The following is a 144,179-nucleotide window of genomic DNA, read 5'->3' as shown; positions in this document are numbered from 1 at the left end:
TATATACTTCAACAACAATACTATATGATGAACAGTTCTGATGGACCAGGCCATCCTCAGCAACAAGATCAACCAAATCATTTCTAATGGAGCAGTAATGAACTGAACTAGCTATGCCCAGAAAAGAACTCTGGGAGAGAAAAACCATTACATTGAATTCTAATCCCTATATTTATGCCCATCTGCATTTTTGATTTCCTTCACAAGCTAATTGTACAATATTTCAGAGTCTGATTCTTTTTGTACAGCAAAATAACGTTTTGGTCATGTATACTTATTGTGTATCTAATTTATATTTTAATATATTTAACATCTACTGGTCATCCTGCCATCTAGGGAGGGGGGGGGGTAAGAGGTGAAAAATTGGAACAAGAGGTTTGGCAATTGTTAATGCTGTAAAGTTACCCATGTATATATCCTGTAAATAAAAGGCTATTAAATTTAAAAAAAAAAAAAAAAAAAGGAATTCTAAGAAATGAAGGTAAGAAATGAAGGTGAGGAGAGAAGGTCTACTAGAAAACAGTGTTGAAATCTGTGGAGAGGCAGACAAGGATTATTAATAAAAATCCATCACATTTGACTTTAATACAAAATATTCATAGCAACATTTTAGAAGACTGAAAAGAAATAAAAACAAAGTAGGTACTCTGATTGGGGGATGGCTAAACTAATTGTGGAACATTAATGTGATGGAATATTACTGCACCAAAAGAAACAGTGAATATGAAAAGTTCAGGGAAGTATAAAAAGACTTATATGAAGTTATAAAAAGTGAAATAAGCAGAACCAGGAAAATACATATAAAATGACTACAAGAATGTAAGTGGAAAAAACAAAAACTCAAATTTGATTGCTATAACAATTATAATAGACAAGTTTGGCTCCAGGAAAGAAATGAGAAAATATATCTTCCCACTTACTTTATGGAGGTGGGGGATATGGGTGTGGGACAGTGCATATCCATGTAGTTATGGAATACTGCATATACTGATTAATGTGTTAGTTTTGCTGAGATTTTTCTCTCCTCTTTTAATTTGTTACAAATTTCCAAATGCGATAGTATACAGAAATTTTTTAATTTAATTTTTCCCCAATTATATTTAAAATAATTTTAACTTTAAACTATTTTATTTCCTCCATTACATATAAAAACAAATTTTAGCTTAATTTTTTTTCTGAGGCAATTGAGGTTAAATGACTTTCCCAGGGTCACACAGCTAGGAAGCATTAAGTGTCTGAGACCAGATTTGAACTCAGGACCTCCTGACTTCAGGGATGGTGCTCAATCTAATGTATCACCTAGCTGCCCCCAGATTTTAACTCTCATTTAAAAAATTTTCAGTTCCAAATTCTCTTCCTTCCTAAGATAGCAAGGCATTTGGTATAGATTAAACACAAGGAATCATGCAAAACATAGTTCTGGATTGGTCAAGTTGTAAAAGACTCCCCCCCAAAAACAATAAAAATAAAATGAAAATTGTATGCTTTAAAATGCATTCAGGCTCTCTCAGTTCTTTCTCTGGAGATGGATGGTATTTTCCATCATGAGTAGTTTGGACGACAATTGCCTTGGATTGTTGTATTACTGAGAATAAATCATTTACAGTGGTTCATCATATCGTATGTTACTATGTACAATGTTCTGTTGGCTCAGCTCATTTCACTTTGCATCAATTCATATAAATTCTTTCAGGTTTTTCTGAATACATCCTGCTCATCGTTTCTTATAGCACAATAGTATTCCATCATAATTATATGCCACAAATTGTTTAATCATTTTCCAATAGCTGGATACCCCCTTAATTTCTACTTGTAGGGGTTCTTAAAATGAGGTGTGTAAAATTTTAAAAAAATTTTGGTAACTCAACTTTTATATAACTGATTTTTTTTAATCTTGTATATTGTGTGCATTGAAAAACATGATTCTGAGAAGGACTTAGGTTTCATATCTTTTGTTTTTATATCACTTAGAGTTCCTTTTGAACTCTTCCATCTCCCCCCAAATCATCCTTTATAACAAGGAGTCTTTTAAAAATAGCTTTTTATTTTCAAAATACATGCACAGAAAGCTTTAAGTGTTCCCCTTTGCAAAACCTTGTGTTCCAAAATTTTCTCTCTCCCATAGTTCTCTTTTTGTATGCAGACAGCTCTCTCCATCACGTCTCTTGGAATTGGCCTGAATCACTGGTGAAAAGAGCCAAATCCATCACAATTGATCATCCTATAATCTTGTTGTTGCTGTGTACAATATTTTCATGGTTCTGCTCACTTCACTCAGCATCAGTTCATGTAAGTCTCTCCAGGCCTCTCTAAAATCATCCTGCTAATCATTTCTTATAGAATAATAATATTCCATAACATTAATATATCATAACTTAAAAAGGACTACTACAAACATTTTTGCACATGTAGATTCTTTCCCCCTTTTATTGATCTCTTTGGGATATAGGCCAAGTAGAGACACCACTGGATCAAACTACAGTTTGATAGCCCCAACAGCTTTCTTAAAGAAATTTAAAATTCTTAAAGAACTTTTTTTTAAGGGAGAAAAAAAGAGAAAGGAAAGAAAAATATTCAATAAAACCCATTAATGTTTATAGTTGATACATTTATTAAGTGCCTATTATGTTTCAGGCACCATGCTAAGTGCTGAGGATATAACAAGATGCAAAATAGAAGATATAACAATATGCAAAAAAAAAAAAAAAAAAAGTCCTCAAAGGGCTTAAACCTAATGGAGAGAGACAGTAAGTCAACAAATTAATATAAAGACAAGCTATATATGATATAAATAGGAAATAATTAACAGAGGGAAGATACTAGAATTAAAAGGGGTTAGGAAAGGCTTCCTGTAGAAGGCAGGATTTTAGTTGGGACTTAAAGGAAGCCAGTAGTTAGACATGAGGAGGGAGAACATTCTAGGCATTGTAGTGGTGATGGGCATTCAGAGGAAATGCTCAGAGCCAAGAGATTGAGGATGGTGTTTGTGAAATAGCCAGGAGGCCAGCGTCACCAGACTGAACAGTACATGGTATGGACTAAAGTAAAAGAAGACTTAGAAAGGTAGAAGGCTAGGTTATGAGTGCCAGACAGAGGATTTGGTATTTGATCCTGGAGGTGCTAGGGAGCCACTGGAGATTACTGAGTAGGAGGGTGACATGGTCAGACCTGTACTTTAGGAAAACCACTTTGGTAAACTGGATGGAGGATGGAAGTTTGAGGTTTGAGGCAGGCAAACCCACCAGCAGAATATTGCAATGCAGTTTTTAAAATGTGACCTTCTATTCAGTATTGTACACCCATGGACTCTTATCTCTGTAAAGGAGTGGGTGAAGGTTTCTTATATTTCTTCTTTGGGGTCAAGTTGGCTTTTTGTAACAATGAACATTTATTAAAAATAATTGTGGGGGAATAATTAATTTTATTAGTTGTGTTTTAATAATGTAAGCAAATTAGTAATGGACATTATATTAATCTTCAAAAAATTCCCCAATGATGAATGTTTTAAGAAAAGTATGTTATAATTCTTAGGAAGCCCTAAGTGGATAGAGCACACAGCCTGGAGTCAGAAAGACCTAACTTTAAATCTGGCCTTTGACTTTATAGTTGTGTGACTCTGAGCAAGTCATTTAACCCTGATTGCCTCTCCCCTCCAAAAAAAGTGGAAAAAGAAAGAAAGAAAGGAATGAAGGAAAGGAAGGAAGGAAGGAAGGAAGGAAAAAAAGAAAGAAAATAAAGATGGAAGCAGCCCTACCAAAGGAAGGATACTTCTTTAGCATTCAGGTACATTCACTAATTCTGGGACAGAGCAGAGTTTTCCCCCAAGCAGCATGACCTACCTCAGTGGAAAAATAAGCACATAATGAGCTGAAGGATTTTCTAGGATGTTCGCCTCTGGTAATACTCTTTTCTGAAAGTCATCTCTTCTCACCTTCTCCAATAATTTATAATAATTACCTCCTTCTTTATTAATTTTTTGAAATATTAAGTATCCACCATGTACTAAGCATTGTGTTAAATGCTAGAGATAATTTTTTTAAAAAAAAGAAAAATTATTATTCTTAATCTTCTGTTCTCTACAAGGAACTTCCCTTCTGCCTTTAAAAATCTGCCTTTAAAATGGTTCCCCCAAATCTTTAAAAAAAAATACACTTCCCCCCCCCACCTTGTAGCTATTGTCCAATCACTTCTTTTGCTTCCAAAGTCTTCCAGTGTGTGACCTACATAACTACTCCCCCACTTCTTATTTGTTGGTTCCCTAGCTGAAAGTGATTTTCTAAAAACTTAACATTGAACATCAATACAACTAATTAAACTCACTTAGTAACTATTTGCATTTAAATGAATTTCCAAGCATAAAATATCACAGCAACTTTTCAGTCACTCCCTCTCAGACATCTTCAGGGTTGTTGTTTTTTTGTTTTTGTTTTTTATTTTTTGCTTTCCCATTTAATCTAATTTGTTTTTTCCTCTTCTGTGAGTCGAGCTGAGAGGTAGCTGGCAGAGGGGATGGAGAGCCTGGCTTCAGAACCGAAATGGCCTGGGCTCAGTTCCTGCTTCTGTCACATAGAGACTATGTGATGTTGGGCAAATTGTTTAATTCGAAGTTCAATAGGAGACTTTCTAAGTAGCAGAGAAGATGCTATCTGTCAGGCCACAGGCATTTATTAAGCACTTACTGTGTGCCAGGCACTGTGCCAAGTGCTGGGAAAACAAAGAAAGAAAGTAAAAAGCAATCTCCGCCCTCTGCCTTAATGGGGAAAGAAGGAAACACCCATTTGTTAAACACCTACTATGTGCCAGACACTGTGCCAAGTGCTGGAGATACAAAGAAAGAAAGAGTTCTCTGTCTTCTGCCTTAATAGGGAAAGAAGGAAGAAAATAAGCATATATTAAGCACCTCCTATGTGTCAGGCACTATGCCAACTACTGGGGATACAAAGAAAAGCAAAAGTAGTCCCTACTCTCAAGATCACAGTCTAATGTGGGAGACAAAGTGTAGACAGCTTTGTTCATACAAGAGCTAGACAGTGTGAATGGGAGGGAATCTCAGAGAGAAGGACAAAGGAGTGAGGACAGAAAAAACCTCTTACAAAAGGTTAGATTTCAACTGAATCTTCAGGGAAGCTAGGAGGCTGAGGTGAGGGGGACAGCATCCCTCCCTATCATGAGGGATATCCAGTGGAAAGGCAGAGTCAGGAGATGGAGAGAGTTCTGTGCAAGACAGAGCGAGGTCAGTGGAGCTGGATTAGAAGATGTATGGAGAGGAGCAAGGTAGGAAGGAACCAGGTTGTGAAAGAAAGGCTTTAAGTGTGAGTGAAACAAGTTTATCTTTGTCCCTGGAGGTTATGGGGTAGCAGTGTTATATAGTCAGACCTACTCTTTAGGAAGATCATGTTAGTAGCTGAGACTTGAGTAAGGAGATCAAGTCATAGGCTATTGCAATTTTCCAGCCTCGCACCAGGCTGACAGAGAGAAGGGGCTACATACAAGAGATATTGATGAGTACTGGATATTGGATGTGAGTGATAAAGATGTTTCTGGATGACTGAGAGGTTGCTCTGCCCTAGAGAGCAAATGGGAAGTAGGGGAGGAGGGCAAGAAAATAAGTCCTTTTGTAATATTGAGTTTGAGATGCTTACAATCTGTTAAGTCTAAAAATTGTTGATGGGAGGCTGGGGCCCTTGAAAATGATTAGGCCTGGATAAATAGTAGAGCACAGAGGTGATTGAATCCATGGGAACTGATAAGATCACCAATTGAGAGTACAGACTGAGGACATAGGACAGTGCTTTGGAGAACACCTTGAAGGAAAGAGGAAGTATATCATTTGACAATTTCCCATTTTAACTTATTTTTTTTTCCAGTTAACTGCTTTTATTTTCTTCTTCAGCTAAAATCACTTATTACATATACTTTTGATTTGTTGATTAATTCAATTAGATAAATGTATTTAAATTTTATTTTTAATATTAATAAGCATTTATTTTCTTTCCCTTCCCTTCCTCCAAAGCAAAACCAAATCTTTGTAACAAATATGTGGAGTCAAGCAAAATAAATTCCTACACTGTTCACCTGAATTCTGCATAATTAGCATATTAATCTTTTAGTCAGGAGATGGGCAACAATTCTTCATCATTGGTCCACTGGAATTCTAGTTGATCATTGTGTTGAGCAGATTTCTTAAGTTTTTCAAAACTGTTCTTAGCTAAATTATCAACTAGTGCCTTAAGTAGGTACTAAATTAAATTATTTCTATGTTGCTAAGAGGCTGAAAATGTTCTCAAAGCCTTCTAGATTTCAGTGCCCTTTGGGCACAGCTTTGATTACCTTACTTTCATTATGGCTTTCTCCCCTGGGGTGCTACTGTGATAAGGATTAAGTAAGATATGTTTATATAGGACTTTCTAAATTCAAAATGTCACAGGATAGTATCTAAAAGGGCACTTTTGGAAATGGGTTTCCCCGTAGGAGATTTTACAGGTGATTGTGACCTTGACAATGAATTACCTCAGGGAGTGTTCTCTCCCTTGGAGAGTTGAGTTCAGGTCACAAGTCACACTATATTTTCCTGTACCTAGGACACCTATCTCCATAACACCCAGTTATCAAACAGAAATAAAGAAGGGAGAAAGAAGTCAATCCCTAGATTAGTTTAGATTAGTAACAGAGACAGGAGTAGTCTGTTGAACTCATGATCCTGGCATCCTGGTATTCCAGAATCTGGTTCCATAGCCATTGTAGCATTGATGGCCTGAGGTGTGAGGGTTGACCTTCAGGGATATCCTTTAGGACCTCATCCCAGAGGATGCTTACCCTGATAAGCATACATAAGCTTGTGGGATCAGTGCTTTATTCTGAGTCTATTACTCTAAAAATCAAGGTGGTTTTTATACACCACCTGTATAGAATAGGGGATGGGGGAGTTAATGTCTCAGAAGTGTTGGAGAAAAAAATATTTACACATTTTCCCTTGATATATGTTTGAAGCAAATATCCCTTTTTGAAAAAGCAAATTGATTTTAAATGAGAAAATGAATATGAGGTGCTAGTCACTGGTGATTACTATTTGTCCTTTGATCTCAAAGAGGACATGACAAGTGAATAATTCTATTGATAATAGTCTTTGTAATATGTTTTAAAGTCTGGGTTTTCATTCCATTTTTAGTCTTAAACATTTTAGATATCAAGTTTTCATTTGTGATACTTGCCATAGCATTTTCCCCAATCTATTCCTTTTCTTTTTCTTTTAATTGTGTAGAATTTAATATTGTTCTCACTGCTCTACTGAAACCACTATGTTAAAGGGCATCATAGATCATAGAATATTTTGTTTAGGGCAGAATGGGGCCAAACACCATCTGGTTCACTCTTCTGATTTTTAGGATTATGGGAGAATCATAGAACTCTGGATTTAACAGTCAAAAAAAGACTGGAGTTTGAATCCTGCCTTATATACTTATTAGCTGTGTGACTCTGGGTAGGTCACTTAGTCTCAATTTCCACCCAGTTTCCTCATCTGCAAAATGAGGGTAACAGTAGTATCTATCTGGGGGAAGGGACTAAGAGAAAGGATCTTAGTATGACTGATACAAAGCAGGAAAGTTTGTAGGGAAGTAAAAGTCAGAAGCAAAACACTTTTGAGAATGGACAAGATAAAAGGAGAAGGAGGGAGAGTAGGATAGATGGAGGAATAAAACAGAAGGAAATATATAATTAATAATAACTGAAAAAAATTACAGAAAGTTTCTCTGGTAATAGCCTCAGAGAACTGAATCAAATTTATAGAAATGAAAATTATTCCTTAAATTAATAAATATTGGTCAAAGGAGATGAACCAGCAGTTTCCATACAAAGTAATCAAAGTTATCTAGTCATATGAACACATACTCTAAATCTTTATTGATTAGAGAAATGCAAATTAAAACACCTCACGCTTATTAGATTGACTAATAACAGAAGAGAGAAATGAAAAAAGGTGGAGGGGATGTGGGGAATTGACACACTAATGTACTATTGATGACCATCCTGGAGAGCACTTTGGCAGTCCTATGCCCAAAGAACTATAAGACTGTGTCTGCCCTTTGACATAGGTCTGTATAAAGAAATAAAAAACAAAAAGGAAAAGTACCTATGTGTATAAAAATATTTATAGCAGTTTTTTAAAGTGGTGACAAGGAATTGAAAATAGAGGGGATATCCATCAGTTGGGGAATGGCTGAATGAGTTATTGTATATGATTGTACTGGGATAATATTGTTCTATAAGAAATGATGAGCAGGATGCTCTCAGAAAAACCGGGAAAGATTTACATCAACTGATGCAAAGATGAAGGAGAAGAACCAAGAGAACATTGTATACATTGAGAACACTATAACAACATTTTATAATGATCAAGACTTAGCTGTTCTCAGCAATACAATGATCTAAGACAGTTCTGAAGGACTTGTAATGAAAAAATGCCATCTCTTTCCAGGAAAAGAACTGATGGAATCTGAATGCAGATAGAAACATGCTTTTTCTCTATTTTTCTTGTTACCTGCACTTTCCTTCACAACATAACTAACATGAAAATATATTTGCATGATTGCACATGTATGATATATATCAGATTATTTGCCTTCTAAGTAAAGGGAGGAGTAGGATTATGGAAAAGAATTTGGAACTCAAAAATTTTTAAAAAGTTAAAATTGAGGGAAATAAAATATTAAATAAAAAAAAACAATAGCACTTATCTCATTAGGTTGTTGTGAAGATCAAGTGAGATAATATTGTAAAACACTTTATAAAACTCGAAGCACCCTAGAAATACTAGCTATTAGCCATAGATCTAGAACTGGAAGGAAATTCACAGGTCCTCAATCTCTTATTTCAAAAGCAAAGATGGAAGTCTATTTAGGACTTATCCCATTCCTGTTGTTGTTCTGTCATGTCTGACTCTCCATGACCCCATTTGGGGTTTTCTTGGCAAAGATACTAGAGTGGTTTGCCATTTCCTTCTTCAGTTCACTTTATGATAAGGAACTAAGGCAAACAGGATTCCTGTAAACAGATAAGTGTTTGAGGCCAGCTTTGAACTCATAAAGGTGAGTCTCCCCTATTCTTAGCCCAGTGCTCTCTATCTATTGCATCAGCTAGCTGCCCCACTCCTACTTAGCTCTGATACTTTGAACAGATGAAAATGTTTCTAGGTTGAAAGACATCTATTAAATCAACCACTCAAAGGGCATTTCAACTAAGAGTATTTCAAGAGGTGTGACAGGAGACAGGAAGTCAGTTTGGATTGGTCATGCTTTGTGGGACTTGCATAAAACCACTGAGCTAATTTGGAATGATCATGCAAGAGTCTGGTAAGGAGAGGACAAGGAACTATCCCAAGCACTGTTAGATGGAGGTTGGCGAAGAGAGGAAGTGAAGAGTCCTAGCTTCAGGTAACCTCCTTCCTACACTCATCTTGACCAGAAGATCTTGTGAATTTTAGAGGTGGAAGTATTTCGAACTTCCCATTGTCATTCCAGCCTTTGTCATGTCTTGGGATACTTGACGTCCTATCTGCATTGGGTAAAGCAGATACGCCAAAGGAGGGCAGCTTCAGGTATCTACAGGCTATCTAATAAAATTACAACATGCCTAAGGGGAAATTAGTAAGTTCTCTACAACTTCCAGCAATGAGTTATATCCTTGGTCATGTGTGCTTTCTAAGCCTGGGTCCATTTTCTTCTGGACTGGAGATACTGGGCAGGAGTGTCACCTACTTTGGAAGGGATACTTTGTACTAAGATTCTTACTATGCTATTCTAGCAAAGACCCCTTTCTAAAAATGAACTTTCCTTTTTTTAAAATAAGATTTTGAGTTCCACATTTTCTCCTTCCCTCCTTCCTCTTCCTCTTCCCCAAGATAGTAACTTGATATAGGTTTATCTATACATTATATGTTATAAAATAACATATTATGTATTATATTATATATAATAAACTATTTCCATAATAGCCATGTTGCATAAGAAGAAAAAGAACACAAGGAAAAAATAAGAAAGTGAAAATAATGTACTTTGATCTGCATTCAGATTCCATCAGTTCTTTCTCTTGATGTATATAGCAATTTCCAATGAATCTTTCAGAATTCTCCTGGATCATTGTATTGCTGAGAAGAACAAAGTCTATCACAATTGATCATCACACAGTGTTGCTTGTTAGCCCTATGTGTTTGGCTATTGACTAACGAACATTACATGGATTTGGGCTGGTACTGAAATCTCCTAGTGAGCTGGTCCGGACAGTTGCTGGTATTGTGTACAATGTTTTTATAGTTCTTCTCACTTCATTTTGCATCAGTTCATCTAAATCTTTCCAGGTTTTAAATTTATTGTCTTGATGACTGATTAACATGAATCATATCACAGGAACAACAAACTATAATGATAGAAAAACTCTCCCAAAGCCTAATGGAACAAGTAGCAGCCATCCTCCGGGAACCTGACCTGGTAGTGCAAATGGAGGTGCCCGAGAAAAGATTCCTATCACTGATACAGCGATATAAGATCTAAGGTCCCTGGGGTAATAAGTAGCAGAGTTGGGATATCACTCCAAGTCTTCTGATTTTAAATCTAGCAGTTCCTACTGCAGGGACCTTGTGGCAAATCCAATGAACTCTCTCAGTTTGCTTCTTCCCCTCTGCTTCTGGCATCTGACTTGCTATTCATACAAATCCTACTTAAATTCTTCTCCAATCCATCCATCAACAAGCTTTTATTAAATATTTATTATGTATCAAGGATTATGCTCAGCACTGGGGATACAAAGAAAAGCAAAAACTACTCCTGCCTTCAAGCATCATTAAATTTAAAGGTAGAGACAACTTGTTAACAGCTAGGGACATATAATACATATATACATATATACATACATATATGTATATATAAAATACAAGGTAACTTTCAAGAGGAAGACAGTAAGAACTAAGGGCACCAAGAAAGGCAGAAGGAGGTGTTCGAGCCAAGTCTGGTAAACATCTTGTATGTACACAGTTATTTGCTTGTTCTCTCCTCCATTCAGGAAGGAGGACTAGCTTTTGTTTTCCTTCATATCCCCCATGCTTAGCACAGTGCCTGGCACCCCACTATATACTTGTTGACTTGTTTTAACTGAGTGTGGAAGGAAGCCAAGGATTCTAATAGTCAGGAACTGTAAAGGGAGAGCATTACTGTACCATTTCTGCCATCATCTCAGCCTGACTTCTGCTGAAGGGTCTTTGCTCCATAACTCTATACACCAAGAATTCCCTCTCCCACACATACTGGATTGTCTTCCCCTTTTAAAATGTGAGTCTCTTAAAGTTAGGGGCTAGTTTGCCTTTCTATTTGCATCACCACTACTTTGCACATAGCATAGTGCTTAATGTTTTTTCACCCACCCACTGACCCATCCATCCATCCAAGAACCAGCTCAGATACTGCTTCCCCTATAATGCCATCTCTAGGAATAATACACACACACACACACACACACACACATGCACACATGCACGTTGTCTCTCTGTCTCTGAATCTCTTTGTCTCTCTCTGTCTCTGACTGTCTCTCTCTTAGTCTCTCTGTCTCTGTCTTCTGCTGGCTCTTTCTCTCTCTCTATCTGTCTTTCTGTCTCTCTGTGGCAATTGGGGTTAAGTGACTTGCTCAGAGTCACAAGCTAGTAAGATCAGATTTGAACTCAGGTCCTCCAGGACCAATGCTTTATTTATTCACTGTTCCACCTAGCTATTCCAATAGCTTTTTTTTTTTTTTTTTTGGCCTGCCACACTTGAAGTCTGTGCTACACCATTAAGGGCTGAATTAGATACCATCTTTTCCTATAGAACACCATGATCTCCAAAGAATCCATGCTTCAGGTCACCCAAAGGGCAATGGAGAGACACATGATGAGTATGAGCAGGCTGTATTTCCAATAATAACTTGAACACAATTAAGTGACCTAAAAGATCTCATTAAGGAAATGTTGATTGCAGAAGGAGCCAAGCCAGGCCAGTGGTAAGATTGAAAGCTAACAGATGGATGGCTCCAGTGCTGCCTCAGGACCCAGAAAACATGGGAAGACTCACAGAGACCTCCAACACTATGGGGAGGTTCTCTCTGGGGGAAGGACAGGAGAACACAGATAGGAATGAACAGGTGTGACAGAGTGTGATCTGTCTCAATGAAGGCACAGCCTATATCAGTGAGATTACGATCCACCGATTAATTAACATAAGTATGTTATTTGTTATTATTTTCTGTGTGTTCCGTTTACCTGTCATGGAATCAACTGTATCCACTGTGTACCAGACAGAGTGCTAGAAACTGGTGATACAAATATAAAGAATGAAACCATCCCTGATCTGGGGGAACTTACATTCTATTAAAGGCAGATAATACATGCATACTGATAGATGTATAGGGCAAATACAAAACAAAGTAATGGAGGGACCCCCACTTGCAGCTGGAGGATCAGGAAAGGTTTCATAAAGAAAATGCATCACAGCAAGATAACTGTATAACTATGTATACATATATTGGACTTAATATATACTTTAACATATTTAACATGTATTGGTCTACCTGCCAGCTGGGGGAGATGATGGGGGGAAGGAGGGGAAAAGTTGGAACAGAAAGTTTTGCAAGGGTCAATGCTGAAAAATTACCCATACATATGTTTTGTAAATAAAAAACTATAATAAAAAAAATTGCATCAGTTCCTCCTTCAAGGAAGTGATTCTCCTAAGTGGAAGTGAGAGGGAATGTCTTCTAGACATGGGGAAATGGGCAGTGCAAAGTCATGTTGATGATAGAAGAGCATAGAAAGGACAGTTTGCATGTAGGAAAGGGAATAGAGTGTAATGAGGAAGGGCAAAATCGTAACTGGAGGATTTGTATATTTTCTGCAAGGCAGTGAGGAGCCATTGGAAGTTATTGAGTAGGGGAATGCCATGGTGAGATCAGCAAATAAAGAAAATCACTTTGGCAGGTGTGTGTGTGTGTGTATATGTGTGAGTTTGTGTCCATTTTTGTAACCCAGCATTTAAACATGGTGCTAGGTACATAGAACCTGCTTGATGACTTGTTGACTTGTAGAATGGATTGGAGTAGAGAGAGACTTGAGCCAGGAAGGCCAACTTCTAGCTGCAATCTTCTAGCTGAGAGGCAATGAAGGCCTGACCCAGGGTACTGGCTACATGAGGGGAAGAAGGTATCTACATGAGAAATGTCATGGAGTAATAACAAATTCGCGCCAAACGCAGTACACCTCAGCTTCACTCACAGAGGCATGGAGAGTCCCTCCAACTGTACTGGGCTCATAACCTGGGAGACACATTGAGCCCTGTAGGGATGGCTCACCATGTGTGAATGTGGTCGGCCATGAACTGACTACGTGAGTGAAGGAGAATGAGAAGTAGAAAACGTCGTGAGGGTTACAGACCAGGAGACTAGAAGACTCTCTCCAACTAGATTTCAAACCCTTCCAGGAGGCGGGAGCTGTGCCTCAGACTTTTTAGATAATCTATTAATCACACACGGTGAACATAATAGCCACCACCACTGCCCTTTTGATGACCCTATAAGGTATGAGAGGCTCTTTGCCCACAACAACCCTGGAAAATAGGGTGTAAGCACTTCATGGTCCTGTTTGAATTTCTCAGTGACTTCAGTGTTGACACTATCCAGGACATAAAGTTTCCACAGACTGCTCTGAAGCTACCTTGGCATTTCTCTCCCAGGTCTCTCTCTGGCCCCTACCAGGAATGAAGAAGACAATGAAAAGGATTGGAACTCAGAACCCACATCTGAGCTCATCTCCTGCCTCAGACCCAAGCTGAGGGATGATGGAGGACTCCAGTTCTCTTTCCTGTTTTCACTCTTTCAGGCCTTGGTCCCCAACCTTAGCCAGACCTTGTGGCTTCCTAAAGTTATAGGGACTCAGAGACAGCTTAACCTCTGGTTTCCCTGGAGTAAGAAAACCCAAACATGGAGCTTCCAAAATCGAGGAAGAAATTACAATGTTATTCAGGAACTAGCTGCCCTGCTGTCAGAGACCTGTCTACTCTGCTTTTCCTTCTCCAGGGGGTTGCATTCTTTTTCTCATATAATAACTCAGTAAACAGCACACCCCATTCAGTCAACAAGCCTCTAGTAAGCACTTTGGATTACACAAAGGCTAGACTTCTCCAAAGGAAACATTTGTCCAGGGGTTCTTACTCTTTTTCTTGCTAAGGACCCCTTGGGCAGTTTGGTGAAAGCTGTGGAGTGCTTCTCAGAATAATGTTTTTATATGCACAAAATCAAATACAAAAGATGACAAAGGAAACCATTATATTGGTTACTATAATAGTGAAATTATAGTGAATTAATATTATAGTGAAATAAAGATTTTGTTGGGCAAGTAGGTGGCTTAGTGGATAGAGTGGAGTGAAGAAGACCTGAGTTCAAACATAGCCTCCAACACTGACTATCTGTGTGGCTTTTACCTCTATTTCTTATTTGTAAAATGAGCCGGAGAAGGAAATGGCAAACACCCTAGTATCTTTGCCAAGAAACCCCCAAATGGGGTCACACAGAGTCATACATGACCGAATAACAACAAAGAAGTCATTATTTTTTCTTTTCAAGTTCAAGGAGCCCTGAAGTCTGTCCCTGAATCCCGGATTAAGAGCCCTTCCTCCTGAGAAAGGAGGTGGATCTGAAGTTCAAGTTCATGTCTGGTCCTGAAGATCCGCATAGACATAGCATGGGCTCCCCATCTCTCTGCCTCAGTGGCTTGAGCTACAAAATGGAAGCTTCCTTCCCAAAGCTGAGCCTGAATTCACTCTTTGCTTCACTGATTCTAATTAATGAAGACATTGGCAGAGACAATTCTCTCTTCTCAGTAATTAACTCCCCTTAAAACTTCTGTGTGAACATAAAACAGGGAAATTGTGCCAGCGTTCATTCTTGGAGCCATTTATATCAGGCTCAGCAATTACTGCCAACCCTAGTGAGCTCTGGGAGACCCCTTAAGCCCCGTAGAGATGTCTCGCCATACATGCATGTATGTGGTCTTGCTGGGTTTCTGTGGGGAGGGAGCACTCTACCTCCTAGGTTCCTTAGCTTAGGAAATAATATATAGAGAGAGTTCTTTGAGATAGCTGAGGCCCTCTCAAATTATTATTTTTTTAAATTAAAGCTTTTTATTTTCAAAACATATTCAAGGCTAATTTTTCACCATTGACCCTTGGAAAACATTGTGTTCCAATTTCCCTCCCTCTTCCCCCCCAATCCAATATATGTTAAACATGGTAGAAATATATGTTAAATCCAATATGTGCATATATATTTATACAGTTATCTTCTTGTACAAGAAAAATCATATCAAACAAGGAAAAAAAGGGGGTTCTTCGAGGGTTGCTGCTGTAGGAAGAAGCTCTTTAGAGAACCACCTTCCAACCAGGAATCTCACCCCTTTCCCTAATTCAGTCCTTTCCTCCTTTCTCTCACCCATCCTGAAACATATTTAGTGACTGTATTTAAATCCTCTTCATTCTCTTAATTTGATTAAGGAGTTGAGGGGAGAGAATGGCGTGGGGACTAGCTTGGGCTAGATTAGAGAAGCTCAAAGTCTATCTTAGGCTAGGTGATAACTGAGTGAAGACAAGTTAAGAGCCCCATGGTATCAAGTGAGCACATAATTCAGAGGGAAGGACCAGGGCTTGTCATGGACAAGTATTACCCACCCCCACCTTCTCTTATCCTGTTCCTCACCCTGGGAGAAATGGGAGCCAGAACAAGAGAAGAAGGGCTTAGAGGAGCAGCAGGAAGGAGAACATTTCTGGTGAGGACTACAGTGTCACAGTGATTTTTCTCCAGGCTGGGTGCTAAAAATTTCTGAGACCTCCTGGGTTCTTGCTTTATGGTGTTTGAGACCAAAAGAAGTTGCCAGGGGAAGTACCGGCGAGCTGGAACAGAGAGCGCTTGGGAGGCATTTCTGGAGAGGTTATTTATAGGATGAGAGAGAAGAGAAGGGTAGAGTCTTAGAGAGGTTTGAAAGGGGAAAAAAAATTGAGATTCAGAAGTGAAGGCCTTCCCCAGCTACCTGCTAGTATCTCCCCCACCCCTATTAATTGTGCATTTATTTTTGCATACATTTCCATATATACATATGCAAGCATTTAAAGATATTTTTCAGTTTAATATTCTGAACTTGCCCCCAAAGAATACATCCATTCACACAATGGGCGCCCCCCCCAAAAAAGGATTTTCTATAAAACTGAGCCTCTATTTCATGTTGTTTGACTTAAAAAAATAAATTCCACATTGTTGTTCACTTATGTCTGACTTTTCTTGATTTCATTTGGGGTTTTCTTGGCAGAGGTACTGGAGTGGTTTGCCGTTTCCTTCTCTGGCTTATTTGACAGATGAGGAAACTGAGGCAAATCAAGTTAATTGATTTGCCCAGGGTCACACAGCTGCTAAGTGTCTGAAGCTGGATCTGAATTCAGATCTTCCTAAATCTAGACCCACTGCTCTGTCCACTGCACCATCTGGTTGCCCTAAATTCCACATATTATTCCATATATTTCAAAATATACAGCTTTTGAAGCAAGCCCTTATTAGGCACATAGGTGCGGTGTTAGGATGTAGGGATACAAATTAAAATCAAGATTACCCTTATCTTACTGGGGAGGGGAGAGATCACACACAGACACACACACAGAGTATATAATATATAAATACATTGTATACACACATATATACATTCAAATATATTATAAACATATGTGTATATTATATATTGTATAGATATATTGTATACATATATTAGTATAATGTATATATGTATTATATACTAGTTACATATTATATGCTACAAACCTGTAGATTATATGTATACATACATATACATATATAGTATGTATATGTGTACATATCTATGTTTCTAACTTTCTATGTATGTATGTAAATATCCTCCAACCTTCACATACCAAGCAGATACCAGGTAACCTTGGAAGGGAAGGCTCTGGCAGCCACGGAGAGCAGGAAAGCCCACGGCAAAGGAGGATGATTGAACTGAAGGAAACTAGGGATCCCAGTGGGAGTTGGGGTGGGGAGGGAGGGCATTCCAGGCATGAGGAACAGCCAAAGCAAAGGCATGGAGGTCGAATGTCTTGGATGAGAAATAGCAAGGGGGTCACTATGATTGGATAGTGGAGTGGATGGAAGGAGTAATATGTGATAAGGCTAGATCAGTAGAATGGAGCCAGGTTGGGGAGGGCTTTAAACACCAGGCAGAGGAATTGATATCTGATCCTAGATCTAAGTGGGAATTATTGAATGAAGATGGTGTTGGAAGGTAGGGGGTGAGTATTGGATGACACTAGCAGACTGGCCCTTTAGGGAAATCCCTTTGGAAGGTCACGTGGAGGATAAACTTGGGATGGGGAGAGACTCAGGGCCCGGAGATCAGAAAAAAGCCTCCTGAGGCCCAAGAGAAAAGGGATGAAAACCTGAACCACAATAGGGTCTGTGGAAGTAGAGAAAGAATCGGAGAGCTACGAAATTTCTTGTGAATATAGGAAGAATGAGATTTGGCAATCGATTACCTGTGGAGAAAGGGAGAGTAAGGAGTCTGTGCTGTTACTCCCAATAGAATGGAAACTCCACGAGGGCAGGAGATTGTTTTGTCTTTGGACCCACAGTATCTACCATGGGTCAAGGCACATAGTAGGCATTTATTTAATATCTATTCATTGATTGCTCTTGGTTAGATCAAAATGAAAATTTAAGACAATTCTGTGGTCTGTCCAACTACCAAATATAAATCAACATTTACAGCCCCATATTCAAGAGGCTGCAGGGAGGGAAGTGTGCCCACTTAGATGTTGCTGAGGCGGGGGAGGGAAGGGGGATTCTCTGTCTTTTTTCATCTTTCTGGAGAGCCATCTGGCAAAATGTAATGAGAGTTATAAATCTGTTTTTGTAGCCTTTGACCCAAATCCTCCACTTTGGGGAATATACCCTCAAAATATCCTACAGGGAAAAAAGCAATTGGAATAAAGATGTTCACTGAAGTGCTATGAATAGCAAGAAACTGGAAACAACCCAATGCCCCCACAATAGGGGAAGAGCTAAGGAAGCTCATGATATCAGAGAATATCTGAATGGGAAAGGTTCTTGGTGCACAGAATGCCAGATCTGGGCGGGATCTTGAGAAATTGAATATCAGAATGGAAGAGACTTTGGAGGGTACCTAGATTTTCGATTTAGAGCTGGAAGGGACCTCAAAGTATATCTAGTTCAATCCCTGCATTTTACTGATTGAGGAAACCAAGGTTCAGGGGGATAAAGTGATTTGCCTACAGCTACATGCTGTGATATCTAGTAAAATAATAGAATCAGAAAATCTATTCAGAGTCACAGGCATAAAACCAAGTAAGAAGGCCTTCAGTGAGAAGAAAGGTTCCATATGCACCAAGATATTCATAGTAGCAGAATTTTTTTGTGATAGTAAAAGTCTAAAAACAAAACAAATGTCCAGCAACTGAGAAATGATTATGGAATATTCCTGTGCTGGAAGAAGTGATGAACATGATGAATAGAGAGAAATGGGGAAAGACTTACATGAACTGGTTGATATAAAGTGAAGGAACCAGACCCAGGAGAACGACGGACACAGTCATGGCAACAGTGCCCATGGAAAGACCAATTACAAAACGGTTTAAAATAAATGTTGTAAAATGACAAAGAATAAACTTGGCTTCCAGAGAAGAACTATAAGAACACTCTCCTGTGCTCTTTATAGAACATCACTTTTTTTTTTTTTTTTTATTTAATAGCCTTTTATTTACAGGATATATACATGGGTAACTTTACAGCATTAACAATTGCCAAACCTCTTGTTCCAATTTTTCACCTCTTACCCCCCCCCCTCCCCTAGATGGCAGGATGACCAGTAGATGTTAAATATATTAAAATATAACTTAGATACACAATAAGTATACATGACCAAAACATTATTTTGCTGTACAAAAAGAATCAGACTCTGAATTATTGTACAATTAGCTTGTGAAGGAAATCAAAAATGCAGGTGTGCATAAATATAGGGATTGGGAATTCAATGTAATGGTTTTTAGTCATCTCCCAGAGTTCTTTTTCTGGGCATAGCTAGTTCAGTTCATTACTGCTCCATTAGAAATGATTTGGTTGATCTCGTTGCTGAGGATGGCCTGATCCATCAGAACTGGTCATCATATAGTATTGTTGTTGAAGTATATAATGATCTCCTGGTCCTGCTCATTTCACTCAGCATCAGTTCGTGTAAGTCTCTCCAGGCCTTTCTGAAATCATCCTGTTGGTCATTTCTTACAGAACAGTAATATTCCATAATTTTCATATACCACAATTTATTCAGCCATTCTCCAACTGATGGACATCCATTCAGTTTCCAGTTTCTAGCCACTACAAAAAGGGCTGCCACAAACATTCGTGCACATACAGGTCCCTTTCCCTTCTTTATAATCTCTTTGGGATATAATCCCAGTAGTAACGCTGCTGGATCAAAGGGTATGCACAGTTTGATAACTTTTTGAGCATATAGAACATCACTTTTAAGACCTGATTTTTTTCAAAGGATTTATCAATTTTGTTGATTTTTCTCTCTCTTTTTCATAAGGAATGACTCTATAGGAGAGGGGGAAAGTTGCAGGGGTGGGGGGGAGAATCTAGGCAATGTGAAAACAAAAGATTATTAAAAGTGTATTAAAATGACATTTTTATATGATCCATGTTGATCCATAGAAAGATGTAACATTGTGCATTACAATTAACTCTGTGTATTATTCACTCCTATTAGATTATAAACTCCTTGAGGGCAAAAAAGAGTTGGGAAAAGTAGAAATGACAGAACATGGCAACAGATGATCTGTGGAGTTATGGGATGAGAGAGTGTCCTAAGTTAAGGACCATGAGGCTGGGAGAAGGGAGTGCTTTCAAGGGAATTGGGAAAAGGGGAAGATTTAGGGGGAAACAGGATGAGTTCCGTTTTGGACATGTTGAGTTTAAGATATCTGTGGGATGTCCAATGTAAAGTATCCAAAAGGTAGTTTCTGATTCATGACTGGAGTCTTGTTGTTCAGTCATTTCTGACTCTCTGGGACCTCATTCTGGGGTTTTCTTGGTAAATATATTGGAGTCATTTGTTATTTCTTTCTCCAGCTTATTTTTACAGATAAGGAAACTGAACCAAACAGGGTTAAGTGATTTATCCAGGATCACACAGCTAATAAGTGTCTGAGGTGGAGCTGAACTTTTGAAGATGTCTTCTTGATTCCAAGTCCTAGCCGCTGCTCCACTGTCTGGATAAATAGATCTGAGAACAAATAAAAACAATGAGCAACATAGAGATTGAATCCATGAGAACTGATGAGATCGCCAAATGAAAGAGGGAGAAGAGAGAGGGGGTCCAGGGGATATTTTGGGGAAGGAGGAAGTATTGCATTTGATAGCTTCTTACTTTAATTAATCTTTTTTTTTTTTTAAACAGTTAATTGCTTTTATTCTCTCCTTCACTTAAAGCACTTTTTAAAATTAAATTTTATCTTTCAAGTAACAAGGATTTATTTTCTCTCCCTCCCATACCCATTCCCAGAGGGAGGGGAGCTTATAATAATGACGTATAATCAAACAAACCAAATTCCAGTATTGTCCATGTCCACAAATGTGTGTCTCACTCTGCATATTGAGTCCCTGTCTCTCTGGTAAGAAGTGAGTTATCTGGAATCCAGTTGGTAGGTCAATGTATTGAACAGAGATCTTGTCTTTCAAAAAGATTTCTTAATTATTCTGGTAAAGTAGGTGCTAAGTTCAGTTGTTTCATGTTGCTACAGAAGCGGAAATGCTGTTAGTGCCCTTTGGGCAAAGCCCTGGGAACTCCACCCTTGTGATGGCTTTCTCCAGTGGGGCACCACCGAGATAAGGATTGAGAGATACTTGTACAATTCAAAATGGCCCCAGGACAATCTCTGAAAGGCACCTTGGGAAATGAGCTTCCCAGCAGATTTTAAGGTGATTAAGTTGACAATGAAAAAGTACAAAGAGAATCCGTGGGAGAGTTGGATTACTCTCTGCAATGTTGGGTACTCTCTGCAATGAGATATTGTACCTGGAATATTTCTAGGGGACCTATCTCCATGACACTGAGCTCTCAAACAGAAATGAAGAAGGGAGAAAGGTGAAAGAAATTGATTTTAGATTGGATTCCAAGCAAGAGATCTTAATTAAGGATCTTAATTCCTTCGGAAAGTAGCATAACAGGGGAAACCAGATGATACGATGGACAGAGCACCAGCCTTGGAGTCAAAAGGATCTGAGTTCCAATACAGCCTTAGACTCTTCCTTCCTGTGTCAACCTGGGCAAATCACTTACCTCTGATTGTCTCCAAAAATAATAAGAAGAAAGGAGGAAAAAAAGGAAAGCAATGTAACATATAGAGAAGTAGCCTGGGAGCCAGCAAGATCTGGTTCCAATCCCTGCCTCACTCACTGTGTGACCAGAGGCAAAAAAGCACTTCACCTGTCTGAGCCTCAGTTTTCTCATCTGTAAAATGGGCATATTACTAAACTAGATTATTCATCTCATGGGGCTATTGTGGGGCTCAAATGAGCTAGCATTTATATAATTCCTTAAGGTTCACAAAGTGCTTTTCAAATATTATTTTACTTGATCTTCACAATAGCCTTAGAAGATAAAAGCAAATTTTCATCCTTAATTTGCAATTGAGGAAACTGAGGCAAACAACTGTTAAATGACCTGCTTAGGGTCACAGAGCTTAGAAGTATTTGAGGCTGGATTTGAACTCAGATCTTCTTGATTCCAGCTCTAGCACCTTTTACACTGACTGCTTGACTTACCCAGCCACCGAGTTCTCACAACTTCAATGATCTTGTCTATGTTGATGATTTTGAAATCTATGTTGATGATTTTGAAATCTATTCAACCCTAACTTTTCTCCTGAATTGAATCTCTGTCTATCTCCTGGACATCTTGAACAGGATATCTTCTAGAACACAGCTTCTTAAATTGTGGGTCATGACCCCATATGGAGTTGCGTGACTGAATGTGGGAGTCACAAAAAATCTGCCTCTATTGAAGCTCTTTAGACTTCAGGAATTATTACTCCATACTTCCATATTTTGATGGATCCATGATCTCCTTATTAGGGGCATTCCTTCTTCTCTACCTTCTTCATCTTGTGTGGATTCTTGTCCCCATCATTTCATAAGTCTCCCAGTGGATCACATGAAATTGAGTGGTGGGTTCTACTTCCCAGCTTCTTTCTCCAACCATTAATGAGTCTTGACATCAAGAATTAGACAGATACAAAAGACGAAGAGGACTACTGGATTCAGGCCATAGCTTCTTATATACCCAGGCAGCTCTGTGAGTGACTTCTTGACAAGGGGCATCAGGACAGAGATGAGTCAAAGGGAAGGAAGGGCATAGTTATTGACAGGTCCCCTGAATGCAGAAACAGGGTGTGGGATTATCTGTGTAGGCATATGGTGGTTAGGATGGTCTATCAGAGAGAGGAGGGAGGTTCCAAATCACCATCAAAGTCAGATAATTTCAAACAAAGTTATGGAATCCTATATTTAGGGACTCCAGTCCTCATCTTCTCTAATCTCCTCATTTTACAGAGAGGAAAGCAGGGCCCTGTGAAGCCAGTGAGGTTAAGCATCAGAAGTGGGATTTGAATTCAGGGCCTTTGCTTCTCTGGTCTCCTATTTCTTCTTTATAAAATGAGGGGATTGAACTAGATTATCTTTAAGGTCTTCCCCATCTAGTTAAGAAGGTGATACTGTTGAAAGGGCACTGACTCTGTAGTTAGAGGGCTTGGGTTTAAATCTACCCTGCTTCTGTGGGTCTTGGTTTCCCCAGCTGTAAAATTAGGGGATTGAACTAGATGGCCCCTGCGGTCCCTCGCAGTTCTAGATTGAGGTCACTGGGATTTCCCCAAGCTCATGTAAAGTTGTGTTTGGTTGGTTTTCAGTTGGGACCCCATTTGAGAGTTTCTTGGCAAAGATATTAGAAGGGTTTGCTGTTTCCTTCTCCAGTTCATTTTCCAGATGAGAAAACTGAGGCAAACAGGATTAAGCAGCTTGCTCAGAGTTACATAATTTGTATGTGTCTGAGGCTAGATTTGAACTCGGGAAGAGAGGACTTCTTGAAGTCAGACTGGCTGCTCTGTACACTATGGTAACCGCCTACTTTAAGTTAGTGACATAACTGGGACTCGACTGCCACTCCTGATTTCCAGATTAGGGATCTTTCCACTACGCTAGTCTATGTTCACAGAAATACTACTAGGAATTAATAACCTCTAGTCCCCAGGAGCCACTGAGAGGAGCTGAGAGAGTTCTCATAGATCAGTATCATTCTAAGTATAAGGTAGCAGCCAAAGAACGAACTTGAATGAATGAATGAATGAAAAAACACTCAATAAGTGCTTCCCTTATAATCTATATTCTGCATGTCTTCTGCTAAAGTGGCTTCCAGGATTGGAGATCACATTCCCTCCCGTACCCTTTTTCCCTTTGCTTTCCCATTAGATAGTCCAGAGGATTGTGCTCAGTTTTGGGGGCCATGTTTTACAAGTGACATTAATGATCAGAAAACTATCCGAAGGAAGGTAGGAGAGATAATGAAGGGCCTTATGACCATACTGTATTTCCCTCACATCCAATTCTTCTTGACCCCGTTTGGAGTTTTCTTGGCAAAGATACTGGAGTGATTTGCCATTTCCTTCTCCAACTCATTTTACAGATAAGGAAACTGAGGCAAACAGAGTTGAGTGAGTTGTACAGGATCACACAACTAGTAAGTGTCTGAGACTGGATTTGGACTCATGAAGATGAGTCTTCTTGATTCCAAGTCCAATGGTCTGTCCACTATGCTTCCCAGCTAGCCCTGAGAATATGATATATAACTTGGATGTACAGTTTTTTTCAGGTTGTGTCCTCCATTAGAATGTAAGCTTCTTGAGGGCAGAGGCTATGTTTGCTTTTCTGTATCTCTCCAGAGTGACTAACACATAGTGAGTGCTGAGCAACTGCTTATTAACCAACTGGTACCTTTGACCGACTTGGCCATGGTTCCATTAGCTCGGTAATGTCCATGGAAGTCATCTTGTCCACTACCTTGCTTCCAAGGAACCCTGCGCATCTTGATCAGCCATTTGGGAGATGTTGAGAAAGAGAAGGGTGTTGAGAGAACCATGGGAGCTGGGTTTTACTAGCCCTGCCAATGACTGGTTATAGGATCCTAAGAAAGGTACTTTTCTAGTCTGTTTCTTCCTCCTTAAAGCCGGGGGCTAGACTTTCAGATCCCTTGCAGCTGTGACATTCTGGCAGTCTGGGCTGAGGTACTTAGTCCAGGCCGGGCTCCTGGGCTCGAGAAGGGCTTCCTGCTGAGCTGAGGAAACACTTGACATTCTGCACGGCTTAGCTGGCTTGGGCTGGGAGTCTTCAGCAAGCAGGGTTTCACGTCTTGGGTTTCAAGACGGCTCCAGCTGCATGTGGGGAAGCGGGTGGGAAAGTTCTTGCTTCTGGCCACTTTCCACACCAAGGATGGCTGTGGGAATGGGCAGCCCAGGACTCTGGTGCTGGTGCTGGTGCTTTCCCAGAATACCACAGACAAGGCCAGACAGCCGGTCTTCTGGAGGCCTCGATGGGAACAGAGGGAAGAAAGAATGTTCTTCTGACTTTACTGTTCCCACTCAAGTTCTGGAAATCCGGGGAGGGCGGGGCATGGGTTCCAAAGGTTAACAACTTCCTCCGATGGTCTCACAGATCATAAACCATGAAGACTCCAGACTCCAAGAAATGTCTGGTACACAACCGGTGCCTCTCTCTGTTCTGGGATTCTTTACTTCTTTTCCCTGCTGCTTTAAAAGGGATACTGGAAAATTAAAACCTTAGATTGACTGCAACATAAAAGGTTAGAGATCATAGATTCATTTCAATTCAACTTAGTGAATTGATTAGACATCTATTCTGTGCTGGACCTCAGTTCAAATCCAGCTTTAGGCACTTACTAGCTGGGTGACCCTGAGCAAATCACTTAACCCTATTTGTCTCAGTTTCCTCATCTGTAAAATCTGTAAAAAAATTTTTTTGGAGAAGGAAATGGCAAATCACTCCAGTGTTTTTGCCATAAGGACCCCAAATGGAGTCACTGAGAGTCAGATGTGACTGAAGAATGACTAAATAACTATGTGTCAGGCACTGTGCTAGGTTTTAGGAATCAATAAGTATCTATCCAGGACCTCCTGCAGGCTAAGTCCTTTGCAAGGTATGGAGGATACAAAAATGAAAAAAGGACCTGCTCTCAAAGAGTCTACATTCTATGTACATAAATTTGTATATATAAAATAAACATAATCAAGAAGCATTTATCAAGCACCTACTGCATGCTAAATCCTGGGCAAGGTTCTAAGGATACAAACATGAAAAAGGTCCTACCCTCAAAGAATTTTATGTACATCAATTTGTATATATAAAATAAATAAAAGCAACCAATAAGCACTTATTAGGCACCTACTGCCTACCAAGTCCCATGCAAGGTGCTGAGGATACAAAAATGAAAAAGGTCTTGCCCTTAAAAGGCTTATGCATCACGGAATGTTTGGGTCAAAGAGTGGTAGCGATGCAAGGCACTGGAGAGATCACCTATTCTGATCTCCCCACTTTACAGATGTGAAAATCGAGGCCCAGAGAGGCAGTGACATTTGTCCACAGTAAAGCCAGAGTTGGAATTTCAAGCCATGCAGTCCTCTTCCCTGCAATGTCGTCTCTGAATTTCAGAGCTGAGCGGGACTGGAGGGTCAGTCTAGTCCAACCTGTTCTTGAATAAGACATTTCCTCCGCCACAGAGGTAATACAGAGACAAAGATAGTCAGTTATACAGCACCTGAGAGGATTTATAAGGTACTTTGCTTATATCACTGGAATCAAGTGTTAGTTCTCTCATTTTCGGATCAGGGGATTAGCCAAGTGGTGATTGTTCAGGTCACACCGCTAGGAAGTATGGGGGCAGTCTGAATCTGGGTCCCCGTCTATCCATCCGTCCCCTGGCCTTTACTTGGAGGTCTCTAGTCAGGGAGAGTCCGTTCTGACCCCATGGGTTAGGAATCCAATTAAAATCTCATTTTCTGCAAGACTTCCATGTTCTCCAGTCCGCCTTATTGCTGGCATCTTCCTTCTGAGATGATTACCCTCAATTCATTGTTTCTCGTGTTCGCATCTTACCTGTCTCCCTTGGTGGACTGTGAGCTCCCTCAGGGCAGGCACTGGGTGTTTTTGTTTTTTGGCCTGTCTTTAGATCACCAACACTTAGCACAATGTCTGGCTCCTAGAATGTGCTTAATAAATAAATATTTGTTGACTTAATTTCCACCCACTGTTCCCATGATGCCTCCTGGGTCCCAGGAGAGTAAGGTCACTTCCTCTATCCTGTGACATCCCTTCAGAAAGATGAAGATGGCTCCCATTTCCCCTGGAAGTGGGTTTTTATTTTTTTTATTTTTATTGTGACTGAGAGCCATGATTAGGAGCAGAGGAGAGAAAACCATTTCCCCAGCCTGAGATTACAGGCTACATGGGAGGGAGTCAGCAGATGGGATAGATGGTGGGAAAGCTCCTGCAGGAGGGAAAAAGGCAAATGTCCTGCTTTCCAACAAGAGGGAAGCAGACCAGATCTACAAACTATAGGTTTGACCTTGATGTCTATTCTTGGCAAGTTCCTATGACCTATTAAAGGGACGGCTAATGAATACGTAGAAAAGGTAACAGCAATCACCCAGAAGGGAATGAGTATTAAGCACCTACTATGTGCCAAGTGCTTTAAAATATTAACTCATTTGACCTCATGACAGCCCTGAAAGTTAAATACTATTAATCATCCCTATTTTGGTTCAGGAAACCTAGGCAACAGAGGTGAGAGGACTTGGATAGGGTCATACAGTTAAATGTCTGAGACCAGATCTGAATTCACATCTTTGTGACTCCAGGCCTAACTCTCTGCCCACTGTATCACCTTCTAATAAAGAAGCAGTAAGGCTGGATACCAGCCTGGTAAGTTACCAGACTGATAATAATGATAATGGTAATGATAATAGTACTTAAATGCATTTTTAAAAAAAATAATTATAACTTTTTATCGACAGAACCCATGCCTGGGTAATTTACTTAAATGCATTTTAATATTTGCTAAGTGTTTTACAAATATCATCTTATCTGATCCTAACAATTAATTACCTTTGGAAGTAGGTGCTATTATTATCTCCATTTTACAGATTAGGAACCTGAGGCTCAATGAGATCAGGTGACTCAACCAAGATCTCACAGCTAGGGCGTGTTTGAGATTGGATTTGCACTCACGTCTTCCTGATTGCAGGCCTAATATTCTATGCACTGTGATGTCCCCTGGCTGCCTCCACTCCATCTGCCCTGCCACTGTGTTGTAGATGGAATTTACCTGGATTTTAATAAAAGATTTGACAGTGAATCAAATAAGGAAGCATTTATTAAGCATCTACTGTATACCTCATCTTAGGGTAGGTGCTAGAGCACAAAGATAAAGGCAAAGCAACCCTTGTAACTAAGGATTTCACATTCTAATACAAGATACATTGGAGGGATGTAAGCCGCTCAGTGGTGCAGTAGGTGCTGAGCTCTGGACACAGAAAGTCATCATTACTGACTACATTGGTTTTTATGGAGATCTGCTGTGGAGTGACCCAGTGATCTCTGCTTGACTGAGTGCCATTTAGTGATAAAAACTCTTAATCAATAACTAGGATAGAGGGACACATGGCACACTTTTCAGATCTGTAGCTGATCCATAACAGACAGGAATAAATGACAGGAGTCATGACCCAGAAAGGAATTTTTTTTTTTTCATTTATGGACCAGAGTGCCTCTGGGGTCCCTTCCAAAACTGATATTCTGTGAGCTCTTCCTTGAAATGCATTTATATGCAGACCGCATCAAGCCTTTGCTGAGGTTAGACTTGACAAGCACAGGGTCTCTGAATCCTTAAAATCCCTTAGGATACATATGTTGGACTTCTGATGTAGAAAGAAATTCAGATCCTCCAGGATCTTAGGAAAAAGTACCCACAAGCTCTAAAAAGCAACAATAAAAACACCCCAAGAGCTTTCTTATTCAGGTGACCAGAGCTGTCATATTTGGGAATGAACAGACAGGAGAGAGACAAACTTTGATCATCCTTTGTCCTTACATAGCCTCTTTGTCTAAAAAATAAATACAATTCTTGAAAACTGTTGTTTTTGTATCCTCCGTGTTTCTCCTATTGCATACATCCTCTGACCCTCTCCTCAGAGAGTCATCCTCTATAATAAAGAAAAAAAAGGGCAGCAAAAGTAATCAACATTGAACAAACTCCCCTTCATCTAAATATTCCAGAGCCATGACCTCAAAGCAGCAGCTGCAGACGCTTTCTCACTTCTTCTCTGGGGCCATGCTTGGCCATTATAATGTCACAATATTCTGTTTTGATAGCTTTATCATTGTGATTTACAATTACCTTGCTGTTCTGACTTCCCTTTGCATTTGTTCAATCATCAAGTATTTATTAGGCACCTACTATGTGCCAAGCACTGGGCTAGGGCTTCGGATACAAGCACAAAGAATAATCTCTATCATCAATGAGTTTCTGTTCTAATGGAGATAGGTATGATATAGATATAGATATAGGATGAAGATGAAGTGAAGAAATAGAAATATAGGTGAAGTAATTAAATATAGGAATATAGAATGAATATGAAATGAATAAATATAAATATATGTGAGTAATTAAATATAGTTGGGGGAATCAGGAAAGACTTGATGTAGAAAATGATACCTGATTTGTAATTTTTTTTATTTTTTCATTACATTATTTAATATATATTTTAAAAAATTACATGTAAAAGCAACTTTTACCATAAAAAAGTTCCAAATTCTTCTTGTCTCTCCCCTCATTCCTCCCTCCCTGAGACAGCAAACAATTTGATGTAGGATAGACATGTGCAGTCATGCAAAACATTTTCAGATTAGTCATGTTGTGAAAGTAAGAAGACAAAAAAGCACACACACAATAAAAATAGTATGTTTTGATCTGCATTCCAATTCTTTTTCTGGAGGTAGTATTTTTTCATCTTAAATCCTTCAGAATTGTCTTGGATCATTGTTTTGCCGAGAATAGTTGAAGTCATTCCCATAATCCTACAGTACAGATCATCCTACGGTACAATATCGCTATTACTGTGTTCAATGCTCTCCTGGTTCCGCTCACTTCACTTTGTGTCAGTTCAAATAAGTCTTCTCAGATTTTTCTGAAGTCTGCCTGCTCATCATTTCTTATAGCACAATAGTATTCCATCACAATTATATACCACAGCTTGTTCAGCCATTTCCCAATTGATGGGCATTCCCTTGATTTCTAATTCTTTGCCATCACAAGAAGAGCTGCTATATATATTGCACATATAGGTCCTTTTCCTTTCCTCTTTAAAAAACCTCTTGGATTAGTTGGTGGTATTGCTAGGTCAAAGGAGATACACAATTTGATAGCTGCTTGGATATAGTTTCAAATTGCTCTCCAGAATGGTTAGATCCATTCACATTCTCCCAACAGTGCATTAGTGTCTGAATTTTCCCACATCCCCTCCAATATTTTTACTTTTCTTTTCTGTCATATTAATCAATCTGGTATATGTGAGGTGATACCTCAGAATTGTTTTAATTTGTCTTTCTCTAATCAATAGTGATTGAGAGCATTTTTTCATATGACTCCAGATAACTTTGATTTCTTTATCTGACAGCTGCCTGCTCATATCCTCTGATCATTTATCAACTGGGGAATGGTTTGTATTCTTATAAATTTGACTCTGTTTTCTATATATTTGAGAAATAGGGCCTTTATCAGAGATATTAGCTGTAAACAATTTCCTCCCATTTTTCTGCTTTTTTCTAATTTTGGCTACATTAGTTTTGTTTGTGCAAATCTTTTTTAATTTAATGTAATCAAAATGATCCATTTTGCATCCTGTAATGCTTTCTCTCACTTGTTTGGTTATAATTCTTTTCTGAGTTAGATCTCTTTGTTGAAGAAATCCACTTCCATCAGAATACATTCTCATACAGTATCGTTGTTGAGATATATAATGATCTCCTGATTCTGCTCATTTCACTCAGCATCAGTTCATGTAAGTCTATAAATTCTTTTCTTACCTATGGATCTGACAGGTAAACTATGCCATACTGCCCTGATTTGCTTAAATCACCCTCTATGTCTAAATAATGTACCCATTTTGACCTCATGTTGGGATAAAGTGTGAGATGTTGGTCTACATCGAGTTTCTACCAAAAGACTTTCCAGGTTTTGTCAAATAGTGAAGTTTTTGTCCCCAGAGCTTGTATTTTTGTTGTTCATCCAACACTATATTACAATGATCATAATCTACTGCGTATGGTGTATCTAATCCATTCCACTGATCCACCACTCTATTTCTTAGCTAGTGTCAGATTGTTTTGATAATTACCCCTTTATTATAGAGTTTGGGATCTGGTATGGCTGGGCCCTCATCCACCTCTTAAAATAAGAGAGAGTTTCTAAGGAAGAGTATATTTTAGGCATATGGGATAGCTAGTGAAAAGAAATGGGGCCAGAGTCTGTCATAGTCATTGTTTCTTCTAGCACAGAAATATTCCATTACTTTCCTGTACCACAATTTATTTAGCTATTCCCAACTGATAGCATCTTCTATTTCTAGTTCTTGTCTATAAAAAGTGCTGCTATAAATATTTTGTTATCTCACAGGCCTATCGGTGGAATCTTTGGGTCAGAGGGCATTGACATTTTAGTCATTCTCTGTGCTTAATACCAAATGTCTTTCTAGAATAGCCGAACCAATTCGCAGTTCCACCAGCAATGCATTAGTTTGGAATATCCTCATCCTTGATGACTTCAACAAACATTACTATAGCAAAAACCAAGCAACAACAACAAAAAATCCAAAATACATTCCCCTCCCCTCCCCTCCAGCTGCTTCTAATTGGACAGGGAAACTGTACTATGGCTGATTCAAAGCATAATCAAATGTAAGGAGATTGCCTTGGCTATGCAAACAGAAAGCTATGGAAATACCACTTTTGTTAATGAATATGCAGTCATGTAGATATAATCATATTAACAATTTAAGCGGTCATCTCTCTAAAGAGAGGGATAATTGAACTTGATGGAGAGATGTCAGCTCCCTCAGCTGGCCAGGGATGCCATAGAAAGGATTCTTGTGCTGGGAATGTGGTTGGACGAAATGGTTCCTTCCAGTGAAAACATTGGGTAATTCTTACTAAAAATGCTTATTTTGGAAAAAGTATCAACATAGAAATTATAACACTCTTGAGAGACCCAAGCCAAATCTTGGGGTTATTCTGAGACAAGAAGACTTATCTTGACCTTTCCAGGTCCTCTGTAGTCCAGACCAGAATCCCAGGAACAGGAGGGAAATTATCCCAGTCTGGGTTAAAGAGAGAGATGTATAGATGACCTTTACTTGATCAAGGGTTCTTAACCTTTTTTGATGTCACTTGAGCAGTTTGTGTATCTTTCTGCAGAATAATGTTTCTAAATACACAATTTAAAATGCATAGAATTACAATGGAAACCAATTACACTGAAATGCAGTGAGCAAGATGTTTATTTTTTTTAAGTTCATGGATTCCAGGTTAGAAAATCCATTTTTTTTTCAGACACCTTTTTCTCAGACACTTTTAAAAAAATCTCATTTCCTATTGTAGAATCTAGTTTATCCGGCTTTATCTACCTCTTCTCTATCTTGAGTTCAACAGTGTCATAATAAATAAAACCAGTTAATGAAACAGGAAGGAGGAAGAGTTGGGATCCAGAGTGGTTCTAACCCTGTACCCTAACCTTTAGGTTCCTGACTTGGGGATTTAATCTAGGGTAGTAGGGTTAGGGTGGAGGAAAAAGGAGAATGATTCATTCTTTGTCAGAGTCCCAGTTCTCCAGCGGTGACTGTCTCCAGCATGATGCAGCAAGATCGGAGGAACCCAGGCCTCTGACCTGGCAGGAAAGATGAGTTAGGCAGCATGTTAGCACACCAACCTTTGCCCTTATTTGCTCTGGGTGAGGGCAGCCCTGCCAGAAAGCAGACACTCCTTTCTTCTTGCTGTGTCTCTGCCCCACGTTCCTGATCCAGCAGATATCCACTGGGGCTTGTGAGGGGGAACTACCCTCAGCTTTCCACATGAATCAGCTGAGGATAGAGGAGGGTAGAGGAGACTGCTGATCACTTTTAGAACCACAAAGAGGGGTTTTTTTGGGGGGTGGGCTTAAATATCTTTGAGCATACCCATAAATGAAAGCTCCCAACTCTTGGCCACTTTTCAGAAGGCAGGCTTATCATTAACCAACTTGCCTTTTCTCTCCAAAAGTCTGGCCCCTACCCAGGGCAACAGGGCACACAAGCACTTAGGTTGGGTTGACTGAGACCTGAAAGGGCAATACTCCAAGGATGGGTGGGGACAGGTGGTTTTAGCCCCTCCTGCCGGCTCTGAGCCGGCAAATCTCCTTTCAGGCTCTGCCTTCGCTGCCAATGAAATTGTCATTTTGAGGAACTTTCAAAGGGGTGGGGAAAGAAGGAAGAAGAAAATCCTCTCTTCTGTGCCAGATTCAGCAGTTTTCTGACTCCACAAGTTGCTAAAGCTGTCGAGGTTTGGATACACCTCTTTGGGGTTCCTCCTCATTGTAAATGGCCAACACAAAATAAGCTCCTTCTGGTCTCTAGTCCAGTCCAGTCCCAGACAACAAGCATTTATTTCCTATCTATAAAGTGCCCATCGCCACACCAAATGATGGGGGTACACACACAAAATGAACATTAGTCCTCAAGGACCTTATATTTTACTGGAGAATGGGGAATTAAAAAAAAAAAAAACTTGAAAAAATAGATTGGTGCCCTACTGGAGAGTCTTCAATGGTGGCATTTTAGGGATTTTGCAGAAAAACGGGAAGAATGGAAGACTTTTGTTGTTGGGAGTAATAGGGTCACCCTTGTGAATTATGAAGTTAATAATAATAGAGAGCATTGATGCAGTATTTACTAGGTATCAGGCACGGTGCTAAACAATTATATCTTCTGTGATCCTTACAATAGCCTTGGGAGTGATGAGGGATATTTATCCCTATTTTAAAGATGGGGAAACTGAGGTTAAGTGACTCAGCCAAGATCACACAGCTGGTAAGTGTCTTAGGCTGAATTTGAACTCGAGTCTTTCTGATTCCAGGCTTTATCCATTGTACCACTTAGCAGTGCTTAGGTTATTGTGTGAGAGATTAGAGACTAGAGGCAGGAGAAATGAGAATTAGAACTGAGAAAATCAGCATTTTTACTCTTCTCCTCCATCCCGCCACAGGCCAGAGAATCTTTACACTGATCTGTACTTACCGATCCCTGAAAGTCTCTTCTCTGAAACCAGTAATATGGGAAGCATAAGGGGAAATTTTGCATGCTGAAAGAGGCAATGAACTTCTGGAAGGCGGGGCAGTTAAATGAAGTCAGGAGGAACTGATTGCCTCATGAAAGAAAAAAAAAAGATTAAAAAAATAATTTCTGGAAGACTTGGTTAAATTTCCAAACCTTCATGGAAGCCCCTTTGATACTGGAATAGATTATCATGGAGATCTAGAGAAGGTGTCTCATGTCTCTGGAATAGTCATGAGATAGACCCACCTGGAGGCAGGAGAATTGCTGAGTTGACCTTACTTCCTTTAAGCTCTATGATGCTAAGTATTTTTTTTTCTTTTTTAGTAAGTAGTATTTTATTTTTTAAAATTACATGGAAAATAGTTTTCAACATTTGTTTTTTTAAAAGATTTTGAGTTTCAAATTTTTTCTTCCTCCCTCCTTCCCATCTCCTTTCCCCCAAATGGCAAGAATAAACAATCTGATCTAGATCATACATGTGCGGTCATGTAAATGTGTTTCCACATTAATCATGTTGTGAAAGAACAAACAACTAAAGGGAAAACCCACAAAAAAGTGAATAGTATGCTGTGATCTGTATTCACACTCCTGGGTCTCTGGATGTGGATGACATTTTCCATCATGAGTCTTTTGGAATTGTCTGGGATCATTATATTGCTGAGAAGAGCTAAGTCCGTGCGATTCTAAATGCAATGAACCGTTGGATCAATATTATCAGCTCACCCTAAAGGGGCAGAATAACACTCTACCACAGAGGGACAGCAGGGAGAGATGGCGTTGCTCCTAGGTTAGATCAGGACTCAAGTTTTGCTCCCTGAGTTCTTCTTTAGGTGACTTTAGGCAAGTCACTTTCTCTGAGGCTCCGGCCTTTAGTTTCTGGATTGGTTATAGTAATGACTCACACCTCTCAGATTGCTGAATGAAGTTGTAGCTGGAGTCAGGAAGACCTGAATTCAAATCCTGCTGTAGCTATTTCTAGCTATGTCCCCCTGTCTGTCTTGGTTTCCTCACCTGTAAAATGGGGTTGTTGATAGCAGCATTCACCTCCCAGGTTGTTGTGAGGGTGAAACGGAATAATATTTGTAAAGTAATTTAGATTTTGTGAGCTCCTTCAGGTCCAAGATTGTATTTTGTCTCTTCAAGTATCCACAGCATTTAGTACAGTGCCTAGAACAGAGCAGGTGTTTAATAATTGCTTTTTTGTCTGACTGACATTTCTATAAAAGGTCATGTGGTACAACAGAAAAAGAACTGGCTTCAGAACCAGGAAGCCCCGGAAAACTTCTGCTTCATACTGGCCATGAGCCATCCGACCTCTGAGTTCTGGGCACACTCTATAAGACATAAATTCTTAACCTGGAGGGGCTGTGAATTGCTGTATATGTATATATGTATTGACAATTTTATTTTGATGTAATTGTTCTTTGTAATCTTATATATTTTATATTTAACACGTATTGGTCATCCTGCCATCTGGGGGAGGGAGTGGGGGGAAGGAGAGGGAAAATTGGAACAAAAGGTTTGGCAATTGTCAGTGCTGTAAAATTACCCATGCATAGAACTTGAAAATAAAAAGCTGTTAAAAATGTTTTAAAAATCTTATATATTTTATTTTATACATTTAGAAACACTATTTTGAGAAAGGGTTTGTAGACTTCACTCAACACTGTCCAAGGGCTCCAGGATACAAAAGCAGGTGAAGTTACTCCTACATCTAACACTAGGAATGGAGAAAGCAGAACCTTCAATGTTCCAGGGATTTTCCTACCTGGAAGCTTTCTATGCTAATGAAGCCACAGGGCCAGTGTCTCTCCCTTTCCATTCCCTATCCTATCCAATTCCATCTCTGACATGGACTTAGCAGCTGGGTAAGCCTGAGCAAGTCTCTGAGACTCTGCTTTTTATCTGTAAAATGGGCATAGGAAACTTGTACTTGTAAAGTCTGCCTCTACCCAGCACCTAGCCTGGTGTCTGATACAAAGTAGGTGCTTAATTAATGAATATTTGTTGCCTACCTGGCATGAAGCTCTCTCCAAATGCTACAGGGACAATGTCAACTGGACTGGGATTTTTCTCAGGATCAAATAAAATAATGTACGTATGGTGCTTTGCAAACCTTAGAAGCATTATATAAATATAATTATATATAACATAATCATAATATATTATTTGAGAGGAGAGAGCACTTTCCAAAGTGCTTTTATCTTTGCAGAGGGAATCATAGTATCAAAGAAAAAGATCAACTACCTTTTTTACAGATAAGGAAACTGAGGCACAGGGAGGATCCATTCCCATATCTCTGGTGTAGTCAGAGATGCTCATCAAAAGTCACCCAGCTGATAATTGGCAGAGTAGGACACCCAAACCCTTCAGGATGAAGGATTTGATGTGATCTCTCAGGCCCCTACTTTTCCATGCTGTGATATCTGGATTTCCCCTTTAAGTGGCCGCTGGATGCTCTGCCCCTGGTTCCCTAGCCCCCTTCACCTTTCTGAGGGCATTCTGGGGGCTGGTTCCCTCCCAGCTGGCTGAAGATCCATAAAGGTCAGAGAAAAATATCCTTCCCTTTTTTTTTTTTTTACACAAATAAACAAAGCCAATGCATGTGCTAGAAAAGTTAAGATGTATTAATAGCCAGAGATTTTGTTTTCCCTTTCTGGTGCTTGTCCCATTCCACTTGGAGGAAAGATAAGAGAACACATAATGTTCTCCTTCACCCTTCTAACTAACCCCCACCCCCTGGGACAGCAAGCCAGGAGGCATGGACCATTCTGTTTAAAGTTGTCTCTAATGCATAGACTGAGAAAAGAGAATGAAAAGTTTACATTCAGTTATCCTTGGCTACCGTTGCTGCTAAGCAGAGAAATTCGATATTGTTTAAATCTTCCAGGCAAAAGGGTTGCAAGGCAACCTTCAAACAATAGAAATTACCCCAAACTAAAAAGAAAGGCTTTGAAGGTTGGAAATAGGGGTTTCTTTCTTTCTTTCTTCTTCTTCTTTTTTTTTCTTTCACATTTTCCTTTTTGATTCCAAAATTGGGAAAGGAGGGAATATCTTGATCATTTGGCTGTTTTTATTGCTCAGCTGGTCATTTCTTTGTCTGGTTCCTCTTTTAGGAAACCGAAAGCACTTCTACTGACCAATTTCCTTCTCCCAGAATCTCCATTTTTAAGGAAAGTATCCAGACCAGCCATGTCTTACTTCCTCTCCAGACTCCCTTCCTAACTCAAAACTTTCTCCATTTTCTCCACCCTTCTCCACTTCCCGCATCCCCTTTTCTCCTTCTTATATATTTATCTTCCCCAAGTAGAATATAAGTTTTTTGAGGGCAGGGATGCTCTTTGTCATTGTGATCCCAGCTTTTTAGCCCATTATATGACACATGAGACGGGCTTAACAAATGCTTTTTGCCTTGACCTGGGAAGACGCCTCTGAATCAGTCAAGGAGTGATGGAGAGAGACATCTGCATTCAGAAAGAGGCCTATGGGAACTGAATATGGATCACAACATAGTTTTTTCACCTTTTTTGTTGTTATTTGCTTGTTTTCTCATTTTTCACCATTTTAGATCTAATTTTTTTTTTTTGTGCAGCATGATAATCGTGGAAATATGTATAGAATTGTACATGTATAACATATATTGGATTCCTTGATGTCTAGGGGAGGGAGTGGAAGAAAGATTTGGAACACAAAAGTTTTGCAGGAGTGAATGTTGAAAACTATCTTTGCATATATTTTGAAAATAAAAAGCTAAAATAAAAATAAAAAAAATAAGAAAATAAAATAAAAATATATGTATTAAAAAAAGAAAAAATGTTTGGAGGAAGAGAGTAGAAGACTAAGAAAGGAAATAACGTCCCCAAATTCCTGTATCTCATTCTCTCCCAACACAGTAAAGTGACAGTGAGTTGTTTATTTTAAATTAGATGTTATCATCTAAACAATTGAGAAAAAGTATCAATTGCTCAAGGGTAGGATGACTTAATATAATAAAAATGACAATTCTACACCCCCCCCCCCAATTAAATCATGGATGAATCAGAATAATCTGTCTTCCCTCATTTTCCCCTTTCCCTCTACTTTTTGACTTTCGCCTGTGGTCAGCCCTCCATCTTGGGATGGACAGAAAAAGGAAGTGGGGACACTCCTAAAGGTTTAAAAGATGTTCTCTTGCTCCTCTGCCTGGGCAGATGTTCTAGGACTGCATCTTTATATTCTCATGGACTCTTAGACTCTATACCTGAGATTAGTTTGAAGTGGGAATGGGAGGAGTTTGGAGTGAGAAGGGGTTAGAGAAAAGACTAGCATAGTGGGAAATCAGAATGAGCACAACACTCTCCTAGCCTACATTTGGAGCTTTATGGTCTCTCCCTTCCAACTCTGAAGCAATTAGCATCCTCCCAGGTAAACAGACACACTAAACCCACTCTTTCTTTGGTGGGTTTCCTTTCACTTGTTTCCCTTCACTTTTTCACAGAAAAGTCAGATTGGGGAGGATCTTGCAGGTATAGGCTGGTGTGCTGGACAAGGTACCACTGATCTGGAGAGCTCATACAGGAAGAGTCAAAAGGCTTAGCACTGGAAGAGACCAAATTTCTCATTTAAAAGACGAAGAAATTGAGATCTAGAAAAACTTAATGTTTGCTCAAGGTCACATAGCCAGAAAATAGCAGAACAGGGATTCTAGGTCCAGGACTCATTCCATTATACCAAGACTCTGGCTGACATATTGGCCATTTGATGGACTTTTAATAGGGATGTACATTATTTCCATGAACCCATTAGTAAATGGATAGGCAATGGGGAGGTTGGTGAACATGATTAGGAATTCTAGTTCTTCCCTATCCTTTGGTTCCCTCATAACCAGAATCAAATATAAAATCCCCTATTTAAAAACCCTGACACCTTCCCTCCTCCCCAGTCTTCTGACATCTCACTCCCCCTCCCTGTAAGTTCCAATCTAACGACATTGGTCTTCTTGTTCTTCCTTGTACGAGACACTCCATCTCCCAACTCTGTGACTTTTCTCTGAGGGCCCTCTCTCACTCCTGGAATGTTCTCCCTTATCATTCCCACCTCCTGGATTTCTTCAATTATCAGCTAAAAGACTTTGGCAAAAAGACTTTCCCAGTCTCCCTGAATGCTTTTGAGATAATTTCCGTCTTGTTTGGACGAGTTAAGCATTTATCATTCACTGAGTGCTAAGTACTGTGTTAAATGTTGAGGATGCAAATAGAAAAGAGAATCCCTGATCTCAGGAAATTCACAGGCCAGTGTATTGTTTGTACACATGTTGTCTCACTCTTTAGAGTGTAAGCTCCTTGAGAGTAAGGACATATTTTTGCCTTTTTTCTGTATCCCCAGAATTAAAAGTTTGGCACTTTTAAAAAATTTATTTTTTTAAATATATATTGCTTTAGGAATCATGTTGGGAGAGAAAAATCAGAACAAGAAGGAAAAACCTCAGAAGAGAAAAAAAAAAAACCCAGAAAAAAAGCAATTAACATAATGTGCATTAATTTATATTCAGTCTCCACAGTTCTTTTTCTGGATTATTCCTGGCACTTTCAATAAATGTTTATTGAATTGAATTTGACCCAGCTTCTCTAGATGAGTCAGAAAGCTAGAGCCTCCAAGAGTTGGAAGGGACCTTGGAGTTCATCCAGTTCAAGTCCTCAAGGAGCATACATTCTAATGGGAGAGAGAATTTAATACCGATAATGTCAGGAAATATAAAAACAGAGTAGAAATTTAGATGGGATGGCACTAGGATCTGAGGATTAAGAGAGTCTTCCCATAGGATGTGGCCCTTGGTTGACTGCTTAAAGACATTTTACCCATCTGCAAAATGTCATCTTCTACTGTATGACTAAAACGAGAAGCAGGGACTGAGGGTCCAGGAACTGGAAGGATTCTGATTTTTTAATAGTTCATTGATTCAAAGACTACCACTGACGCATCCTCTGGTCACCCCTCCTCCCAAACCTTTGATAAATGTGCTCTGCAATTGTCTCGAAGCTGCACCAGACTAATTCATTCATCGATTCGTTATTCTGAAAGCAGACTGGGATAGTGAGATCCTTCTTTTCTCCCATAACCTGTGACCCACCCCAAGCAGTCCCTCACAGAGAGTTCAGAGGGGAAAGGAAAACTGAGAGAAAGAAAAACAAATGATCCTCGGGGCTGCTGGCTTGGTACCAGAACCTGCTCGAGTTTCTGGGCTAGGGAGAGGTCTGGAAGAAGAGACTTCGGAGCCCTCTTGCTTTTTTTGAGCAGACAAGGTTGTTGTTTTTCCTTTGGGGTAGCTCTGATTAAAACTCATGACCAATGTTCCCAAGCCTCTCAGAAGTGAGCCTGGGAAGCCTTGACTACTGAAAAACAGTCATAAGCAGTCTGCTTAGCCAGTCGCTGCAACTGGACCTGGTACGCACTAGCTCTCCTTTCTGAATCGGGGTCAGTGTTTCTCCCCAGGTTCCAAAGCAAACTCCCAGGCTGCCCTTCACCAGGGGCAAGTGGGTACTGCTCGGAGAAAACTCCCCCACCAGTGGTCTTTGAGAACTTGCATATGAAGACCAGTATGCTGGACAAGATACCCCCATTTATGGCGGCCATTGATGTAGAGAGCTCTCAATGCCGAAAATCAGAAGGCTTAATACTGGAAAACACCTAATTTCTCATTTTAAAGATGAAGAAATCAAGGCTTGGGGAAACTTAATGGTATGCAACGATTAAGCCTCCTCTCAAAAACAGGCTGCCAGAGCCTCTGGGGAATAGTTTTCCAGACAAGAACTTGGCAAATACCACATTTGGGTCCCAAAGGGCTTCCCACTATTACACAACCAACAAGTGGTCATCTGCTATCTGCTGATAGACCCCCCAATGAAGGAAGGTGCACTGGGATCCAAGGCAGCTCAGTTCATGTTGGCTAACTCTCCTTGTCAAGGAAGTTGCTCCCTGACATCAAACCCAAATTAGCTTTTTTTGGTACCTTCCAACTGGTTCTGGTTCTGCTCTCTGGGACCAAGCAAAACACTTGATAACATTTCCAATATTTGAAAATAAAAGAGCTTATCTTCTTTCCTCAGAGGCTGTTCTAAGACTCCTCATCTCCTGGCTAATCATCTCCAGTCTGCCCATCCATTATGAGACACGGGACTCAAACTAGCCAAGTTTCTACCTTCCCAACACTCTTCACAGCTTTATCAATGTCCTTCCTAAACTGTACTGCCCAGAACCAAATATGACTCCCCAGATATGGCCCAATCAAGGCAGAACCTGAAGGAGAACAGGCTGCTGGGGACAGAGAGAACAACAAGTCACAGGCACGGAGGTGAGAAAGTCTGGGAAGCTTTTGGTCCAATTTGCAGGGAATGAACTGCAGAGTACTGGAAAGGTCATGTTGGAACCCTGTTGCAGAGGGCCTTCAGAGAGGTGACTCAATTTGATGGAAGCATTGAATGTCCATCTGATACATACACTGCTGTCAATGTAAATCCTGTCACGAATCCCATACTCAATTATCAGAAGCCAGTGGCTTGTGATTGCCTCTAAATGAGGCAATATGAACTCCTGTGTTTAAAACCCTCCCTAATCTGGCCCTACCCTCTGTTTCCTCATCTCATTAAATGTTACTCACCTTCCTCGGCTCTCCCGTGCTGCCAAATTGGCTTTCTCTCCGTTTCCTCACCAGTGATTCTCCATCTTCTGGTCTCCGTGTCTTTGAGCTGGCTGTTTCACCGTGTTCCCTCCTAACCTCCACTGCATAGAACCCCTTTTATTCTTTGAGCTGAAGCCTTTCTTGATTCCATTTGCCAGGGCCCTCCCCTGGAAATGCCTGTGTATACACATATACACACAAACTAATTTAGTATATAAAATATAAATGAGTGGATTATTTTTATATATTTATATATATGTATATATAAAAATATATGTATATATTTTAACCTATATTAAAGTCTCTGTATGGCAGCTATATGGTACAGTGCACAGATCCTAGGTCCTAGAGTCAGAAAGGCCTGACTTCAAAAATGATCTCATACTTATTAGCTGCGTGACCCTGGTCAAGTTATTTTGTGGTTTGCCTCAGTTTCCTCATCTGTAAAATGGGGATAATAATTGCAGCTACCTCCCAGATTGTTGCCCGAATCAAATGAGAGAATTGTAAAGTCCTTAGCAGAGTGGGTGCTATATTTTAGCTGTTGCTAATAATATAAATTTATATTTAAATTTAAATAAATATATAATATGTATTTATATTTTAATTTAAATATAGTTATATATGAGTTCAGGATCACAGGTGGAAGGAAGATAAGAAGCAGCAGGCAGATATTGGGTTCCACACGGATTTGTCCCTCGGGAAGGATAGTGCAGTTTTTGGAAGGCACCCGGGAGACAGGGCTTAAGTGATTGGGGTTCAAGAACTAGGGTCTTGAGTGTGCTTTGAGGGTGACAGATGCCAGAGGCTGTCTGTAAATGTGGCAACGCAAAGGCCACCTGCCTATAGAAATGCCAAGAATGGCGAGGACCAAAAGGTAGGCCCTGGGCCAAGACCACACAAAGGAGCGAGGGGAGGCTGGGGGCAGGGAGCAGAATGGAGGTGCAAGGAAAGTGGCCCTAGTGCTGTGAGCTGGAGAGGAGAGCTGAATAGAAGTGACAAGGGCTTTTTCAGGGGCCTGGCAGAAACCCCAGGGATTAGAGAAGGGAGCAGCCAGCAGGCAGTGCCTGGTGAACCTCCAGGGGTCTGGGCCAAAGGGCTGACTGAGAGCATCTAAACTTGAGTAACCTGACCTGGACTGCTCTAAGTCCCTCACAATAAATTATGGCTCAAGTAATAATAGAAGCAGGAACGTTGGAGCTGGAAGGCCCTTTGGGGGTCGTCATACACTCCCTTCATTGCTCCTTAATTTTAAAATGCACCTTATCCTACATGAAACTCATACGCACACGAATCCAGAGGCGTCCGGCTCCCAAGGCAGCTCCCAAGTGTGGCCAGACTCAGAGTAAAATATAACTGGGAAAACTGGATCATTTTATGATTTTCTAAGTCATCATGTGGCCGGCAGGGCTCTGTTCCCCTTGGAGTTTGATGTGAGGGACTGTGGGGCACAGGGTGGATGAGCAGAGAGATTCCCCTTTGGGTTGTGTAGGGTGGAGGGGGGATTCAGCAGACAGACCCCATGCTAGAACACAAGGGAACCCTTCCGTTCTGCAGCCAGCAAGCTCCATTGCTCTAGGCCCCCCTCCCAGAGCTGCCCCTTTCAGACACTCCCTAGATTGTTATTCCTTCCCCTGTTTCCACGCTGAGGACAGCTGCCCCAATTCTGGCTATTAGGAGATGAGAACTTTCAGGTCAGGTGCAAATATGGCTGCAGAAAAACAGGGAACAAAAAATGGAAAGAGGGTGCTGAAAGCTATATGAGGCAAAAATTCCAAGGAACATGTGCCGACAGAGCTGCTGCTTGAAAGAAATCATGTAAGGGCCAGAGGCAGCGCAGAGATGGGGCCAAAAATGGGAGCAAACACCACTTCTCCTTTTCCCTGTGAGCACCCAAGTCTCGATGGAAATTTGGGACTGAGGCTCCTGTTAGCCCTGCTTGCTCGTTATTCAAGGATTCCCAGTCTTGTTTGGTCTCAGGATCCCATTTTCTGCCTCTTCTATAAAATAAAAGGAAATGAATTCTAGAGCAGTTATTTTTTTAAGGATGATTTAGGGACTTCTAGAGCAATGACTTTAAGTGCATAAATGTCACAGGATGACAAAGGAAACCACTTCCATTGGAATAGCACCCTCGGATCATTAAAAAGCAAGTCCACGGCATCTGTGCTAGAGTTTACCCCGCATATGCACATAAGAAATAAAAATAGCTTCGTTAATTTAAGAGTAATATGTCACCAAATACTCCCTTTCTCCTTTGACAAGCTTTTCCTACTGAATGGGAATTCACGCACCCCGGGGAGGGGGGCAGCGCATCTTTACACGTCCTTATCCCAGGATAAGGGATGAGATAAATAGGGATGTGGCTGACACAAGCCTGGCCTATCAGGGCAGATAGCAAAAGTTGTTTTTCATGTTTGTTTTTCACTCAGCTTCGAGGATGGATTAGAATTGATTTCTAAAAGGTTCAATAAGGACCTTTGTCAAGTCACTTTGTCCTTTTTGCCTCAGTTCCCTCATCTGTAAAATGGTCTGGAGAAGGAAATTGCAAAGTGCAAGAAAGCCCCAGACAGGACAAAATGCTTTTCTAAGAGCCTGGAAACCCAGTCCAATGATCATAATGCCCCTCCTGGGTGAAAGGCTCTTGGGAGATTGCCCTTCAAGGGCTAGCAGGACACGATAAGGGCTGAGCTTCGAATCTAGAGTCCAGCAGCTTTCCTATCGCCAAGACAACACTATTCTACACAGCCTATCTCAGTAATTTACTGTCAAGCTCAAAGGAGAACATTTCACCTTATTCCTTGTTGTCAGAAAGTGTACCTGTTCGTGTTCTGGAACAGCCAACATGTCTACAACCTGCATGCAGGTGATAGGTGGTTCTAGAGGCTTAGAGTTCAAGAGGATGACGGCTAAAATAGCACATTAATTAGCATAATCCAGCAAGCCTTTTCTTCTGCTAGAAAAATATATCCAGGGACCTGGAGAGATTTTTAAAGTGGGATTTAGGGCAAAATAAACCTTTCAGACTACATCCATCTTCGTTTCTTTTCCCTACTGATGGAGAAATAAAAACAGTCCAGTTGGGCTAATTTTGCAATAATTTTCACTTCCTGCTCCCTGCCTAATTCTGCAACAAATGTGGGGAGGGAGAGTTGAAGTCTCCAAAGTCCAAAACATCTCCATTATGTTAACGGTGAGTTTTTCATCAGACTTTTCTTTTTGAAACAAACCTGAAATCTGGTACATGAACCCCTGGGTCATTTGTCCTCATTCCAAGCTTATGACTGATGTTATTTCGAGCTAATTCATCTGTTCACTAGTGTCACCATCCACCAGCTTCCCCTTTTAGCAAACTAGAAAGGTCATGGAATCCATCTTGTGAGTAAGGCACCAATTCCAAGAGCCAAGAAGGGCTTTTTTGATCCTGATCGCCAGCAAACTTCCAAAATAGAAACATTGACGCCTAACTTTCTCTAACAATCCGATGTGACATATGAAGACTTGCCTCGCTCACTGCACTCACGAGAGAGAACAGCTATGAGCACAATCATCTCATATCTTTCCTCTGCATCATCAGGGCTTTAAAAAGCAGATGCATTGTAACTGTCTTAAGGTAAGAGGCCATCCCCTCTTGATTTGATGTACTCAGACTGGTGGGAATTATTTCTGAGATTAGATTTCCAATAAGAAACTTAAATCTTAGCTGGGAGGCAGTGACTCCGAAGGGTTGGTCCCAGTTGTGAAGCTGAATGAGGCTCCCTTTCTTTTCTCTAGAGCAGGCTTTCTCCCCTTTTTTATGTATCCTGCATTCTTCTAAAGTCTGACAAAGTTTAGGGGCTCCATGATAATGTTTTTAAATGCATAAAAATACCATAGGATTACTAAGAAAACCAGTCATACTGAAACAAACAAAACAAGTTCAAATCAAATAAATGAATCGAGAAGCTCAGGCACTCTAGAGGTCATTCAGCAGAGCCGGGGCCTCCATTCTAGCCCAGGAGGAGGGGTCGGCTGACCGAGACCATTGGGAAGTGGGCGCTTCCATATTCTTCGGTGAAAGACAATTCTGGCTATTTATGGGATGGGACCTGGATATTCTATTTGACTTATCGGCAAATGTCAAACGTCAAACATACTCGATTTGAAGTCCAGTAATTATACCACCTCATCTTTCACCTGCAACATTTGAGTATCCCTGACCCCCTAGAAACCAGCCTGTGATCAAGACAACTGGCCTATGAGCGTTTCCACCCTTATGAGAAAGGCTCTAAAATTTTAAAAAAGCTCCCTCTTGCCCCACATTGCCATGGGGCTAAGACAACCCATTTCAGTTTCATCTCCCCAATGCGATCACATCCTAGGAAGCATGAACTCTACCCAGTTATAGCCCTGGTTGTGACAGTGCTGAGCCAGAGAAACAATGGACAGATTTTTTCCACTAAGCAGATCTCATGAGTCTGCAGAGGAGAGCCATCAGTTCACTGAGTATTTACAGAGCAGCCTAATGTTAAGAACTCAAAGCACTTTCCAAAGCCCCTAAGAAACGGGATTAATCTAAATCTTCCTTGAAAAGTGAAAGATGAGTCACAATTGCTTTTTTTTTCCTAAACGAAAAAAATTCTTTGCCCAATTTAGAAACAATCACAATTTGAGAAAGTAGAAATCTAACCTGACCCTAGCAAGAAGAGTACGATTAATAAAGAAAGGGTGATAGTATAAGAAAAGGAGAATTTGGGGGCAGCTCGGTAGTGCAGTGGATAGAGCACCAGTCCTGAAGTCAGGAGGCCTTGAGTTCAAATGTGACCTTAGACACTTAATACTTCCTGGCTGTGTGATCCTGAGCAAATTACTTAACCCCAATTGCCTCAGCAAAAACAAACAAACAAATAAAAAAACAAAGATAGAGAGAACAAAAAAACAAAAAAACAAAAAAAAAAAAAAACAAAAAAAAAAAAAAAAGAAAGAAAAGGGGAATTAGAAGAACAAGTGAAAAACGCCATTCTAATAGGGAGATAAAATGGAAGTAGAAGTAGAAGAGGAGAAGGGCAGAGTCAGAGAGAGAATTTTTTACAAGTTTTTGCTGGAAACACATTAGATTTGTTCCCAATAAACAAACACATCTTGATCTAACCCTGGAGAAGTACCAAGGTAGGATTTATAGACACACAAAGAATGCTCTTGATTCATCGACACCCCAAACATTTGGATAAACCTGACTCTGTGCAACCTTGGAGGTATCTGAGTGTGGATTTCTCTGGAGGCAGGCTCAGATAATAAAGGTTTAGAGAAACAGATCTGTGTGGCAGTTGCTAGAAATCTTTCCAGTCTTAGGCAGGTTGACAGAGAGGTGCTTATTCTTAAGCAATCAGTTCCACTGAACATCAAAGGAGGCATTCATCTGATTCAGAGTTTCTGGGGACAGAGAGAGTTTGGATAGAGGTCCCACTGCCAAAGTGTCCTGGTAGATGCCATTAGCTTAACTGCCCCAGGAAACACTGTGGTTCCTTTGCTTGGAGCTTTGTGTTTGTTTCCAGGAAATAAGAGACACAGCTTAATTTGGAAAATGAACAATCCTTTCGCCTGGATTTACACTTGGGCTAAATCGGAGATGGAATTGAACGGGAATAAATGTAAAGTCCTATATTTAGGCTTAAAAATGCCCGTTTCCAAAAGCACAAGAGAGGGCAATCCCAGTGAGGCAGCAGTGGAGTGGAGAGGAGAGAAGGCAGGATTTGGAGCCAGGATGTGGGTTTCAAATCTGGTGATTTTGTGATTAATGATGTGAATTTAGGATTAACCTCTCTGGGTCTATTTCCTTAAGCTCCCATGACTCTGTGACCCAATCTATGCAAAAAAGCCCCAGGGTTTTAGGGGACAGCGTGCTCAATATGAGCATGAGTCCCCTGACACATTTTAGGAAGAGCACTGTTAAGCTAGAGGGCATCCTGAGGAGTTCCACAAACAAGGTGAAGGACCTCGGGATTATACCCAATGAGAACCAGCCAAAGGAAGGGGAAATACTTGGCTTGGGGGAAGAAATCTCTGGTGGGGACACGGTGGATGTCCTCTGGTGTCTGGATGGTTGTCATGTGGCTAAAGGGATCAGATTTGGCCCCAGAGGACAGAATGAAACAAATTTAGATGGGATCTAAGAAAATACTCAAATGAGAGCTGTCCCAGAGAGGGATGGGTCACCCTGGGAGTGATTGCTTCCTTCTCCCTGGAAGATCTTCAAGGGAAAGTTGGTGGGTGGAGGGACCCTTGGCCAGGTAGGAGTTGGGGTAGGGGGCCTCTGAGATCCTGTAATTTCTTTTTTACGTGCCTATTGACAGGGTAGGCATGGCACCAAGTACTGGGAATATAAAGACAAAAATGAAACAATTGTGCTTCCAAAGAGCTGATGTTCACTGCTGGGATTTTTTTTTTTTTTTTTTTTTGTCTGAGGCAATTGGGGTTAAGTGGCTTGCCCAGGGTCACACAGCTAGGAATTGTTAAAGGTCTGAGATCAAATTTGAACTCACATCCTCTTGACTTCAGGGCTAGTGCTCTATCTACTGTAATAAGGTGTCCCTTATTGCTGGGATTTTTTTTTTTTTAATCTCTTTACAACATTATCCCTTGCACTCACTTCTGTTCTGACTTTTTCCCTCCCTCCTTCCCCCATCTGGCAAGCAGTCCTATACATGTTAAATATGTCGCAGTATATCTTAGATACAATATATGTGTGCAGAACCGAACAGTTCTCTTGTTGCACAGGAAGAATTGGATTCAGAAGGTAGAAATAACCCAAGGGAAAAAAAAAATATATTGCTGGAATTTTTAAAGTAACTAAATCTCCTGGACTTGGAAGGGATTCCATCAAGACTCAGCTGTGTCACAATCAGATCTTCTCTGATCTGGAACCTCTATTATTGCATGCGGACACAGCATATGTGCAGGTAAACCCAGTATAAAGGAAATCGAGGCAGGAGAGAGCCTTCACACATGGCCGGGCAGTGGGAGGAAGAACAAGGGAGACTTCAGGAAAGGAGAGGGCTACCTTTTTTTTTTTTTTTTTTTGAAATAAAGTATTTAATTATTATATTTGTGTACCTTTATGTCACCATTACTAGACTATAAGTTCCATCAGGGCAGGAATATCCGTGTTTCTATCAAAGTAAAGCATAGTGCTTTCCATATAATTGTGAATAATATGTTTGTGGAATTTTTTTTATTATTAATACAAATAACCTGAATAACTAAGAAAGAAATAAGAATCTTAAATATTCATTTCCTGGAATTACTGAGGCTGTTCCATTTATGATGATATTTACAAAGGCAGCCCCCCCCCGCACACACACACACACACACACACACTGGTGCTCCCTTTAATGACAATTCTGAAGGGACAGAAAAATCTTTAGTATCATCATGAAATATCCTCTTCCTTCAACTCTTCCATCTCAAAAGTAATACAAGGAGAGCAGACATCCTATTGACAATAAAAAAGCTAATAAGATCATTTATAGCAGCAAAAGGGGCCCGTCATTGGCATGAAACAGCTGCTCCTGCTAACTCTCTCCCCTTCCTTTCTCAGATCCTCTTGTGAGTTTTTCATTGATACCCTAGTATCTTTAAGAGGGCTGAATGAAATTTTCAACAGATAAAAAGAAAAAAGGGAAACAAAGAGGCCCCAGGACAGACTCTTGGAGAACACTTGATAGGAAGGGCCAGCAAAGGGGAGACAGCAGACACAGGTAAAAAGGCAGGAGGAAAACCAAGTGTGAGATCTCCAGGAAGAGAGAACAGGGAACCACAGGGGGTCTAAGAGTCAGTGATTGTGCAGAATGAGAGGAAGGAAAAGAGCACTAAACAAGGGCGTTTTATTTGGTTATCAGGTCACTGACAAGTCTGAGAGCAGCTTCAGAAGACCATTTGGAATACAAACAGGAGGAGGATGCAAGAGGGGAGAGGAGGATACAGGGAAAGAGTAGTTTTTTATTGAAATCCTAGTGAGACCTATGTCCTGCCTAATAATGTCCAAAAGCCTCAGGCCCTTTATATGTCAAATGAGGGCTTAAACTCAAAGGTCTGAGGTCCCCTTGAGTTCCACATGTAGAATCCTGTGATTTAGTGTTTTTAGAAAGTTGGGAAAGAGTCAGGGGAGAATGAGAGTGTGCAGATGCATAAAGGGAAAGGAGGTCTGCACATGGAGAAGAGGACTAAATGCAGTGGGGAGAAGACCCTCCATGGCTGAGATTCTGTGGTCTTGGGAATTACCTGATGAGCTGTAAATGTAGTGCTCTCCCTTATATCTTTTCAGTCTTTAGTTTTTAGGGTTTTTTTTTTTTTTAAACATTTTTCTCCAGAGTGAATTCTCTGATGAAGAGTAAGTTTTGACCTCTGGCTAAAGACATCCCCACATTTATTACATTCGTACAGTTTCTCACCAATATGAATTCTCTGGTGTAGAGTAAGTTCTGACTTCCACCTGAAAGTCTTTCCACATTCTTTACATTCGTAAGACTTCTCTCTAGTATGAATTGTCTGATGCACATTAAAATGTGAACTCTGCCTGAAAGCCTTTCCACATTCATCACATTTATAAGTTTTTTCCCCAGTGTGAACTCTCTGATGTACAGTAAGGCCTGCTCTGAAACTGAAGGCTTTCCCACACTCATCACATTCATAAGGTTTCGGAGAGGGCTACCTTTTACCAGAGGCCTTTAAACAAAAGCTGGAGTGACAACTCATCCAAGACAGTCTTCTTCAAATTTTGGTTGAATTTGAGGCCTCCAAGGTTCTTTCTAACTCCGAAATTGTAATTGTAAAAATTACTTGTCTCTGAGCCAGCTTTTCCCTTGTGAAGAGTCCATTTATCTCAGAAACATTCTGTAGAATAGAGAAAATCATCTTGTTTTCTCTTTCACTTTAAGAATCCATGTTAAACAACCTCGTAGCACATGAGTGGATGGAAGAGTATGTGGTACCAGGAAAAGTAAACTTTATTTCTTAGCTTGTAAAGTCCATTACCAGGGCATGATTAGCTCCTATTTATTTAATCAGGGCAGCGAGGAGACTTAACTCAGACTTTAGTTCAACATCCACGAAAGAATGAAAATTTACACAGGGAAGCCACACCCATGAAAAACCTGTTTGGATAAAAGAGTAAATGTCAGATTAAAAAAATATCACCGGCTTTGGAATCAATGAAATATAATAGGGCTGATATGGAGTTTTTTGACAAGAAAGACTTATCACCACTGTCATTTGGAGGAACATGCTTAAAAATGCCTTCCGTGAGGATAAGTTTTGGTAACCAGATTTGCGTGGGACCACTCACTGTTGACGGTCACAAAACATCTGGGGAGCAGGGTCCATGCACTTGTATATTTCTATGAGTGTGAATGTACATATGGAATCTTGAAATTGAAAAGCAGGCCCAAAACTCAAATGTGAACCTCACCAGGAAGTTCTTCTGGGAACAGCTGTGACGGGGGACCTTCCAGCCTCTGCCCAAAGACTTTCAGACTTCCCACTCCCTTGTCACTGGAAATATCCCATGCTATAATTAATGTGTTCTATAACTGCACACACCTTAACCAGAGTGTCTTGGGCAACTCCAGGAAAAAGAACTCACTCCTATAATGTTCCTTCTTTTCATTATAATACTGCCTTATCTGAAGACCTAAATAACCCAACCCTATGGCTTTCAAGGCAACTGAGAAGAGCCAGTTGATACGTGATAAACTGAATTTTTTTCAAAACTCTGTCAAAAATGTCACCCCCAAAGGCAGAAGAAAACTTTCTTCTCCTCAGATAAGACGCAGAGAGCACGAAAGTTAACCTTGAGATTAGGGTCAGCAAGGTTTTTTTTTCTCTCCTCTGATCTGGCCAGGGGGCAGTGCCCCTTGAAAAGGATCTGTCACAAGGAGCAAAGTCCTTATTTAGACCTGACCTCAAATCTGGCTTCCAATCAGACTTTGGGGGTTAGTAACAAAAGACAAAGAATTAATCCCCTTTCCTTTTTGTTTGCAAGAAGTACGCAAATCTCTGGCACACATACATGATCCCCACACATGTATTTTAGTATAGTTCAGTTAAGGTTACTGAGAAGTTCTCTGAGGGAAAAGCATATGAGCTTCTTAGGCCATTTTGAGGGCAATGATTAGAATACTAATAGGTGCATGTAGTAACAGAACATCTGGGGCGGGGGGAAGGAGAGAAAACCTGATAACCCTATACGTGAATGTTTAGCCATTCGCTGGATTTGGAGTGTTCGAGAAATATTATTCAGCAGCCCCAGAGAAGTCCTAAATTGGAAAAGCAGCTGAGTCCAAGGTCGCCTCTGTTGTTTCCAAAAATATCTTGAAACAAACGCAAGAGGGGCACTTGGCGGAATGTTATCTGGACATATATAGTTTCAATCAAATTCTTTAAGAAGTGTCAGAATAAAAGTTGGACATTAGTTTGACACTCCCAAGTCACTTGCAAGTGCATCTCTTTAAAGGTTGAGAATATCTTTGGCAGCTGTGAGAAGGACATTAAGACAGTTTATTCCCCCTCTCTCAGTAAAAATTGTTAAGCCGTTGGAAACAACAAAAGCTTTGGTTTTTTTTTTTTCCACTTTCCAATTCTCCACGCCATCCTCAGCCCCTCAGAAATAGAGGAAATCTTACCAAATTTGGGGAGGGAATCAAAAATCCTCCTAATAAAAACACAGCTTTTTGTCTTTATTTACATTATTAAATCCTTTGTCACTACCAAAAAAAAAAAAAAAAAAAAAGAGAGAGAGAGATTAGGTGCTTTTCAGCAATTTAGAGGAAAAAAAAATTACCAGCGAAAGGAAAAAATAACAAGAGTTGTAATCACACAATTTTGGAGCTGATGAGTTCTGGCAACTACTGATTGGACAGTTGATGGCAATCTAATGATACCTACACCACCATGTCTCACATCCCATTTTCTTGTTCTAGGATTCTTAGTATATAGTGTGAATCTCCTACATAGATGACTGTTATCTTCATTTATTCAACAAACATCAGGCCCTTAGTACATGTTCGGTCCTGATTAAGACATTTTTTGCCTTTGGAAACTGACGTTCTAATTGAAGTCTTTCTCTTCAAGGTATGATTGTTTTATTCTATTTAAAAAGAAGTGGAGAATATTTCAAGATAATTTTAGAGATTTCAGACCAAGTGGCCAATAGTTCACGACAATATAAGAAACTTGCTATATTAGGTTCTCAGATGATGTTTTCCAACCTGATCTTCCATCATTTTCCAATGGAAACCTTACCCTTCAATGGAACTTGTTCCCCAATGTTCTCATTGTTCCCCAAGTATGTTCTTCACGTTATTCTCCTCAGCCTTTACCGCAATCGTATTTGTCTTTAAAGACCGTGCTCCAGAGTCTTCCTTGGCTACTCCAGTTAATGGTTAGTTCTCTTTTCAGCTCACGCTTTATATGTATCACTCGTGGCACTCTCTGACTTTGCTCAGTGTCCTGCTTCTGACACCTCCCTCCCAGGTGACTCTGGACTTCTCAGTGCTTCGGGCAATTTCGTAAGTCTCCAAGTTGGAGAGAAAGTGGCAGCTTTCAGCGGTAGGAATGTTCTCATTGGGAGTTTCTCAATGCTAATAAAATTATTACCGGTTCAATCCCCATCCCTCCCCCCTCCCCCCAAACACACAGAGACTTATTGTTCCAGGCAGCCTTTATATACCTCTTTGCATCTCCCGTAGTGCTCTGCTGTACAAATATTAGATTAATATAAACATTTGCTTGTTTATTTTACTGTACATATACAAACCTGTATTAAAAAAAAAAAAAGAAAAAAAGGGCATAAAGTTGATCAAGCATGGCCTGTTTGGGAGCTGGAGTTGGTCATTTGAGGTCATAATGTCTTTTCTAGATGTCTGCTACTAAGATGTCCTAGAATTTTGCCAGAAATCAAAATTATGTTCAAATGGTTTTTGGTTTTCAGCTTCTATTCTTTTTCCTTAAAATATATAAAAATAGACAAAATACCAGGATGTTTCTTGAGCAGATAAGGCCTCTTATCTGCAGAGCTCTCTGGACATCGCCAACAACTTACTTGCAAGGCAATTTTACTTAGATGTCCCACTAGCATTACAATTCAAGTCTAAATCTAAAACCATTCTCCTCCCTAAAACTTTCCCTTCTTTTGACTTTCTGATTTCTATGGAAAGCACTGCTCTCTCTCAGTTACCCAGATTTAACCTTCGAAATTAGTAGAGGCAAATGCATGATCTAGCAGAGAGTTGGACCCCTTGAGTTCAAATCCAGCCTTAGACATCAGCTGTGATTTGGGATAAATCGTCTGGTCTGCCTCATTTTTTTCATCTGTAAAACGGGGATAGTGTTAACCCTTACTTCCCAGGATTATTGTGAGGATAAAATGAGATTGATAAAGCAAACCTTAAGGCACCATATACATGGCAGCTATAGCCCCTGCCCTCCCAATCTCTCTGTTCTTTCTCTTGCACCCCTCCTTTTCCCTCTATGTCACTATGGTTCAGGTCCTTGAGCTCCTTCACCTGTAAGTGCCTCCTCAGTGGGGCTGGTTGTATCTCTCCCATCCCCAATCCATCTCAGCTATCGGAGGAATCTTCCTAAGACCTAGGGTTAACCATGATGCTCTGCTGCCCAAACCTGAGCCATTTCCCATTGCTTCTGCAAACTCCTTGCATTCAAAGCCTCCCACAAGGTGGTTCTGACTTTTCCAGCCTTATTTCCTCTTCTTCTCCTTGCTACTAGTGGATTAGTGGAGACAGAAGAGAATCAGTTGAGAAGACAAGTGTACAGCAGCTTTTAACTCCAGAGACCATCCCCTCTTATCCTGACTTGGTGCATTTGCCTGAAACAGACTCCTCCCTTCGTAGCTGTCTGTCCTGGGAGCCTCTCCTGTTCCCCCGCTCAGGTATTGGGCCTTCCCAGAGTACTTTGGCTCTTATTCACATAACCTCCTTGCCTTCTATCAGGAGTATTTGTGTCTGTGAGGTCCCCTCTCCCACGTTAATAGGAGATACTGAAAGCAGACACCTTGTTCTTTTTTGCCTTTGTATGTAACAGTGACCAACACATAGTAGACATGAAATAACGGTTTTATTAGTGAATTGAACTCAAAGGCTAGAACCTATCCTATTGTTGAGCCATAACTTAGAAGGCTTTGACTATAAATTATATTTCAGAGGCAATGATTTGATTGGAAATGTAACTGAATCTATATTAGTTGTGCTGTAATGGGGTTCTGCTTTCCCTGAGTTCCTGAGGGTTTCTGAGTTCCCAGGGGGAACTCTCCCTGATTTGTTTTGGCTAGATTCAGCATTTCTACTTCAGGGAGACAAGAAAAGTGTAAATGTATTTTACTGAAGATTCTACATGATTTAAGTAAAATGCATTTTTTGACATTTCAATGGATTATTTTGTCTATTTCCATTCTTATAATTTAATTCTACACATAGAAAGATTTAAGTAATAGGGAGTTTCAGTAAGATCCACGTCTATAATTATCATTTCCATGTATCATTTGACAGGTTCACATTTCAACCAATGTATATGTGATCTCGGAGCCTAGTATGATCTCACTATACACACTGGGTGGTGAGTAACGTGAACTGGGTCATCCTAGATTGGGTCTAACAAGTTTTTTCACTGGGTTTGTGCTCTCTTCATATGGCTAATTTTAATATAAAAATCCTGCAATTAATTTTACTTTTTTAAAATTGGAAAAGCATTACAGATCCCTTTTCTTCTTACTCCTCCCCCCTTGTCCACCTTTCCTTCTTAATCTCCCACTCCTTTTCAGAAGAACTGAAGGTAATACGACTGAGCTGTACAAGTAACAAACTGCCTCATAAGTCAGTGAGCTTCGGTAACATTAAAATTGATCATATAGAAATAAATACTTCATATATTTCTCTCCACTCTGTGACTTAAAATACAGCCGTTAAGAGTTGCTTCAGGGTCCCCAATTCAGACTCCTTTAATGAGTCTCTTCAAATTTAGCCAAGCTAATCCTTGGACAAACATACTGGGCCAGAGAACCTAAGGCCATTCTAGCTTGGAAAGATTTGCCAGAACTTGTTTCCTACTAGCATAGTGTTTGAAATACAGGATCATTTCTATGCCATGATAATGACCTTGGAGAAAGGTCTTAATAGAGAGAACTAATCATTATATTGCCTTTTTCTTTCCATTGTGTAAAACTTATTCCAGAATTCTGGATTATAAAATCCTGCACCTAATGTTACTTTAAAAAAAAAAAAAAAGTTTTTTTAACTTTTAAAAAAAAGTTCCAGTTTTTTAAACTGGAAAACAGTGTTATACAATAGTCAATGGCTATAGTAATCTAGTGTTTGATAACCCCCCAAATCCCAGTTTCTAGAATAAGAACTATTTGACAAAATTTGCTGGGAAAATTGGAAAATATTATGGCAGAAATTGGGCACTGACCCACATCTAACACCCTATACCAAGATAAGGTCGAAATGGGTTAGTGATTTAGACACAAAGAGCAAATTAGAACAACAAAGGATAGTCTACCTCTCAGATTTGTGGAGAAGGAAGGCATTTGTGACCAAAGAAGAATTAGAGCACATTATGGAATGCAAAGTGAATAATTTTGGTTATATTAAGTTAAAAAGTTTTTGTACAAACAAAACCAATGCAGACAAGAATAGAAGTTTTTCCAGAAAACTGGCAAAATTTTTTACATCCAAGGGTTTTGATAAAATTCTCACTTCTAGAAGAGAATTGATTCAAATTTATAAGAATGCTAGCTAACTAACTAATAACTCTTAACTGATAAACAGTTAAAGGATATGAACAAGTAATTTTCAGATAAAGAAATGAAAACCATTTCTAGTTATATGAAAAAATATTCTAAATCACTATTGATCAGAGAAATGTAAATTAAGACAACTCTGAGATACCACTTCACAGCTCTCAGATTGGCTATGACAGGAAAAGATGATAAATGATGGAGGAGATGTGGGAAAACTGGGAAACTAATACATTGTTGATGGAGTAGTAACTGATCCAACCATTCTAGAGAAAAATAAGGAACTATGCCCAAAGGGCTATAAAATTGTACATACTCTTTGATCCAGCAAATTCTCCACTGGGCCTGTATCCCCAAAAGATCACAAAAAAGAAAAAGAACCCCCACGTGCAAAAATGTTTGTGGCAGCCCTTTTTATAGTGGCAAGGAACTAGAAACCGAGTAGCTGCCCATCAGTTGGAGAATGGCTGAATAAGTTATGGTATATGAACGTAATGGAATATTATTGTTCTGTAAGAAAAAATCAGCAGGATGATTTCAGAAAAGTCTGAAAAGACTTTCATGAACAGATGCTGAGTGAAGTTTGTAGAACCAAGAAAACATTATACACGGCAACAACAAGATTATACAATGATCAACTCTGATGGACGTGGCTCTTTTCAACAAGGAGGTGATTTAGGCCAGTTCTAATGATCTTGTGATGGAGAGAACCATCCGCATCCAGGGAAAGGACTGTGGGAACTGAATGTGGATCACAACATAGCATTTTCAACTTTTTTCTTGTTTGCTTTTTGTTTTCTTTCTCATTTTCTTTACTTTTTGATTTTATTTTTCCTGTTCAGTATAATTGTGAAAATATCTTTAGAAGACATGCACGTGTTTAACATATATTAGATTACTTACTGATTAATGGAGGGGATGGGGAAAAGGAAGAAAAAAATTTGTAACACAAGGTTTTGCAAGGGTGGATGCTGAAAACTATCTTTGCATATATTTTGAAAATAAAAAGCTAGGGGGGAAAAGTAAATAAAAAAAGAAAAGAAAATAGTGTTACGATCCCTTTTCTTTTTAGGTCCACCCCTCCACTGTCTTCACTTTTCCTTCTTAATCACCCCTTTTCAGAAGAATTGAAGGTAACACAGCTGGGCTATACAATAAAGTGATATACTACCTCATAAATCAGTGAGCTTCCATAACATCCATTAAAATTGATAATAAAGAAATAAATTTTTATTTAAATAATACAGAAATGTTTCTTTAAATACATAGTATGTGTAAATATAAGTATTTAAATAAGTAACATATATTTATTTAAATTCATAGTAAGTGTAAGTAAATGTATTTATTTAAGTAGATAATATATTTAAATATGTAGTATATAAAAAGATGATTTAAATATAGTATATTATACCATATATAATAACACTCTCATATATATTTTATATATACATATGCATATGTATATATAATTACATATAAATATATATTTATTTTTTGGTCTAGGCCCATGACTTAAATTGACGTGTAGACGACTTTCAATGAGAAGGCCCTCTATTCCAATGCACACCAGCAATTACTCTTCAGTTTTAGTCTTGGAGAGCTACCTTTGCAGGGTTCCACAGCTATCACGAGTCCAGAATTGGAATTTGAAGCTAGGTTTCTCTAACTCCAACTCTGGTTCTCTACCCACTGTACCACATGACTTCTCCAAATATCTTTATTGGGCTGCTCCTCCGTGTAATGCAGTGTCTTCAGCCAGGAGCAGGAGGGAGGCAATAAGGGAGGGGAAGGGTTATATTAGATCGACTCCATGATGCTCTTTTGCTCGATCAGGTCAACTGCTAAATCAACTGGCCAGTACCTCCCAATGGAAGCAAGAGTTAACAATTTTTAAGGGAAAATATGGATAATTTAACTTCCTATGCTTCTGATGGTGGACACTGATTCCCCTCCACAGTTCCCCATGCCTATGGCATGCCAAATGATTCTACCAACCTAGAAAGGAAAATGGCAAGTTCTCAGGGGAGTCTGCTGTGAAAGTACTTGAAGATCTCCAACAGAGGGCACACATGAGCAGAAAAACCCAAACCCCAACAAGAACTCTGTAGGTCTCTTAAATGGCATTCTGGTGCTCTATTTTACTTTTTAATCTCTTTGCCAGAATGTGTTGGAACTAAACTCTAGATGAAGTTAACGTTTGTATTTTTTTAAAGCCTTGAGATGGGGGTGGGGTCAAGGATTAGAAAAACACAGATAATTTGAAATGACCCCTTTCCATCATCTCCAGACATGACACCCTACCCACTCCTGGACTGCTTGTAGTATGTGAAACAGCTTTTACAGGGAGAAGGGAAAGGGAGGAGAGGCTGGAGCTGGGGGCAGAAGTATTGTACCGTTTCCTTCCTGGGCTGCTATGAATTGTCTGTCACCAAAAAAATATGGAGTTGGCAAAGGCCGTCTCGGGTTGATAATCCCAATTGAGTTGTCACCACAACCAAGGATTTAAAAAGTATAACAGACCAAATTTTAGGAGCGTTAATCATTAGGGTGCCGTCTTCCTGGCTCCCTCAGGCTAAACACGCCTTTATTCCAAAGAAGAGAAATGATGTGAACACCTGGAACCCTTTGTAGAAACAAGCCCTTGATTTACACTCGGCTCGTTGGTCACTAACTCTGGCCGAAGGCCTGACAACAAAACCGTTTTCAAGGTGCACTTTTATTTTGTTTTCAACAAGACGGCTGTGGCTCGTCACCCATTTCAAATTCAACTCAAAACAGTTCTGGAAACGTTTCTGAAATCTGAGCAATGTTTCCTGGGGTTACCAGAAAGGGCTATCGTGTCGGTGAAAAGGCAGCCAAGGGGTTTGGTAATTACAGTTCCCATTTTTCTAAGAGCTGTATGTATTAGACAAACTGATTGGGGGCTTCTCTGGGATTTCAGTGACTTGGCATTTCATTCCCTCTCTGAGAAGCCCAAGGACAGAAGGCAAAAAGCCGGAGGAGACCAAGGATTGCTTACTGTTTTCTTGGGCCTAGTTGGGTTGCCCTCCATCTTTATGCCTTGTACTAGAGACCCAGACGCTGCTACGCTGTCTGAAAATATAAAGTATATTATTTTGGAATGAGCATGAAGATTTACAACAAATATCACATAATATTATTTTAACTCCTTGAAATAAAAAGACAGCCTTGAAAGTTGGATTTCTTCCTGATCCAGCAGAGAAAGCAAGGGGAGCAGTGGCCTTTTGAAAGGTACAGTTCCTACGCTGCGTCCCACACAACTGTTGGCAGCTCTGAGACTCAGAAGTAGGAAATCTGTTCATGCAGAAGCCGTTTTGACAGGCTATTGCCCATTTCTTCTCCTTCCTCCCCCAAGGAAGACAATTTTCCAGAATGTAAATATTGTTACCAAATGCCCAGCGAGGCTATCCATCCTGAAGGGAAAAAATGTCCTGAACTCTTCCTTCTAAAAAAGTCATCCATAAAGGACTTAAGTTAGTCAGAGGTTCTGAATGTTCCAATCAAATCATTATCTGCAGTCACCAAACCCAAGCTCTTCGCTGGGTTAGTCTGTGACTAAAGCTACAGGAAAACAGGAGCTAGTGTGTAGCCGCTTCCATTTTTCCGTTTTCCGGGAGTGATGATTTCCTGCTTCAGCTGGTGAAATACTGATGGAGCTCCATCATGGTGTATCTGCAGCCTCTTTCTAAGCCAAAGGAATATGGCGAGCACTAATCAGATTAGAACTTCTCTACGAGAGTACGTCATTGACTTTTTTTTTTTTTTTTTTTTTTTAAATAATGAAAAGGATGTTTTTCAGATAGTAGGAGGTTAAATGAAAACAAAACATTCACTGGGCTGAGTGTTCACTGACTATTCTTTTTTGGGAGAAAATTTTGTTTGTGGGAAGGGGAATCGGGATGGCTTATTGAATAATACCCTGAAATTTTATTGTATGTTATAATAAACATACAATAGAATATTGTGCATATTAATGTATCTATTACTGTTATATGAGGATATCCCATACATACATTTACAAAAATACATAATGAGTTCTTTAATAGTGTGTGTGTGTGTGTGTGTGTGTGTGCGTGTGACGGCACCGTTCCAGGGAGTTCCCTGATGGAGCAGATGAGCTCACAGGATGGGGAGCTTTAGTGTGGAGCTTCAGTATGCTCCAGGGAGGAGACAAGCTTGCCGGCTCATTCGCCACTCAAGTGTGGATCCACTAGAGCTGAAACGAGCTCTGCTGGGCCAGAGTGTTGTGGAAGGAGCCACCCTTTGCTCATCAAAAGGCGGCTTTACAGAGAACGTGGCCCTTTGCTGTTCTTGGAGCAGAGGATAAATTGACGGCTCGCTTGATTAGCCAGGAGTGGGTGGCTGCCTTGAGACAGAGGCACATGGGGAATGCAGGCTCTCACAATGTAGTTCCAGGAGGAGCATCTGAGATGCCAAGGGCCTGGATCAATGCTGGGAGCCAGGAGCCTCTCGAAGCTTGGAGCCAGGAGAGGAAAACAAAAGAGAAGGGGAGCTGCTAGCCAGTGCTAGCTTCTCCGAGAGAGAAGAGAATCACTGAAGCGATCCCCAAATAAGAAGTATGTCTTATATTGACTTCTCCCCTAGAATATAATTAAGGACAGGGACTGTTTTAAAATTTTTATCTGAGGCACCTAAAGCAGTGACTGGTCACACAGTAGGTATTTAAAATGTGCTTGTTGACTCATTGGAAACTACCCTTGTGGAGAGGAGAGCAGAGCTCCTCCAAGTGCCAAACCCTTAGGGGGGAGAGGATTACCCATGTGGAGCTTAAAGAATGAAAGCTGTGAGAGGAAGGAACCAAAGAGTCAGACTCTATCTCTGCTACTCCGGTGATTTATTCATGTGGCTCGGATCTCCACTCCCATCTCCATGGCCCTTTCACCCTCCCTCCCAAAAGAAAAGGACATGAAATCTTTCAGGCAGATTCCCTTTCCAGGACAGCAGACAGGGGGTAATGGGCAGAGTAGAAAGGACCCTAGACTTAAGGAAGACCTGGATTCCTATTCCATTTCAGATACGTTCTAGCTCTATGACCCTAGGTAAGACATTTAAATCTCTTGCGTTTTCGGTTTCTCATCTGTAAAATGAGAATTTCCAAAGTTCCTTTTGGCTCTAAATCTGTGATTCTACAATCTTCCCTCAACCATCTAAGTAAGTGAACTTTCCCCTAAAACATCCACACTGAACAAAGAATAGGTCAAATGAGCATAGTCAGATCCTGCATAAAGAGACAGTCCCAAACAAAGGTTTATCATGTTTCCTCAAATCTTAATACATGCACAAATGCCTTTTTTTGGGGGTGGGGAGAGGGGAGAATGGAAATCTGGGTCTATGATTTCACTTGAATTTCCCCATAAGAAAATTTCCTTCAACAATGTCTTTATGTGTGTATAATTGTTTGCATTTGTCTCCTCTAGATTGTGAGCTCCTTGAGGGGAGGATTATATTTTTATCTATCTTTGTATTCCTGGGATAATACCCAGAACATAGCAGATTCTTAATAAATGCTAGTTGATCTCTCTATATAACCTACATATCTATCTGCCCATAATATCTGGTACATAGTAGGTTCATAATAAATGCTTGCCTATCCATCCATCCATGCATCCATCTCTATAATCCAACACGGATCATATTAAAATATTAAATATACACACACGATTCTTATTCAGTGGCTCAAGGCTCTGTGACTTTGCTGATGTGGGTCACTTCCCTCCTCCCCGATTCATACAGACTGGGGCCCCACTAATACTTGGCATTCTGGACCATCACAACCAACCACCCTATAACTAAGCTGGCGATGAGCCCCTACTAATTTAGACTGGTCTGTCACGGGGCCTGTAGTGAAAGCCTTTCTACATGATCTTGCTAGAGGTTGCCTTACACTGGTGCAATCCTTGGGAACTTAGCTCATCTGTCATGTCGAGGCAGCAGTGCATATGTGGATATCTACTGAATATATGTATATGCTGTGTGTACACAAAGGCACAAAGTTCACTATGTGTATCAGTTTTTACCCTGAGAAGTTTCTACTTCACAAAATATTTTATTTTTGTCCTAGTGTGATTAATAATTTACCTGTTGAGTTATAGCCATAGAATAGTAATCAACATTGTATGAAACAACAAGTTAGGTAAAAATTCTCATTAAACAAAAGATGGCTTTTCTATGCATTATTTTACTGGAAGAAAATTTATTCATTAAAAAATATTCCAGTAAGAGATATCCCTGTTGTAGTGTCTATAGCTTCAAGCCATGGTTCTTTGTTTTTATGAATCTCATCCCCTCCTGCCATCATTGCTATCAGAATTACTCATCATCAAGATGCTTCTACTTTCTTAAATCCAAATTTAAATATGGCCTTCTGGTTTCTGTATTAGAGAAAACAGACCTCAAAACCACACTTGAAATAGTACTTCTTACAGAAATTCTTCTTGCTCACTAAGATAACTGTGACACAAAAATCCTTGGACATGGAGAATCTGTGCCAGTCTTATTCTATGACTGTGGGCAAGTCCCATTATTAATCTGAGCCATAGTGTTCTCACCTGCAAAATAAGGATAATAATATTCTAATCACTATCCTACAAGCCTGAAAATGTATGCAAATATTTTTAGTGCTATATATAAAGTGTCACCAGCACTCACTGGTATATATATTTCCGTGCGTGGCCAACATTTTAATAGAAATTACTTCAGTTATGGGTTTAATTCAAATGCTAATTTGACATTGACCCAATCCTAAAGTATGATGACATCACAGGCCCAGAACTGGGTCTAACATCAGTCCAACCTGTCACTCATTTTCTAGATGAGAAAATGAGGTTAAAGGACTTCCCCTAGGTCATAGAAAAAGTAGCAGATATAGCATTTGAACTTGTTTTTTTCTAATTCTTTAGTACTTTCTTCCAATTTTTGCTTTAATAATTCTTAAGCACTAAAATCACTCAATCTGCACATTCTCAAAACTACAGACAAAAGCTGAAGCAGACATGAAAAATTAAATGAGACCAGAAAATGATAAGTCCTTTCCCTTGAAGGTCCCAAAATCTAGATGAGAAAAAACCCAAAAGTACAGACAGTTTCAAATTATCTTGACCAAATGAGGGGGCAGTTGGGTTTGGAGTAACATCCTGTACTCCTAAATCCCATTTACGACCATTTATGTACAAGATGATGCTGACTTTGATAACAGCTATGTCCCTAAAAGTAATAGTTCCCGAGGCCTCTTTCCTAGAGAACACTTTTGCTATAGCAGGACAAACATGAGATAGGAACAACTATGTCCCTAAAAGTAATAGTTCCTGAGGCCTCTTTCCTAGAGAACACTTTTGCTATAGCAGGACAAACATGAGAAAGGAAGTCAGAAGACCTGGTTTTAAATCTTGGTCTCTGTGACTTGTGTGACTTCGGGGTGGTCGTTCCACCTCTGCCTCCTTGGTTTCTTCATTTCTAAGATTAGGAGGCTGGACTAAATGATCTTTGATAGCTCTAGATTATGATTTCACACAATGCTCCTTAAGTTTCCATTCATGCTACAGTTTGAAAAACTACTATAAAAATGAAACATCTTGACACTAATACCTATTGTCATTTAAAAAAGAAACAGTCATGGTACGTGCAACAAGTTTTATTGGTCTTTAAGTTACATGAACAGAACAAAGCTATTAACATATTAAAAGCAATTTTTTTATTTATATTTAACAGAAGAAAGAGAAACTCTGAAGTAAACTGAAGGAACTGATGAATCTCAGATAAATGTTTCTTCAAAACAAGAGAGAAAAGTTCTTAAAAGATTCCTCTAAAGTTAAAAAAAGATTAAGAAAAACATTAAGACTTCAGGGTTATTATGCTTTTTTTTTTTTTTTAATAGAACTGTTACATGTTTCTTAACGGGCACATGTTTAAATATCCAGGTTGTAAAACTTAGTCACCTGTCCAAAAAAATCAGAAGACACCACTAATGTTTAAACAGAAAAAAAAAAAGCCTATTCTTTTAAATAAAAAACTGAACAAAATTCCAAATTTAAGCCCTATATTCAAGATGACTTTCCATGAAAAATCATCAGGAAAAAACTAATTTGTAACCAACACAGTCTACAAAAGTAACATTGTTTTCAGGTAAAAAAACAAAAACAAAAATCAAACAAACAAACAAAAAACCAAACACCACGGGGAAAAGATTGTGGCTAATACCCATTATCACCCCAAAAAGATCACACATGAATTCATAGGATCAGTCGGTCCTCGCCTCCCTCCTGAATTACCTGACCGATGGAGGTTTGGCTTTGCTGTTTCAGAAAGCATTGTTTCTTACACTCCATCAACTGTTCAAAGTCACGCCACATTTTAGCTTGCTTCATATTGGGACCATGACTTTCTCGTACGGTTTTTTGTTTTTCCCGAAGTTTCTGTTACAAAATATCAAGGACAAGTGAATCTAAGTAGCAGGACAACTTTTAATCACACAAGTAAATATACTGAATTTCACACGTTTTACTTCTAGGGCTAAACTCTACCCACGCTGTCCCTGGAATTCATCAAAACTGAGATCACTGAAATAAGTAGAAGAAATTCAATCGTAATGAGATATCATGAATTTAAAAATTCAAGTGTTGACAGAATATATAGCTTGCAGAATAACAAAAGTGAACTTCTGTGGTTTAGCTTGAAATATTCAATGTGAGCCCAGAAAATGAAAATTCTCCTAAAAACTTTTCCTAGAAAAAGGGAAAAGGTCTAATAATAGGAAATATGTAGACAAGCGAAAAACCTGACGTGTACTGCTTTTGTTATCAAGGACTGGAATAATTTTAAAATGTTCCAGGGGCAGTTTATTACTGGTTACTTAATAACAGTTTATGGAATTGTATTAAGAACAAAGAATACAAACATATATGTGACAATAACAGTTTCATTATTGTGTTTAGTTAAGAAGAGAAATATGGGAAGGTAGAAAATAGGTCGACTGTAAAATGGTCAGTGATACAGCTACAGAAACCAAAGAAAGGCACTATAATATATAGAGAAAGAGAAGAGTGAGCAGAGGAACAAAAGGGAATCTACATTTATAAAGTATTTAATAAATAAATATATCCTAAAAGAGTAAAAAATGCTTTCAGAAACTGCCTCTCCAAACCAAAACCACTCCTCATAGGAGAGTGGTTAATTCTATTAACCTCTTATAACCTATTATAAACCTCAGCAGCACATAGGAATTCAGATAATGAGATGGACACAGAAAATAAGACAGTCAAAATCTATACACAAAATTCTTTGGATTCCTACACTGTCAAAATTTTTTAAAGCTATGTTGAAATTTTGCAACTATATGTACAAAATAGACTATCTTCTCTTAGTACTTGCCCGGTGGACCAAATAAATTAAAAGCTAAATTTGGCCCACAGCCACCGTTACTATAAACAGCAAAAAGAAAGAATTAAGAAGATATGATTTGAATGTATTCCATAAGCCACTGTATAATAACTAGTACATATACTTATTGTGTAAGTGGTTGTTACTAATAAAACTACTTAAACTTTCTATTTTGTGCTAGTTAACAACAGTTTTAAGCGATTCAAACAAAAACATAAGTTTAAGATGCTACTGCTTCAATTACAACCTTTCTTAAGTTATTTTAATAGTTAAGTACATGGATATGCTGAAGCCAGCTCATGAGAGCTGACTGCCAAACATTTAATGTGAACAACACCAATTCTACAAGTCAAGCCTTGATATACTGTTTTGTTCATTCTCCAGACTAAAACAATGTTAGTGGGGTTTATTTAACTTAGCAGTGTGTGAGTACATTTTTTTGAGAGGTGATTGTTAAGCATTTACCTGCACATCCCTGTGAGAATTTATGATGATAAAAGAATACTTTATGACTACAACTAATTCTTTTATGTCATATTTTACTTGCTACATCTTTATCACTAGGTCTTTTGAGAATGAGAATTGTTTTGTTTGTACTTGTAAAGTTATAACAAAATTATTTATGGGATGTCACCGAGTAAGATTAGCAAAGTTTCTGAAGGTGAGCTAAAGATTCTAGAATAGGAAAATTTTTTTTTTACAAATCTATAGGGTAATTTTAGTATTAGCTAGCTGAATGGATACAGGTTTTTGCCCAGGTTTTTCTGGGGAAATTTCCCAGATGATTGATATATATATTCTGATCTGGAACATCCTGTATCTTTCTTCTTTAGAAAGACCAGCTTAGTTGTGGGTCCACCCTAGAAGTGAAAGTTTGCTTTTGAGAAGTGTATAAAGTATTGGGCTAAATGATTAACTGGTAAATGAGGAGCAAGTTTTGCTTTGCTAAATTCTACTACAATAATTCTCTTTAAAGATCCTGTAGTTGCCAAAATGAAACCCCAAATTGAAAGACAAGAAAGAATTCTGAGATGATATCTATCCAGTTAAATTTAGGACTACAGAAAAACTGGAAGACTAAAAACATTTTTACATAATATTTTTTCTAAGCAAAAAGGGAGAATTTTAAAAATAGAAAATGATAAGATACATTTAGAAAAAGATATGTGCAGCATGTCCTAGGCATGTTGGTTGTAATAATAACAACAACAACAACTACTCATATTTCTAAAATAGTGCTTTTCTCATACAGCTTTCTAACAAAGGCAGGGAAAGTATTATAACATTCATTTCACAGATGAGGCTGTGATAAGTTCAGTAAATTGGTCCTGGTTATTCAAACAGTGAAATATGCACCCATTCCCTGAATCCCCAGGATATTGTCATGGATATATAGGGGTAAGTCTGTTCTAGCCATACTACAAGCAGATACTGAGTTTTCTAAAACCACCTGTTATTCAATATAACAAAGGCTATTTTGCTTTTCTAATGGTATTGATAGTGGTAATACACAGAGGGAAAAAATAATCTGCAACTAAGAATTAAGGAAAATAATCTGGAACTCAGAACTAAGGCAAAAGGAGAAAATCTGCTTTCAAAGGGTCCCTTTCATTTCCCCATTGATGTCAGGGAGTTTTATTTACAAATTATATAGGAAGATTGGCTCTATATCTGCACTATCATCTACACTGCTACTGTGGAAATAATTTTCTATTTCTGATGTTTACCTTTGGAGCAATCAGTTTCTTAGAAGTTGATTTAATTGAAGTAAATGATTGTTTAAACTATGAAAAAACCAATACAAACATGGATATTTTTGTAATTATTACTAAACTATACAAGTGTTAAATTTCTAATCATTTTATTTTTACTTTTAAGTTAGCAAGGAATGGATAAATTTTGTTTTTAAATATAATGATCATTGCTAGACTCAAATGCTACACAAGTTGAAAACTACAATATATTTCAATCATGGAATTAGAATCCCCTAATAGTACTTTCCAAAGAAAACTGAACCTCAACAATCTTAGCAGTCAGTGAATGAGCATATCAGTACTAGGCTAATGATTCACAAATGCCAATATTCAATTGTAAATTACATGGGAAGTGAAAAAGCCCCATGGATTATTCTTTTCTATGTAACACGAAGTTAGAAGAAAAGAAACTAAGCAGAAGGAAGACAGGGGAAGCCTGGAGAGTTAAGAGTGATTTGTCTAATGATGGCTGCAAAACTGGGTCAGAACCCATCTCCAAACTCTCATTCAAAGGTCGTTTCCATTTCTTCATGCTAACTCTTAATATTATCTGTGACCTTTTAATACATTTCGATTATTTCTAACGACTCGGGGATTAAAATCTTTATGTTAAATAGTTCTAATATTACTTTATTTGGTTGACTATCCATACATTTAGATCTGATTCTCAACATCTTTTCTACTGATCTCTTGGTCATTTCAGTGCCCAATGACTCTCCTCCATGAGATGGTGGGCAAGAGAAAAAATAATGGTAACTGAGAAAAGTAAATATTATTTTCAGCAGTTCTGATAGGGAAGAAAGACAAAACTAATGTATATGATACAGTTTTTGAATTATTATAATTTGTGTTAACTGATTAGTATACATAATTAAGAATTGCTAATAAATCCTTTAAACTTTGAGCTGGCAGTTCCTTACGCTATTATTTGGGGGTGTTAACTAACCAAAAATGTGATATTAATGCTATTGAAGTATTTTTTTCAGAACAATTCATGCTATCCCTATTATGAAAAACAAATTCAGAAAGAAGGATTAAGGTAATCCTTAAGGAAATCAACAAGATATAGAACTTTTGCTTGTATCCTATACGGTACTGTCTAAACAGGTGATCACAACATGATTTGTACATCAGTAGTCTCTATTTTGACAGATGGCATTTTTGAATGAACAATGTATTCTTACCTTCCCAAGGTTTTCTTGTTCAGCAATATTCTTGGTATACTGTTCCCTAAGGAGCCAAGGATAAGTTAGCTTCAATTTATTTGAAATAATTGCTCATATGACTAAATAACATTAATATCTCTATCTCAAGTTTTATATAGGTTATAGTGCTATAAGGAATGAAGTATCAATGAAGTATCTATCCTCTTTTAGTATTTTAATATATATAATATGTAATAGTACAATCATAATTATCTTCCTTAACTCTATTTAGTCCCAGTAAATGGTAATTTAAGAAGAAAAATAAAGTTACAAATATTTTAAAGAATATTTTGTCACTTCACGTGTATGGGGAACTCCTAGTGAAGAGACTTCTATTCAATGATACATATCCTCAACCCGTCTGTCCTTTGGTCTTAGAGAACTACTAATGGTGAGTGACCTGCTCATTGATAAGGCCTTTATTATTCACTCTAACATGCTATCTTTCACAGAAAAATTAAGAGAACAAAGACATTAGCAATTCCTGTAAATGTCACTTCATTATTTTAAAGAGATTGCAAAACAATTTGTATTTAAACTGAGAACTGATATGAAATAAGCATATCTGGAACTGCTTTTACACAAAAATTCCATTGTAATTGAAAATATGCTCATCAAAAGATGAGGAGGTGAGGTATAAAGGGACTGATATTGGAAGGGCAAAGGAGGTGAACTTAAAAGATGTGAGGTTATGTCAAAGCTACAGAAGACCTGGGAAGACAAAGCAGATACTGGGCTCCCATATCTGAATAAATACACTAGAATAATTGAGTTTTCACTATCTTTGTTCAAAAATATGTTATTATATTTTAAGTAAAATAAAACTTAGAAAACAATCTGGGGAATTTAAAAAAAAAAAAAAAGAAAGATTTGAGCAGTCTTAAGTGAAGAGAGATGGTCATTTAACAAAAGACAAAGCAGACCTAGTTAGAAGATGAGAGTTAAGTGGATACAAAATACTGGATCAATCAAAAGTATTCAGTAAGTACTTACTATGTACAAGAGCCTGTACTAAGGCTGAGGATATAAGAACAAAGAATGAAACAAATGAAGATAAAAATGTGTGAACAGAATGAATATATATGAGAAATTAGTTAAAGGCAAACAAAACCAAAACACCATAAAAACTACAGACCAGGGATATTACATAATGATTACAATTATATATCTTATCTCATACCCTGTAGGATGCTCCCAGTTCTACTCCTTCTACAGGACAATATTCTATAAAAAACTGTGTAAGATGATATAGTCCGTGTTCTGATGGTATTTGATTGCTAATGTTAGTAATTCCACTCTTGTTTTTAATTCTGTAAATCTGTAAACAAGGTCATGTAGGATCCTAAGATTCAAAGAAATACTAGGAAAATCAATATAGAATTGTCTTACATCGAGAAGGTCTGTAGTAACTAAGAATAATAGTACAAAAGTACAAATCTAGTGGGTTTATTTTCCATCAAATGAATTAAAACTAAGTGACAATGATAATCACATTGCTAAATGTGACAACTTTTAGATTACAGCTCAGTTAAAACTTTTCTTAGAGAATAAAGATTTTATGAAAACAATCCACTAATTGTGTTAGAACTATAAAAAGTCTGAATTCAGATAGAGAAAAGTCAAGACTTGAATTTGAATATCAACCTCACTACTGTGATTTTGGACAAGTCTCAGTTTCTTCATCTAAAAATAGGGATTATAACATCTGCACAAACTACCTTACAATTATTGTGGGGAAAACACTATGTAAATGTTAAGAAACAACTGTGATTTCTTAAAATTATTGTAGATTTCTTTCAGTTTTGCAAAGGGCAAACATTTTTTAAACAACAACAACAACAACAAAGAAACTTATGTCCTTTTTCAAAATAAAAACTGGGACACCAGACACAAATCGTAAACCAATCACTTTTATCTGTGGCTGTGCCAGAAAAAAGCTACAAATCTTTGAAACATATTTTGAAAGTGTTTCTCATTAGTAATATTCAAACAAATATGGATGGAAACCATAACCCCATGAATTATACTTTGTTTTAATGTTCTCATTCCATATAATTCTATTCTTGACAAATACTATTGAGGAGGGAGAGAAAAAACAAAGAAGTGGTAGGAGATTATGATAAAGGAATAAAGCAAAGCATCTTAACTGAAAAACTGATCAGAAAATTCAGCAGTACCATTTTCTTCTTTACTATTTATAATGACAACATTGGAAGGAATGTAACTTAATTTTTAAAAACTTTCTATTTTGAGAGACCAAAATTAACTTTTCACATTCCTTAGCATTGACCATGTAGATTTACTTGAGCTGAGTTGACATTCAATAAAGACATCTGAATAAGTACATTTTTGGTCCAATATAGCCTTAGGAAAGTGCTTGTTCTATAAATAGTATACTTTGAGTCTCTCTTAAATTCCCATACAAATTGAAAAGCTTCAAATTCTGAAAAGAAATCCCATTTCAAGTTCCATTGTCTTTCTAAGAAAACTATCACTTCAAAATTATTGCTATATGGATGAAATGTAAAAAGAGCCTTACTCCAAATCTGGAAGGTCAAAGTAAAATAATTATATTCTGGAAGGGAAAACTCCAACTTATTCTGTTGACAATTCAAAGAAAACAGCTTGTACTTGTGTTGTGGTTTGCTTATTATACTATATCCCCAGCACTATCAAGAGCTGAACAAAGCCATTCAAAGGCTACTAGAATTTATACACTTTTCATTCTTCACCACACCTTAATAGGCACTGCACACAACAGGGACTCAATAAATTTTAATGTTGAAAGTACAGCCATTTCTGGGGCAAAAATAATAGCCAGGCAGACCACTGGGGCTTAGCCCACAAGGGATGTGTCCAAAGAAGCAAAGTTCCATGCTTCCAAAAGGTTTTAAATCGCGGGATAAGATGGATCCACAGCAAAGACAGCAAAGTTTGAAATGTGATGGTATCAAGATGTCCCCAACAAGTGGCATAGGAGTGTGATTTCCCTTAGTGCTGCCTGAGTTAGGCTAACTCTAACCTGAAACTATCATTCAGTGGGCTGGATACATGCTATTTTAAAACAAATTTTCCTGAATAATCTTTGGGACCCATCCCTTAAATATGCTTTTACAAGAATGAGACTTGGAAGGGACCTTAGGAATCATCTTGTGCCATTTTTATAGATGAAAAAACAGTGCCAGAAGATCTTCAATAGTAGAACCAGTCGGGTAAAAAGAGAAAGCACTTATTAAGCATTTACTCTGGATGAAGGGGGCACTATGGACCTCTGACTCCAAAGTCAGTGTTTTTTATTTAGCCCAAATTTCTAGTTTTAAAATCCTAGAGTAGAACTGATTTTGTTCATAATATGAAATCTGCAATCTAATTTTCTTATGAGAAGTTTTTTTCAAATATATATTTTAGGTGGAATGATTTGGACCATGAGATTTTTCCAATGATTTTTAGGTTATAACCATATAAAAACAATTGGTCAATTCAGCAGAATTTAACTTTTAAAAGGTCAAATCCGCAACTGAATAGAACAGACAGTTGAGTAGAATTGAATAGTTTGCAGGAACAAAAAATTATCCCTCAAGATTTACATCTGAACAAGTGAATTTACATTTAAGAAATTCTGTAGATCAGAATGAAGTTATTGGGAATAAAAAATGTACTTGCCTAATTGCCTTTCGTTTTTCCTGCTGATCGGAGGAGACATAGGCCTTCATCTCATCAGTAGCACGCCGCAGCTGTACTTCTAGATTCTAAATGGAAAGAGATTGCTTTGGAGATACTGCTGATTAAAACTCTCTCTAAAGTTTTTAATTCATTTTTCATCTTACCTTAATCATGCAGTTTGTATAATGGTATCGACTTTCTTCTTGAAGACATTCTTCCCGAAGCCCTCGAACTTCCTACAATGGGATAAGAATGGGCAACATTCTTCATGCTAAAAAGAAACAACCTTCTGTTTCACTAAGCATAGCTTAAAAGATGTAATTTTATGACAATTTTTGTTTTATGACAATCACCTTTAGTGATTTTAACTTAACTGAAATGCAGTAGATGCTACCTACTATATATATGAGGACTTTCAGGTATACATGGTTTATGACCATGGAGAAAGATATTAGTTTAGTCCAGAACACAACCATGAGGCAATGACAGACATCAAAGTGAGAATAAAAGTCAATATTCAGAAGATAACTAGCTGGAATAAGACTTTTCTACAGGTAATAAATTCTAGTCTAACAAAGGCAAAGGATAGTGATCACAGGAAAACACCAGTAAAGTAGTACACTGATTGACCAATGTAAGGAATACTTGTTCACCAACACTGTAGGGTTGCTAGAGGATGTGTTTTGCAACTGGAGGAGTTAGGGCTTTTGTTGTGATTAATGCCATTAATTCTGTGGCTAAAACAATTCTTCTCACCTGCTCAAGTTTGGACCGATTACTTTCTAGGCCTGCTGCACAGCTGTCATACTGTGTTTTCTTTTCCTCACATTCCTGTGTCAGTTCCTGGTAGGAAAAGTACAGAGAATTATAAAAATGAAAACTGGAATTTCGCTTTAAAGCAGCACTTATTCTTGTTAATCTTGTCATTGAAACCAAGGGGGTCATAGGTGAATCACTACAGAGTGGCATTTATTAAAGTTGCATATTAAAACATCAGATGAATAAACAACATATGCTTTTTCTTCTAATGTTTATATGTTTATTCAGTTCCATCACATTTGTCTTATGCTGCTTAGGAGTCAAATATTTTATTACTTTAAAATTGCTAAATTCATCATGTGTACAACAAAGAACAATATTAAAAAAAAAAAAGCATCACCAAATCAGATCAGGTTATTTAGGGTATTAGGGAAGTGCCCACAGCAATGTCACTTTAAATATATTAGGAAAGAGTTCAAGTACTAGTAAAAAAAAAAACCCACTCTATTTTGTAAATACATTTTAAATTCTATTTAAATTCTTTCTTTGCAAAAATAAGATTTTATAATGAAAAATGAGAAATCTGTCAGTTATGTTCCATGGACCATGCTCAAAATTTTAGTACCTTAATTTTCCTTGCACTAAAAACCTGTGCCTTATGTATTTGATATTTCTCCCAATGGACATGCTTTAAAATTTTTTTAAAAAATATTTCCCATTTAGGTTTAAAACAATTTTTTTACATTTATCTTTAAAACTTTTTTGAGTTCCAAATTTTTTCCCTTATCCCCACCCCTAACCCCCATTAAGAAACCACATGTGAAGTTATGCAAAACATTTCCATAAATATCATGTTGTGAAAGAAAACGTATCTCCCACCCCCAAAAAAAACCTCAAGAAAAATAAAGTGTCTGTATTTAGATAAAATCAGTTCCTTCTCTGTGTATGGATAGGATTTTTCATCGTAAGTCCTTCAGAATAGTCATGGACCATTGTACTGGTGAGAACAGCAAAGATCATCCCAGAACATTGCTATTACTTTGCATTCAGTACATTTTACTTTGCTTGAGTTCATGGGGAGACTTTCCAGGTTTTTTTCCAAGAGTGTCCTGTTCATTATTTCCCATAACACAACAATATTCCATTACAATCACACAGCATAACTTATACAGCTATTCCTCAACTGATAGGCATTCCCCCCATTTCCAACTTTTTGCCTTGAGAGCCGTTATAAATATTTTTGGTACATATGGTCCTTTTCCTTAATCTCTTTTGGTATTCAAGCCCAGTGTTCTTTGATACACCAATTCTTAAGGAATAATTAATACAAATTGATGTTTAATCCCTTATTCAACATTCCTTTATTGAAAAGTATTTTTGTTGCATTGTGGTCAATGAAGGATGTTTATTAGTTTTTTTCTATGCTGTGATGGATAGTCAATTTCAATAATAACAGTTAACATTTATATAGTATTTTAAGGTTTGTAAATTGCTTTTCAAGGTTTCTCATTTAATTTTTTTATAATGTTGCTGTAACCAACTGAAAAAATATGTAAACTCCTTTTTATTTCCATTCAGCAACTGTGAGAGAGTAATAATATCTAAGTTTTCTAAAATTCTGTTCCGGTCCTTAACCTCTTTTTTTGTTTAATTTTTATTAGATTTGTCTAGTCGGAAAGGGATATATTGAAGTTTTCCACTATTACAATTTTATATTTATTTCTCCCTGTAATCCATTTAGTTTTTAAGTATTTAGATATTTTGTCACTCAGTGAATTTATTTTAAGTACTGATACTGACTCACTATCTCTGCAACCTTTCAGTCTAATGTAGTTTCCCTACTTCTTTAAAACAAGTCTATTCCCTATTTCTTTAAAACAAGTCTATTTTTATTATTGTATTGTCTGAAATCATGAACTATCCCTTTTTATATTGTTTTGTTTCAAGTTGTCTGAGCAGCTCTGTAAGAGGATGAATTGCAAAGAAGGTTCTGGTTTATTAGTAAAGGGAGTTTACTCATTTGAGAATCACAATGAAATTATAGGTCTAATTTCTATCCCTGTAAAGAAAAGGTTCAACATATTTTTCAAATTATTGGTTTCTGGTTGATTTTAAATTAGAGCAATAAATAGAGTACTGAGCATCTCTACTGTATTTCATTTTATATCAATGCCACTAGTTAAAATTTATCACAACATACAAGTTAATAAATAGAGTGTCAATTCATGTGAAATTTCCTTAAAACGTCCTAGAGAAACATCAAGATTATCTTGGAGCTGGAAGCTTCAAGGAAGAACTCATAAATTAAAAAAAATAGTCATATCATTTGGCAATGTGATTAAGTAGCCCTGAATTCAAATCTTGCTTCTCAGCTTATTCTCTGTGTGATCTCTGTCTCAGGCTCCTCACCCATAAAACAAAGAGAGACTGGATCAGATGCCCCCTCCAAGGTGTAGCCCAGTTCTACATCTGTGGAGTCAATTAGAGCCAACTGGAAAACACTGAGCAGTAGCAGACAGGAATCAGGAATGGAAATAGCTCCTGAGTAAACAAGAAGCAATGTAGAGTCTTTTAAATGGGAGTAGCTTTGAAAGAAAATGCTTGAAAAAGGATTCAGTGGCATTGGAGAATTAATTGAGTAGAACAGAGACATAGTTATGTCTCTGTATAAGTGAGAGATAGACAATACTATATTGCTGGAATTTGGGACTGGAGCAATGTACAGAGAATGAATGCCATGCAAGTAATCAAAGAAAGAAATGACATTCATATGTATATGTAACATTTCCAAGCATTTAATTGTGTTAAGGTGTATAAGTTAGTATGTGACTCACCACATGTATAACCAATAGATGAAATTGCAGACAGTATGGTGACAGAAAGAAAGAAATGTGGAAAGGGGCTGGAATATTGGTTAATGAAAATGATTTGTTTTGGATCTGTTGAATCTGAGATTCCTATGGGACACCAATGTGTTCAATACACACATAAATACTGGTGATGCAGGACTGAAGCTCAGGGGCGAGATGTGGTCTGGATAAATAGATCTGGGAGTCACTGACATGAAGCTGATAATGAAACCCATAAAAGCTGAAGAGAAGATAAGGAGAGAAAAGTGTACAGGGCTCAGTGCTTGGAGAATATTCACATTTAGGGGGTGTGATCTGGATGACAAAACAGCAAAGAAAACTGGGAAAGAATTGTCAGATAGGGAGGAGAACCAGGAGAGAGTAGTGTTAATGGAGGTCTAGAGAGAAGAGTGTATTTGGGACCAGAGGCTGATTAAAAGTGTCAAGCAGTTAAATAAATTGAGGCAAACAGAGAAAAGGGAGAACCTAAACCCACACACCCAATTGTCAGGAGCATTGAAAAAAAGGTGAGAAGTAAGCCCTCTAAAATGATCTCTAAAGTCCCCTCTAACTAAAGCTCCAACTTAGCGTCCTAAAGTCAGGTCAGAGGAGTCAGCAAAAGTCAAAATGAAGACGCTGAGGCAGCCATGTCAGCTCAAGGCCAGCAGCAGCTGGGCTGCCAGCCTCACACCTCTGCTCACAGCCACCAGCTGCTGGGCTGGCACTCGCAGGGATCTGTTTCTGCCTGAGTCTGACACCTCTATTCCAGAGCAAGATAAACAGGGATCTAGAAAGATAGGAGGAACAGCAAAGGAAATTTCCAACAACTTTCATCAGAATTAGAAGTGATCCTGCTTTATTATTCATGTAGCCTATTTCCACTGGACTGGAACTAATAACCATATTTTGCATAATTATAATTTTTAATAGTATAAATTCAAATGCACGTAACGACTTGGTGGGATTCCTATTTGAGCGGACTGTCCCCTAGCTGTGGGATGCACAAGTGGAAGAAGGGACTTTCTACAACTTAAAAGCCCTGAAGCAGTATATCCCCTTTCATGCTATTGGGAGGAGCAGGTTTTGGGAGTCCAAATAAGCAACCAACCCAGAGCAGTGCTTTGTGAAAATCCCATGTGTACAGAAAAGACATCAACACCCTGTGGTGACACAATTTTGAGTTGACTCGGCCATATGTTATGTTTTTAAAAAACGTTATCTTAGCAAAATGCCTTTGCTAAAGGCCAATTGCATCTACTGGCTAACTGTTAATAGAAAGCACTCCACATGGGGACTTGTGAGCTATGGTGTTAGTATGCAGGCCCCTAGGATTATCTTTTAGAGCTCAATTGTAATAATCACCCTCTGGGGATCTGCAGTAAGTTAGGGATGTAATCCAGAGGGAGTGCTACATTTCTGATCATTTTCTACAGTTAGTAAAGTTAAACTATTAAAGCATATTCCATCTATCCTATACTAAAACTCATTCTGGGCATGGTAGGGTAATAAAACTTAAGTAATTTTGCTGTGCTTCATGGACCTTCAATACTCCTAATACTGGCAACTGACTTTATTTAGTCACTGAAAAAGTGATGGCTTTAATGATATGTTTTAGAGTTATATCGTCAAGACATATATAGCATTATTAAAATAGAGAAGATTCAGAACTAACTCTATGGTTTAGTGGAAAGATTACATGAACATTGCTAATATCAAATGGCTGAAGCCAAAAGACCTGGATTTGTGGAGTGCACTTACCTTCATTGTGCTAATCTTTAAAGTGGTGGTAAGAACTAACTTTCAAGTAATGGCATCCCATTACATACCCCAAGGTATGACAGCATTCATTATTACAGAGTTAGCTTGGCACCATTCCACCTCAGCATGCTCTCAGGCTTCACCTGGTCACAGGAGAATGTGACCATATATTTATAGCACTTACTTGCATAAAAGTTAAATTGGGAATGTCACCTAACTGATTTGTGTTGAAGATAATTTCTTCAGATAATCTAAAGTCTACAACAATTAAGTAAAATAAATTATACAAACTCCCTTTAATAATACATAATTTACTCCATTTCTGATGAAACATAATTTCTATTAGACTAGCCTTAGTAAACAAGAAAGAACACATTTACCATAGAGAACATAAAGTATTTAAAGACAATGTCTCCCCATATGGGTTTCCTACCTGGCACTTCTGTCGCAATTGTCTTAGCTCTTTGATAATTGGGGCTAATGCTGACTTCTTTTCAGCCACCAGTGAATTCAGTTTTTTTACCTGTCATCAGAACAAAAAGCATGAATACACGTGCTGTTGCTAGATTAATATAATCTCTTTGCAATGAAGGAAATATTTTTAAAAGTTTGATGAGAACAATTCTGAAAAAATAACATGTTGAAGATTCACTAAAAGTTAGTTAGAATCTCACCCCAAAAGCAAACACTGGACCTGCAATTATTTTCACTAGGTACTATAGAGAACCTGTTTACTGGTATAAAAACTTTTCATAAAAGCAGTTTGAAAATTCATGTCACACTTTATTTGGAAAACATTTCTCTTTCTTTTGGCCCAAAATTGTTTTTTTGCTTTGTTTTTTAGTTTGTTTCCTAGACACCCAAGAAAGGAAGAGAAATAAGTCATAGAATCACCATTTCCGACATGCCATCCAGCGTCCGGCCTTTCACTTCATCCACTTCACTCTTTAGTGCTGATACCCTCTCTAGCTCCTCCTGGGTGTAACTGTAGCCAGAGATACCCTTTTTGTCCTCAACAGTTTGCTGATGAGCAAAGAAAAGAGAAAGAAAATCCCACAGAATGCATATGAAAGCCCTGGAAATCCACAAAACAAATTCATAGATTTATGACAAGATATCAAATAGATAAATAAACAAACAATGCGAATCCTAAAAGAACATTGTATATCTTGAAATCTGAGAGATTTAACATGTTAAATTTGTACCTGTATGAGTACAATCACACTTAATTTACCTACAGTATGGAAATTAGAGGCTGTAGATGTATGCGATTTCTGATTATTATGTAAAGAGATAGATGCTAAAAGCAGCAGTTTGTTAAAAAAAAGTTTGACTGTAATGCAGTTATTAAATGAATCCTTCACAAAAAGGCAAAATTATTCATTCTTTTAGAAAGTGTGAAGGGTCACAAAAGCCTGGAAGGGACTAAAAAGTATAAGGAAGATGAAAATTGAAAAATATAAAGGCATACTATTTAAAATAACTAGATAGCATAAGGTTGGAATATTGTTGTGAAGTAGGAAGTAATGAGTTGGTAGATTTAGAAAAATATGGAAAGATTTTAGTTTATGAGGGATGATGTTATCCATCGTCAGAGAAACAGGACAAATAAGTCTACTGGCCTTACATAAATGTAGATGAAAGTAGATGTGTATATATGTATATGATTATAGATATCTGTCTCTCTGTATGTATGTATAAATATATCTGTGTTTAAGTGTGGTCTTCCTGGGGAAGTTGGTAAAGAGGAAAGGGGAAAAAAGAATAAAGTAAGAAAAAAACAGCAGAAAACCTACAAAGAAAGGATGAACAGTTATGAATACAATGTGTATATTATATAATCATGTGTATGTAATTATGTATAAAATCATGTATAAATAAGTTAACTATAGGTAGTATTTATTATATAGGCTTTCTTGGAATGGAAATCTATTGTTGCATATTTTAAGTTCTCTCTTTTGTTCTGCTGTATACACAGCATTGTTTTCTTTTTCTATTTTATTTTTCTACTTTGAAATTTAAAAAGTTTTAAAAAAAAGATAAAAAAAGACTTTAGAAAGAAGAAAGCCACTGGGAACTTTAGAAGAACAGTGTCTGAACACTAGCTAGGGGAGAGGGAAAAAAAATAAGAGATTGAGGAAGCAAGTGGACATAGTAGATAAGAACTATATATTTAAGGATCCAGGAAGCCAAAGAGTGATCCTGGATCATAACTAGTATGGTCAAGGGACAAGATTTCAAGAGATGGGGTGTCCAGTTTAGTGACATACACCTTCATATTTGTTTTGAGTTCTAATATCTTCCATGAGAGCTAACTAAAATGAGCAACGTGCTCAAGTGGAGGCTAAATAATTTAACAGCATCAATTTTAATCAGGAATTTCTATAACATCAAAACTATCCCAAAACTCAAATGCTTTTTCCTTTACAGTTAACCAAATAACACTAATTTCTTGGTTTTACCAGGAAAAATGCTGACTTAAGAAAGAGGTAAAAATCCATGCATTTTCTTGCTCTCGTGTTAAGAACCACCTAGGTGAGAGCTAGACGACATTCTGTTACCAGCTGATGCTGAATGTTCTCGTGACGTTGCTTTAACAGTTCCTCTGTCCTCTGAAGAAGGCCAAATTCCGCTTTAAATTCTGCTATTATTTGATGCTTCTTCTTGAAAACTGTACTCTTACTCCGAAGTTTACTAACATAACGTTTAAACTGGAAGAAAGGAAAATAAAGTAACATGTAATTCGATTTTCAGAGTGGAGAAGCTGTTGAACTTAGCATTATTTTCTCTTGTACTTGAGGACTCTAGGTAGTACAGTGGATAATGCATGGGATCAGGCAAAAGGAATTGAGTTTAAATCCAGCTTCGGACACTTAACTTGTATAAAACTCTGGGCAAACCATTTAACTTCTGTCTGCCTTAGTTTCTTCATTTTTAAGAATAGGGATAATAATAGCACCTACCTGCTTAGATTGTTGTGAGGACAAATCACATCTCTAAACCTCTTTGCAAATAATTATTGTTATATTTCCCAACAGTTCCCCAAACTTTATTTCATATGACGCATGCTAGGTGATAGCAATCATTTGTCTTTATTAGGAACACCACATTTTGAAAATACTGAAAAATCACATATCAAATTAAAATATTCTTGACAGTTTTCACTTATCACCTAAATCCCCCCCCCCCCAAGATTTAATGCAAACGTGTGAAATTTTGGTCCTTTTTATTCACTAAAACCTTACAATATTCCAAAGCAAAAAGAATGTTGTTTAATAAGGCTCCAGCAATAGAAAACAAATGGCTGGAATAAGTTTTGAGTTGCTGTATCCGCTCTATGTATTAGAATTTATCTATTCCCCTGTTGAAATAAAATAAATGAGTCAGAGACAAAGAGGGAAGGAGACAGAGAAGGAAGACTATAATTTTAAATGGTGGTAAATGGCTGTATTCTTTCAGGAGCAGAGTTTGAGACATACTAAGATTAAAAACAAAGTTCAATGATTGTAGTTGTTATTTCTCATTTGGGAAATTCATACATACTAAGAAGCTGTGATCTTTGTGTCTGAGTCATCAGGATAAAATGCACCTTCAAGTGTTGGAAAACCGTAGGAGACTCAGTGCTGTTAGAAAGACTTAATAGGAGATAAATCTGATAAATAGTGTCATGTGATTAAGCTATCACTATTAGTAAAAAGTGACATTATAGCTAAATATGTCATTACTAAGGACAGAACAAATGCCATGGACAGAAGGCAGTAATATTTAAAGGAATTAATTTCAGGGCTAACAACATATCACCACTCTCAGTTGGTGGCTTTCAGGGAAAACACCTGACAACTTTCCAACCAAAGAGAAGTTTCTGATACTTCTAAAACTACACAGCATACCTCTTTTATAAGCTCATCTATATATATATATAAAAAAAAATGCTGCTCATTTCAAGCACTTTTTGCTATGTACTGAATTGTATTCATACTATTAATGTTAATTTATTAATGAAGATCTTCAACAGAAAGAAATTAGCTTGCTACTTTAAGAAAACTACCTGGAGCAGCTAGATGGCACAGTACAAAGTACCAGCCCTGAAATCAGCAAGACACGAGTTCAAATGCGCGCCTTCAGATACTTCACACTTTCTAGCTGTATGACCCTAGGCAAGTCACTTAAAGCCCAATTCCCTCAGCAAAAACAAAACAAAACAAAATAAAATTAAAACTATCTATAACAATTCAATAGTTACTTGCATAATGTCTGGCATGTTAGGCACTTAGGAAATATTTATGGAATCGAATCTTTCTGGAAATTATTTTATTTTTTAAAAGATTCTATGTATTAAATAAAGGCTTCTAGACATAATAATGAACATCAACTATAATGTTAAGGTTTGTTTTTTTTAACTTTAAATTAAGGTTTTGAATAACACATTTTACTTAATAAAATTCAAATATTTGTAAGCTGTGGTTTTTCTCAAAGTATTATCTGATATGCAAAAAAACTGCCAGACAATTCATAAGGGACTTAACTTAAATAATCTTGCAGTGCCAGTTTTTGACCATCTGAAAAAGATTTTCTACTTCAAACTTCAAAAAAAATTTGGAAGTCATATTATGAATAGGGGGGAGAAAGATGATTCCAAATGTTTTGTTAATGAAGTCTAGTCCATTCATAGTAAATGAGAACCAGTTTCAAAAACTTAAACTGCCCAAAAGTTAACTAGTGTCTATTAACTTGTGAATTTTCCTTTTGAAGAATCAATGCTTAAGTCTGACATAACCATAGATTCAGAATCCCTAGAGTAACTATAGTTCTATTAAAAGTGTCCTGGGCAATGTGCCCAAAATGAAATCAGCTCTGTTCATCTGCCATCCTGTGTAAGATCTAGGCCAGAGCTTTTTCTATCTTGCAGTACTCCAAAACTATTTTTAAAGCAAAAAGCTATAAAAGTTTTTGGTGAAAGAACAAACCTGCAAATTACTCAATGTGCTCAATGCAGAATGGACTATATGAAGCTTCTGACTCCATCCCATTTTACATTGTACATACTTCTGATGGCAAGGAGAGTCAAGGTCAAATAAATCATCCTACCATACAATAAAGTAAGAGCTGGAGAGCAGTGTTGACTGCTGTCATTTCTTCTTTTTAAATTACACAGTTAAATATGCAATTAACAAGAAAAAAAAATCACACACATTTTCAGTACTTTTGTTCTTGGGGAAAAGAAAGGACTCGGGCATTCTAGAATAGTACTTCTTTAACAAAAGAATTAATATTCATATGCTCCCCTCAAAAAAAGGACGTCAGTACTCCAGGTCAGAGACACATAATACGAAAATGTGTCTTAGGGTAATTTATTCTTGGAGTTGTTCTAGTTTCTTTTTTTCTTGAAGTGGATCTCTTTGCTTTTTAAAATGTGTTTCTTGTAAACAAGAAATTCTGGGATTGATTTCCCTCTTTCTTCTTATTCTTTTTGTTCTTCTTCAGCCAGGTCTAACTCTTTATGACCCCATTTGGGTTTTTCTTGACAGAGATACCAGAGTGGTTTGCCTTTTGCTTCTACAACTCATTTGACGGATGAGAAAATTGAGGCAAACAGAATGAAGTGACTTGCCCAGGATCATATAACTAGCGTCTGAGATAGCATTTGATCTCAGGCCTTCCTGACTCCAGGCCTGCTGATGTTTCCACTGTGCTACCTACTCAGCTTGCCCCCTTAGTCTAGGGCAGTTTTAATGAATGACAGAAATGGTGTACTATTAGTTCAGAAAAAAATATAACAACTATTTTAGAAGAAATGTTTTCACAAAAGAATAGGTATATTTCAATCATTATAAAAATTGTAAAATCATTTAGAAAAGGGTTTACCTTCATCATCTGATGGCACAGTTTTACTTATTTCTTTACAAATTGACACTGTGGAGATAGCTGTAGAGAAAGGATTGCTGAATACATTGCCCAGTCATTGATTAAGGACCTGCTGTATAATTTAATGCACTTCTCTAGATGTATGTGGGTAATGCAAAGATAAATGGGATAGGTGATGACTGAATTCAAGGGACTTAATTTAAAAGATAAAGTAAAAGATAGACAGAAAAATATAATCTAATTTAGAATACTTCCCAGGGTTCCACCCAACCTCAGATTCTGGTCACTTGCTTTCTAGTCTCTGTCTTCTTCCCAAAGTCTTTTCTAGAGTTCCAGAAGTCAGATTTTGAATCAGATTGACACAACTCCCCCAAATTTACCCACCCCCACTTCTTCAGCTTCTGCACCTTATAGTGAAGGAGATTTTTAACCATATAACATTAGTCTCTGACACAAGTTTGATCCTCAAGGGAGGTTCTTTAATAATCACTATGGTATGGAGTATCTGACAATGATACAGAAAAAAAAGTACATTAAGAAAGAAAATAGCACAAATATACTACTAATAATAACACTATATATTTAGAGAGGTAAGTTTGCTATAAAGGATTTAAGACTAGAAGACTTGGATTCATATCCAGACTAACACTTGTTATTCATATAGATCTTGGTAAGTTTTTTAACTCTATGTAAAATGGAATCGCAAAACTTGTACTATATCAATATTACTGGGCTGTTGTGGGGAAAGTACTTTGTGAATCATAAAGTGCTAAAAATTAGCATTATTACCAAATGACTAAGAAATTGGCAAATATTTCCCCCACAGACCTTAGACTGAAGATTAGAAGGGATCATGGGGATTATCTAGTTCAATCTATCCAGAAAGATTTTGATTTGCCTAAGGTCATAAAGGAAATAAGTAGGAGAGGTAAGATTTGAAATCAGGTCCTCTATTGTACTTCTATGAGGAGTAAACTCTTCCCCCAAAACTGAAGACCAATTAAATCTTACTTACAGTTATTGATGTATTTATTTAAAAGATTTATGTGTTTATGTATTTATTTTTAAGAGTATTCAAAGCTGTGTAAACTGTACAAACAGTACATAATAGTTAAATCTATCACTTTATTTTAGTTGTGTAGACTTGGCTATGTAAGGTTTATTTATGTACTTATTTAAATTTTGTTAAAAGTTTCAGTTCCAAATTCTCTCCCTTCCTCCTACCAAATCTCCTACCCACTTAGAAGAAATATAAAACTGATTGTACATATGAAATTATTCAAAACACGCATTAGCTACATTGCAAAAAAGGGGGGGAGGGGTTAAAAATAAAGTGAAAAAAAGGTTTCACTCTACACTCTAGATTCCATCAGTTATCTTTCTGGAAGCAGGTGGCATTTTTCATTACAAGTCATAGTAATGATCAGAGTTGCTAAGTCTTTCACAATTGATCATTGTAACAATACTGTTGTTACCTTGTGTGTGCAATGTTCTCTGGGTTCTACTCACTTTGCTTTTCGTGTAAGTCTTTCAAAGTTTTTTAATGGCAAAACTTCTTAAACATGGATCACAACCCCATATAGGATCATATAACTGAATGTGGAAATTGCAAAATTATGATTTATTATCAATAAATGTTTGATTTGTATTCCTATTTTATAGATCTGGCTATATATCCTGGTTTGTATAAAAATTTCTCAGATGAAAAGGAATCTATGATTAGAAAAAGTTTAAGCCCTGTTCTCTAGCACAACAGTATTTCCTCACAATCATATACTTGTTCAGCCATTCCCTAATGGGCATAACTTCAATTTCCAATTCTTTGCTACTATAAAAAGAACTGCCACAAATATTTATGTACATATAAGCCCTTTTCATTGTTCTTTTATCTTCTTGGAGTACAGGCCCTAGGAGGGGATTATTGGAACAAAAGGATATTCTGAGTTTGATAGCCTTTGGGGCATAAATACAGATTGTACTGCTGAATGCTTGGACCAGTTCACAACTCCACTAACAATGCATTACTGTCCCTATTTTCTCACATCCCTTCTAGCATTTGTCAATTTCTTTTTCTGCCAAGTTAAGCAATCTGATGGATGTGAGCTGGTACCTCAGAGTTGTTTTAATTTGTATTTTTCTAAATATTAGTGATATAGAGCATATTTTTGTGTAATTATTGATTTCTTTTGAAAACTGCCCGTTCATATACTTAGACCAATTATGGAAAGCAAAAGCATGCTAGGCTTGGTGAATTTTTCACTATAATTGGTTTTTCTATGATTGCTGTGCTCAAATATAGATTATCTATTACATAATTTTGTAAGATATATATGTATATACATATATTATATATATATCTTTTGTTAATAGGTTGAGATTCATTAATTAAATGACCAAATTTAATTCAAAGTTTTTATAATTTTTAAAAGGGACCTATGACTTTTATTTTTTTCCTAGAATATGAAATATTGCTTTCAGAGAAGGACAGAAAGATTTTTAAATGGTTGTTTTGGGATCTAGTAATAAAATTATTACACCAAACTTTTTTTTCCCATTGAAAATTCTTTACTGTATACATTTACTGACATAAATAGGTTAAATGACTTTTTGAAATCTACCTTTTGACAAGGAGAGAGCATGTTAAAGAAAAATCCAAAGACGTTTGTGACCTATATACTCTTATCTTCCCTGTTACTATAAGCATTTTATTCAATGAAACAAGCATTTATTGAGTACGTACTAGCACAATGCTAGGCCCTGATGTATATGGTGGGGTAGGAGGAAAGAGAAATGGGGGGAAGACACTATCTGAGAAGTATATTGATAGAGGTAGCATTTAGCAAAGCCTTCCCAAATTTTTCTCCAAAAATTCTAAAATAATGCCTTAAGTTGAATTCTGGACTGGTAGTACCCACAAAAGATTGGATGAAACAATCTTCCAGTTCAAGACAACTCAAGAGGCAGCAGGAAGCTCTATCTCACCTAGGGGGATGATAGGCTTTGGGAGTTCAGTGTGGTTCAGGCAGCATAGGCCATACCTTGAAGGTGGCTTGCCAGCAGCAGCAACTTTAGGAGCTTTCAGCCCCTGGGTCATGGTTGGGGGAAGGGGGGGGGAAAGTGCCATCTAACAATTGTCTGGAAGGAGAATGCAGGGGACCTTTTCCTGGCATCGGGTCCCTGTTATATTACCCACATGCAATTCTGGGTTGCAGTCCCAGAACCAAAATAATTGCCAGCACCTGAAGCTGGTTCCAGGGTGGAGAAGAAGAGCTTCTGGTTGCTTATAAGAAAGTGGGGATCCTACTTTAAATTCTAAGCTTGAGAAAAGTATTATTAATTGTGGCTTCAAAAATAATTGTGGCACAATTATTAATTGTGGTTAGTTCCCTTAGTGAGGGGGGAGGGAAAGAAGGGAGGAAAAAATTTGGAACTCAAAATCTTATAAAAATGAATGCTGAAAACTATCTTTACATGTAATTGGAAAAATAAAATACCATTGAAGAAAAAAAGAAAAATGAACAAATAACTAAAAAAGAACCTGACAACAACAAATAACTAAAAAAGAACCTGACAACAACAAATTACTATGGTAATAGGGAAGATCAAAACAGAAACCCAGAATAAGACATGTTGAAGAAGCTACAAGCAAAACCTCAAAGAAAAATGTGCATTTAATATAAGTCCAATATGAACTTCTGGAAAAGCTGAAAAAGTATTCTAAAAATCAAAAGATTAAGTAGAGGACCATTGGGGAAAGAAATGAGAGAGATACAAGAAAATTATGAAAACAGTTAACAGTTTGGTAAAAGAGGTACAAAAAATTCTGAAGAAAATAATTCCTTATAGATCAGATTTAGTCAAGTGGAAGCTAATGACTCCATGAGACACTAACAATAACACAAAATAAAAAATAGAAGAAAATATGAATTATCTGATTGGAAAAACATCTAAGAAATAGATGGAGGAAAGCTATTTTAGGAGTTGCTAGACTACCTGAAAGCAAGTCTAGACATCATAATTCCAGAAATTATTAAGGAAAACTACCCTGATATCCTAGAACCAGAGAATAAAATAGAAATGGAAAGAATCTACTGATCACCTCCTAAAAGGGATCTCAAAATGAAAACTCTCAGAAATATAATAGGCAAATTCCAGAGTTTCCAGATCAAGGAGAAAATACTGCAAGCAGTCAGAAAGAAACAATTCAAATATCATGAAGCCACAGTAAGATAACATAAGATTTAACAGCTTCCACATAAAGATTAGAGGACTTGGAATATGGTATTTAAAAAGACACCAGAGCTAGCATTACAAACAGGAGTAACCTATATCCAGAAAAACTGAATATAATCTGTGGGGGTGGGAGGATATCAAATAAAATAAAGGATTTTCAAGCATTCCTGATTAAAAGATGAGAGCTGAATAGAAAATCTGACTTTCAAATACCAGACTGAAGAGAAGCATAAAAAAGGTAAATATGAAAGAGAAATCATAAGGAAACCAATAAAGTTTTTTATAGTTCTATATGGGAAGATAATTGTTAAGTCCTAAGAACTTTATCATTATTAGAGCAATTAAAACAAGTGTAGATAGACAAATTATTGGGAATGATTTTAACAATTAGATTAAGAACTGAGAAAGGCCTGAGGACTAGGGGAAGAGGGAAGGGAGAAGAATGGGAAAAATGATCTCACATTTAAAAAAAATAAAAGGAAGAGTCTTTACAGTGGAAAGAAGATTGGGAATAGGAATAATGGGAAACACTTAACCCCTACTCTCATTAGAACTGGCTCAAAGAGGGAATAATATATATATACCCAACTGGGTATAGAAATCTATAGAAGGGGAAGAAGGACTTGTAGGAGAGAGAACAGATTAAGGGGAATAGTAGTCAGAAGCAAAACAAACTTTTAAGAAGAAATAGGAGGAGGAAAAGGGAGGGGAGGGAAGAAAGGAAGGATAAAAGGGATAAACAGGATGGAGGAAAATAAATAGTTAATAATCAGAACTGTGAATGTGAATGGGATAAACTCAGAATGAAAGCAGCATAATGGAATAAAAACAAGAATCCAATAATTTTTGTTTACAAGAAACATATTTGAAACAGACACACCAGAGTAAAAATGAGAGGCTGGAGCAAAAAATTTATTGAGCTTCAGCTGAGGTTTAAAAAAAAAAGAAGTAGAAAATATCATCTCAGACAAAGCAAATGCAAAAATAAACCTAATTAAAAGAGATAAGCAGGGAAACTTCATTTTGGTAAAAGGTACCATAGGTAATGATGTAATAAAACATTAAACATATATGCACAAAATTGTTTAGCATCCAAATTCTTAAAATAAAAGTTAAATGAGTTAGAAATGTTTGAATGTAGATAGCATTTTCTGTTATGATATTTTTGGAAGTGTCTTGGATTGTTGTAATGCTGAGAAAAAAATAGCTGTTCATCCCACAGTGTTGCTGTTACTATGTACAATGTTCTGGTTCTGATGACTATATTTTGAATCAGTTCACTTAAGTCTTCCAAGGTTTTTCTGAACTCCGTCTTATCATTTCTTATGTCACAATTGTATTCTGTTACATTCATGTAAGACAACTTGTAAGGGTTTTATTAGAAATAGGAATTAACTAGGAAGGGACCTCAATTTTCCCTATCAGTACTAGATAAATCTAATTATAAAATTAACAAGAAAGTTGAGATGAATAGAATTTTATTAAAGTTAGATATATATCTTTGAAGAAAAGTGAATGGGAATATAAAGGAATATAGCTGAACCTTTGCAAAAACTGATTGTATATTAGGGCATTAAAGTCTCACAACCAAATGCAGAAATATTTAATGCATACTTTTCAGACCATAATTAAATGGAAATTAAACAAATAATAAAAGAATAAGTGGGTCAAAAAACAAATCATAGAAATAATCAATAATTTCATTAAAGAACAACATACCAAAACTTATGAGATGCAGTCAAAGCAGTACTTAGGGGAAAATTTACGTCTCTAAATGCTTATGTCAATAAAAAGAGAAAAAAAGAAGAGCAATAAATTAAGCATGTAACTTAAAAAAAAAAAAACACCCTAGAAAATGAACAAATAAAAGATCTCCAATTAAACGCCAAATTGGAAATCCTTTAAAACAAAGGATTAATAAAACCAAAAGTGGATACCCTTTGACCCAGATCAAAGAAAAATAAAAACGACCTATATTTACAAAAATATTTATAGCAGCTCTCTTTGTAATGGCAAAGAATTGGAAACTAAGGCTAAGCCCAACAAATGGTGAATAGCTAAACAAGTTGTGGTACATGAATGTAACAGAATACAATTGTGACATAAGAAATGATAAGACGACAGATTTCAGAAAAACCTTGGAAGACTTAAGTGAACTGATTCAAAATATAGTCATCAGAACCAGAACATTGTACATAGTAACAGCAACACTGTGGGATGAACAGCTATTTTTTTTCTCAGCATTACAACAATCCAAGATACTTCCAAAAATATCATAACAGAAAATGCCATCCACATTCAAAGAAAGAGAATGTAGATGAAAGCATACTATTTTCACTTTTTTTGTGTGTGTGTTTGTTTTTTCCTTTTGGCCTGTTTCTTCTTTCACAACATAACTAATATGGAAATATGTTTTTACATGATTACACATATATAACCTACTTAAAATTCTTATCTTTTTAGGGAGGGGAGGAGAAGAAAGGGATGGAGAAAATTTGGTGTTCAAAAATAAAAAAAAAATTCATGGTACAAATTATTTTTGCATGCAGTTGGAAAAAATAAAATACTATTAAAAAAAGGATCCTACACTATGACCAGGTGGGATTTATACCAGGAATGCAAGGATGGTTCAATCTATCAGCATAACTGATGATGTCAATAACAAAACCAATAAAAATCATGACTAATCTTATTTAAAACACTAAAAAACACATGAATGATGGAGAGTTCCTTAAAAATGAGAAGTATCTCTACCTGAAACTATCAGCAACTTTTATATGTAATGGAGATAAGCTAGAAACCTCTCCAATAAGATTATTTGTGAAGCAAGGATTGTTATTACCACTATTTATTATTCAATATTGTTCTAGAAATGCTAGCTATAGGCTTAAGACAAAAAAAAAGAAATTGAAGGAATTAGAATAGACAACAAGGAAACGAAACTATCACTCTCTGCTGGTGACATAATAGTATATTTAGAAAAATCATACAGATGAACCAAAAAACTATGTAATAATTAACAATTTCAGGAAAGTTATTTGTTGTTATTCAGTTGTTTCAATGGGGGTCCAACTCTCAGCGACCCTGGGATTTTCTTGGTACAAATACTGAAGTGGTTTGGCATGCCCTTCTCCAATTTAGTTTACAGATGAGGAAATTCAATCAAACAGGGTTAAAATGACTTATCCAGAGCCACATAGCTAGTATGTGTCTGAGGTTAGATTTGAACTTGGGTTTTCCTGAAGGCCTGCTATTCCATACATTGTATCATCTAACCGCCCCAAGTTGCAGGACAAAAAATGGTCCCAAATAACTTATCAGCATTTCTATAACCAGTATGTCTACAGTTGACAAAGTCCAGAAGAGAAAGAGGGTAAATTCCATTGCAAATGACTGCAGACAATATAAAATACTTGGGAGTCACAAACCCACAAACTATATGAACCAAATTACAAATAGCTCTTCAAACAAATAAAATGAGATCTAAACAACTGGAGAAATAATACAATTAATATTTCTATTTCATGGATAGATTAAGCCAATATAATAAAATTATAATTCTACCTAAATTAATATACTTATTTAGAGCCATACCAATCACATTACCAAAAAAATTGTTTTATAGGGCTAGAAAAAATAACAAAATTAATTTGAAAGAACATAAAGCCAAGAATATCAAGGGAATCAGTAAAAAAAATAAAAGTGAAAGAAGGAGGCTTAGCAGTACTAGATTTCTTTCTTTCTTTTTTTAATAGCCTTTTATTTACAGGTTATATGCATGGGTAACTTTACAGCATTAATAATTGCCAAACCTCTTGTTCCAATTTTTCACCTCTTACCCCCCACCCCCTCCCCTAGATGGCAGGATGACCAGTAGATATTAAATACATTAAAATATAAATTAGATACACAATAAGTATCCATGACCAAACCGTTATTTTGCTGTACAAAAAGAATCAGACTCTGAAATATTGGCAGTACTAGATTTCAAACTCTGAAGTGGTAATCATCAAAACAATCTGGTACTAGCTAAGAATTAAGAGTGGTTGATCAGTGGAATAGGTTAGGTATACAATATATAGTTACAATCTAGTATTTGATAAATCCAAAGATCTAAGCTTTTGGGACAATAACTTACTGACAGAAATTGCTGGGAAAACTGGAAAGTAATTTGGAAGAATTAGATACAGACCAACATCTCATAATGTATACCAATAGAAGGTGAAAATGTGTACGTGATTTAGATGTAAGGGGTAATTTATAATCAAAGTAGATTTTACTTGTCAGATTTATGGATAAGGGAAGAATTTATGACCAAACAAAGAGATAGAGAGCATTAACAGAACATAAAATGGATAATTTGATTACATATACATATAACACAGACTCAGTAGTATTTCACATGCACATTTCAATGCTAAACTTAGCTGTCAGCTCATCATCTGCTTTTAGGAAATCAGTCTTTGAAAATACACATGACACATATTAAAAGATATTAAAGTTTTGGATAAATTGTCAAATAGTAAGAACTTGGAATTACTGATAGTTCTGTGCAGTGAAGATGATGGTATTTTAACTGGCACAGATCCTCATGTGATTTCATTTAGTAATTAATGGGTAGCAGATTATAGTTACTTAATGCCAGCATTTTAAAGGCATAATCCTCCATGAGCATAATTAATTCCATCTCCATATTGACCTCCTGAACTTTAATTGGAGAAAACATTTATTTATTATATATTTATCTGTTACAAGGATGGGATGTAACATAATATGGTGATGAATTCAGAAGCTGATTCTTGCACATAGTTTACAAAGTATTCAGTAAAGTACGTTAGTATATTTTTAATATAAAAGGTACACATTTTATAAAGAATATTATTTATAAAAGCATACACCATGTTTTTAAACAAGACATAAGTATATCTGAGTTCAGAATAAATGCAATGTGGACAATAATAATTTAACAATGTTAACAACTTCTGAATGTCTTAAGGTGAATCCAGATAGGTTTGAGGAGCTAAGGAATAGATGGTTTCTGTTTAGTTAGTCCAAATAGTAAAATAGTAAGAGATTTGCAAGAAATTGAAAGGCAGGATAAAGCTCTGAGCAGTCTCCTCTGGACAAAACCATTGGGATTATTATTGGAAGATGGTAAGAAATCACACACATCAGTAATATTTAGCACAGAACCCAAATAATAACCTATTGTTACATTAAAAGGAAAAAAAAAACCATCTTATGGCATGCTGTCAAGTTGGTCAAATTAAGTAAATTATTTATTAAATATGAATTGCAAACTACTTTCTAGGAAACTTGCCATTGGGTAGGAGAGGCCATTATAGTATATATCACTAATAATATGGACACTGTTTTATTACAAAGTTATCATGGCACATGCTGAGGTCAAAAAAGTTAATGCTTTAATTCATACCAAAGGGTGATGAGAGAGCATTCAATCATGTGAAGCTGCATTTTATATCCGAACTACAGCAGAAGTTTGGTTTCAATAACGAATTAATGTATGTTAGTGTAAACTTCTCATTTCAGCAACAATTCTGTAAAATTAGCTTCTTTGTATTTATTATATTTGTAGAGGAATTTGACAGTAGCATTCCCTCTCTTTCCATTTAATTTTATAGAACCTTTGACAAAAAAAATAACTAAACTCTGGGCCTATGTTTTAATGGACACAAGCAGGCTGTCTCAATTATAACCACCTTGTTTTCTTCAGTACATCTAACTATCCACTTCAGAAGCTAACATTAGGTCCACTTTTCAAATCCATAGCCCATAACACTGTCCCTTTAGGCAGCTACCACTGTGGATATTTATATGGAAAAAAAGGATCTCTGCTCCTTCTATAAACTTCCTACCTTTATCTCTAATGTGACAAGTTGCCATTTCCATAGCAACGAATTGAAGACTGGCAAATGAGAAGCAACGGGATAATAATATATTTTGTACTGTTTATCTCAGAATCACAAAGTGCTAAAAATAGCTTTATTCCCACATTATATAGATGGAAACAGGTAAAGAGAAAATAGGACAACTCATCCAAGGTTATATCAGTCAGAAAGAAAAATGAGATAAGCTAGTACTTCTAGTATATGGCTTCCATTTCCTAATTAAACTCTATTCTTATGTCACTTATACTACAATGTTACTTTTCTCAAAGCTCAGGGAAGCTATAAGAATAGGCCAAGGACAAGCAAGTATCAAAGTTTATTTTGGAATTAGATAGGTAAGGCACGAAACATTTTCATCCTTTTGTCAAAGTATTATCTTCTCTTTTTGATCCTAGACTTCAAGAGAAAATGAAAAACCAATCTTTTTTTTAAATTTTTGGCAGCATCAAAACCCTCCAATAAGTCATGTGGACTCCTAACGGCCTGCCCTGGATCAGTCAACATACTTTGATTATTTTATGCCCAAAGAGCATTCTTTTCAAATAATGTACCCAAATGGTACCATTAATTAGACAAATACCAGCCTGATCTTCTACTATCTGTATTATAAGTCTGATCAGCATTAGAAAGTCAAATATAAACAGAATATGTGGTAGATGGATTGGATGATCCATGAAAAAGGATCTGATATACTGAGAGAAATCTGTCCTTTTCTGAACTCTGGATTGGGACACTCCTCTGCTATGAATTCACATTATCAGCTAAGGTCTCTGTATTGCCATATAAATCAATTATCACCAGCTGTTGTTATATTTCTCATAGAGCTTTAAAAATTCTGGCAAACAAGTCAAATATCTCTCTAGAATGAAAAGAAAATGCGAAATTCTCCCTAAAATTGAATTTTAAAATTACAGTATGACCTGGACTGTATTGTTTAATGTGCTACTTTATAATTCATCAAGTGAAGTCAAATTTACTTTGATTCTATTCTGTTCCAACTCTCAGGAACATTTAGGGCCGCCAAGCCCTCCTCTGAATGCTAAAGAGTACAATATGATTTGAAAGGATCTAAAAATACCAAAGGTTTACCCAGGGATCACTTGTAACTGAACCATCTCTCCTTTGAAGTGTCAAAATTTGATTTATAATTTTTCGGGATCTGACAGCTGCCATTACGCTTGCCAGCTTTCCCTGAGTTCATTGTCCCTTGGAAACCCTTTGTGAAGATTTCACAACCTGGCAGATGGTTTTGTTCTAGAATTTGTGTCGTTTGCTATATAACAAAACTGGTCAACCACCTGCTGTTGATGTAAATATCCATGCTTCCCCCCAAACTTGGTTGTTATAGATAGTAAAAATTTCCTTCTTATGCTTATGGAAAAAGCAGCATAATAATGCCAATAATCATAATGCTAATGATAACAGCTGGCATTCCATAGCACTTTAATGTTTGCGAAATGCTGTATACATGTTATCTCATATATCAGTCCACTTGAAACACAAGCTGGGACTGACCTTTCCCTGGAGAATTTGCTGAGAGTAACTGACACGGGACAATGGTGATGGAAGGGAGCAGGGAAAACACCACTGTACACATGAGGCCATATGCACACAAAGGAGTGAAGTAATTTGTCCACTCTGGTGTTAGAGACCAACGGTTAGAGACCCAGGGTCTCCTGACTCACCGCTCACTTCTTGCCACTAAAACAAGGAACTCTCAAAACAATCACTGGGCTGCCACACCTTGGCAGGTCAGGTTCCAAGGGAAGTGTTATTAAGAGTGAGAAGTTTGTATAAGAAATTGTTAAAATGCAGAGATATGAAAAAACCCAAAGGAGAAAACTGCTCCCTTCAAGCAGCTACAGCATTGGATCAAAAGACAAAAATTTAGGGGCCTTATTTCTAAATCCTAGCAAGAGGTCTTAGAATCCAAACTCTAACCTAATAGAGGGACACTTTCGATAAGATGCTTGAGTCTATTTGAATACTTCTAATAAAAAGGAGCTCATTACTTGAGGCATTCCATGATAAATGGTTCAAGTTATTTATAAGATCTCCAATGTAGATATTCTTCTCAAAGGAGTTGAGTCACAAAAGGGAGAAGAGTTATAGGATGATAGTTGTTAGGAGGATGGGTAGGTGCAGTTCATTTTTGTATATAATATGAACTTAATGTTGAATTGGTCCTAATTCTTCCCTCTGAGAAACAAAGAACAAATTTTCTTAAAGCTACTTCCTCTTTCACATGAAGCCCTTAGATTCTGTCTTCTCTTAGTCTCCATGATAAACCCAAATTTTTTTTTTACCCATTTCCCCACACAATTCACTTTATCTCAAAGGAGTTTCCAGTACCTTTATCATTCTGACACTCTCCTTTAGAACAGTCTTATCCATCAACAATCTTCTAAAAACATGGTGCATGTATTGAATATATTACTACAGACACTATGGACATTGCATTTCTATGAGCACAGCCTAGGATACTACTGGCTTATAATGAGTTTGTGGTAACTAAAAGCCTCATACATTGCCATGCCAAGGCATTTCCCCATCCTATATTTGGGCAACTGATTTTTCAAACAGAGGCAGTGTGGTGAGCTGGAAACAGTATTAGGCTTGCAATCAGGAGAGATCTAGGTTTCAAAGGTATCTCTGGGGTGATCACAGGAAAATCACTTAACCTCTCTTTGCTTCTATCATTCATCTGTAAAATGGGACAATACCACTTTTAGTAGGGCTATTAATGAGACTCAAATGAAATGATATATACAAAGTGCTCTGCAAGCATTAAAATGTGATATAAATGTCAGCTATTTTTTTAGCCTAAATTGATTTTTTTTCTATTGTATTTGTTATCACTCCCAGATTTATTTTATCTGAAAACTTGGTAAGCATGACTTCATTCACATGAAATTCAATTCCCCGCCCCAATTTTTTAAACCTATATCATTTCACCCATAGCATTGAAAAAATATCAGGGCCAGGGCCAGAGGAGGAACATCTGGTGACACTTTCCTAGAGACCATTCTTAGATGACACTAATCCATTAATCAATGATCCTTGATTATACAATCAGCTACTAGTAACTCACCTGTTCTGATCATGAAAATTGAAAGTAATAGTAGAGAAGGCATTTTATTCACTCATTTAAAAATTTTGTTCTGCTCAGCTAAAATTTTTTTTTAAAGTTATGTCTTACTATAGCTGAGGTTTTTAAAGTAACTCTAAATCCACTATAAAAAGTAAAAGCATATATTATACTTCTTAAGACACCATTCAATTCAAATCTAGGCAAAATTAGCTTACCTGCCAGTAGCACAATTACTAAAAGTAAAAGTTGAAAATATAAGTTTAAAAGGAGAAATTCTTTCACATCAAAGGTACTTATCTAACGGCAGTATTGTCAGATATTTTCTATCTTTTTCCCCCCTTCTATTTCTCTTGAATAAACAAAGAGCAGGCATTCCTGCTAGTGAAGAAAGTGCTGGGGTCGGGAGTCAGGGAAGACACTGGTGATGTGGCCTTTAGTAGCCACTTTGTTTCAATTTCCTCATCTACCCAAAGGGTAGGCTTTTACTCCACACCTCTTGGGGGTTTGATGAGAAAAGCACTTTAGAAACCTTAAAGCACTATATAAATGGGATTCCTATTACTCACTTTGAGTCAGAAAGAGAAGGTAAGAGAAAGGAAACATCTTGCAGGTGGGAAAAGCTGCTTCCAAACATTTTTCATTTTCAACTGACCTGTGGAACCACAGATACAAACTCAACCTTGGAAGGAATGGACTGAGGGTAACTTATGGAAAGATATCTCTTTGACAAGTAAACACAGTAACTCAGGCTTAGGTTAGTCAATAATGAATGACAATTGATATCAGTGAAAAAAAATCACTAAATATTAAAAAATTTAACTCGATATATTTTAAAATTGAGTGGTTAAGACTACTGATTAAAGTTATCATCTTTATCTGTTCTCTGAATAAACTAAGAAGAGGCAATTAGTAGGCTTGTCTGATGATTTTTTTTGGCCATGCAACCCAAGAAAATAAAGCCAGTTTAGAAAATGGTTCTTCTACTTCTGTGGTAGCAGAGGGGCAAAAGTAAGGCAGAAAGTGCTTCTTTAAGAAGCACTATAGTTTTTTAACCACCAATAAACTTCAGTTTGATTATTGGTGTTCCAGATTGAGCTCCTTGTCCACTCCTTTGGACGCTTCTATCATGTCCCAAAAGCTCCTCACCAGGAATGGCACCATCCTATAAGACTGTAGGAAACAACTCATCAATACCCTCTGTTCCTGGAACTCTTCTCATTGGAGAGTCTCTCAGTAATTTTTTTTTTTTTAGTATTAGATCAGATTTTTGCCCCTAAACTTTTGAACTCCTCCCAAAACTTCCATTTAAAGAGACCCCTAGGCCAGCCATTTTTCATTTCCCATCAGGCTACAATTCTCTTTTCCATTATTATTTCCCTATAATATCTGATTGATTCCCTGGTGGGTACTGCCTTCCCACCCCACCACTGGATATGTTAATAAATAAATGCTTATTGATTGATTATTGCTCAATGACCAATAAGTGAACATGTTGCTAGAGGAGATAAATAATATTAAACTTGATATCCATGCTATATTCAATCGTTTTCAGTTGTGTCTGCTTCTTTATAATCCATTTGAGTTTTCTTGGCAAAGACACTGGAGTGGTTTTGCTATTTCCTTTTCCAATTCATCTTACAGATGAGAAAACAGAGGCAAACAGAGCGAAGTGACTTGCACATAAAGCTCGTAAGTGTCTGAGGCCAGATTTGAACTCAGGAAGAGGAGTCTTCCTAATGCCATGCCCAGCATTCTATCCATTGTGCTACCTATCTGCCCACATACATGAAAAGAAAGAAGGTAATTGTACAGAAGGATGGTTCACAGAGCAAAGAAAAGAGCTGATAGAATGGGTTTTATTGTATGCTCAAAGGCATCAGGAAATAATATTTTGTTAAGTATCTACTCATCAATATTATGATACTAGTGATACATATATTGCAAAAAGATCACCATGAAAAATCACCAAGAAAATAACTGCAGCTGAAGCACCAATACTGGTTGCTGAAGACAAAGTAGTCAAGAAATTTTATGGAGAAATTGCCACATCTTCCAATTAAATTAACATATACTATGATACCTGATACAATGATGGGAAAAGATGAGGATTGTGAGGAAATATATGGGAACAAGGAATGAGAGAATGAAAGATTTGTAGATTATACAAAAGCTTTATGCCTCAATATTGTGATTACTTCCAAAAAAGAACTGTTTGTACGTTATATGACCTAATAATACAATAGAGAAACATTATATATTAAAGGGCAAAGAAAGACTTGTTAATGATGTAGGAATTATCTCTGAGTTAGCTGTTAATGTACAGTTAGATTATCAACTCATCAAAGCTAAGATCAGAATTAGTGTTTTGTTTTTGCAAACTGAAACAACTTATCCCTACCTATTTAAACTTATTATTGAAAATCAGAAATGAATTGTAAACAGAAATTACATCAAGTAATTTTGCCAGTGGTTTAACCAATGTAAATTAAACTCCACAATGAGTTCAACGTGGCTTAGTCAGCAAGTGTCAGACTTAGTTATCAAATGGAGGGAGATGATGCCAAAGGCAACACTGGGATAGAATATAAGCTCATTTGTAAAATCTTATGAAGAGGCATGATGGATAATTCTGAGCAGCCCCATTAAGCAGAGAGAAGCAATGGAGGGCAAAACAGGTTTAAAGAAAACTTGGCAAAATATTCGACTAAGCAAAGTCATTGCAAATGCATTAAGGGATTAAAAATGGAAGAACTATAAATGAGAAAAAAAGATTTAGGAAAATCACTTAAAATTTTGTTTCCACTAAGAACAATGAAATAACACTTGGACCCTAAGATGATAGTCTCATTTGAAAAAACTGAAAACTCATACTAAAAAAAAACTCACAAGAATTAGAACAGCAACAACTAGTGACCTACATGATGACTTTTTCATCTATACAAAAAAAGAAAATCATCTATATGTGTGAATCAAGGACACCCTTGATAAGAGTATAACAAGCTGCTTCACATCCATACATCAAAATCATTCAAGATTCCTTGGAAGAGGTGGCAGAAATAGCTCTGTTTAATGACCTTTTAATAATAAACATCAGCTGGGACATAATGGGGGACATGTTTATCAAATTTATTCACTTCTATAATGGTAAGCCAATAAACACTTAAAGTGCCTACTATGTGTCTGGCACTGTATGTGCCAACTATAAGCTGGGATGGAGATCTAGCAGAGTTCCTGCAGGTGGTGAAGTCCTCCAAATGCTCCTGTTTGCAGGTGACATTGTGCTAATTGCATCAAGCCTCAGAACACAGGAGAGGCTCCTGAAGGAAATCTGGAATCATTCCAAGGAGTTTGGTGTATCCCTCCATACAGGAAAGACCAAGTAGTAGATGAAGAATATCCACTGCTTGTATTTCAACATACATTTAGATGGGATTCTGATCCAGAGATAAGCATGTTGGGGACAGGCAGTACAGATGAACAAGGAGGGGGATACAGAATTGAATAGGAGAGCAGGTTGGATTGGGAAACTGAAAAGTTCCTTTAATGACTCCAAACTTTCTAGAAAAAGTGAATCCCACACAGAGAGCAATGGAGAGATATACAGTAGATATAGGCAGGCTAAAATATACAATCAAAAAAGAATTCTGAAGGAGAATAGGAATATATATATATATAAAATCAGGGACTTATACATTAAGAACGGAAAATGAAATGATTCAACTGCAGCAATGATGGTTAACAGGTTAGCCAGAATGTTCTACCTGTACCCTCATGATATCATGAGGAAGTAAGGAAGGCCTCAAGCACACTGGGTGTACCCTATTTTCATAACTTTAAGGGAAGGACAAGAATGGGTTATTCAAAAGAGGTAGGTACAGCGGTTTGTGATTTACATTGTTGGAGAGAAGTCCCATATTAATGATATTTGGGATCTACTTGAGTATTTGACTAAGAATAGTAATTTTTATTTCAAAACAATATAACTCAAAAGAAAAAAGTCTCTTTTGCAATGTTGTTGGGGTCCATGAGAAATCTAGCTGTTTAGAATAAGAATCCATAAGCAAAGTATTCCCATTTATTTGATGGCAATGTATATTAGTTGAAGGCAATGTACTTAGGTGGAATTATACAGCTGCTTCAGTTTTGATTTTGAAACCCCCCAAATAGAAAGGTATAGTAAATGCCATAGCAATATGAGGGGTCAAGGTAATATATCTCTTAGCTACTGCTACAATTGCTATGTACTGTATAGAATCTACTTCCGAGCTGTAGTTGAAACTATGAGAAAAATGAGAAACTTTCCTGAAAATCACATATATTATATAATACATATTTTGCTTCCCACATATTTTCTTATGACCTATCACCTTATCAAAGTAGGAAGTAAAATTGGCATATCATAACTTGCTCTTCACAAAATCACGCTGATTGCTCCATAGTACTTTCTGTTCTCAGTTAACTGTCAAATGATTATTGGATGATTTGTTCTAATAACTGTCTAGGTATTCTATCAAAATCAACTCTACCTATCATAACAATCAAAGGCATCTTTTTTTTTAACCTATTTGCAATAAATGAGCATTAATTTGCCCTTTCCTAGTAATTAAGGGGTTTTTCCTGTTTGCCAGGCTTTCTCAAAAATAACATAGAATATCTTGGCATATAATGCTCCTTTTCTTGTACAAAGAAAAGCTTTATTGCACCAGCAGATGTTCTGATTTTACTGAATTCTAAGCATTGTGTCAAACATGTCCTTATACATGCACACTGCCTATGAATTATACTCCATTGTTGTGCAGCACTTTTTGTGTATGGAGAAAAAGAGCAAACTTTTAGGAGATGGCAGGATCACTTATAAAGCATAACTGTTGGATAATAAGTCATCCCCCGCCCCCCCCCCCGAACAGGAGGGCTGTCATAGAACACAGACTATTAACTTCCAAACATCATTAAAAATATTTCCTTAGCATCAGGACACATGGACCTTGATGCTAAAGGTCAAAGAGAATTATTTCAAGCAATTATTGTTTTCTTAGGGCCATTGGATATTACTCCCTTGATATATCAAGGGGCAAGCTGAAGGAATACAATTAATAGCACCCCAGAGAAAAATGGTATTGAACTAAGAATTGATTTGGTCTTGAAATAATGATGGTATGTTGCCACCTTTAATATCTTCAAAGCAAAAAAAAAATCAAGTTTTTGATGACTTTGATGATTCAATTCTTGGTTCAAAGTCTCTCTTTTCATCACAAGTGCCATTAAATTCATCAATTCTGACATTCATCATTGTAATTCTTTTTAAAATCCTTGCCTCATATTCTTCATCTCTTTAATTAAAATTTCTTTCAATCTCTTGATTATTCACTCCTACTCAATGTGTCCATCATGACCTGCAGTTGGCCAATTTTTCTCTATTTCCCACCTCCCGCTTGCCTTATCGGTCTGCCAACTGTGCTTCCTACTGCTCTAAAATGCCTTGCCAAAATATCTTCCCTTGTTGCTTTGACAATTCCCAGACCTGAGTAATCCCTACTGCCTGCATTTTCAACTCCCACTTACAGATTGCTATTCATGGCCAAAAAGTAAAATAAAATAAAATAACAAAACCTGATTGATTTAGTCCATTATAAATTGATGCTATCTAACCTCAGTGGGGCCTCAATATGGGTCTGGCAATTTATTTCTTGATGACTCCCCATAGTGACTATTACAAACTGATTCCACTGTCAGTTTCCTAACTCATTTTCATTAAATGGGCTCACATCCTAATTTACAGAGAAGAAAAAGGGCATCCATAAAACACTCCCTTATCTTTCCTTCTTTCAATCTCAAAATCTCTCTAAGTCTATTCAAAATAGTACTTTATTCAAAGTGAGTGCTCAATAAACATTTGTTACATTTAATTATATGCCTTTTTGAATTAATTATGTGCCTCTTTTGTTAATGAGACAGCTAAGTGGCATAATGGACAGAGGACTGGACTGGGACTGAGGAAGAGCTGATCAAGATAACTGTATAAATATATATACATATATTGGATTTAACACATATTTTTACCATGTTTAACATATATTGGATTACTTGCCATCTAGGGGAGGGGATGGGAAAAAAGGGGGGAAGAAATTGGAGCACAAGGTTTTGCAAGAGTTAATGTTGAAAAATTATCAAGGCATATGTTTTGAAAATAAAAAACTTTAATAAAAATAAGGAAGACCTGAATTTAAAACCAGTCTCACATGCTTAATAATAGCTGTGTGAACCTGGGCAAGTCATATAACTTCTGTTAGTTTAGTTTCCTAAATTTGTAAAATGGAAATAATAATAGTACCTACTTCTTAGGGTTGCTATGAATATCAATACAGGGTGGCATCAATAATTGCAAAGTGCTTAGCATAGTGCCTGGCATATATTAAGCTCTATATAAATACAAAATATTATTAAGAAAGGCACCCAAATAAACTACAGATGGAATTATGAACCAGTCTGACTATTTGAAAAATAATAATTATTTGAGATAAGTTACTCTTTGATCCATCAAATCCTATAATGGTGTATAATCCCATACACCAAGATGTTCGAAGCTATTAAGAAAAGTTCCACTTATACCAAAGCATTATAGTAAAATGTGATGATTATATTGTCACAAGAAGTGGGGAAAAGGTAACTGCCCATTAACTGGTAAATGACTGAACAAAGTGTGTTATCTAAATTTAATATAATGTTATTATAGCCTAAAAAATGACTATAAGGAATTTGGAGAAACATGAGAAGACTTTTATAACACCGAATGAAAAAAGGAGAATACTAATAAACCCAGGGAATATAATAAATTAAAACAACACTAAAAGCTGAACTCTTAATTAATTCGATGTTTCCAGAAGACTGATGAAAAAAGCATTGAGAGGTGATTGACTATAGAGACAGAGTGACATCTACAATTTCAGAGAAGGCCAAAACAATGCAAATTTGTTTGTTTGGTTTTTTTTTTTGATTCCATTAATTTGTTACAAGGAATGACTTTTATTGGGGGAAGGGTTGATTTCTTGAAGGTATTGGGAAGAGTGCGATTGATTGCCTCCCCTCAAAAAGAAGAAGAGATGATCCATAAAACATATAAATATATGGAAGGGAGAGAAAGAAGTTCAGAAGAGGACACAGAGGAGATGGGCAGTGAGTACTATCATATTATCACTTATACAGAAAAAACCCAAGCCCAAATTGTATGGTTTCATATGCAATCCTCTTTTTCTATTCTTTGGATATTTTCATATCTATCTATATCTATCTATATTTACAGATAGATATATAGATATGTATATTTACATACACAAACACACATATATATATACACACTTAAATATATAAATGCCCATGACTGAAAATTGTCCAGTTTATAATCAAGAAAATGAAAAAAGAATAAAAGCCAGAGGACTTCTTGTCACTTCTTGTCTTTACAGCAAAGTTTGTTCCTTTCTTTCCAATATTCTCACAGCCCAACAATACAGGCCCCCTGACTTTTCCCACATATGGGGGCTTGTTTCCCTCTCTGGGCTTTGCCTTGGATGTCTTCATACTAGAATGTTCTGCTCCATCCCTCTGCCTTCTGGAATCCCTGATTTTCTTCAAAATTCAGCTCGAGTGCTACCTTCTGCCTGAAGCCTTTCTTGATCCTCCGAACTCTCCTGCTGCCATCCCACCCGCGACCTTGTGCCTATTTTGTCCATGTGTGTACAACATGTGCGTACACAGGGCATCTTAAAAGATTAGATCTAACATAAGCTCCTAGAGGGCAGAAACTGGCTCACTTTGGTTTTTGTAGCCCCAGGACTTAGCAGAGTATCTAGTACAGAGTTAAATGCTTGGTAAGGGCTAGATTTATTGATAATCAAATTGCCCTTCTGCCTGGTCTCCCAGCTCAAGGTTCTCCTAATCTCTGGGTCTCTAGATTGGCAGATCCCTGTCCCAGGAGCATTCCTACCTCAGGCTCAGCCTCTTAAAATCCGAAGCTTTCTTGAAAGCTCATTTCAAGCATCTCCTTTTAGGTGTACTTTTTCTAATCCCCAGATGCTAATGCCTTGTCTGTAGAAATTATCTGCATTTACTTTTTGTATACTTTGCATTCATTTATATGTCTACACACTTCCCCCGTCAGTAGAATACATATACATGCTTCTTGATAATGGAGACTTTTTATTTTTTAAGTTGTATCCTAACTGTACAGTATAGTATAATTGCTAACACACAGTAAACATTAATGATTGATGAAAACCAAATGGAGCTGAGTCGGGTAGTATACAAACACTTTGAATTTGGTATAGACACAATTTACATTTGTAGAATTTCTATGACTAGAATTCTAATAGCATGAGGAAAAAACTCAATAAACTAAATGATCAAAGACAGTTTCTGTTTGCATCATTGTTCCTAAATCACTTGTCATCTTGGGCAAATCATCTAAATTTCCTGCTTCAGTTTCTGTACATATAATTTGTCCAACACAACTGGCCAATTATAAGGATTTAAAATGTGAAAGCAATTTAAAAATTTAGAAGTACTACTAAAAAGATATTTTAAAATTTTTATTAGTCAGATGATTAGTTGCAATTAATAGTTCAGGTTCTAATGATCAAGAATTGTTGAGATAGAAACTTCTTAGTAAAATTTCTTTTTCTGACCAATTTAAGGTCATAGAAGTTAATAATCATTTTAGTTCAAAATCCTCATTTTACAGATGAAGAAACCAAGTGAGAATAAGTGACTTTCCCCAAGATCATACTGCACAGTCACCACTAAACTTCAAGTTTTCTGACAGAAGTCAGAAAACAACAGTTTGATGTTTTTTACCACTATGTACTATATTGCCTTGGCCAATTCTATAGACAATCTATAATTAGACATTTATTATCAGACTCCATTTACTTTGCTTCATTTTGGACATTTCTGATTTGTCAAGTTACTAGTAACCCCAATAATAAGGATAATTTGGTTTTAAAATAAAAACACCACGTTATGACATTTAAAAATAATTAATTTGAAAAATTCTGAATGCCACTTTATATCAAGGAAACCTCAGCAATAGTAATGAAAATATTTTTTGTTTTAGTTTTAGAAGTTTATAAAGTATACTTTCCTATTTTATTCAGTTTCATTATTGTAATAAATCAGAAATGGATTTTTAGGTTACATCAGACTTTGAAAGGCAAGTACTTACCTCATCTCCTTTTAGAACCTCAGTCCCATCAAACTCTCGGGTCTGAGTTGCTTTCATGGACACTTCCCGCTCCAGGTTGGACAGTTTCTCCTTGGCTTCCTGGAGTTCCTCAGCTTTGGCTTCTTTTTTGCGAGAAATTATTGATGCCTGTTTGTTCATGGTATATTAATGTCATCAGTCTAACAAAACAGTGCCTTATTACTCATTAATAAACTTACTAAGATAGTAATAAGATAATTCAATTGCCAATGTGAAAATAAGTCACTTTGTGAATAATATGATCAATTAACAATATTGGGGTTACTCTCAATTCCCTCATATGTTGTAAGTTCCTTAAATCAGAGTATATAAAGAAATTAAATATTAACCCAACATACACGTAGTTAAGAAGGTAATAACATTGAAATGTTTGCCAAATAGCTTTTATTTGATTAAATTCTAATAGTCCAAATGTAGGTTTTACAAACAAATGTTCCATTGATTGACTGTATTTAGACAAGGTTTCTACTAGGTTGATTTCTGCTCATATCCAAGACTGCCAACTTTTGTATTGGCTTGAAACTATTGTGAGACTTCCCCAAATGAGCCATGAAACTTAGGTCAAAATATCTGGCAAACTGTCTATATATGGAATGGTGCACATAGTTCTTTGAAAATATTCAATAGCAGCTGATATTCTTGTACAAGCTTTTCAGAAAATGCTGCAAGGTCCCCAGAGGGCTTTATTTGGTAGCTTAGACATGGCAAACAAAACAAAAAAAATCCAAGGTTGTAACATGTTCTCTACCCAGAGGAGGCACCTATGCTCTCTCTAGTTAGCTATGATGCAGCACACTTGCCAAAAACCAACCTATCACATAATCTAATACAACAAGGATCCATGATTTTGTCTTTCCACCACTGAGCCAGACCACAACTTGCTGAGTTACTATGACTGAAAGATTCATCATTCTTCAACCAAACCAGGATAAGCCTTTCTGAAATAGCTGGGGACCTCCAGAAGACAATCTAAGATTGCCAGGCTTTGTGTTCTACCAGAATGGCCTTTAGGAATCAATGCCCAATGGAGCATAAGAGTAGGATGCCAGTGGAGGACAATCTATTAGGTATTGCTAAAATAAAGAGATCTGAACACTGTACCTTCATTTATTTATGCAAATCTAAAAAAAAAGACCTAATCAGAAAAATTATGATATTTTAAAATTAGTTACATTTTGGAAAAATTTAAGGCCCAAAGGAATCTTTATGAAAAACGTAATAAAATCTCATGTTCACAGAGAGAAGCAGAAAAACAATTCTACAGAAGGCAGACTTTAAGGAAACTAGTAATTATCAGGAAACATATTCAGTTTCATACTTGAACACACACCTTTTGTAGTTTTTCTACAAATGCTTATCTGTAGATTAGTCCTAAAACAAGAACATTTGTTTTTTTACTTCCTTCTCACTTGAAACTTGTAGATAGCACATTCCTGAGGTTTTTTTTTAAAAGGTAGCTTTGTGATAGGATTACAACTTTATATGCAGTAGGCAGAACAGCTAGACCCCTTACCTGTTGCCGGTACAATGAAAGTTTGCCTTCAATTGGCTCATTTCTCATCATTTTCTTTTCAATGAGTTGATTGATCTGAGTGTTCACTTCATTTATCTAAAACAAGTCCAAGGTTAAAAAGAAAAAGAAAAGCTAAGATTAAGGCTTTTCCATGCTTTCCTGGGTTGGTAATCCTTTTGACCAAATATCATCAAACCAAACCATTCTTTAACTCTGTAGCTCTTAGTAATATCCACATATACAAGAAGCAATACAGTTAATGATTTAATAGGAAGAACTTTCTAAATGTAAAAAGTGATGTACTACACATAGAAAATGTCTTTTCATGTACACTGAAGTATTTGGCAAAAGAATAGTTGAACATAATTTCAATTACTTATTGCTATTGCAATGTTATATATTTGCAATTCAGGGCATTTTCATGCAAAGTTTTTATGTGCCATAAATGAGAAGATTTTATAGATCTTCAATGGGAAAAAAAGTGTATATATGTATATATTTTATATAAACATATATTTTTTAAAAATCTAAAACTGCCCAAACCTTGTAAACTAAAGCTGATTAATCCAGACTTCAGATACTAAAAGCTTTTTTCAAGTAATAAATAACTTTAGGATAATGGCATGGCTTTCAGTCAATTTAACCTTTGCATGAATAACTCAAGGTCCTTCAGATCTGTTTTAGATGTTTCCATCAATTGAGGAATTCCATCAATTCCATCCATCAATCCAATCAGTTAAAAAGGATGAATGGGATAGAAATACATACCTTCAGTGACTTATAAATATGCTTTGTTTTTCTATTATTGTTTCTTTCTTTTTATAAAGTACCTTTAGTCATGAAGTATTGGAATAGCAAATGATAAAGTTAAAATTGTCTTTCAATACAAATGATCATTTTAAAAATGTTTTTGATTAATGTTTATTACTTAAGAATTCCAAATCCCAATATAATCAAGGATGTCACTGGGAATTACACATATCTGGCATAAAATAATTAACTTTAAAGAGGAAGTTAGCTATGATGTTGCCATTTGAAACAAAAATGTAAATGAAAAATGATTGAAAATAGAGATTATTTTTATAATAGAGATAACTATATTAAAATGTAAAATCTAAAACGATATATGTGCATAAATTAAGATATCTTCTTATGTAAATAAATGATTTCCTCATTTTCACAATCATTTTTGTAACACATAGACACAAATCAAATTAAGGGCTCCACATTTCACAATTACTCTAAAAAATTTTATAATAGCTTTTAATTTTCAAAATCCATGCAAAGATAGTTTTCAACATTCACCCTTGCAAAACCTTGTGTTCCAAGTTTACTTCCCTCTTTTCCCAACACTTCCCTCCCCTAGACAGCAAGCAATAAAATGTCACAATTCTTTTAAAGGAAGTAATTCTTGCTAAAATTTATAAATCTTAATTTTAAGAGTTAAAATTTGAATACTTCATAAAATAAACTTGTTTTTATATTAAATAAACTTCTAAAATAAATGGGGACAGGATGTGATTTTGGAGAGGATGTGATAGGATGAGGAGTAAAATTTGTTCTGCAATACCTTGGCTTCAAGTTCAAGGAGATCAGAATGTCCCATAGCTGGCTCTGAAACTACTTTTTGTAAGAAATGCATTTCTTTTTTCTTATTATCCAATTCTTTAGGAAACTTTTCAGACACCATATATGAATTAAACTTTATTTCCTCTTCAAGTCTCTTCATTAAACCTAAATATATAATATTAAATTAGTGGTTAATTCAGCTGAAAATGCAGAAGACACAAGATGTGCTCCAGGTCCTCCATCTCAGACAGGAAGCCCCAGAAGTCTCTGGTTTTGTTTAAATCATTCAATACAGTATATAACCAAGTATAATGCAAAGTTAGTTATTGAGTGCTTTTAATGATATGATGATGATAATCACAACTGAACAAGAAAGTTTTTTGGAATGAACTACAAACTTAAAATGACACACATTCTCTATCTGATCCTCTCTTTTTGGTTCCCCTGTTTAAAAGAAAATCTAAGAAAAAGAGATAACTCTGTGTCTGTATCTTTGTCTGTGTGTCTCTGTCTCTACTAGTTTCAGAGTAAATACAAATAAATAAATGGAATTCTTGGATAATAGTCTGACCTCTGGTCAAAGAATATTACTATTTCTGCCATATATATTTGTTCAAGTTTGAAGCACTCTTTTTTTTTTTTAAACAAAGTCAGCCCTACAAGTCATAGTGTCTTAGTTTACATTCTAAACGATGCAAAAAGACACAGACACTAGTAAGCTACATTTTTAATCATTCATACAATTACCAAGCATTGATTAACTACCAGATACTAGTGTTATAAAGTATGTTAGGTGCTAGGGATAAAAAAAAAAAAAATCTAAAATGGTTCCTGTTCTCAGGAACTTACATTCTACTGGTAAGAAACAACATGGACACATAGAAGAAAATGCAATATAATTCTTATGATTAGGGGTGTGAAAAGGGGAGGGGAAAGAAGCCAGAATAGGTGCTCTGTAAGAAATGTGTGAGCTGGGCCTGGAAGGAAAGTGGAATTCTAAAAGTCGGGGAGAACAGAAAGCATTCTAGGTCTGAGGGACAGCCTATGCAGAGACACAGATTTGGAGACAGGGCAAGTGCATGAAGGACAGAACTGTCTCATAAGCCTGGAAAGGTAGGATAGAGCCAGACTGCAAAGAGTTTTTAAATATCAAAGAGAATAATTTGTGTTTTTTTCTAGGGGGACCTAGGAGCCACTGGAGCTTTTTCTCAAACAGGAATGAAATGGTCAGGTTTGTGTGTAACTACTAAATCATCACTACTTAAAAAATGGCAATAATGGTCTCTGATGGAATTTCTTAATTTCAAACGAGTAATTTGCAAAAAATAATAAATTGCAAAATAATTGCAAAAAAAAAATTGCAAAAACGAGTTAAAACCTGAAACTAAATAAATTCACAATTCATCTAGGCTCTTAATATTTGCATATATTTTATCTTCTAAAGTCTTAGTCACAGAATTGGGTTGCAACATAAATTCTATAAAGACAGAATAAGATCATACAGGTAAAGGGTTTTATAAATCTTAAAATTCTGTGTAAATGTTAGTTATTAGTATTGATTTACTATTATAGATTAAAATTTTTATTTTGGCCAATGTATTTGTACATGTACATACAAACAGGTTTTTTAAAAAAGCTTCATTGTATTTTAAATCCTTAGGCGAAAGAGTTAAGATGGAAGCTTATTTCTCTTTTTCTTCCCATGCAAAATATATTTTTTGTATTAGTCATGAAGCAAATATTAAATAGCAAAAAAACACAAAGAAAAATGAAAAAAGGATGTTTCAATCTATATTCAGAGTGGAACCTGGATTGCATTTTCATCAATAGTCCTTTGGCATTGCTTTGGATCATTGTGTTAATGGGGTAGTAAAGTCTTTCCCAGCTGATCATTGTTACAATATTGTTGTTACCATGCACAATGTTCTCCTGGTCCTGTTCACCTCATTTTGCATCAGTTCATATAATAAATCTGCTCAGGTTTTTTCTGAAACCATACTGCTTATCATTTATTATTTAGTACTGTATTCCATCACAGTCATATACCACAACTTTGTCAGTCATTTCTCAGTTCATGAGCATCCCCTCTCAGTTTCTGGTCCTCTGCTACCAAAAAAAAGCTGCCATAAAAATTTTTGAACATATAGGTCTTTCTGATGTCTTTGGGATATAAATCTAGCAGTGCTATCTTTGGATCAAAAGATAGGCACAGTTTTAGAGCCCTTTGGGCATAGTTGATGGAAGCTTATTTCAAATCTTTCCATTACACACTTACAGATTCTTATTTGGCTTTGAAAAAATACTGACTTTCCAGTTTTAGGTAATCTACATACGTAAATTACACAATAAAATTGGCTTAATGCCTTGAAATTATTTTTAGTTATGTTTTCCGAACCATGTAAAGATATTAACAGCAAACCTCGTGTTTTCCATTAAGGTTTTCAGTTTTTTGGTTTTTGTTTTTGTTTTGTTTTTTTGGTTGGGGAAAGAACTGAAGATAGAAAGTCACAAAATAACTAAGTAGTATTCCTATCAAATCTTTTTAATCTAGGTTATTTCATTATTTGGGTTTTCCTTCTTTTAAAAGTTAAGACATACTACACATGAAAGAAGGCCATGTGGAAGGAGAAAGAATTATGAACATGATAAACATGTAAGGCTTTGGAATTATGAAGAAAATTGAATTTAGAAAGGGAAATTTGAGAGAACTTGAGAAGCTGAAGGGAGAAAGGTCATCATTAGGAAAAACTTGAAGAAAAGGAATATAAGGACTAAGGAAAAGGCAGCTCTTAAGTAAAACAAAAAGTAAAAGATAAATTCATGGGAAAAATACAAGAGAAAAGAAATCTGCATGTAGGTAATGAGGGCCTACAAAATGAAAAAGAGTGAAAATTGAATTACAGACCCTCCACACAAGCAGCTTGCCATGTTTAAACTAGTAGCAAGAACAACACAAGCTGATCTCACTTCCAGCAAAGTCTGCTGCTGGGCAGAATGGCATTTCTCCTCCTCCAGTGACCAAGCAGGAGACTTGGCATAATGAAATACGATTTCTTCCTTTACCCCAAAGGCAAGAGACAGATATATAATGAAATGGCGTTCTCTTTTTCCCAGACAGGAGAGCTGGTGCAGTGGAATGGCATTCCTCCTCTTCCCAGGAGGGAATGGTATTTTCTCCCAATGAAACTTTGGAGAAGGGAGACTGGTATGTAATAGAATGGCAACTATCTACAGACCTAATAATACTAATTAACTCAGCAAAAAACTGTTGCTGCCCTCAAGCAGCTTACATTTGAACAAAGGGAACTGTAGAGAGTTAGACAGTACCAGGGGAGCCCGGGAAAGGCCTACTACAAAAGGCAGCAATGGACTTGCATCTTGAAGGGATTTGGAATTCTGAGAAGCAGGGGCGGAAAGAGTGACCATTCCAGGATGGGGGGGAGGGAGGTAGGCAGTAACCACAGAATGCACCGAGGAGAATGATGTATAAGAAGATTGGAAAGATAAGTTGCAGCCAAGCGGTGGTGAACTTTAAATACCAAGACAGTGAGTCAAATCAAGAAGAGTTCAGGAAATGCTTACTATGTTCAGTTGAACAGAAGAATTTGTATTTGATCCTATGGATAATAGGGACTGGGGGCTGTGGGATGATGTGGTTGGGCAGACCTTTAGGAAAGCAAAAGTCAGACTGACAGGCTGAATGATACAAGGGAGCATCTGAAATATTAAAAAATCAAAAGCAGGGTGCTGGATGGAACCTCTAAAAAGACTGATGGAAAGACACTGGTAAGAACCGCACGAGATGAAGGGGAAGGAACAAAATCTGTAACAAGAGTAGGGAGGACACACAACAGTCAGGTCCCAGATTCATCAAACTCTCAAAGTACAACTAACTGATCAACTTGAATCTTCACCTATCTTCCATCACGAATCAATGCAAGCAACAAGCGACAAAATGAGTGCATTTTTAAAACCACATTTTCAGATAGTCAAATGAATCTACAGTGTCATCAATTTGGAAACTCCTTTCCTACAATGTGGATTACAACCATCCAGGCCTAAAACTCCTGGCTAGGCCCTCTCAGTTCACCATGTAGGTCCATACTTTAAAATGCTAGAGACATCCCTTCCTTTCTCGTAACATTGCAAAGGCATTCTGGCTATCTACCTGTCACCCCCTGCCCTACCATATGAACAACCCATCTTTGCTTGTCATATAATTCTCTGATATTGTCTTATGCTCCTGTTCTTTGGAGTTTCTCACTCGTTACCTGCTGTATTCTACTCAACTCCTGCTCTCTTACTTTCTGTAGGATACTCATTTTTAATTCTTTAAAAATTATTGTATACTGAGTCTCACTGCCATAGGGCAACACTAGTAGAATGCTGTTTTATATATATATATATATATATATATATATATAAAAGGGGCTTTGGCTTTTATGGGAAGCTTGGGACTATTAGAAGAGCTTTCCAATTTCTTGAAGGTACCCCAGTTTTTCCTCTTTCTGTGCAACTTCTAGGTCCACTCACTGCCCAAATCTATACTGTCTATGTCCCAGACACACATACCAATGTTAAGTTGTCAATTCAAATTCATGTTAATCTGGGCAAAACTTCTTTGAGCGATTACAGATTTTTTCCAGGAAGTCTTGCAGTGTTCTAGTGTCTGATGTCATCTGCAATCAGGAGCACCTGGAGAACCTCACCATCCACATGATGAATCCCTCTACATGATCCACATGGAATCCCTCTACATGTTGGATCTATTTCACCAAAGTGAGCCCCTTCAGTGAGCAGAGATCTGATTTTTGCTTTGTGTGTTTATAATCAGATCCTATAAGTATGTATTCTACAACATACTTTATGATATTATTTGGGCTTACAACGTCCTGCACCTATAGACTCCTTTCTGAAAATGTTCATGATATTAATGAGGCGTCAGTGTAATCTCCAACTCTCTGGCCTCTCTCACTTCTTCCTGAACCATGCTCTCTTTTCCAAATATTTTTCCCCATCCTCATTCTTTCTTCCCTTTGCATTAAGGTTACCAAGTGTGAGATTACAGACAGTGGTGAGAAAAAATAAGAAGATACTAGAAACTCAACACAAAGTAGATTTTGGATGTTACCTCCAGATGCGGCAGCTCTCTGATGCAGTGGATAAAGCACTGGGCCTGGAGTCAGGAAGACCCGAGTCCAAATCTGGCCTCAGACACTGATTAGATGTGTGACCCTTGGCAAGTCAAACCCCCATTTGCCTCAGTTTCCTCATTTGTAAAATGGGGATGATAACAACACCTATTTCCTAGGATTATTGTGAGGATCAAATGAAATAATTATGCTTAGCCTCACATAAAGTAAGTGCTATATAAATGTTAGTTATCATCATCATCATCATCATCATCATCACTGTTGACAGTATCCACCCTCATCAAAAGCATCACCAAGGAGTAACCTTAGAATAAACCTAACATTGACAGTGCTTATGAACTGACAATGGTGGAAGTCAAGAGAGGGTCCACATGTCCTTACAGTCAGCATCTACTAGTTCTCCCAAATAGAATTTTATGAGGAGTACAGTTGAAGATTTGAGTGCTACTTTCATATCTGAGGATGATGCTACTGATCCCATCCCACAGCTATGTGCTTTCAAATATCCTTCCCCTGCTTTGATCTGTTCTACACTAATTTTCTAGGTCTCCTCTCTGAATCCACATCATATCTGAAAGATGCCAGGAGATGTCACCTAACTATGATGGAACAGAAATTTTCTCAGTGCAAAAGGCAGAGCAGATTGGAGCAAGCCATTAACACTATGGATCCAACTAATGAAGCTGTGGATAATATTCAATTTTAATGGCCACACATGTATGTTACAGCTGTAACTTTAAAACACTGATATTTCCTTGATGATCAACTTGTGAACTTGAAGTATATTAAGGGGATCCATTATTCTCCCAATGCCTTTTGTCTACTTATTTGTCCAACTATACCAATCCTGACATATTAATATAGCATACGAAAGGTACATTCTGCTAAATTCAAAACCTAGAATATGGCAGTAAGGAAACCCAGGACAAACGTTTCACACCAAAAATGTCTTTGTTAATGTTCTGATATCTGGTTGGGAAGCTATAAAGTGTTCTAAATTAGACAGATATTCCTCAACCAAAAGCTCATTAATTAGCGCCCACTAACAAATCATTAGTCCTTCTAACAAAGCATAACCAAAACATCTTTTCTTGTTTTCTAACTGGGAGTCCCCAACATGACACCACCTCTTACACTAGGTGACCTTCACTTACTTTCTGGTTTTGCATCTGCTGCTGCATGCCGCATACTTTTCAGCTGGTTCTGCACTCTTTGCAATCTCTGCACTGCATGAAATAACTTCAAAATACAATCAGATGAATTACTTAGATATTCCACTGAAATGTTCCATTTATAAAATCATGCAATGAAAAACACAAACCTCATATGATCACTAATAAGAACCAAGAAATGATTTTATTAAAGGCAAATATAATGGACTCTTGACACACTTTCAATTGTAAAGAATCTTTTACAACTTTTTTACCTTTTATTTTCTAAGTCCTATTTTAATGGGTTTCATTTTGCTTTTTATAATTTATAGAGGTTTTTATTGAACTGAAAGTTCAAAACAAGCTAATAGTGCAATGGTCATCACAAAAACTATGATAATGCAAGCCTGTGTATTAAGGACCAGAGTGAATGAGACATAGTTCTGCTGTTGATAAATACTTGTGAATGAAAGAAATTTATATGTTTACTTCTGGTCAGTTTTTTCAAATGTAAAAAACCTGAGTTCTAGGCAAATATTAAGTGTTTCATTCTGAAGCCTAGACCAAGAAATTGCTCAACTGAAGTAAATTGTTTGTAATGTTGGATCAAATCTAAAAACACACATACGAACTGCCAAATTAGCAGTAAGAGAACTGGTTTGAAATCAAATACATTTTACTTATAGCAACTTGGATATCAAGACAGGGCTCAATAAGTTAAAGTCCCTACTTTATTGTTGAGCATAAATATTTAAATTAATTTTGAATGCCAATCTCTTTGTGTCTTTTTGAGGATTTTGACAGTAACTAGAGTTCAGTCTATATTTCTATGAATGCTCTCACATAGATCTCATGTAGATCCAAGGAAATCCTAAAGGATTCAGGGACCTTATCGGATAGTGAGGATCTCACACTAAGCCAAGTAAAGTGAATGATGATTATGAGGATGACTCCCAGAGGCCATCAGGTGACAGAGCTGCTAGTGTTTGGATCTTGGTTAACCTGGTTCAGCAGTAATGATCTATTTAAATGTGGTGACACCTGAAATATGGGACAGGGAATTAGGACCACCTGCATCAACATTTCAAATAAGAGCAATACCCACTTCCCACTCTAAAATACTCTTTAGTATAGCAGTTTAATTTCATCATAATGCTAGAAGGCAAAATGTTGGCATAGACCTGAGGGAACTTTTACAATAAATAATGAAATTTCACTTTTCTTTTTATGTGGATTATTCTCAGAAACAACTATGTGTTATTTATTGTTATTACAGGGACTTTCTGTTAATGAATACCTGGTTCTTTTGTTCCTGTTTCTGTTGTGCTAAAAATTCTTCTCTTTCCTTTTCAACTCGAAGTTGTCGTGCTATTTTAAGCATCCGTTGGTGATTCTGCACTGTCTCTACCTAGAGAAAAAGCAATTTATAATCCATATTACTGTCACGAGTGATAATAAAAGTAGAACGACCACACAACTCAGAAATCCACTGACTGTTTTCTTTTGTTAAACATTAATATTTCCATATGACAGCAAGGTACTGAACTCAGGGACCTCTAAAATCTCTGGCCTTTTGCCTGCAGAGATTTCCTCTATGTCAATTAGTTACTTGATTCCAACCTGGTATGAACACTATGTTCATCTTAATCCTTGTTTGCATTCCTAAATCTTTTCAAGTCCTTGAACTGTGACACTTATACCTTATATTGTTAGGCTTTTTCCTTACCCTTTTCTTCAAACGTTCTACTCTTTTAATGAGTTGATCTTTCTCTTCTTCCATTGCACTGATGTCCTAAAAAGCAATTAAGGAGACACTTAAAAATCTAAACAGGTTGTGAAAAACATATGCATAAAACACTATTGCCATATTCTTCATAGCTACAACATTAAGGAAAATAGAATCTCTTTTGGAAGGTATTTTCTCCCTGGGGCTATTTATGTAGGGAAATTTAATTGGCAGCATGATAGTCAATCAAGAAAAGCAACCAAAACAGGTTAGAACAAAACAAGGTAAGGTTGCCAAAATATGTTTTCTGTGTTAGTTCCAAATATAAGAATGACATTTTTACCAAAAACTTTCATAATGGAGGCACACATTATCTTAATCACTCATGAAGTACTGCAATTACCTTGATTTTGCATTGGTTAAACCCATTCTAAGCAAAAGCAGAATTCAAGTGATCTATAATCTGCCAACTTTCCATGAAAATTATTTCAAGACAATAGCCTTCTCAAGAAGTTTTGCTAAAAAAAATCTATCCCCTTTTTGAAAATAATGTCTACCCCTTCCTTCTAACCAACTCCAAAGAGGATTAAAAAAAAGGATCAGTAGTTTACTAACTACAAACATTAAAAAAAATTCCAAAGTGGTTATCTATGTAGTGTACAAATCCATGCAGCACACAAAAAGTAACTATTAATGTCTTCTTCAATGAAGACCCATTCTTCAGAATAAATTTGCCAACTTTTATTCCTAACTTAGTCTACAATTTACATTGAATGAGACTGAAAAGTCCCCTTCATTAGAGGGAAAAAGTAATCTCAAGCTACCTAAATATCCTTAAAACTGTTCTCATTTTCTCTTGTATTTACCCTTCGTATTTCTGCAGTAGAAAATCCAGATGTTTTGAGTTGTTCACATTCTTTATGTAAGGTTTTGAAACCTTCCATCAGTTCTTCATACTAAAAACATAAATAAATGAAATCTATAAATGTATCCCAAATCCAAATGGTCTTTCTTAATTAGATAATATTTTTAATAAATTACATTCTAAGTATAGCATTCTGAAAATATAGATGCTAAACCACAAGGTCCTTAAAATAGATCCTTAAATCAAGCAAGAATACACAAAAGTATGATTCTTATACTCTATAAGACAGGAAATTAAGTATTTTTTCTTTCCAAATAATATCCAAATAATTCACATTAAATATCCAGAACTTCTTCCTGAAGAAGATAATCAACATTTCCCCCTTCCTGAGGCAATTGGGGTTAAGTGACTTGCCCAAGGTCACACAGCTAGGAAGTGTAAGTGTCTGAGACCAGACTTGAACTCAGTTTCTCCTGATTTCAGGGCTGGTGCTCTATCCACTGTGCCACCTAGCTGCTCCCATATTTTCTTAATTATAGCTATTACTAAATAGTTTGTTGAATGCATAAGACACTATAGTCCCCTTAAACCAAAAGGTGACTTCTGAGTATAGTATACATACATAATTTAAAATATATCATACTGAAGACAGTATATATAAAATTCATTGTTATACTTGAAGAAATAAAGCTAAAATAACTTTTGAGTATCAATGTTCAATTGGTCATACCAATTCAAAGAATTTAAATTGTTCATTTTCAACTTTAAACTTGGTTTTATAAGAAGCAAATCTTTATAATCTATAATTTAATCAACTGACTATATAAAGTAAAACTAATAAATTTCCTCTAGAGGAATTCATTTCTTACAATATTATTTTTAGAAGAAATTCTTTTGTATATATTCAGGCTTATAATATGGTAGAGAGTTGAGGTATATAAACAAAGAATTATAAGTTTTTATCTCTTAGAAGTTTTTATTTCATTATGTTTTCCATGTGGTCAAATCGGTAATGATCAGGATCACAAAATTATCTTGATAGGATCAAAAATCCCCTCTATAAAACCCTAAAACGTTCCATGTTACACAAGATGTGAAGAAAAGTAACCTGAAGTTGGCTGATATGATAGTAACTTAAATGATTAACTGCAAAAGATTAACTGCCTTATGAAGTGAATGGAGAGAGTGAAGGCAAGAAGAATCCTTTTGAGTTACAGCAATGCTAGAAGGCTCAGGAAGCCTTTATTCCTCTCTAGGTTCTACTCCTGACTATCTGGACTTTCTCCACCATCTCACTCTGCTAATGCATTCTCCTCACCCTGTAAATACTCTTCACTTCAATCTGTTTCCTTTGCTTGGTTGATTCTTTCTAGAATTCATTTTCATTTTAAAGAAAGTGTCCAGGATAGACATGTCTTCATTCCTTTCTGCTCCATAACTGACTCTGGACTTCCTCCATCATGTCCCTTTGTGGGTACCTTCCCCACCCCTCACCAACATTAAGTTCCTTTGCTATGTTATTTTCCTCCTTTAGAATGATAGCTCCTTGAGGCCAAGGATTCTTTTTCTCCTGGTATTGTATCCTCAACACTTTGTGCAGTGCCTAGCACATAAGAGCTTAATAAATGATTGTTGAGGAGGCAGTTAGGTGGCTCCTAGTGAACAGCGGTCTGGGCCTGGAGTTCAAATCTGACCTCAGATAATTATTAACTGTGTGATCCTGGGCAGGTCACTTTACCTCTGTTTGCCTTAATCCACTGGAGAAGGAAGTGGCAAACTACTCCAGTTTCTTTACTAGGAAAACCCAAGGATAGTATGGTCCACAGGATCATGAAGAGCTGGAATTGAAGACTGAACAACAATGATGACGACACTTGTGGATAACTTGGATTCTTGGAAGAATCCCAATTGTAGAGTTAGAGGCTTCTCAGAGGGATTCCAGACCATCCTGTTGCTGGGCCTTTCCAATACCGCTGACAAAGGACCACCCAGTCCTGGTGTGAAGATCTCAAGTGACAGGTCTACAGCATCCCATCACACTTTGATAGAGCTCTAAGGAAATTTTTTCAACCATAAAGTCTAATTTTCTTTCTTGGTAACATCTATTCACTGTTTCTAATTCAGACCTCTAGTATCTTTTTTTTTTCCCCTCTGGCAATTGGGGTTCCATGACTTGCCTAGGGTCACACAGCCAGAAAGTGTTAAGTGTTTGAGGTCAGATTTGAACTCAGGTCCTCCTGACTTCAGGGCTGGTACTCTACCCGCTACATCATCTAGCTGCCCCCAGACCTCTAGTATCAAGCACAATAAGTGCAGTCCTTCTTCTGGGTCAAGTCGCTCTACTCCTTGGAGACCATGTTTCCCCTAAGTCTTTTTCTGTCCACTCTTGGCGGTCCCAATTACTTTAATTGATTCTCATCTGGCATGACCTCAAAGTCCTTCAGCATACAGGCTGCCTTCTTCTAGAGGCTTGAAAATCTATCAAGGGCCTTCCTAAAGCATGACGTCAGGACTGAACATAATCACCCTGTCATTGCTCTCCAGCTACTTGGTGTGGCTTTGACTCTACCACCATCATCGTCACACACATCCCCCTTCCTACCTTCCCAGGAAAAACTCATCATCATGGATATTGCTTCAGCTCTGCTACATCAAGCCCTTTGGTTCTCCTGCCCCACTGACTGGACCTCCCACAGCCTCCCTTTATACAGAGCTGCCCTGTCTTGTTCCAACCGCCATCATCATATGGCCCACACTGGCTCTTCCACTTTTCAGCTTCCTTTTCATAAGGTTTTCCGCCATTAGATTCTAAGCTCCTTAAGGGCAGGGACCGCTTTTCTTATTTGTATCTCCAACCCTTAGCACAATGCCTGGTACACAGCGAGTACTTAAAAATGTTTATCATATCACTTCCCATCTTGGACATCATTCCTCTCTTAATACAGCCTAAGCTCACAGTAGCCTTTTCAGGTTGCCATTATCACAGTGCTAAGTTATGGGGTTGGCAATTCACTAAAACCTTTCAAACAAACTGTCACCTTCTTGTGTGTTTGAAGCTGATTTCTTTGAACCCAAGTATAAGACTTTTTATTTAACATTTCTATTAAATTTTATCTTATTAGGTTTGATCCAACATTACAGTTTGGGGAAAGATTAGTCTGGCATAGCCCATTTTTGTTAAAGAGTCATGTTGGCTCTTTGTGATCATAGCTTCCTTTTCTAATAATAACTAAATATGCCCTCAATAACATACTCTAGAATTTTGCCAAGAATTAAAATAAAACTCAGTGGCAAATAAGTTTGCAGGATCTATTCTTCATTTTTTTGAAAATCAGAACAAACTCCTGTGGTGCTATAGATCTTCACGATCTTTCAAAGATCACCAACAATGGCTCAGTAATCACAATCTGCACTTCCTTCAATATCCTGATATACTGTCACCCAAGATTAATGATCATAACTCATCAAGGACAGGCTATCTTCATAATTGAGTTTCAAATACCAATATGTCATTTTGGTTGGGTCTGTTGTAATCCAAAAATCATTCTCCACAACAAAGAAATTGGAATTAAGTAGTTTTTTATCTTTTCCATATATATGCTCCTTCCTTCCCTGGATAACTGGTGAGCTATCTACTCTAACAAAGAGTAAGGGGATAAAATTAACCAGCAAAAATAGATGTTCTAATCAGAGCCTCTAATCAAATAGTCCAGCCTCCTCATTTTATAGATACTCTAGTCTACCTTCTTCATTCTGCAGATGAGGAAATGGAGGTCCAGGTTCTATTGCTGACCTTCCGCCAAAGGTTTTCCATTAGGAAGGAACACCTGAACAAGCTTACAAAGGGAGGGAAGAATGCTGATACTTACAGAGTGCTTTCAAGTTTATAGAGAGCAAATCAATAAAGGATCTCTTTGGTACCCCCTTTTATATATGAAAAAAACAAGGTCCAGAAATTGGATGACTTAACCAGTTACATAGAACAACTTCAGTGTTGGAGCACAAACCTGATCTCTCCTGATACCAGACCTAACACCCTTTCTACTACTACCATGGTATCCTAGATATCAAAATACAGAGATAGAAGAATAGATCATTTCAGGAATGAGGGGCAGCCTTCTCCAAAGACATAGAGATTACAAGGGGCATGAGAAAGACAGAAAATTGTAAAAAGTTTAATTTAATTAGAACATAAGAGAACATTAAAGGAAATACTGTCAAATAAGGTGGATTGCAGGAAAAATCCAGGCTGCAGAAAGCCTTGAATCCAGACCAAATAGTATATGCTTTATTTAAGTAGGCAATATGGAGCCACTGAGAATTTTTGAACAGCAGGGCAACATGATCAGACCAATGTTTTAGAAACATTACTTTGGCAGTTATGTGGGGGATAAATGGGGAAGGAACCAAGGTCAGGAGGACCAGTTAGGAGGATATTACAATATTCCAGATTAGAAGTGATAAGCACTTGAACTAGGGCAATGGCAGTAGAAAGAGATGGATGCTAGAATTATTTCAGAGGTAGGAAACTGATTGGGTAGAGGAAGAGAGGAAAGGCAGTCAAAAATATTTCATTTGTCTCCCTATTAAGAATTTAAATTCTTTAAATATAAAATAATGAGACTTTTAATTCTTTTGTATTTCTCTCAAAAAATGATCTACTACAATGTTCTATCTACTACTATCTAATGTAATTAAAAGATTAATTCTTAATAAGGATTTTGAAGTACTTTGGCTCGTCTTTATATACAGGACACTTATATGGGAACATGATAGTGTAAGTTCATTATACTCTCTCATGGTTCTGAATATTTCTGTTCTTTAGTTTAACATCAAATATAATTCTTATAATCATTTCAACCCAGAAATTCTACAAGGGAAAATAATTTGCTAATATCTCTGCTGACATAAGACTGAAACAATAAGATAAAAATTATTGAGCTGTTTGATAGATGCAAATTCTTAGAGAAATGGTAACATATTAATATTTTTAATACTTTCTACTTTTCTGTGGATATTTGGTATCATGAAGAGAATTAACATCCATAAGAGTAGGTTTAGAAATCCCCTAAAGTTGGCTTTAAAACTCACAGTTTACTTAAGATGTACCTGTTTATTGGTATCAGCCACAGTTTCATCCTGAAGAAATTCAGCTGGGACCTCAAGTTTTATTAAGAAACGAGCTAAGTATGCTCTTTTCTTTAGCTCATTAGTCCGCTGAAGAAGCCAGTGTAGAACTGGATGAATTACAGGTTTACTTCCAATAACCAGACCCTGGCGAAAGGTACTCCTAAACAAGAGAAGTTCATGGATTTAAGAAGAACAACAAAAACAACAAATAAAAAAAAAACTTATGGGGAAACTGAAACCAGAGATATATTTGCTCAAAACCCAATTAATTTCTCACTATTGTCAAAAATGAAGTTTGCGAAGAATTAAAGGATGGTTATTCTGGAACAAATCTGTCTGTTATCCAAAAATTGAAGTATATAATTAATAATAAGCACATAATAAGCATACAGTACCAGTTTTATTTGAGAACCAGGATAAGATTTGATAATGGCATTAATTGGTTCAGCCAACCTTAACTAACTTTTCAGTTGTTTCCCTTAAGTGATGTTTATGTAGTTATTTTTTTAAATTATGAAAGGGAAAAAAATTGATGAAATATCTCAACAAAGAAAATCTGATTAGCTAGGCTTCTTTGATGAAAGCAAAGAATTGACCCACTTAAAAATGCTCATAAGACTTCTGAATGACAGAACAGAAGCATAATGAGAGGCATAATATTATCTTAAAATACAGTGAAATTCTGAACTAGCCTTGACAGACTGACAAAATTTTGAATTTATTAAATTGCGTATTTTAATGAAGCAAAAAGTGAGCAGATCCTTACATGTCAGTGGCATTTCCTGGAGGTTTATATTTAAGGATACCAAGAAGGCTCAACATCCGTTTAGCTGTCTGATCTGGCATCTCCTCTCTTATATCAACAACTTGCTGGTAAGTAAAGAAAAGTGAACACATACTTCACAAATATGGAACAATGGACACATTAAAAAAGAAAAATATGTTGATGACATTTGTTCTTTTATTGCAGGTTAAGTAACACAATAGTTTCTTATAAAGCAACTATTATTTCAGAAATATTATTTCAGAAATATTCAAGGTCCTCAAATTAAACATACAAATAGGGCCAGGAGTCATATTATGGTTGTCAAGTTAAAATAAAATATGTGTATCCAATAAAGGAAAGGGATTAGCGTATAAGCATGTGGTAGCCTGCACCAAAACAGCAGTTATTGTGAAAGTGTTTTCGTTCCAATGCCAAGTATGCTCACCCCTGGAAATGGAGAAGAATTCCTATATAAGGTACAATGGATTACAGAATTAGAAGAGTAGAAGGGCCCAGTAAAAAGCCATGCTAGAAGTGGAGGCAGATGACTTGATTTCAAATCCATCTGCCACCTGTGACGCCGGGAAAATTTATTTCCCCTCTTTGTAAAATGTAGATTCCAGATTCTTAAACTGTGGATTGTGACCCCCACACAGGGGGTACTTACAAGAGTAAGTAAATGTGGAAGTTACGAAATTACAATTTGTCATCAACAAATGTTTGATTTATCTACCCCTATAGCTGGGTCACATAAAAATGTCTTTGATCACAAGTAGAAAGTTTACCCTGGGTTAGATAACAATTAACTAGATCTAAGTAAATGAGAGAGGTAAAGAAATGTCTAGTCCAATTCCCTCATTTCACAAAGGAGCAAAGTGGAGCTTTGGGAGATTCAAATTACTGGCCCAAGGACAGACACAATGAGATCAGCAGCAGCACCCAGATCTGATTGCTAGCTCAGGGTCCCTCCTCTAACACTGTGCAGCCCAATTACACCTGTAGTCTGAGAGACTAATGTAGGAGATACAGACATGGCCTTAATTAATTTCTACTTGAGTTTTCTGTTTCAAATTTCACTTCTTACCTTCGGGTCAATCTCAGCAAGAACATCATTGAGAACTTGTAATAGTTGCATTGGCTCCAGGGAATCAAATGTGATTAAATTGTAGTTCTTCTTAAAAGGCTCCTTATTGAGCTTCTCCACAATGAATTTGATTTGATCACTCATAATTAGGTCCTTAAAATTATACTAAAGAACAAAAATACACAGTTCTTCAGTGATGGAAATAAAAGTTACAAAAGAAGAATATTAAGAATCACAAAGCACATGGAAATGCAATACGGTACAACACAGCAAGCATAATATTGAAAAAAAGAGCATTTGTATTCAGAGAAATCAGGGTATATAAATGACAGAAAAAAAAGAGTTATAAAATTAACTGATGTTCACCTCTAATAACCTTCATTTCTACCTCCCTTCGCCTATCAGTGGCACAGTTGGATATGTGGCTTGAGATTGTTCCTCTTAAAAGTCTCCCACTCCTCTGTTCTCAGAGCCCTGAACCCAGGGTTCTCCCCATCCCCAAGCTTTCTTCTACTCTACCCCATTCTTCCAAATGTCATTTCCTCCATGAAGTCTTCCATGATTTCCCCAGCTGGAGGGAAGCTCATTCCTCTCAGCATGCTAGTATTTTGTTGGCACTTCTACCCTTAGTATATATTTGATTTTCATTATAATTATTTCTTATTTTTCTTATTATTTTTAAAGGGATGGGGGAGGAGGGTCTTATTTCATCACTCTGGAAATCTGTTTCATTTGCAGATATCTCACCTGGGAAATAGTTTCAATACACAATTGGTATTTGTCAGAGGTAAACCTTCAACTCAGCCTTTTATCCAAAATTTCAATATTCGCCCCCCTTCCACTACATTTTGAAAAGAAAGAGAGCAGGACCATATCTAAGTATATGCAAAATAAATACAAGATAATAAGTGTGTGGGAGAGGGGAAGCAATAAAGGTTCCAGAAAGACCTTCTGTAGGAGGTAGAGTCTGATCCGAATTTCAAAAGAATAAGAGACAAAAACAATCATAAAAATTAACAACGGCTTATAGCCAAGGACTAGAAATATAAGACCAGGATGAACTCTAAGTGAATCGTGAATATGAAAGGATCTTAATAGATCTGATCTATACATATCTATCTATATCTATATCCATCTCTCTCTATATATTAGCACAGCTCTGTTAAGCTACCAGTTTTCTCTCTGATATGTTACTAGTCAAGCAAAGAAAGGAATGGTGAAATTTTACTTACCTACCAACATAGAAAGCAATAAATTTTAATTGAATTTGTTGAGTAGGATTCTCAATCTGAAGTAGTCATATAACATTTTGCCAATGGGAGTTAATATTAAATATAGAAATTTACTTGAATTCTTAAAAAGTCCTAATATCAAATACTTAAGGTACTTTGTAAATAAAATTCTTCTAAACTTTGAAAGATCTCTAACTTCATCAATCCCATTGACACAGGTCACATCTTTACAAATTAATGACTTTTGGATGGCTGCAACACCCCCCCCCCCCAAATTCATTAATTGGTAGTCAACCTCCAGGTGATAAGTGTCTCCAGAGGCTTCAGAGTCAGACACAAATCCATTAGCTTGGTATATAATTTGCTAAAAAGCCTTCAGTTCCAAATCTCTAATTCTATGACCTTGTTGGCATAACCAATTCTCGAGTCACCTCGACGGCACCCAAGCAAATCTTTAAGTAGAGGTTGAAAAAAAAAAAAACCAAAGAAAAAGAAAAAGAAAAAAAAAGGAGAACAAAGAAACCCTTTTGCCCTCTCTCCAAAGGCAATATTGACAGTAGGGAACCATGATTTTAAGTAAGGGATTTGTAGTGTGGGGAGTCATTTCATAAAATCAAAGCCTTTACATAAATGAAACTTCCTGATAAGTACTCAAGCTTTTCGTGTTCTAAAATGATATTTAAGTACATACCCAATTCACAAATTGTTTATGAATCACTTCTGATGGGTTGTGATCTGCACCTGTAGGAGTAAAACTAAACCAGTTACGACCCTGATCAAAGATCAAGTTTTCATTTTAGGGCCTTTAGAAAAGCCAACCCCTGCCTCTCATAAATCCTGGTAATGATTTTTAAAAAAACAACCATCCACAAATGAGCAAAATGACTTTGCAAAACAGTAAAAGGAATGTTTCTTCTGGTCCTCTGTTTGCAAAGGTTTTCCTATCCCGATTTTCAAATGCTCACTGTCTCCCTGATGAAGGCACACCACGCACATGACACTGATGTGCTGAACAGGTAGGCCCGTCTTTCTGCCCACTGGGTTCACTGCTCTAAAAATAAGTAAAGCAATTAATCTCCAAATTTCATCAGAAGGTCATCCCACGAACTCACAAACCATTTACCTAAATTAGAATCCAAAGGGACAGAGAAATTAAAACCAGGGCATCGTACATTTCTCAAGTAGCTTAATACAGTGGGAAAAGCAACGGAAATGGAAGTCAGAGGCCCCAGATTCAAATCCCACCTTTCTCCTTTACTCCCTATATGACCTTCAACAAGTTCCTTCAGCTGTAAAATTAGGAGATCTCCCTCAATGGCCCTCGGACGTACCCTCTGCACCTTACCAAGCTCAAGAAAGCATGTAACCCAATGGCCTCCTTGAGATAGTTGAAAAGGAGATAAGCTTACAGACCCCCCCCCTCAAAAAAAAAAATCCCAAATCCTTTGGTTTCATCTCCCCCCCCACCCCCACTTGTTTAGAGAGGAAATTCACATGCAGCATGACCAGCTGGTCCTTTCCAGCTCCGAGGTTCTGATCATCCCCCTCCTCAAAAAAAGCTGCCACATAAGGGTGGGCTCCCTTGGTGGGTTCCAGGGGACAACCAGATAAATCATTTTGAGAAAGGGGGCAATGAACCTCTGCTGGTCCAACTCCCCTATTTTGCCAGTGGGAAAACTTGAGGCCATTTAGGGCAATTCCTTCGTTTTTTACAGATGGGGAAACTGAGACCCAGAGAGGAGAAAAGATTATGTAGGTTTAAACCTAGAATGGACCTGGAAGGCCATTTAGTCTAATTCCCTTGTTTTTGTTTTTGTTTTTTTTTTTAAGTGGGAAAACTGAGATCCGGAGAATTTGTTAAAATATCACAGATCTGGAGCTGGGAGAGAGCCTTCAAAGCCGGTTAGTCCAGCTCCTTTTTTTTTACAGACGAGGCCCAGTGAGAGACTGTTTATCACAGCTGCCAGAGGATACCCTCCTTTTTACAGACGGGGAAACTGAGGCCCGGAGAGAAGTTATTTAAATATCACAGATCTGGCCTCAGATGCCATAAAGGCCCCCTCCTTCCTGTTACAGACGGGGAAACTGAGGCCCGGAGAAGCGGAGAAACTCGCCGAGGCCGGGCCCTCAGCCTCTCCCGCCCCGCTCCCGCCCTCCTTTCTCTCGGAACCTCCCGCCCGCCTCCCCGGCCTGCCGGCCCCGGACCTGGAACGTCAGGGGGAGGGGGAGGATTAAAGGGGGGAAGGGGCCCCCCTTTTTTCCGAGGATTTTTCCTGGGAACCCCGGCCCGGAGGGGCCCGGAAAGGGCGCTTCCCATTCTCCCTTCGCGCCCTTTGGGGGGGGCGGGGGGGGGGCCTCTCGCTTGGGCTCCCCGGAAAGGAGCCGGGCTTGGGGGAACGGCCCGGCCGGGCCTTCCGTGGGGCGGGGCGGGACCACGCCGGTTTCCCGCAGACCGCTGAAAGAGGGCCGCCGGTTGGGGCCTGCTGGCGATTGTTTTTTAAAAAAAAAATCCCGACCGGGCCCTTCGGGTCGCGGGCCCAAGGTTAAACGCCCGGGAAGGCGGGGGGGCCTGCCCATCGGCATCCCGGGGTGGGTCTTCTCCGGCGCCCTCGTCAAGACCCTGGCGGGGGAGGGGCCCCCCGGTTCCCAAAGCGGGGCGGGCTTCCCGTCCTGCGTCCGACCCTCACGTTCTGGAGCCTTTTCCGAAATCCCTCATTCTTTGTCTTCTGTTCCCCCTTCGATTCCTGCAGGGGTTTTGGAAACCCTCCCTCGCCCCTTCCGGCTCAGGCCCCAAATGGTCTGGCTCCATCCCCTGGGCTCTCCATTGCTTTCAAACAACCCGGCTCAACCCGGGCGCCAGCAAAGGGTCCCCGGGCAGGCAAACTGCCAGATAGGGGCCCGGGACCCCCCCTCTTCTGTTCAAGGCGGAGGGTGGGGCCTAAAGGCTTCAAGCAGCCCGCTCGTCTTAACCGAAGGAGGCTCTCAGACCAGGGGTTTTCAAGGTCAAGGACCTCTGAAGGCTACAGCTCCTCGGCCAAATCTTCCCGGATTCTGTCTGTGAGGTTTCGGTAGAAAGCCTTCCAACACTCTGTCCCGGCTCCTGTCTTTCTACTTTCTCAGTCTTCCCTCAAGGGGAACCGGGGTGCAGCCACATTGATTCACACTAAAAATTTTGCCTTTGCTCCGCTTATTAGCTCACGGGCTTGGAATGGTTTATCTTGTGTGGTTGTGGTCCTTTCTTCGGAAGGAAATCTTTACTTATGTCTACTGGGGTGATCGGAACAAAGGGGGTCTGGGGGTCATTTTTATTATATTTAAACCCACACCACATGCAACCCAAACACACACATCCACACAACACCCAAATTTTTTTTTTATATAATACATAAAACAAAACCCATATTTTTTTTTTATATTTTTACCACACACCCACACACTCATTTTATTTTTGTATATAATCATCACATACACACTCATTTTTTTTTATATTATTACATTGTACACATCACACACACTCATTTTTTTTATTTTATATATTACATTGTACACACATTTTTTTTTTTATATATATATATTCATATGACACACATAAAACACTCATTTATTTTATTTATATTATTTAAAACCCACACAACCTATTTATTTTTTATTTTATTCATATGTACCCAACTTTTTACATTTTATTTTATATATATATATATTATGTAACACACACACCTCTTTTTATTTTTATTATATTTTACATTAACACACCCAAAATAAAACACACACTCTTTTTTTATTTATAACATATTAAACCCACACACTCATTTTTTTATATTATAATAAAAATATTTTTTTAATATATATAAAAACCACATGCCACACAATTTTTTTTTATATATAATACTACACACACATACACATATTTTTTTTATATATATATTAATAAACACATCACACACACACTCATTTTTTTTTTATAATACATCACACAAACCCACCCATTTTTTATATATTAATAACATAAAAAAAACACACACACTCTTTTTTTTTAATTAATCAACACAACCCCAAAATCATTTTTTTTTATTATCATTACAACACAAACCCTCTTTTTTTTTATATTTAATTACACACACTCAAATTTTTTTTTTTATATATTAAAACATTTTTATTTTAAAAATACACACACACACCATTTATTTTATATATATATTAATATTTTTATAATAAACACAAACACACTCTTTATTTTATTTATATAAATATACACACACATGCCCACCATTTTTTTTTTTACATTTAACCACACAAAACCCACACTCTTTTTTTATTATTATATTTTATTAAACACACACCCATTTTTTTTTTTAATATTTTTTTTTATTTTTAATATATAAAACATGCACACACTCTTTTTTTTTTACTCATCACACACTACACTCATTTTTTTTTTTTTTTTTTACCCAAACTTTTTACCATTTTTTTTTTTTATCACCCAACACACACTCTTTTTTTTATTATTAAATTATTACACCATACACACATATTTTTTTTTTTCTACATCCTTTTTAACACACTCATTTTTTTTTTTTTAAATTACCCAAACTAAACCCTTTTTTTTTTATTATCAACCCTTTTCCCACATCTTTTTTTTTTATTATTAACCCCCCCTCTTTTTTTTTTTAATGAAAAATCCAACCTCTTTTTTTTATTTTAAATTTAAAAACCCCAAACCCTTTTTTTTTTAAATTTTTTAACCTAAACTTTTTTTTTTTTATTCCCCTCCAATTTTTTTTTTTTTGAATACCCCAAATTTTTTTTCAACCACCTTTTTTTGTTTTTTTTTTTTACCAACCTAAAATTTTTTTTTTTTCATAATACCAACAAATAAACATTTCTTTTATTTTTTTATTTTTTTTCATTCCAAATAAACATCTTTGTTTTTATATTTTTAAACTTACACACCCCTCTTTTTTTTTTTCATTCAACTAACACATCTTTTTTTTTTTACATTTCCAATACCCTCATTTTTTTTATTTTTAAACCCTCTTTTTTTTTTGTTTATTTTTAATACCCTACACCCTCATTTTTTTTTTTTTCATAAATACACAACATCCACCTCATTTTTTTTTATATTTTTAAATTTCCCATTACACAATCTTTTTTTTTTTTTATACTGGACACATAAACATTTTTTTTTTTTGTAACTTTATTAAACAAAAATACAACACACACCATTTTTTTGTTTTAATACAAAAATACACCATCATTTTTTTTTTTATATGTAATACACTCCACTCTTTTTTTTTGTATAACAAAACACAAAATTTTACAAACCTCATTTGTTTTTTTTTTTTCACCCTGCCCTCATTTTTTTTTTTATTATACTCCCATCCCCATTTTTTTTTTTTAACTGGGAAACTTTTACCCCTCTTTTTTTATTTATATAATTTACCATCCCCCCTTTTTTTTGCACTCATTTTTATTTTATATTTTTAAAATTTATTCCAACACACCCCTCTTTTTTTTTTATTTCAATTTTTAAAACACCTCTTTTTTTTTTTTTTTTTCCCCCCTTCCCTCATTTTTTTTTTTTCAAACCTTCACACCTCTTTTTTTTTTTTCATAATCACACAACAACATCTTTATTTTTTATTATTTTACCTAAAATCCTTTTTTTTTTTTAAATTTTTTTTTAACAATACACTCATTTTTTTTTATATATAAAAATATAACACACACATAACACACTCTTTTTTTTATTAATATATAATAATACAACACACACATACACTCATTTTTTTTATATATATATAACATATATACACACATACACACTCATTTATTTTATATATATATACATATTAAACACACCACTCTTTTTTTTATTATTCAAAACCACCCAAAAATAACAAACACAACCAACACACTCATTTTTTTTAATAATAAAATATTACACACACACACACACCATTTATTTTTATTTTTAAATATAACAAATACACACACCTCATTTTTTTATATATATAAAAATATACACACATACACATCATTTTTTATTTTTAATATCAACCTCCCACTCTTTTTTTTTTTTATATATAACATCACACACACACTCATTTTTTTATTTTTAATAATAAACCATTTTTTATATAACAACATCCACACACACTCATTTTATTTTATATATATATAATATATACACACACATACACACTCATTTATTTTATATATAACATATACACACACACACACTCATTTATTTTATATATATATAACATAAAAATTTAAACCTCATTTATTTTATATATAAACCTACAACACAAACACTCATTTATTTTATTATATATAACATAATAACACACATAACACCTCATTTTATTTTATATATAATTATAACCACATACACACACACTCATTTATTTTTATATTAACATATAACACACATACACCATATTTATTTTTATATATACACATACATACACACACTCATTTATTTTATATATATACATACATACACACACATACACACACACTCATTTATTTTATATATATACATACATACACACACATACACACACACTCATTTATTTTATATATATACATACATACACACACATACACACACACTCATTTATTTTATATATATACATACATACACACACATACACACACACTCATTTATTTTATATATATATATACATACACACACATACACACACACTCATTTATTTTATATATATATATATAACACATACACACACTCATTTATTTTATATATACACATACATACACACACTCATTTATTTTTATAATTATAAACAACAACACACACACACTCATTTTATTTTATATATAAATATATACAACAAACACAACACTCATTTATTTTTATATATAACATATATAAAACAACACACACACTCATTTTATTTTATATATATATTCATTATAAACACAAACCCCTTTATTTATTTTCCCCATAACCCTCAAATTTTTTTTTTTTATTTAAATAACACACACAAAACACACCATTTTTTTTATATTTAAATTTCCAAACCACCATTTAAAATTTAATTTTATTCATTAAAAACAAATATTTTTTTTTAAAAAACCCCTTGAAAATTATTTTGTTTTTTAGAATCACACACACAATACCAAAATTTTTTAAATTATTAAGATTTCCTTTCCCCAAATTTAAATAATTACATTAAAAAAAAAAAATTTATTTTTTTAAAAAAAAAACAACCCAATTTTATTTATTTTTTTTTCCCAAAAATCCCCCCCTTTAAAAAGGGAAAATTTGAACTAAAACCCCAAATCCTTTTTTTTAAAATATAAATTACCCTGGGCACCAAACATCTTTTAATTTAAAACCCAACCCTTTCCCCCCCATTTTTTTAATTTTTTACAAAATAAAAACCCAAACTCTTTTTTTTAATTAACCTATTAAAAAAAATCCAACATTTATTTATTTTAAAATTATTTCTTTTCCCAAATACCTCTTTAAATTTTTTAAAAAAACATAACAAATCAACCCTTCATTTATTTAAATTAAAAATTTTACAAATTCCAAACCCAAATTTCAAACAAACTTTTATTTTTAAAAAAAAGAAGTTTAAATTTTAAATTTAAAAAAATTTTAATTTTTAAGTGACATTGTTATTCAGTTAATAAATGTCAGAGGAGGTGATTTGGTCTTCCAACCTTAAACAACACCCTTAGTGAAAGTTCCCATTTGCAGTTCATTGTTTCCATCAGAAGGAGATACCACAAGCAGCAGCATCCATAGTTTACCAAGGAGAATATTGAGACATGAAGTTGGGAGGGGGGATTCAATCCTGTGGTCTTTCCAATAAGTGACTGAGAAGTTGGGACCACTATGGAAAAGACCACAAAGAGACAGGATCTGATGAATTGCTGAATAAAAAATAGAGCCAACAAGTGCTTTGGCACTCCCCCGCCACCCCCCCCTTTTTTTTTGCCAGAATGCTAGTCTGGTCCCCTCACTAGATGGGAGAGAGGGAGGAAGAGTGCAGGTTGAGACTTCTGCTTAGTTTCCCTCTCTAAATCTCAGTTCCTCATTTTTAAAATGATGGGATTGACCTAGACATTACCTGAGGTCCCTTCCAACTCTAAAACTGTGATTCTATGATACCATCAGCAATGACCGTCCCTTAGAATTCCCTCCTGTCTGCTTGGCAAGGTCATAACAAATACAAAGCCCTGTCCAACGTGCCCAGAACTCTAGGGGTGGCTCCCCTACTGGAGAACTCTCCATTCCTCAAGCTTCCAAACCAGAACTCTCCCGCATGGATGCTGCTGAAAGCAAAGCCCATGTTGTATTTTAGTTTTAAATTCAGATTTTTCATCTTTCCCCAGAGATATTTCTGGATTGCATGCAAATATTCAAGGAATGCCAGGAACAAAGATGTTATCCAGGCTGGGGGCATGCTCATGCTGACCACTTCCATTTCATGTTCCTTAGATCCTGGAAAAAGGAGAGCCCGCCACAGGAATGATCTGGGAAACAAAGGCTTTCTGCTATTCGGGGACATTTCATGCTCTTATCATTGGGATTGTTTACAGATTTTTTTTTTTAAAAAGTAAATTTGAAACTGAAATAAGGGTATTTTTTTAGGCAGTCCCAGTTTTAAATTAAAATCCCTGGAGTGTTCATTTACAATGATAAATGGTACTAGCAAATTTGTTGACTTATTGTAGGCTTTCTTAAAAAGCAAATAGTATCCAAGGAATGTGACAGGCAGCAGATAAATTCGTGTTGCCGGAGTTTACTGAGAGTAATGTCTGATGCTACAGAGAGAGAAGCTCTGTTCTGCTGCAAAGAGACAGGGGGGCAGAGCTCTGAGCTGGAAAGTGGGGGAGGGGAAGGAGGGAAAGAAGGACGGGAATAAATATAGCTCCAGGCACTAGACAGACAGACAGACAGATGGATAGCTATAGGATGCCTACTATGTTTCAGGTTGTATGCTAAGTGCTTTACAAATATTATTTCATTTAATCCTCACAATAACCCTGGGAAGGTACTATTATAATCCCCATTTTACAGCTGAGGAAACTGCAGCAAATAGAAATAAAGTGACCTGTACAGGATCATACAGCTAGGAAGTATCTGAAACTGGATTTGAACTCAAGATTTCCTGAATCCAGGCTCAGTGTTAATCTGCTTTCCTCTCAAAGATCTTGGTTAGGAGGTGGCAGCTTGCCCTGTGACCTTGAACATAAGTCCTCTCCTCGTTATACCTTAGTTTCCTCACTTATTTTTCCTCATTTCTCATCTACCCCTCCCCATAATTTTGGAAACTTTGCAGTTTCCTTTTGTGTATTGCCTTCCCTCATTAGAGTGTAAGTTCCTTGAGAGCAGAAATTTTCTTTCTTCCTTCCTTCCTTCCTTCCTTCCTTCCTTCCTTCCTTCCTTCCTTCCTTCCTTCCTTCCTTCCTTCCTTCCTGCCTTCCTTCCTTCCTCCTTCCTTCCTTCCTGCCTTCCTTCTTTCCTTCCTTCCTTCCTTCTTCCTTCCTTCCTTCCTTCCTTCCTTCCTTCCTTCCCTTCCTTCCTTCCTTCCTTCCTTCCTTCCTTCCTTTCTTCCTTCCTTCCTTCCTTCTCTTTCTTTCTTTTTCTTTCTTTCTTTCTCTTTTTCTCTCTCTTTCCTTCTTCCTTCCTTCCTTCTTTCTTTCTCTTTCTCTCTCTCTTTCCTTCTTCCTTCCTTCCTTTCTTTCTTTCTTGTATTTATTACACCCCCAGTTCTTAGGCATATATTAAGCACTTAATAGATGTTTATGGATTGACTGATAACTTTAAGGTGATACATTTGAATTAAATTGGGGGTTCTTAAATCTTTTTTTTTTTGGTATGTGTGTGTATGTGTGATGGATATTTGGTAAAAAATTGGATCCTTATTTTGAATTATGATTTTAAAAGCATAAAATAAAATAAAACTTATTAGAGTGAATCAAAATTTTCAAAATATTAGTGAAAAAGCACCCTAAGTTCCCAGGCCTCATGTTAAGATTATCTTACCTCCCAAGATCCATCTCTCTCAATCTCTTGTGATTCCATGAAATCCATATGATTTTAGGCAAGTCACAAACTGTTTGGGCTTCACTTCCTCATCTATAAAATAAGGGGTCCAGGCTAGTGGTACTTATCTGTAGTCCCTTAGTACTAGGGAAGCTTAGACTAGGGGAGCTCTGGAGGTCTAAGCTATGGAGGGATAAACCAAGGGGGTGTCTGTACTAAGCTCAGAATTAACATTTTAAGCCCCAAGGTGGGGAGGAATGTACCAGGTAGTCTAAGGGTTGAGAAAGGAACCAGCTCATGTTGGAAATGGAGCAGGTCAAAGTTTCCAAATTAATCAGTAGAGAGCTTGAGCCAATGAGTAGCTCTTGTACTTTCAGCTGGTAAAGTGGAGAGATTTATATTTAGATGAAAACAAAGAGGGGGGAGTAAGTTTAGACTAGATAGTCTCTGAAGTTATTAACTTTCAACTCCAACATTTTGTTTTGACATGTCTATTCCAAGCTCCGCATTCTACATTGTAAGGCCCCCTCCCAGCCCTGACATCCCCTGTTCTAAGATTCCTCCCCACTCTGACATCCCCTGTTCTAAGCCCCCTCCCAGCCCTGACATCCCCTGTTCTAAGCCCCCTCCCAGCCCTGACATCCCCTGTTCTAAGGCTCCTCCTTACTCTGACATCCTCTCATCTAGGTGAACTCTGAAAGTCTTACTAGAACCCAAGCTTCTGGAGAATCTCTCCTCTGTATATCACATAGCCAAGGACCATGGATGTGGCTGCTGCCCCCGACTACCGGCCACACACTTCTTCTTTCCTCTGATGGGCTGACTGGTTCCTTATCAGTTCAGGGGCTTAACCCCCACCCTCCTCCCAACTCAGGAAAGCACTTGGAATAGTACAGATAAAGCAGGAAGAGAAAAAAGGCTTTACCATTTGTGGAAGAAAAAAAAAAGAAACCAAATAATTTTCCTTCAAAAGGCTTTCAAGTCCTTTTTTTTTCTCCTAGCTGAGTGTTTGGTGTATTTATAGCTTTCAGGGGGAGTAGTTAAGTGTGCTGACTTTGAGACTGCTTTCTGTGCTGCTGAGAAGCCAGAGATTGTGTAAGACAAGGGATGACGGGGAGGGCAGAGAAGAGGCCATAGCAGACCTAAGTCTGCCGTGTCCTTCATGCAATAAGAATTCCCCTTGCACCATGCTAATGACCCAACTCCAGCTCTTTGAGCACATATTTACTAAGTGACTACTCTAATAACAGTGATAATAATTCAGGTTTCTATAGCACCCTAGAGAAAGTGATGGACCCATAAGTTCACTGATGTAGAGAACTCCCTCTCTCCATACAGATGGACACTTTCTCCAAATGTATAGTCTTGCAGAACTGTTTAGGGTTTCCAAAGGTTATTGGGGTCACCTAGCCAAACTGCATCAGAGTTCCTACTGACTCCAAGACCAGCCTTCATCATACAGCACAAGCCCTTTGCTTAGGAAAAATCCTGTGACATGCATATTGCAGAAGTGGCTATTAACTACATTTTACAGATGAGGAAACTGAGGAGCTTGCCCGTAGTCCCCCATGTAGGTAGTATCTGAAGTGGGCATCAGGTTTTAGCTTTAATATACAGAGTTCTATGCCAAAGAATCATAGATTTAGCTCTGGAAGGGCTAAATCCAACCTCCTCATTTTGCAGAATGGGGAAACCGAGGCACAGAGTAGTAAAATGACTCACCCGTGGTCACATAGGCAATCAAGTTTGGCAATCATAGGCAATCAAGTGGCAGAGCTGTGATTTGAACTCAAGTTTTCTAACTCCAAACGTAGTAATCTTTTATCAGTCCATGCTGTCACTCACACAAAGTGCTACTGTGGATACTGGGGGTGTGAAGGCAATTATGACACATAGCCTCCTTCTGAAAATGTGGATAAAAAAGAATCCTAATAATGATCAGAATTATGAGTTCAGTGAGTCCATTCCAAAGTTGTCTTGGGGCTGGAAAATTGTTTCAGGCTGTCCTTTTGTGGGATCTGCTGTTCCAGAATTTGTTTTGAGACATTATTTAAAGGTTTTTGGAGGAGTTCTGAGGAGAGCTCAGGCAAATCTTTGCCTTTTTTTTTTTCTGTCATCTAGTGAGTCTATTCCTATGAGGCCATGAGCTATCCTTTCTCCCATAAACATCAAAACATGAGCCGCTTGAGAGCAAGGAGGATTTCATTCTTTGTGTTTTTCTTCTCAGCTCCTAAGGACAGTGCCTGCTACAAAGCTGGGTGAACATTATTTAATGGGCAATATTATTACATCGTGGCCCTATTTAATAGACTAAGGGAAATAGTGAGGCAAGATCACAGAGGAGGAGTCCAAGGAACTCAATTTTGACTTTATTGATCTTAAGATAAATCACTTGACCCATCTGCCTCAGTTTTCTTATCTGTCAAATGGGGACAATAACATCTGCCAGCTTCCTCATGGGGTTGTTGTAAGAGTCAAAAGATATATTTAATACTCAGATTGATCTGTGATCTCATCAATTTAGGAATTCTTTCCAGAGTTCGCCACTCATGTCTGTGGGGGACCTTGTAGTTTAACTCTTGAGTCTGAGCCATATATTGAGCAATCACTTTCAAACACTATCATTTTACATAGGAGGGAGCTGGGACCCAGAGAAATAAAATGTCTTGGTCACAAATAAAAGGGGAAAAGGTAGGATTTGAATCGGAGTCCTTGAGACCTGACTCCATCTGGACCTGTTACTATTTCCCTCTCATTCCACCCTTCTGATCTGCATTAAGTCGGGCAGCAGTTACTATATGGGAGGCACAGTGTTCTAACCATTGATCCGTCTCCCACAATGCACTCGGGCCAAGCATCAGTCTCCTCACGCAAGCTGGGAGGAACAGCCTGTGATGCTCGTCTGCAGAAAAGAACCACAATGGGGAATGGAGCTCCAGGGATCCAGGCCTTCTGCAAAGCAGTTTCTAGTAAGGGGCTTGCTTGGAAATCCAACAGAGAGTTAAGTGCCTGTTTCCTGCCAGGTTTCATAGAAAAGGAAAAACAGGCGGCCTTCTAGAGGGATCTCTGTGAAATCAGACCCGCTTTCAGGGCCCGGGAACATGCTCCATCCCGTGTTTAATTTCTTCCTTCTGTTTGGTATCTGACCTCTGCTGCTCTCCAAAGCAGAGCCATCACCATGTACAATCTGTGCACGTTCCCGTCCATATAAGGCCACATTTCTCCTCCTCTCTTCCCCTCTGGCTGTGTGTGTGGACTTTATAGATTTCCCACTCCAATTTGCTGACTTTCTCTTCTCCAGTCCTCCGGCGGAGACGGGCTGGGGTCTGCCAAGGGAATGTGCGGCAGGTTTATTTTTGTCCAGACTACATTCTTTGCACCCCGTTCCCTGTCCTGGCCACTTCGGGATGTCACATGCTGATAAGACAATAAGGGGTGGGGAGGAGGGGAACCAGGGTTCAGGACGGCAACACCGCAGGTGTGAGCTGTCATCGGCGGTCAGGGGCCTCCTGAGGTCACACCGATATCCCCTGTTCCAGTAGCCTGTCTGACTCTGGGAGACACAAAGTATGACAACTTACATTCGTCTCCCTCAAAGGACTAGCAGCTCAATTCTAGTAGCTACAATGGTCTGATTCGAGGGCTCTTAATCTGGGCTACATGAACATAGGGCTTGAAAAAAAATATATATATATATATTTTATTTTCAAAATATATGCATAGATAATTTTCAACACATCCTTGCAAAACTTTGTGTTCCAAATTTTTTCTCCCTTCCCCCAACCTCCTCCCCTAGAGAGCAAGTAATCTGATATATGTTAAACATGTGCAGTTCTTCTGAACATTTTCCCACAATTATGTTGCACAAGAAAAATGAGTTCAAAAAGGAAAAAAATGAGAAAGAAAACAAAAAGCAAGCACACAACAACAAAGAAAGGTAAAAATACTCTGTTGTGATCCACCCTCAGTTCCCACAGTCCTCTCTCTGGGTGCAGATGGCTCTCTATCACAAGACTATGGAACTAGCCTGAACCACTTCATTGTTGAAAAGAGCCACGTCCATCAGAATTGATCATCCCATAATCTTGTTATTGCCGTGTACAATGATCTCCTGGTTCTGCTCATTTCACTCAGTTCCTGTCAGTCTCTTCAGACCTCTCTGAAATCTTCCTGCTGATCGTTTCTTTCAGAAAAATGATATTACAAAATATTCATATGCCATAACTTATTCAGCCATTCCCCAACTGATGGGCATCCTCTCAGTTTCTAGTTCCTTGCCACGCAAAAAAGGGCTGCCACAAACATTTTTGCACATTCTTTATCCTTTTTTATGATCTTTTTGGAAAACAGACCCAGTAGTGACACTGCTGGATCAAAGAGCTTGCATAGTTTGATAACCTTTTGAGCATAGTTCCTAATTATTCTCCAGAATGGTTGGATCAGTTCACAACTTCACCAACGATATATTAGCATCCCAGTTGAAAAAAATATTTTGATAACTATCTTTACAATCTGATGGTTTTTATTTTATGAATGAATAAGCATTATTCTGAGAAGGGCTTCATCAAGGCACAAAATACAGTCTTGTGATAATTATAACAGCTTTCTAGTAGATCCCCTGGTTCAAGTTGTTCTTTAGTATAATTCATATACTAGTTATTCAGTAATGTCTCTCTCTTCATGACCCCATTTGGAGTTTTCTTGGCAGAGATACTGGAGCAATTTGCCATTTCCTTCTCCAGGTCATTTTATAGATGAGGAAACTGAGCCCAGCAGGGTTAAGTGACATAGCTAGTGAGTGTCTGGGGCCAGATTCAGATTTTTGAATTTTTGAAATCCAGATCTGGTGTTCTATCTACTACGTTACCTAGGAGATGCTAGCAAAGGACTGCCCATCATGGCATATCTGGATCGAAGAAGGCACTGTGTTCTATGCAAAGCAGAATTGCAGTAGCTCAAAATAAACATGAATGTGAGAATTTAGTGATTCTACCCCAAATGTTCATAATGACTATTTGTGCTAGACCTGTGGCAGAACCTTCCAAGCTAGCCTGATCAGCTGCAGTTGGATACACTGTAAGTTGACTCTAACAGAGTGATATTATTTTGGTCTTTTCTGAGAATAAAAGACAACAATCAACCAATCAACCATCCATTATGATCCATCCTTCACATATCCACCAAAGTGAATCTGACCTTCTTCCACTCTGTAGCCTCCAGTAGCTCCCTAATATCTCCAGGATTTAAAATAATCACAAATCCAAGCCTTACCTTACTTCATTCAGCCTTCTTAATAGGAAACAATAATCAAGTAGTTGAACTTTCCTTCTCCAATCTTCATGCCTTTGTTCTGGATAGAACATCCAACTCTCTTACTTTAGCATCCCTAGCTTCCCTGGCAAGACTTCATTCAAATCTCACCTTCTTCAGGAGATCACCCTGGCTCTCCCTCCTCCCTATCCCCAATATTAACTTCCATTTACACTGTAAACAATTTGTGTGTGCAAAGTTGTATTCATGTTGTCTCCTCCCTTATAATGTGACCTCCATGAAGACAGGGGCAGTGTTTTTGCCTTTCTTTGTATCTCCCTTGCTTAGCACAATGCCTGGCACATAAGATGTACTAACAAATGCTTTGTTGATTGAATGTTGTATGTGTATTGATTTTGAAAGGTATAGTGTTTGCAGAGGAAGGAATTAAGCAAAAGTTTCTCATAGGGGCAATGCTGGAGCTGGAATCTTAATGGAAACAGAGTTTTTGGGAGATGGAGGTGAAAGAATAATGTGTCCTTGATTATGGGAAAGAGCCAGTGTAAACATATGGAGATAAGAGATGAAATATCATTTTGGAAGAACAGTATGCAAGGAATTAGGATGGAAAGGGCTGTTCAGGTACACATAGAGAAAAGTAATGTGGGTATATACAGAGGGGAGTAATATGTAGTTCACCTGAAAAGGTAACGTGGGGCTAGATTGTGAAGGATTTGAAATACCTAACAGAGGAGTTTGTATTTGATCTCAAAAGTCAATATGGGGTTTCTTGAATAGGACCATGATGGTCAAACTTAGGAAAATCACTTACCCAATTGTGAGAAAGAAGGAATTAATGGGCATGGAGTGGGGTCAAGGATGCTTTCCTGGAGGAGGTGGTACCCAGACATAGCTTTAGTTTTTATTTATATATACATAGCTTATCCTAAATGCAAGACTCTGTTATTAGGTATAAAAGGACAGTAAGGGATATAAGCCTTATCAGTTGATGACTCAGTCCATAAGCATTTTAGGCAAGAAAGAAAGAAAGATAGGAATAAAGGATGAAAGGAAGAAAGATGGAAGAATAGGAAGAAAAAGAAGGAAGGATAGAAGGAAGAAAGAAGGAAGGATGGAGGGAAGAAAGGAAGGATGAAAGGAAGAAGGAAGGATGGAAGAAAAAAGAAAGAAGGAAAGATAGAAGCAAGAAAGAAGGAAGGATGGGAGGAAAAGAAAAAAAGAAGAAAATAAATAATTAAAAAATTATTAAGTGTCTCCTACTCACCAGGCTAAATGCTAAGTGCTTTACAGATTTCAACCTAACAACTACCCAGGGAGATGAGTACTATGAGAATCTACATTTTACAGATAAGGAAACTGAGGCAGGCAGAGATTAAGTAACTTGCCCATGATCACATAGCTAGTAAATGTCTGAGGCTGGATTTGAACTCTGCTCTTTCTGACTCCAGACCTGGCACTCTGTGCACTATGGTACTTCAGAGAGATCAAGTGACCCAAGATGACTCAAGTGGCAAATGGGAGAGGCCAGATCTTGGTGATGGCTGTATAGCTAACTCACTATAACCACCCCAAATCTTTATTTTTGATATTAATGCTCTGGAAATTGTGGCATTTTATGATTCACAGTCATATAGCATCAACAGGATAATAAGGGTTAAAAAATGGACTTTTGTTCTGGGCAGACGGAGCCTTCGTTTCTTCACCCCTCCATGAAGTTCCATCTTGCTGCCTGAGAGAGTAGCGGATGAGAGAGGGAGGAATATGTCGCCTCCTTTTGCTTGTTCTTGGGGGTCTGGCTCATTAGCCAATAGGACAACCTCTCAGTCATACGTGCCTGGACAGAGGCAGGAAGAAAAGATTTCCCCACTCTGTCTTTGTTTGTACATAGTTATCTGCATGTTTTCTCCATTAAGATGTGAGCTCCTAGAGGGACAAACCATGTTTTTACCTTTTTTTGTATCCGTATCACACAGTAGGCATTTATATGTTTATTATTGTTGTGACTTGCCCAGGATGTGACAAAACCAGAAGGTGTGTAAGAGCCTGGACTTAAAGCTAACTCATCCCCACACTTGGAAGGCACTCCATCCTTATCTCTTTCTCATCTGTTAAGCTGCCTTCTGCATGGAACCTCTCCTGCTAGTTCCCTTTCTCCCAAATTACCTTGTATCTAATTACCTTCTTTTGTGTATTATATGTATATCTTAATTAGTTTTATTTATATTATATATTTGTTAATTTACATATTAATATTTGCACTGTATACATTTTATATATATTTATTATCTCCACTGCCCCCCATCAGAAGGTAATCTCACTGTAAGTAAGAAGTGTTTGATTTTTTTTTTTATCCCCAGTTATGATGTGTGAATAAATACTTGTTTATTGAATTGAGGTCAGTTCTCTCTTTTCTCATCAACATCCTCCCTAAAATGTAACACTCAGAAATGAATTGATTAGGTTGTCCAGTTTCCCCATTGCAATGCTGTTAATTTTCTTACTGCACAGTTCTAGGCCCATCGATATCCATTTGTCCAAGGCAAGCAGGCAGGCAACAAGTATATGTTAAGTGCTTTGTGCTACATGCTGGGGATATAAATACAAGCCAAAAAAAAAAAAAGAAGAAAGAAAGAAAAAAAGGAAGGAAGGAAGGAAGGAAGGAAGGAAGGAAGGAAGGAAGGAAGGAAGGAAGGAAGGAAGGAAGGAAGGAAGGAAGGAAGGAAGGAAGGAAGGAAGGAAGGAAGGAAGGAAGGAAGAAAGAAAGAAAGAAAGAAAGAAAGAAAGAAAGAAAGAAAGAAAGAAAGAAAGAAAGAAAGAAAGAAAGAAAGAAAGAAAGAAAAGAAAAGAAAGAAAAACAGTCCCTGCCTTTAGGAGGCTTTCATTCTTTTTTAAATTTCATTTATTTATTTATTTTTGCCCAGGTAATTG

At 37.2% G+C, this 144,179-nt stretch overlaps 1 protein-coding gene across 2 annotated transcripts; it reads right to left on the bottom strand.

Annotated features, from left to right (window-relative positions):
* Nucleotides 1-63,668: 63,668 nt before the first annotated feature.
* Nucleotides 63,669-127,299, bottom strand: IFT81 (intraflagellar transport 81). Of its 2 annotated transcripts, none has more exons than XM_031948559.1 (20): nt 126,648-127,299; nt 124,725-124,889; nt 123,641-123,744; nt 122,854-123,034; nt 117,746-117,835; nt 116,880-116,945; nt 116,451-116,561; nt 115,157-115,241; nt 108,851-109,014; nt 107,281-107,376; nt 105,729-105,875; nt 79,978-80,127; nt 78,311-78,439; nt 77,850-77,939; nt 72,807-72,893; nt 72,215-72,286; nt 72,051-72,136; nt 68,367-68,412; nt 64,321-64,464; nt 63,669-63,854 (listed from the first exon to the last, which is right to left on the bottom strand). In XM_031948559.1, exons 2-20 carry the CDS (start codon nt 124,866-124,868, stop codon nt 63,804-63,806), a joined length of 2,043 nt encoding a protein of 680 aa, XP_031804419.1. In that variant the 5' UTR covers nt 124,869-124,889; nt 126,648-127,299; the 3' UTR covers nt 63,669-63,803. The 2 variants fall into 2 exon arrangements, with proteins under 2 accessions (XP_031804419.1, XP_031804420.1); XM_031948560.1 differs by lacking the exon at nt 63,669-63,854 and adding an exon at nt 63,907-63,987 and having other exon boundaries at nt 126,648-127,298.
* Nucleotides 127,300-144,179: the final 16,880 nt, after the last annotated feature.

This window comes from Sarcophilus harrisii, chromosome 1 (assembly GCF_902635505.1).
Source record: "Sarcophilus harrisii chromosome 1, mSarHar1.11, whole genome shotgun sequence".
NCBI lineage: Eukaryota > Metazoa > Chordata > Mammalia > Dasyuromorphia > Dasyuridae > Sarcophilus > Sarcophilus harrisii.
The sequence above is the reverse complement of the archived record's forward strand: the minus strand, read 5'-3'. Positions and strand labels throughout refer to the sequence as shown.

What these genes read in the sequence shown, in the direction of transcription:
- IFT81 (XM_031948559.1), bottom strand. Translation starts at nt 124,868, where the DNA reads ATGAGTGATCAAATCAAATTCATTGTGGAGAAGCTCAATAAGGAGCCT. An exon ending in ATACAAACTGCATGATTAAG is followed by an intron (nt 72,137 to 72,214) that starts GTAAGATGAAAA and finishes CTTTCCATTTAG; the next exon opens with AATCTAGAAGTACAGCTGCG. An exon ending in GCCAAACCTCCATCGGTCAG is followed by an intron (nt 63,855 to 64,320) that starts GTAATTCAGGAG and finishes TTTTAACTTTAG; the next exon opens with AGGAATCTTTTAAGAACTTT.